At 39.7% G+C, this 144,179-nt stretch overlaps 2 protein-coding genes and 1 pseudogene across 4 annotated transcripts; all 3 read right to left on the bottom strand.

Moving 5' to 3' along the window:
• Positions 1–74,095: 74,095 nt before the first annotated feature.
• Positions 74,096–78,100, bottom strand: RPL22L1 (ribosomal protein L22 like 1). The gene is made up of 4 exons (XM_055410024.2): positions 78,038–78,100; positions 76,086–76,178; positions 75,801–75,922; positions 74,096–74,362 (listed from the first exon to the last, which is right to left on the bottom strand). Exons 1-4 carry the CDS (start codon positions 78,044–78,046, stop codon positions 74,218–74,220), a joined length of 369 nt encoding a protein of 122 aa, XP_055265999.1. The 5' UTR covers positions 78,047–78,100; the 3' UTR covers positions 74,096–74,217.
• A 9,440-nt stretch (positions 78,101–87,540) lies between these two features.
• EIF5A2 (eukaryotic translation initiation factor 5A2) lies at positions 87,541–109,168 on the bottom strand. 3 transcript variants are annotated; one of them, XM_088839165.1, is made up of 6 exons: positions 109,046–109,168; positions 108,187–108,380; positions 107,534–107,638; positions 99,898–99,975; positions 93,200–93,331; positions 87,541–92,317 (listed from the first exon to the last, which is right to left on the bottom strand). In XM_088839165.1, exons 2-6 carry the CDS (start codon positions 108,349–108,351, stop codon positions 92,258–92,260), a joined length of 540 nt encoding a protein of 179 aa, XP_088695291.1. In that variant the 5' UTR covers positions 108,352–108,380; positions 109,046–109,168; the 3' UTR covers positions 87,541–92,257. The 3 variants fall into 3 exon arrangements, with proteins under 3 accessions (XP_088695291.1, XP_055265985.1, XP_088695286.1); XM_055410010.2 differs by lacking the exon at positions 99,898–99,975 and having other exon boundaries at positions 87,544–92,317; XM_088839160.1 differs by lacking the exons at positions 99,898–99,975; positions 109,046–109,168 and adding an exon at positions 108,624–108,695 and having other exon boundaries at positions 87,544–92,317.
• Positions 109,169–109,332: 164 nt separating this feature from the next.
• LOC129551719 (uncharacterized) lies at positions 109,333–142,592 on the bottom strand (annotated as a pseudogene).
• Positions 142,593–144,179: the final 1,587 nt, after the last annotated feature.

Below are 144,179 nucleotides of genomic sequence, written 5' to 3'. Positions count from 1 at the left end.
ATGCCCTCACATTCAGACTGGGGGACCTGTAGGTTTTTTTTGAAGGTTTGTACATTTTTCAGAGGCTCCTTGGGAGTCTATGCCTCTGCTTTTTAAATGTCTGCCTCCCATCCTAATTTGAGAAAACTAGTGTCTTTGTTCACAAGTAAACAACATGTTCCCTTATGTTTGATGAAATAGCTGCATGACAAACATGGTTCCTTTTATCCCCCATACATTAAAGTACACAGATTGAAAGTCTAATCATTGCCTTGTTTTTTAATGGCATTAAAGAAAGTTTCTCAAAATTAAAGCTTGCTAACATTTCTATCAGATGATAAGAGGGGAAACATTTTTTTCCTTTCCCTTAAGATCTTGTCTGTTGACCAGAAATGTCTATTTCAATTCTGTTTCAAACTCAGAGCAAATTTTTCTTTATGTCAGGTTAAAGCTTCCATTTCTATTTTCTTCCTCTGATCACCTTGAAGGAAATGTGATTAAATTTTCTTTTTTTTTGCTTTGAGCCTTAATTCATGATATACTTTTCCTACTTCTTTAAAAAGCACCTAAAATAACTTTTTCTTTTCCTCAAAAATCTTAACTTTAACTTCTACTCAGTAATCACCTTAAAAAAAAAAAAAGTCATGTGTTGTTATGGCAATTGCCCACTTGATTTCAAACTGGCTTTGCAGTGCAAATGTGACTATTTCCTATTGCCTTCAAGCTGGAAAAAAAAGTGTCATGTCTCTGGTCTGTAGCTCAAAGTCAGAGCGCTAGATTAGAATTTAGGAAACAGCTCAGACACCAGCTTGATGTGGGATCCTCTGGATTCTAGCCTCTTCCTCAGAGCAAGAGACTTACTTGTGTGAGGTCACCTCCAGCTCAGAAGGTCTATAATTCCACAGGTTAACTTCTCCAGCCTGGAGGAAATCTATAGAAAGTTTCAGAGGCTCAGTCCAGTGTATTTATCAGGGAAACAGCTGTTTTCCTCCTGTATTACTCTCCGAGAGAGAGGTAAAGTCAGAATGGGATAAATACAGAACAAGATGATTTTACCACAGAATCTCTTGGAAGTAGAGATTTCCTAATAATATGAACTACTTACATATTCCCTATATGCCAGAAACTGTTCTAAGAATTTACCAAGTTGGCCAAAAAGTTCTTTTGAATTTCTCCACAAGATCTTGTGACCTTACAGAAAACTACAAGTGAACTTTTGGGCCAATCCAATATAAGGATTAACTCATTTAATCCTCACCACAACCCTATTAGGTGGATAATAGTATTGCATTACCAGCTCACAAAAACAGAAATTGATATAACTGATGCTAAGTGACTTATCGAAGAACATTCAATTGTCAGTGGTGGCACTTGGAGTTGAACCCAACTTGACATGTGGTTCCAGAACCCAGGTCCCACAGTAATCACTTTCCACCTATAAACAAGCAGACTGGAGTAGGAGGAAATATATGATATTTGGAGTCTAATTGTGTTGAAATCCTGAGTCCACCATGTCCTAGTTCTATTATTTCAGGGACTGACAGCTTCTCACGACTTCAGCTATCTATCAGCAAGATCTACCTTCAAAGGCTAGTGGTAAGGTTTTAACTAGATAATGCATGAAAAAGTATTTTGTAAACCTTAGAGCCTTAAGCAAACAGTAACAATGATTCTATCTTTGATAGATAATACCTAAAAGTAGCAGTTTCATTAACCAAGCTTAAAGTCATAAGCTAAAAAGATAGGCTGTAAAAATATAGACTTCAATTTCTTTTTTGAGGGAGGAGAAGAGATGACAGCCAAAGACAGAGAAAAATCATGCATTTAAGGGGCAGTGAATCTTTCCAAGAGCCTAAAATAACACTACTTTGCCTGAACCAAAATAAGAGATAAAATGGCTTCCAAGTCACTTCTTTGAAATCATCTCAGTGCCATTAAATGAATTTGGATAGGACCCATGAATCAGTGCAATGGGATGAGACTCAATCAAAAGCCTGAATCAAGAGTTATAAGACTCTAAGTGACAAAATACGGACACATCCAACACTTGGCTTGGCCTGGCTCCCTGGTGGTCAGCTCCTCTCTCGACCCTCAAACTCACTTCAGAAATATCCTGTTAGTTGGTTTGTTAGAGTCAGGGAACCTTCAGCAGGCATTCTTCCATCTTCCCTTCTTTCTTTGTTTTTCTTTCCCAGGGGTCCCAATGATTCAATCTGTTTTTCTTTCCACTTTAAGACAGTCCATTTTGTCTCCTACTCTGTCTTTGAGCTTCTTCTTCTCTTCAGAGAAGAGAAATGCTATGAGGACTTCCCTGGTGGCCCAGTAGTTAAGAATTCACTTCACTTTCAATGTAGGGTACATGGGTTCAATCCCTCGTCTGGGAAGATTCTACATGATGTGGGGCAACTAAGCCTGTGTGCTACAAATACTGGAGCCTGTGTGCCCTAGAGCCCGTGCTCCATAACAAGAGAAGCCACTGTGATGAAAAGCCCACGTGCTGCAACTAGAGAGTAGCCCTCACTTGCTATAACCAGAGAAAGCCCATGAACAGCAGTGAAGACCCAATGCAGCCAAAAATGAATAAATTAATTTAAAAAAAAAGAAATGTTGTGACAGAGGACATAGTCTCCCAAGCCTTCCTTTCCTTTCTCATCCTCAAAGTAAACATTTAGGCCTCTTTCATCTTGAGAATTTTCAGTCAGTTCAGTTCAGTTCAGTCGCTCAGTCGTGTCCGACTCTCTGCGACCCCATGAACCACAGCACGCCAGGCCTCCCTGTCCATCACCAACTCCCGGAGTTCACTCAAACTCATGTCCACAGAGTTGGTGATGTCATCCAGCCATCTCATTCTCTGTCGTCCCCTTCTCCTCCCGCCCCCAACCTTTCCCAGCATCAGAGTCTTTTCCAGTGAGTCAACTCGTCGCATGAGGTGGCCAAAGTATTGGAGTTTCAGCTTTAGCATCAGTCCTTCCAATGAACACCCAGGATTCATCTCCTTTAGAATGGACTGGTTGGATCTCCTTGCAGTCCAAGGGACTCTCAAGAGTCTTCTCTAACACCACAGTTCAAAAGCATCAATTTTTCAGCGATCAGCTTTCTTCACAGTCCAACTCTCACATCCATACATGACCACGGGAATTTTAACACTAACCAAATAGGAGAAGCAGTCATGGGTAACAAACAGATCTTAAAATTAGCTCATGTTCCATTGTCACTGATTCTTCCTGCTTCCCAAATGTGCAGGAACCTGCCCAGAGAGCTCACTTCTCAAAGACAGCACATGCTAAACTGGACCATGCACCCCAGGCCAGTTCTGCAAAGATTTTGGGCCCTGCAAGCCACTTCCAAAATTTGGTTTCCAATGCCAACCCCTTATCTACTTTCCAGTATATGGCTCTAATTTTTCCTACATAAGAAAAGTTCCTTCCCCCTTGGCTGCCCAGCAAGTATTCCCCTAGTATCAGGTAGGTCTGCCCCACCCTACAGAGTCCTCTTCCTCCTTCCCTGAGCTCCCTTTGTCTCAGGCTCCCACCTTCTCCTTGGATGAATCCTTTTCTATGAGTTTCAGCTGCAACAGCCACTCACAGAGGACAGTTACATCTTATTTCATTTAGAGTGGCTCTTCTTGGTTTCACCTGAAGACTTTTCTTAAACTTTTCTAAATTATGAAAAACATACATGCTCATTTTGATAAGTCAAACAATACAGAGAAGAGGTTCTTTAAAAACTCATATTCTTCTCACCTTCTAACCAATCCCATTCTAACTACCAAACCAATGATATCAGTTTGCTATGGAGTTATCCCTCCCACCTTTCAAAATTGGATATTTTTCACATTTATAACTATGCTTAATTGTTTTGGAATCACAGATCTCTCTGAGAGTATGATAAAAGCTATGGTTGGACACTCTCCCTAATGCCTGCACGAATGCACACACACAGACAATTTTGCATTTAATTTCAAAGGGTTGTGGTAATAATTCCAATGCTTCCAATTTCTGACCTTTCTTGCACACACATACTCTCAGGCGCTAGTCCTGGGATCCTGGAAACTTATACTTATTCCCCCAAGAGTTGTAAAACAAATGCAACTTTTTGACTTGTCCCTCCTACAAGGAGACCTTCTCATTCTGGAACCTCTCACTGGAGTCCCAATTCCTGTCTGAGGAAGTCCTGTAAACTACAGCTCATTTTGAGGGCCAGAAAAGAAGGAGAACTAAACTGAATACTAAACTAGTCCTAATGGCCTTGGGAAGATTGGAGACAGGTACTGATGGGGCCCAGTGAGAAGACAGTTGGGAACTTGAGGTGCTCGGTCCCTGAGGAGAAGAAGGTACTAGAAAGAAAGAAATATGTGTGTTTAATCTAGGTTGGTGACTGGCAGCACTATACATAGTAGAGCGTTTAGGACTTGGAGTCAGTTAAGCAACACCAGTTGCTTATCTTTTATGTGACTTTAGGCAGGTTGCTTAATTTCCCCGACCTTTATTTCCCAGATAACAAATTAGACATTCTAATAATCTACCTAGGCTTTCCTGGTGTCTCAGTGGTAAAGAATCCATCTGCCAATGCAGGAGACTCGGGTTTGATCCCTGGGTCAGGGAAATCCCCTGAAGAAGGAAATGGCAACGCACTCCAGTATTCTTGCAGAGGAGCCTGGTGGGCTACAGTCCATGGGGTCACAAAAAGTCAGTCAGTCACAAAGAGTTGTTTAGTCAGAGCAACTAAACAACAATCATCAGTCAGTTCAGTTCTGTCACTCAGTTGTGTCTGACTCTTCACGACCCCATGGACCGCAGCACACCAGGCTTCCCTGTTGCTCATCAACTTCCGGAGCTTGCTCAAATTCATGCCCATCGAGTCGGTGATACCATCCGACCATCTCATACTCTGTCGTCCCCTTCTCCTCCTGTCTTCAATCTTTCCCAGCATCAGGGTCTTTTCAAATGAGTCAGTTCTTTGCATCAGGTGGCCAAAGTATTGGAGTTTCAGCTTCAGCATCTTTCCTTCCAATGAATATTCAGGATTGATTTCCTTTAGAATGGACTGGTTGGATCTCCTTGCAGTCCAAGGGACTCTCAAGAGTCTTCTCCAACACTGCAGTTCAAAAGCATCAATTCTTTGGTGCTCAGCTTTCTTTATAGTCCAACTCTTACATCCATACATGACCACTGGAAAAACCATAGTTTTGACTAGACGGACCTTGGTTGGCAACGTAATGTCTCTGCTTTTTAATATGCTGTCTAGGTTGGTCGCAACTTTTCTTCCAAAGAGCAAGCATCTTTTAATCTCATGGCTGCAGTCACAATCTGCAGTGATTTTGGAGCCCCCCAAAATAAAGTCTGTAACTGTTTCTATTGTTTCCCCATCTATTTTTGCCATGAAGTAATGGGACTGGATGCCACAGTCTTAGTTTTCTGAATGTTGAGTTTGAAGCCAACTTTTTCACTCTCCTCTTTTACTTTCATCGAGAGGTTCTTTAGTTCTTCTTCACTTCCTGCCATAAGGTTAGTGTCATCTGCATATCTGAGTTTATTGATATTTCTCCCAGAAATCTTGATTCTAGCTTGTGCTTCATCCAGCCCAGCATTTCGCATGATGTACTCTAAGTTAAATAAGCAGCATGACAATATACAGCCTTGATGTACTCCTTTCCCAATTTAGAACCAGTCTGTTGTTCCATGTCCAGTTCTAACTGTTGCTTCTTGACCTGACTAAAGATTTCTCAGAAGGCAGGTAAGGTGGTCTGAAAATTTTCCACAGTTTATTGTGATCCACACAGTCAAAGGCTTTGGCATAGTCAGCAAGGCAGAAGTAGATGTTTTTTCTGGGAAACAACAATAATAACCTACCTCAGTAGAAGTGTTGTGAAACTCATAGGAACAATGTGTTCAGAGGAGCCCTATAGTACTAGGAAGTATTAAGGAAGTATCAACAGTGTTTCTATTAAAATAATGCCAGAGAAATGTGCATTTATGAACAGGAATAGCCCAAAAAGTTCAGAATAACAAATGATAAAATAATCAGGTTTCTCTGTCAAGCATTCCAAAGCACCTTGTATAAATCAAGATGTCTTATTTAGGGTGAAAGTTGGGTGATATCTCTTAGAGGAAAGAAGGTGAGTCAGTTTTCCCCAGAGTTTCAGAGTTTTCCTTCCGGAAGGAGAAAAGAAATCAATAGAAACCTTTCAATATCTCCTTCCCAAGCAAAAGGTTCAGAGTAATGACAAGACATGGGGGAGTCCAGGAAGGATCATAAATGGTGACTTCTACTCAACTCTATTCCTTTCTGGCAGTACTGGCGCTCCTGTGATCAATATGTCTTGTATTAATGTGTATATTAATGTGTATATGTCTTGTGTGTAATGTCTTGATTAATATGTATTGTCACCCTCCAAGAAACAGCTCTGGGAGAGGTTCTGTTTAGGAAGCACATACATGAGCCTTCAGTCTTAATACAGTTGAAACCCAAATGGTGGAATGCTAGAGGAAAACTTTGAGACTTGCCAAGAATCACTGGACACTGTGCTCCAAACAGTATCATGTAAGTAGCAAATTCTCACAATCGTGAGATTGGCCTATGCTTGTTTCTTTCCTGAGGAAGAGATCGATTGGGATTTCAATTCCAGGAATGAAAGCCTTTGGCTGCTCACCCAGTCCTCCCTTTAGGGAGATCAAAGTCAACGGCCAATTTGACTCTAAGACTGGATTTAGGACACCGCAGAGATGCATAAATACTGGACAAAATATATTTGAAGACATATTCTATGGTCACCTTAGCTCCAGACAGACACCACAGAAACACTTGTGTCTGCTCATAGGTAAAGGAGACAGGACAGAGAGGAGAGATGAGCTAGTTGCCTGATCCTATGGGGCTGGGGTGAGCTACATACCAACAATCTGACCACTCCAAAACCCATGTCTCCATCTCAAAAATGGAATCCCTCCAAAGGTTAGTAAATCAGAGACATCTACAAAATGGATTGATGATTCTCAGGTGGCTCAGTGGTAAAGAATCTGTCTGCCAAGCAGGAGATGCAGGTTGAATCCCTGGGTCGGGAAGATCCCCTGGAGAAGGAAATGGCAACCCCCTCCAGTATTCTTGCCTGGGAAATCCCATCAACAGAGGAGCCTGATGGGCTACAGTCCATGGAGTTGCAAAGAGTTACAGCTTAACGACTAAACAGCAGCAGCAGCATCAAGTGGACTAATCATCCTGCAGTCAGGATTAAAAGGACTAAAAGCCTTAGAAGTGTAGTGTGCTCAGCCCCCTAGACATGGAACAATCATGAGGCTCTTCCAGTGTGACCCTGGATTCCAGCTACATTCCTTCAATAGCAACTGGGCTTACCTTTGACCCCATAGTTGGCATTCCTGTCACTTCAGACACAGTGTCTTCACTGTTTCCCATCTCTGCTCCCTGTTGTAAAGGACTCATGCAAGCCTTGGATGTCTTTTCATGAACCCTTATAGCTCCCTCCTTCAGACAGTTGTGCAGCCAAAAAGCATCTGCCTTTTTTCTCCAAATGTCATGTCTGCATCTTCTAACAACTACATCCTTTCCAGTCTCACACAGACACACACACACACACACACACAGAGGGGGAGAGAAAGACAAATAAATTCCAGGGGAGAGTCACATCTTTCAGGATGGCGGTAGGATTTGTTATTGTGACTACATTCCCAAATTATAAATCCTAGGAAGAGAACAAAATTAAATCAGAATATCTCTGTAATAAATTATCAACTTGCAAAAACACTCTACTTTTAATCTAGTGGAAGAAAAATGGAAGCAATACACACTATCTCCCTAGCCTTATTTTAGGCGTGGTGTCTTGGGGAAACCTAGAGCCAGGCTGCCTGGTTCTGCTATGGATTAGTTGTGTCACTCTAGACAAGTTGTTGAACTTCTCTGTGCCCCAGGGAATAATAATACTAAGTACTAGTACTAATCCACAGAGTTATCCTGAGGGCTAAATCAAATAACATCTGTAAACCACCTAGCATAGTGCCTGAGACACAACAAGCTCTGTGCATAATAGCTCTTATTAAGGGGAACTTGGCTTCAGAGGTTGATTTGTTTCAACAAGGATAATTAAAATCCACTTGAGAGGGAGGGAGAACAAGATGGTAGAGGAGTAGGTAGACGTGGAGTTCATCTCTCTCCATGGATACATCAGGAATACACCTTCAGACACAGAAGTGCATGCAGAACACCAGCTGAGGGCAGACAGGAGTACCTTACCAGTGGCAAAGAATATACAGAACCACGCAAAACTCAGTAGGATGAAGGAACTAGGGGGGAAAATGGGAGCGTTAGTAGGACTGGACCTGCCCTCAGTGGGTGAAAGAACTGAAGCAGGGGTCTGGTCCCCACAGAGGGGCAATTGTCTGAGTCAGAGGAGAAACATTTAAGGCAGAGAGTGAAACAGCTGATCTGTGGCAGCCTAAATGGAATGAGAATCAGACAGTCCTTGCCGCAGCCATTCATAGGACAGGAACACTGGTCTCCTGGAAGGGGCAGCGGCTGGGAGCTGGAGTTTAGGGATTGTGGAGCAATCCCAGGGCCAGGACTGCTGTTGCCTGTGGAGACACAGAGCAAGGGGATGTGAGGGAGGAGATCGTGGTGGGAAATGCTGGTGGAGGAAAGCCAGGCAGCCATGGAAGCAAGGCAATACTACTGAGTCATGCATAGAGGGTGTAGCCATCACTCCATAGCCTCTCTCTGCCCACATGCCAGCATAAGCAGCTGAACAATAGAGAGGCTGGCCCATCAAACGCCTGACGCACTGAACTACAGAGTAGGAGCCCACCCAGGGTGCCCCTTTAAGTGACTGAAATGCCGAACAACAGAGAAGGACCCCAGGCAAGGAGCCCTCTAAGTGCCTGTACAGGCAGAGCTACAGAGAAAGACTGGCCAAAGAGGCCTTCTGATCACCAGTTATAAGAGGCTCGAAAAAAGACTCCGATAGGGCCATAACTGCGGAGGCAGTCCATGTCCCTGCACACTTGGCACCGCCAGAGTCCCTACAAGCCAAGCAGCTGCACCACCTTCACACTCAGCTCTCACTGGGGCAGAGCTTCCCCAGGCAAGAAGTCTTGCATCTATGCCTGCAGGGTCACTTCAGTCGTGTCCAACTCTTTGTGACCCTGTAGACTGTGGCCTGCCAGGCTTCTCTGTCAGAGAGGGGGTTCTCCAGGCAAGAATACTGGAGCATATTGGCCAATACTGGTTGCCATACCCTTCTGTGTGGTGCTTAGTCACTCAGGTGTGTCCGACTCTTTGCGACCACATAGATTGCAGCCCTCCAGGCTCCTCTGTCCATGGGATTCTCCAGGCTCCTCTGTCCATGGGATTCTCCAGGCAAGAATACTGGAGTGGGTTGCCATGCCTTTCTCCAGAGGATCCTCCCAACCCAGGAATCGAACCCAGGTCTCCTGCATTGCAGGCAGATACTTTACCATCTCAGTCACTAGGGATACCCTTTTAGAGCACTATATTTCCTGCTGCCCTAGTCACCAACCCCCCTGAATACCTGGTGCTGACCCAAGCAGCTGCACCACCTCCACACCTGGCCCTCTCAGGGGCAAACCCAAGCCCTCCAGGGCAGCCTCAGGAGCTAAACCCCAGTGGACAACCCAAATGTAAAGGTGGAAATAAAACCACAATTGAAACCCAGGGGCAGTGTGGCTAAGGAATAAGACCCAAAACCTTCCCACCAGCTGTTCAAGCTGCAGATTAAATACACACCATCAACTAAGCAGACTCTGTGTCTATGGAATATATAAAAGGCCATCGAGAGTTCCCACAAAAGAAAACGCACTAGCTCTGATAGCTGTGGACACTGGAGGCAAGAACACACAGGAGCAGAATCAGATTAGAATCTGAGCTGCCCCCACAGCAGGTCCAGAGATCAGCAGAGTGTTGGAGGGCATCCTAGGGAGGAGGTACGGTGGACTGTGACCCCCAACGAGGGAAAGGACTCTGACATCAGTGACTCAAGAAAAGCATTTATTATTCTTATGTTTTGACTTGTTCTCTGGATTCTTTTGGAATTTTTTTCTGTTTTCCTTTTTCCCCCCCTCTGTTGTAGTTGTCAGTTTTATTGGCACTAAAAAATCCAATTAAGCTTTTAAGCTTTTTTTTTTTCTCAGTCATATTTTTTATTGTTGTCACAAACCTCTGCCTCTACATTGGGCTTTTGCAGTTCTGTGGAGTTTTTTTACTCTCTTATTTTTCTTTTCTCTTTTTTTAATTTTAATTTTTAAACCTATTATTATTTTAGCTACATTTATTTCTTTGTTTGCTTTTCCTACTGTTCTTTTCCCCTTGTAGTTAATCTTTAATTATATAAATCTTTATCTACCTCTGTTTGACTTTGCATATCTATTCTTTCTTTCCTTTCTCTCCTTTCCTCTCAACATATTTGTTAGCTTTATTTTCATTGCGTTATTCCCCATTTGGCACCTTGCTTTAGTTTTATTTTCCAGTTTATGCTTTAATCAGTTTTGTTCTGGTAGATATAATTTTTGGTTTACTTTGTTCGCAGGGTCAATCTATTGTACTTTATTTTTGTTGGATTGTTTTGATTTTGCTTATGGGTTTATATGTATATGTGTATATTCAGTCACATTTTCTATTGTTGCTATAAACCTCTGCTTCTACACTGGGCTTTTGCAGTTCTGTGGAGTTTTCCTTTTTTTCTCCCTTTTTTCTTTCTTCTTGCATTTTTTAATCTATTTTTTATAATTTTAATTTTTTAAAACCTATTTTATTTTTCTATATTCATTCCTTTGTTTGCCTTTCCTACTGTTCCTTTCCCCTTGCAGTTAATCTTTAATGTATATTAATCTTCTTCATCTACCTCTATTTAACTTTACATATCTATTCTTTCTTTCTTTCCCTTCCTCTCAACATATTGTTCATTTTGTTTTCATTCCTTTATTCCCCACTTGACACTTTAGTTTTGTTTTCCAGTTTGTTCTTAAGTTAGTTTTGTCCTTAACTGGTAAATGTAATTTTTTACTTCCTTTGTTCGCCAAGTCAATCTACTGTATTTTATTTTTGCTGGACTGTTTTCACATTGCTCATGGGTTTATATGTATATGTGCATATTCCATTATTTTAATTATTATTTGCCTGATTTTGTAACTGCCATTTGTCTGGGATTCATCTTTGGTTTCTTGTTTTTTGAATATTTGTTTTAATCTTACTTAATGCCATAATAAACCAATTGTGGAATCTTCATTCCTGACCAGAGATCAAGCCCTAAGCCTTTGGAGTGGGAGTACTTACTCCAAGAACTATCCCTACAAGAGAACTAACCCTAATTAGTTAGCTCTACCAGAGAACTAATCCTCAGTTCAGTTCAGTTCAGTCGCTCAGTCATGTCTGACTCTCTGCGACCCCATGAATCACAGCACGCCAGGCCTCCCTGTCCAACACCAACTCCTAGAGTACACTCAAACTCATGTCCACAGAGTCGGTGATGCCATCCAGCCATCTCATTCTCCGTCGTCCCCTTCTCCTCCCGCCCCCAACCTTTCCCAGCATCAGAGTCTTTTCCAGTGAGTCAACTCGTCGCATGAGGTGGCCAAAGTATTGCACTTTCAGCTTTAGCATCAATCCCTCCAATGAACATCCAGGATTGATCTCCTTTAGAATGGACTGGTTGGATCTCCTTGCAGTATAAGGGACTCTCAAGAGTCTTCTCCAACACCACAGTTCAAAAGCATCGATTCTACGGCAATCAGCTTTCTTCACAGTCCAACTCTCACATCCATACATGACCACGGGAAAAACCATAGCCTTGACTAGACGGACCTTGGTTGGCAAAGTAATGTCTCTGCTTTTTAGAGAACTAATCCTAGGGAGTATCAAATAGTAAGAACTCACACCAAGGAAACCACTTGAATACAAGACCCAGCAGCACCCAACCGCCAGTAGCACCCTGTGCAGAATGCCTCATTTAAACAACAAACAAAACAAAAATACAAACCCAGTCCTCAGCAGACAGGATTACCACCTCACTCAGCCTTGCTCATTGGAGGAAAAACAAACAAACAAAAACTCAGCATAAATCTCACCCTATACAAAGCTCACAGAAACCACTGGACCAACTTTAGGAGGGCAGAAACCAAAAAGGAGAAAGAATTCAACATTCTTCAAGGAAAGAATTCAACTTCCCTTGAAGCCTAGAAAAAGGAGACCTCAAACATGATAACTTAAAAAAAAAAAATAGTGTAAAGGCAGAGAAATACTGCACAAATGAAGGAACAAACAAGAAATGCAGAAGTCCAAATAAATGAAGAGGAAAATTACCTGGAAAAGAATTCAGAATAATAATAGTAAAGATGATCAAAAATCATGAAAACAAAATGAAGAAAATGCAAGAATCAGTTAACAAAGACCTAGGACAATTACAGAATAAGCATACAGAGACAAACAACACAATTACTGAAATTAAAGATACTCTAGAAGGAATCAATAGCAGAATATCTGAAGCAGAAGAATGAATCAGTGAGCTAGAAGATAAAATGGTGGAAATAACTTCTGAAGAACAGAATAAAGTAAAAAGAATGAAAATAGCTGAGGACAATCTCAGAGACCTCTGGGACCATATCAAACACACCAACATTTGAATTATAGGGGTCCCAGGAGAAGAAGAGAAAAAGAAAGGGTATGAGAAAATATTTGAAGAGATTATAGTTGAAAATTTCCCCAACATGGAAAAGGAAATAGTCAATCAAATCCAAGAGGCACAAAGAGTCCCATATGGGATAAATTCAAGGAGAAACACGCCAAGATACATATTAATCAAACTAAAAGACTAAACACAAAGAAAGAATATTAAAAACAGCAAGGGAGAAGCAACAAGTAACACACAAGGGAAACCCCATACACTTAACAGCTGATCTTTCAGCAGAAACTCTTCAGGCCAGAAGGGAATGGCAGGATATATTTAAAGTACTAAAGGGAAAAAATCTACAACCAAGATTACTGTACCCAGCAAGGATCTCATTCAAAATTGATGGAGAAACAAAAAGCTTTTCGGACAAGCAAAAGTTAAGAGAATTCAGTACCACCAAACCAGCTTTACAACAAATGTTAAACAGACTTATATAGTCAAGAAATATAAGAGAAGAAAAAAGATCTACAAAATCAACCCCAAACAATTAGAAAATGGCAATAGGAACATATATATCAGTAATTACTTTAAATGTAAATGCATTAAATGTTCCAACCAAAAGACACAGACTGGCTGAATGGATACAAAAACAAGACCCATATATAAGCTGTCTACAAGAAACCCACTTCAGACCTCAAGGCACATATAGACTGAAAATGAGAGGATGGAAAAATATATTTCATGCAAATGGGAAGCAAAAGAAAGCTGTAGTCGCAATCTTCCTATCAGACAAAATAGACCTTAAAATAAAGAAAATTACAAGAGATAATGGAGGACACTACATAATGATCAAGGGATCAATCCAAGAGGAAGAGATAACAATTTTAAATATCTATGCACCCAACATAGGAGCACCTCAATACATAAGACAAACACTAACAGACATAAAAGGAGAAATTGAAAGTAACACAATAATAGTAGGAGATTTTAACACCCCACTCAAACCAATAGACAGATCATCAAAACAGAAAATTAATAAGGAAACACTAGTCTTAAATGATACGTTAGATAAGATAGATCTCATTGATACTTCAGGACATTCCATCCAAATACAGAAGCATACACCTTCTTCTCAAGTGCCCATGGAACATTCTCCAGGATAGACCACATCTTGGGTCACAAATCAAACCTCAGTAAATTTAAGAAAATTGAAATCATATCAAGCATCTTCTCCAACCACAATGCAATGAAACTAGATCTCAATTACAAGAAAAAAAAGTGTAAAAAACACAAACACATGGAGACTAAACAACATGTTTCTAAATAACCAACAGGTTACTGAAGAAATCAAAAGGGAAATCAAAAAATTTCTAGAAACAAATGACAATGAAAACATGACCTACAGGATGCAGCAAAAGTAGTTCTAAGAGGGAAGCTTGTAGCAATACAATCCTACCTCAAGAAATAAGAAAAACAGAACAGACAACCTAACCTTACCTAAAAACAACTGGGAAAAGAACACAAAAAACCAAAATTAGTAGAAGGAGAGAAATCATAAAGATCTGAGCAGAAATAAATGAAAAAGAAATGAAAGAAACAATAGTAAAGATTAATAAAACTAAAAATTGGTTCTTTGAGAAGATAAACAAAACTGACAAACCTTTAACTAGACTCCTCAAGAAAAAAAGAGAGAAGAATCAAATCAACAAAATTAGAGGTGAAAAAGTAGAGGTTACAACAGACAATGCAGAAATACAAAGGATTATAAGAGACTATTATGAACAACTATATGGCAATAAAATAAATAACCTGGAAGAAATGGACAGATTCTTAGAAAAGTTCAATCTTCCAAGACTGAACCAGGAAGAAATGGAAATCATGAACAACCCAATTACAAGCACTGAAAATGAAGCTGTGATCAAAAATCTCCCCCAAAACAAAAGCCCAGGACCAGATGGCTTCACAGGAGAATTCTATCAAACATTTAGAGAAGAGCTAATGCCTATCTGTCTAACTCTTCCAAAAAATCCAGAGGAAGGAACACTTCCAAACTCATTCTACGAGGCCACCATCATCCTGATACCAAAGCCAGACAAAGACAGCACAAAAAAAGAAAACTACAGGCCAATATCACTGATGAACATAGATGCAAAAATCCTCAACAAAATTTTAGCAAACAGAATTCACCAACACATCAAAAAGCTCATACACCATGATCAAGTTGGACTTATTCCAGCAATGCAAGGATTCTTCAATATATGCAAATCAATCAATGTGATAGACCATATTAACAAATTGAAAGGTAAAAAACATATGACAACTCAATAGATGCAGAAAAAGCCTTTGACAAAATTCAGCACCCATTTATGATTAAAACTCTTCAAAAAATGGGCATAGAAGGAACCTACCTCAACATAGTAAAGGCCATATACGATAAGCCTATAGCAAACATTATTCTCAATGGTGAAAAATGGAAAGCATTCCCTCTAAGAGCAGGAACAAGACAAGGGTATCCACTTTCACCACTGTTATTCAACATAGTTCTGGAAGTCTGAGCTACAACAATCAGAGAAGAAAAAGAAATAAAAGGAATCCAGGTCAGAAAAGAAGAAGTTTTATTTTCTTCTTGTGAGTTTCTTTTCTTCAGTGAGAAAGAAAGCTCTCACTGTTTGCAGATGACATGACACTGTACATAGAAAACCCTAAAGATAGTATCACAAAATTACTAGAGCTAATCAGTAAGTTTAGCAAAGTTTCAGGATACAAAATCAATACAGCATTTCTCTATACTAATAATGAAAAATCAGAAAGAGAAATTAAGGAATCAATTAATCCCATTCACCATTGCAACAAAAAGAATTAAATATCTAGGAATAAACCTACCTAAGGAGACAAAAGAACTGTACACAGAAAATTATAAGACACTGCTGGCAAAGATTGAGGGCCGGAGGAGAAGGTGATGATAGAGGATGAGATGGTTGGATGGCATCACTTACTCAATGGACATGAGTTTGGGTGACTCTGGAAGTTCATGGGGTTGTAAAGAGTCAGACACAAGTGACTGAACTGAACTGAATGAAAGAAATCAAAGATGACATAAACAGATGGAGAGATATTCCATGTTCCTGGGTAGGAAGAATCAACATTGTAAAAATGATTATACTACCAAATGCAATTTACAGATTCAATGTGATCCCTATCAAATTACCAATGACATTTTTCACAGAACTAGAACAAAAAATTTTACAATTCATATGGAAACACAAAAGACTCTGAATAGCCAAAGCAGTCTTGAGAAAGAAGAATGGAGCTGAAAGAATCAACCGTCCTGACTTCAGATTATACTACAAAGCTACAGTCATCAAGACACTATGGTACTGGCACAAAAGCAGAAACATAGACCAAGGGAACAAGATAGAAAGCCCAGAAATAAACCCATGCACTTATGGGTAACTTATTTTTGACAAAGGAGGCAAGAATACACAATGGGGCAAAGACAGCCTCTTCAATAAATGGTGCTGGGGAAACTGGACAGCTATATGTAAAAGAATGAAATTAGAACAATTCCTAACACCATACACAAAGATACACTCAAAATGGATTAAAGACCTAAATGTAAGACCAGAAACTATAAAACTCTTAGAGGAAAACATAGGCAAAACACTTGATGACATAAATCAAAGCAAGATCCTCTATGACCCACCTCCTAGAGCAATGGAAATAAAAACAAAAGTGAACAAGTGGGACCTGATTAAATTTAAAAGCTCTTTCACAGCAAAGGAAACTATAAGCAAGGTGAACAGACAACCCTCAGAATGGGAGAAAATAATAGCAAATGAAACAACTAGCAAAGGATTAATTTCCAAAATATATAAGCAGCTCATACAACTCAATACCAGAAAAACAAACAACCCAATCAAAAAGTTGGAAAAAGACCTAAACAGACATTTCTCCAAAGAAGACATACTGATGGCTAACAAACACATGAAAATGCGCTCAACATTGTTCACTATTCAGTTCAGTTCAGTTCAGTCCCTCAGTCATGTCCGACTCTCCGTGACCCCATGAATCACAGCACGCCAGGCCTCCCTGTCCATCACCAACTCCCGGAGTTCACTCAAACTCACGTCCACAGAGTCGGTGATGCCATCCAGCCATCTCATTCTCGGTCGTCCCCTTCTCCTCCCACCCCCAACCTTTCCCAGCATCAGAGTCTTTTCCAGTGAGTCAACTTGTCTCATGAGGTGGCCAAAGTATTGCAGTTTCAGCTTTAGCATTAGTCCTTCCAATGAACACCCAGGATCGATCTCCCTTAGAATGGACTGGTTGGATCTCCTTGCGGTACAAGGGACTCTCAAGAGTCTTCTCCAACACCACAGTTCAAAAGCATCGATTCTTCGGCGATCAGCTTTCTTCACAGTCCAACTCTCACATCCATACATGACCACGGGAAAAACCATAGCCTTGACTAGATGGGGCTTGGTTGGCAAACTAATGTCTCTGCTTTTTAATATATTATCAAGGTTGGTCATAACTTTCCTTCCAAGGAGTAAGTGTCTTTTAATTTCATGGCTGCAATCAGCATCTGCAGTGATTTTGGAGCCCAAAAAAATAAAGTCTGACACTGTTTCCACTGTTTTTCCATCTATTTCCCATGAAGTGATGGGACCAGATGCCATGATCTTTGTTTTCTGAATGTTGAGCTTCAAGCCAACCTTTTCACTCTCCTCTTTCACTGTCATCAAGACGCTTTTGAGTTCCTCTTCACTTTCTGCCATAAGGGTAGTGTCATCTGCATATCTGAGATTATTGATATTTCTCCCGGCAATCTTGATTCCAGCTTGTGCTTCTTCCAGCCCAGCGTTCCTCATGATGTACTCTGCATAGAAGTTAAATAAGCAAGGTGACAATATGCAGCCTTGACGTACTCCTTTTCCTATTTGGAACCAGTCTGTTGTTCCATGTCCAGTTCTAACTGTTGCTTCCTGACCTGCATACAGGTTTCTCAAGAGGCAAGTCAGGTGGTCTGGGATTCCCATCTCTTGAAGAATTTTCCACAGTTTATTGTGATCCACACAGTCAAAGGCTTTGGCATAGTCAATGAAGCAGAAATAGATGTTTTTCTGAAACTCTCTTGCTTTCTCCATGATCCAGTGGATGTTGGCAATTTGATCTCTGGTGCCTCTGCCTTTTCTAAAACCTGCTTGAACATCTGGGAGTTCACGGTTTACATACTGCTGAAGCCTGGCTTGGAGAATTTTGAGCATGACTTTACTAGCGTGTGAGATGAGTGAAATTGTGCAATAGTTTGAGCATTCTTTGGCATTGCCTTTCTTTGGGATTGGAATGAAGACTGACCTCTTCCAGTCCTGTGGCCACTGCTGAGTTTTCCAAATCTGCTGGCATATTGAGTGCAGCACTTTCACAGCATCATCTTTCAAGACTTGAAATAGCTCAACTGGAATTCCATCACCTCCACTAGCTTTGTTAGTAGTGATGCTTTCTAAGGCCCACTTGACTTCACATTCCAAGATGTCTGGCTCTAGGTCAGTGATCATGTTATCGTGACTATCTTGGTCGTGAAGATCTTTTTTGTACAGTTCTTCTGTGTATTCCTGCCACCTCTTCTTAATATCTTCTGCTTCTGTTAGGTCCATACCATTTCTGTCCTTTATCAAGCCCATCTTTGCATGAAATGTTCCCTTGGAATCTCTAATTTTCTTGAAGAGTTCTCTTGTTTTTCCTATTCTGTTGTTTTCCTCTATTTCTTTGCATTGATCACTGAGGAAGTCTTTCTTATCTCTCCTTGCTATTCTTTGGAACTCTGCATTCAGATGCTTATATCTTTCCTTTTCTCCTTTGCTTTTCGCCTCTCTTCTTTTCACAGCTATTTGTAAGGCCTCCTCAGACAGCCATTTCACTCTTCTGCATTTCTTTTCCATGGGGATGGTCTTGGTCCCTGTCTCCTGTACAATGTCACGAACCTCCGTCCAGAGTTCATCAGGCACTCTATCAATCAGATCTAGTCCCTTAAATCTATTTCTCACTTCCACTGTATAATCATAATGGATTTGATTGAGGTCATATCTGAATGGTCTAGTGGTTTTCCCTACTTTCTTCAATTTAAGTCTGAATTTCGCAATAAGGAGTTCATGATCTGAGCCACAGTCAGCTCCTGGTCTTGTTTTCGCTAACTGTATACAGCTTCTCCATCTTTGGTTGCAAAGAATATAATCAATCTGATTTCGGTGTTGACCATCTGGTGATGTCCATGTGTAGAGTCTTCTGTGTTGTTGGAAGAGGGTGTTTGCTATGACCAGTGCGTTCTCTTGACAAAACTCTATTAGCCTTTGCCCTGCTTCATTCCGTGCTCCAAGGCCAAATTTGCCTGTTTCTCCAGGTGTTTCTTGACTTCCTACTTTTGCATTCCAGTCCCCTGTAATGAAAAGGACATCTTTTTTGGGTGTTAGTTCTAAAAGGTCTTGTAAGTCTTCATAGAACTGATTAATTTCGGCTTTTTCAGCATTACTGGTTGGGGCATAGGCCTGCATTACTATAATATTGAATGGTTTGCCTTGGAAACGAACAGAAATCATTCTGTCATTTTTAAGATTGCATCCAAGGACTGCATTTCGGACTCTTTTGTTGACCATGATGGCTACTCCATTTCTTCTAAGGGTTTCCTGCTCACAGTAATAGATATAATGGTCATCCGAGTTAAATTCACCCATTCCAGTCCATTTTAATTCACTGATTCCTAGAATGTCTATGTTCACTCTTGTCATCTCCTGTTTGACCACTTCCAATTTGCCTTGATTCATGGACCTAACATTCCAGGTTCCTATGCAATATTGCTCTTTACAGCAGGACCTTGCTTCTATCATCGGTCACATCCACAACTGGGTATTGGTTTTGTTTTTGCTCCATCCCTTTATTCCTTCTAGAGTTACTTCTCCACTGATCTCCAGTAGCATACTGGGCACCTACCGACCTGGGGAATTCCTCATTCAGTATCCTATCATTTTGCCCTTTGATACTGTTCATCATTAGAGAAATGCAAATCAAAACCACAATGAGATATCACCTCACCCTGGTCAGAATGGCCATCATCAAAAAGTCTACAAACAATAAATGCTGGAGAGGGTGTGAAGAAAAGGGAACGCTCTTTCACTGTTGGTGGGAATGTAAATTGATACAGCCACTATGGACGATGGTATGGAGATTCAAAAAACTAGGAATAAAACAACCATATGACCCAGCAATCCCGCTGCTAGGCATATACCCTGAGGAAACCAAAATTTAAAAAGACACATGTATCCCATTGTTCATTCAGCACTATTTACAATTGCAAGAACATGGAAGCAACCTAGATGCCCTTCAACAGATGAGTGGATAAAGAATCTGTGGTACATATACACAATGGAATATTACTCAACCATAAAAAGGAATGCATTTGAGTCAGTTCTGATGAGGTGGATGAACCTAGAAACGATTATACAGAGTGAAGTGAGTCAGAAAGAGAAAGATAAATGTCGTATTCTAACACATATACATGGAATCTAGAAAAATGGTACTAAAGAATTTATTTACAGGGCAGCAATGGAGAAACATACATAGAAAATAGACTTACGGACATGGGGAGAGAAGAGAGGGTGAGGTGTATGGAAAGAGTAACATGGAGACTTACATTGCCATAAGTAAAACAGCCAACAGGAATTTGCCGTATGGCTCAGGAAACTCAAACAGGGGCTCTGTATCAACCTCAAAGTGTGGGGTTGGGAGGGAGATGGGAAGGAGTTTCAAAAGGGAGGGAATATATGTATACCTATGGCTGATTCTTGTTGAGGTTTGACAGAAAAATAGCAAATTTCTGTAAAGCAATTATCCTTCAATAAAAAATAAATAATTTTTTTTAAAACACTACTTGAATGTAGAATAAAAGAGATACAGGTATGTGAAATATATGCAGGGCTTAGCACAGTGCCTGGCACAAAGGAAAAAAAACAAAGAAATTAAAACAATCATGGCACAGTTCAGTCAGCTGGAAGGCAGTACTATTGTAAAAAGCTCCATCCCTTTGGTCACAGCTTCTGGAAAACTGCAAAAAGTTTCAGTTGAGAGGGAGCAATAGATGGATCACATTATGTCACCCGGCCACAGATACACACCCACACCCACGCAAAACACCTTCACCAATGGTAGGATAACAACAGTGTCCTGGTTTGTGAAGGTCAGCATGTGCTCTGGACATAGAACACTATTAAAAAGACAATGGCATAATGCATCTCTCTAGAACATACATATTCAATGCACAACTCCCTCCAGTGTAATCAAGTTCTTTTATCATAAAGAATTCAATAAAAAATGCCGGGGCCATCATCAAATTGTGAGTCATATAATATCTAAAGGTACTTAGAGATGACCTCATCCAACCCTACTTATTGGATAGAGGTGAAGATGAGAAAGATGATTGGGTGGGGGAGGATGGCTGACAAAAGAGTTGCCCCAGGTCCCACGACCAACCAGTGACAGAGCTGAACTTAGAGGCAGGCTTCCTGATTCCAGCTCCACACTGTGCTACACTGCCTTCCATTCCCACATCCTTCACCACACTCCTCAGAATCTTGAACCCAGTATTAAATCCAGCCTCTCTTCACATCTCTTTCTTTCCCTGAGATGCCCCACCCTTGGAGACTTCTAAATCCTTGTTGGCTGCTGCCACCTAGGGAATTAAAGTGAGTCCTCCTCCTGGGGCTGTTGCCTTGGGGCAGTGGGCATGCACCTCCATCCCGTTCAATGCCTATCTCCTTATCAAATCATCCTCAGTGTTCACTCACCAAATAGAAGAACTACTGGTATCCCAGATATTCAGGTAATACCCATCTGACCCTCATTGATGAACTCATCCTTTTATTTGCTCTTTGAAATGTTGTTAGGGAAATACTCACACCCTGAGTTAAAAAAATACTGCCCCAGGGAGTATTGACAAGTTCTGAGATCCAGTTTGATATCTGACCCTTTACAAGGTGTGGATAAAAAAGGACTCCTCTACTTCATCCCAAATGCTGCAGGTAGAATAGCAGACCAATGGACTCAGGTTCAGTGTGTCAAGACTATTAACTCAAGTTCATTGTTAACCATACTTTCACTTTCCTTGGGTCACTCCCTATTATTCATATTTTTATAGCCAGATGCTAGTAGTTGACAACATAATAGCCATTCATTCCTTTGTCCTTGATTACTTAAGGCCTTCGCTGAACCACAAACACCAATGAACTTGATCCCCTACGTCCTAGTGAGTCCATCAACTGGTGTTAGAAATGATGAAAGAGGCTCCTGACAAACAATAACAGCCCAGGCTGACTTTCTATGCAATTAAAGCCAGACTCCAGAAATTTCCAATTCAAGAACAGAATAAATGAAAATAATTATAGTTGATTATTTTTCTAAGCAGAGAAAGTTAGAAAGTTTCCTATTTTAGCATGTAAGCATTTTTTTCCAGCTGCATCATTATAGCATGCCACATAAAGACATGAAAGTTCCCCTTTTTGCTAACTACTATTTTAGATTTTTAAAAGATCTTCTGAATAGTTCTGCAGCCTGAGTATGTCTCCATTCACTTAGTATTCTCAAGATGCACAGGAAAGCACAGTGGTTTAAATATTTGAGCTTAGAGGCAGACTTGGGTTCAAATCCAAGCTCTCTCTTCCACCTATACATAGTGTGACCTTGTGCAAGTTTCTTAAAATTCCTAAGCTTCAGGAAACAGTGATAATAATACTAATTTCAGTGTAAAGTCATTGAGAGAACTGAATATTTGATGCTTAGCACATTGTGATGATTTAGTGGCTAAGTCATATCTGACTCTTGAGATGAGACACCATGGACTGTAGCCCATCAGGCTCCTTTGTTCATGGGATTTTTTAGGCAAGAATACTGGAGTGGGTTGTCATTTCCTTCTCCAGGGGATCCTCTGGACCCAGGAATCAAACCCAGGTCTCCTGCATTGCAGACAGATTTTACCATCTGAGCTATGAGAAATCTTAGCACATTGCTTGGTCGATAAAAGTTAGCTAATATCATCATCACTCACTTCGCCATTGCCAATATAGGATCTCCAGTTACGTGGAGAACCAGGAAAATAGAGAAGTCCTCAGATGGTTCTGGTAAAGTAAACAGTGACACTGAAGCCAGAACTGAAATATATATGCTAGTTCAGAGCCCAGATCCGTATGAACATTAGAAAGTACTTAGCTTCTCTGATCCTCAGTTTCCTTATCTGTAAAATGGAGATAATAACAGAAAAGTTAGAGTGGTATGAAGATTAAATGAAATAGTGGCACTTAAAGGATCAAACCCAGTAACCTGGCCCACAGGGAACAAACTTTCCTTCCTTTCTCTACTAGGAGTCTTGCCCTTGGTCCTACCTCCTGCTGATGAGGTGAGGGTGGCAAACCCTAGCGAGGATGCTGGCTTCATGATTCAGATCTTTTTGTCCCATAACCCCTAATATAAAGAAGGCTCTTGTTGGGTCTCTATTTAGTATATGAGAAAATAGATGAGAAGTGAGCAGATTACAGTGGCTGGGAGACCTGGAGAAGGCAGGTCCTAGGAGATCGAGGAATACCAGCAACTTTCGGCTAGGAGCCACAGATATGTGCAGGGGGCCAGGATAGGACAAGCAATGATGCGGGACTGGGATCTAGCATTCCTTGTGGTCAGCATTCCCAATTTGGTGACTCATATCCTTCTAGCTTTGGGCAGGCTAGGCTAAAAATCTACTATTCAGTGAAATTTAAAAGCTCTCTGAAATATGGGCAGCATTTTCTCTCCAGGTGTATTTTGAAAAGATGACATGATTTGGACACAAAAAATTTTCTAACCTGAAGCAATATTTACACACTGTGTTAATGTATTGAAGTCGGTCAGCTTGTCTAGTTAGCGCGTGCACATATAGTACTCTCCTGTATGGTGCACAACACACTCACACATGTCAGTTACCTTGAAACGAACTGTTATTTGTTTGGGGTATCACACCCTAGAGCTTTCCACCAGCTAGTCTACCATGTAAGGTCAATACATGTTCAGGGCTTCTTCCCTGGTGGCTCAGTGGTAAAGAATCCACCTGCCAAGCAGGAGACGTGGATTCTATCCCTGGGTTGAGACGGTCCCCTGGAGAAAGGAATGGCAACCCACTCCAGTATTCTTGCCTGGAGAATCCCAAGGACAGAGGAGCCTAGAAGGCTACAGTCTATGGGGTCGAAAAGAGTCAGACACCACTTAACAACAATACACATTGTATTACTATCTAAATAACTAAGTCTTTGACAGGTCACCTACCCTTCTCTCCTCCCCTGCAAAAAAAGACCAAGAGAGCTTCTAACCACGCTGATACAACACGGAATGCCCACCCCGAGGCGACCACATCACAATTATGCAGATCTTTCCCTTCCTCCTCTGCTGATGAGACGGAAGCCATGTGTGCCCCCTAGTGGCTCAAGGGCAAAACTGTACTCCCAGGCCTTTTCTCCCCGTTAAGAACAATTATACCTGTCAGGCTGTGGCCAATCTCAAGTATCAAATTCAAGGATATTTTTGGACTTCAGTGTGGAAGTTTATTTGCAGCTAGTGAAGAGCTTAAAGGTCTTTGGGTCTGTGGAGCATACGGCTTCCTGTGTTTGTGTATTTCCTTTAGAGTTTCCTTTTCCTCACATAATGTGAGAGGGACTTGTGGCCTCCTCTTGCAACAACCCCCATCCCAAAGGCTTTGCTCCATCTTCTCTGCCAAGTTTCCTGTCCTCTGTAACCTGTAGCTATACACATTCTGCAGTGTGTGTGAGTGGTTGTCCCAGATGGTCAAAACTGGAACCCCAGCAAACCCCGTGTTTAATTTGGTCTAATTGTCCAAGTTCATTCCCAGATCTTGCTTTGGAGTTCCCAGAACTTCATCTCATCGATACCTTTAAGGGCTTCAATGTACAATTCTGCCACACCAAGAAAACAGCCCTATCCAGAATATTTGTGGAATTCGCTTGCTCAAGAAACCATCATAGTAAAGCTCACATAGGAATTACCACTTAAAGCAGAGGTCTGATAGAAAACAAACTTATGACTATCAAAGAGGAAAGGGTGGTAGAGGGATGAATTAGGAGTTTGGAATTATCAAATACAAACTATTATATGTACCATAGATTGACAAGTTACTACTGTATAGTACAGGGAACTATATTCACTATCTTATAAAAAACTATAATGGAAAAGAATCTGAGAAAGAATATACATAAAACTGAATCATTTCTCTGTACCCTAAAATACTAACCCAGCATTGTAAATCAATTACACATCAATAAAAATAAATAGAGGTCTGTTTTCAGTGGTCCGCACAGCTCACTGTACATCCCGCTACCCTAACAGCCACAGAGTCAGTCCTTAACCTTTGCTGTTACTGTGGCAGTCACTCACGTCAGACTCTTCATGACCCCATGGACTGCAGCATGCCAGGCTTCCCTGTCCTTCACTATCTCCCGGAGCTTTCTCAAACTCATGTCCATTGAAGCGGTGATGCCACCAATCATCTCATCCTCTGTCATCCCTGTCTCCTCCTGCCTTCAATTTTTCCCAGAATTAGGGTCTTTTCTAATGAGTCAGCTCTTCACATCAGGTGGACAAATCATTGGAGCTTCAGCATCAGCTTTGACTACGTGGACTTTTGTCAATCAAGAGATGTCTTTGCTTTTTAATATGCTGTCTAAACAAGAAGCTTTTTAAGGCACAGACTGAAGCGTCTTCAGAAAGTATCCTTCCCAGCACCCAAAACAGGGCACAGTACATGTTATGGACTGAATTGTGTTCATCTCAAACCCTAACCTCCAATGAGACTGTATTTGGAGATAGGCTTTTAAGGAGATAATTAAGGTTCAATGAGGTCATAAGGGACCCTAACCCAGTAGCACTGGGGTCCTTATAAGAAGAGGAAGAGACACTAGAGAATTCTCTCTCTCTCTCTGCTTATGGGCACATAGGAGAAGCCACCAGAGGACACAGAGTGAAGTGGCCTCTACAAGTCAGGAAAAGAGGCCTCACTAAAATCCAGTCTTGCCAGCACCTTGATCTTTGACTTCCAGCTCCAGAATGGTGAGAAAATTAGTTTCTGTTGTTTAAGCTGCCCAGTGTGTGGAATTTTGTTACAGCAGCCTGAGGAAACTAATACAGAAAGAAAAACTTTTAAACAAAATATCCACAACCAGACCGTAACACGATTCTAAATTCCAAGGAAGGAGGGATGACAGAATCCATTAATAATATACATTGAGAGCCATCGTATGTGGCAGCTTTGTGCCAGCTGCTTCTCAAAGAAATTCACCATCTGTCTCCTTATCCTGGGGAAACTTGTGTGCATCCATCCAAGCACCCGGGAGGGAAGACTTGCCCCCGGCGTTGCTTTTCTTCCCCCAGAACTATTTCCCAGCTGCTGGCTGTTTGTGATTTCATGGGTGTGTGAGCTTGGGATCAGCTGTTCACTAGGTGAGATGAGATTAGGCAGCCTGAAGCTCTCCTGTCCCCTAGTTATTGCTCCTAAATGTCCCATGGACATCTGTAAGCTCCCGGGAGTAAATGCTGTGCTTCTAACACTGCTTTGAATTTTACGGCCTTCGTTCCATTTTGATCAACAAAACTTAGTGAGAAACTCTGCTTCCTCTGAGGAATGAACCAAAACCAGGGTCAGGTTTTCATCACGAACCTTGACTTTCTCTTGAATAACAGACATCAGACCACCTGCAAAAACACAGCCACAATTACCGACGACTTTTCAAAAGATAAATATTCACTACAGATTTGTGTGGGAGGAAAGGCTATTGCCTCTAAACTTCAAGTAGACCAATAGAACCTTCTGATCTTGATCCTGGAAGCGAGGCATGTGGGTCAGAGCAGAGAACAGTTTGGCTTCTCATCCTATGATGTTGGGTTCTTCAGAAGCTGCTGAACTTGAATCCTGAAGATCCTTCACCAGTCAGTAGATGCAAGGCCTTGACCAAGTACCTTAACTTGTGCATGTCTCATCTGCATTTTCTCATCTCAAAATTGGTGGTGCTCATATCACAGCAAGGATGAAATGAGGTAATACATACAAAGTGCCCTCAATCAAGCAGCACAAAGAATAAGCCTTCTAGAAGCATTAGCCAGCAGCTGTCTTCTCATCAGGCAGCAAAGTTGGTAAAGAAGCCATCTTCCAATGCAGGAGATGCAAGAGACGTGGGTTGGATACTTGGGTCAGGAAGATTCCCTGGAGGAGGGCATGGCAACACATTTCAGTATTATTGCCTGAAAAACTCCACGGACAGAGGAACCTGGCAGGGGCTACAGTCTACAGGGTCACAGAGAGTTACGTGTGACTGAGCATTCACTGGCTGTCTCTCTATCAGGAAGAGAATAAGAGGAAGGAAAGTAACTGTAAAAAAATAAATATAACCTTCTCTATAAAAAAAAAATTGCCTCAAAATTTTTTCCTGCAGCTCCATTTGTTGTAAAAAACATGGAAAGAGCACCTGGCAGGATAGTACTTTAAGATGTTAATCAGCAGTTTTTCCCCTGTTTCCTTAAAAGTACCCCTCCCTCCTCCCACTCAGTGGAAGGCTCTCACTGAGCCAGGGAGGGGTGAAACTGAAGAAAAGAAGAAAGGCCTAGGATTTTGGTTTGCAAATCCCAGACTAGGACAAGGAGTATGTGAATAAACAATAGATTTGGAAGACTGCAAGGTGATCCAAGAAGCAATTTGCCTGTCCCAAAGGAGCGAAAGATTCTCTGGATAGAAATTCAAAAAACAACCCTGAGAAGGGATTCTGTGTTCTACCCATCCCAGCCCCAGTCCCTCGCCAGTCCCAGGGAGGGTGAAATGGCAAAACCCCATGGGAGGGTTTCGGGCATGTGGGCGGAGCTTCAGAGGGTCACAGGTGTTACTCAGCATCACCAGACGCAATGTAAGGCCTGGTGGCAGGCATATCCAGGCCCCTGGGGCTGTGATGGCCTCAGAAGTTTCCTATTTCCTGTGAGGATTGTGGTGTGTTTAGTCACTCAGATGTGTCCAACTCTCTGTGACCCTTTGGACTGTAGCCCGCCAGGCTCCTCTGTCCATGGGATTTTTCAGGCAAGAATACTGGAGTGGGTTGCCATTTCCTCCTCCAGTGGATCTTCCCAACCCAGGGATCAAACCTGAGTCTCCTGTGTTTCCTGCATTGCAGGCAGAGCCATCAGGCAAGCCATCAGGGAAGAGGTTCATGGAGCAGCTGAATATTTCCCAGGAGTGCTTGGAAGCCCTGAGAGAGAATCTGACCGGGAGAAGTTTTGGACCAGCAAGGACACTCTAGCATCAGTCTGATCAACCAACTCCTTTGGAGGTCAGATGGGAATCAGGGTGGCTTAGCAAGGACAATGTCACTGATGAAGACTATGGGGATGCCATGCCTTCTTTGACCCGCTCCTAATCTAGTGCCACCGTGAGGGCTTCCTGGAACTTACCTAAAGTGTTAAAAAAGTGGGGTCCTAAATTAGCAGAGCCTGGGACTACCACACACAGGAGCACATCTTGTTTGTTGCAGAGAGACACACCAGGAAGCAGGTGGAGATGAAAACTGGTTTGCGCTTTGCCATCACACCACATGTGCTGGTGTGGCAGTGCACTGGCCTGGAGGGGTACTATTTTGTATTTGCACAATGATGTCATGGGACATTGGCAGCTTGATTGAGTCAACCTGATTTGCAGAGATCTCTCTGAATTGACTGAAAAGTTTTCACCACAAGCAGATGGAGGCTCTAAGTAGGAATTACCTGTATGCAGGTCAGGAAGCAACAGTTAGAACTGGACATGGAACAACAGAGTGGTTCCAAATAGGAAAAGGAGTATGTCAAGGCTGTATATTGTCACCCTGCTTATCTAACTTATATGCTGAATACATCATGCGAAATGCTGGGCTGGAAGAAACATAAGCTGGAATCAAGATTGCCAGGAGAAACATCAATAACCTCATATATGCAGATGACACCACCCTTATGGCAGAAAGTGAAGAAGAACTAAAGAGCTGCTTGATAAAAGTGAAAGAGGAGAGTGAAAAAGTTGGCTTAAAGCTCAACATTCAGAAAACTAAGATCATGGCATCCGGTCCCATCACTTCATGGCAAATAGATGGGGAAACAGTGGAAACAGTGGCTGACTTTATTTTTCTGGGCTCCAAAATCACTGCAGATGGTGATTGCAGCAATGAAATTAAAAGACGCTTACTCCTTGGAAGGAAAGTTATGACCAACCTAGATAGCATATTAAAAAGCAGAGACATTATTTTGCCAACACAGGTCCATCTAGTCAAGGCTATGGTTTTTCCAGTGGTCATATATGGATGTGAGAGTTGGACTATAAAGAAAGCTGAGCGCCAAAGAATTGATGTTTTTGAACTGTGGTGTTGTAGAAGACTCTTGAGAGTCCCTTGGACTGCAAGGAGATCCAATCTGTCCATCCTAAAGGAGATCAATCCTGGGTGTTCATTAGAAGGACTGATGTTGAAGCTGAAACTCCAATACTTTGGCCACCTCATGCAAAGAGCTGACTCATTTGAAAAGACCCTGATGCTGGGAAAGATTGAGGGCAGGAGGAAAAGGGGATGACATAGGATGAGATGGTTGGATGGAATCACCGACTCAATGGACATGGGTTTGGGTAAACTCCAGGAGTTGGTGATGGACAGGGAGGCTTGGCGTGCTGCAGTCCATGGGGTCGCAGAGTCAGACACTACTGAGCGATTGAACTGAACTGAACTGAACTGAATAATAAAGGTATCTCTCTTGCATATCTGAATCTGTGGTCTGATGTTTGTGATCATTATACAAAGAACTATGTAAGAAACCCACGGCCCCTCAAATAACATCTATTTGCATCATGTTAATATTTTGGTGTATTTTCAGTTTTTTTTCTCTATGTAGTTTTTACATCATTAATGAGATGCATTTTCTACTTGTATCACAGGGGAAATCATAGACAATGGATCTTAAGCTTGTCTGAATTTCTGAATGCCTGAGGTGAATACACAAATGCCAGTCCCTGAGGCCATTTTCACAGACAAAGGGAATCAGAAATTTAATATGCTACCAGGTGCTAGAATCTCTAACTCCAGGTACAACGGAGTAAAGATGTCTGAGGACTGAGTCTTGGAGAACTCCTTACTTAGATCAGTGCTTCTCGAATGTGAATGTGGGGAATCACCAGGAGATGTTATCAAAATGCAGTTTCTGATTCAGCAGAGCTTGAGTGGGGCCTGGGAGTCTGCATTTCTCACACACTCATATGTGGTTCATACACACCAGTATTCTTGCCTGGAGAATCTCATGGACACATAGACAGAGGAGTTTGGTGGCCTACAGTCCATGGGGTCACGAAAAGTCAGAAATGACTGAAGCAATTTAGCATAAACATGTGGTTCAGGCTTAGAGGTCAGGAAAATGAAGACGGAAAATCATTTATAAAAATAGCTTAAGCATTTTTGCAAGCTATTAAAAACTATTTCTAACTATTATGTTCAATATTTACATTATTTCATAGGATGAATAGGCCAGCCATATTTTTCTCTTAAATGTTTGTCAATTTAATTGTTTTAAATTTTGTTATTATAATCAATTCAGTTGATTGCATATGTCTTTATCCTCAACTTTTAAATGTGCAACTAGAGAATTCCTTGGCAGTCCAGTGGTTAAGACTTCACCTTACTTACAATGCAAGGGATGCGGGTTTGATCCCTGTTTGGGGATCTAAGATCCCACAGGCCTCACGGCCAAAAAAACCAAGACATAAAATGGAAGTAATGTTGTAACAAATTCAATAAAGACTTTAAAAATTGTACTCATTAAAAAAAAAAAAAAATTTTTTTTTTTTTAAAAACAAATGAGCAACGAATAGCAGAAAAAATGAAGGTAAAAGTGGGCCCATCCAAGGCACACATTTCCCTTCTGGCATGGCCAGTGTGACCGTGTATCCTCAGGCAAGTAGAGCTATGGATTTTTGCCTCCCTTTACTCTTGCTATAAAATGGGCTTTTTCTTCTCACACTCTTAGAATAAAAGGAGTTCATAAAGTGATCTGCAACTCAGTACTTCCTTCTGTGGAGCCACTGTGTCATGAAATATTCATCACAGCTCAGGGACAATCACCCTGTGTGCCAACTACAGCCCCCAGAATCACCCTACCCTGAATCCTACCAGGTACAGGATCACTGGTGCCATACTAATGAGCAAACACTGGGATTTGGCCCAACCTTGGCTGTTTGGATTTCAGTGCCAGGGTAGGAGGTCTGAAAAACATGAAAAGAAATAGCTGAATTCCAAGACACTCCTTCAGATAAAGTTTCCTTTAAAACATTTGTACCATTCTTCATCAATATTTATAAAGTGATGACTAGATACAGCTACATTCCTCTTGGGCCATGTCTAGAACACACCCATAATACCTGATCAAAATACAATTGTTTGTTGGGAACAAGCGGACATTTTTAGAGGCAAGCTTCTTTGAAAAATGAGGAACCAAGTCAGCCTCACATAGTAAAAAATAAAATCAGTATCAGTTACATGAGCACAAAAAGATGAATGCAATTTTTTTAATGGCAACATGGTGTTGTAGAGAGACCATAGAATTTAGGGTCTGGGTTTGAGTCTCAGGTTGGCCTCTTGCTAGCCATACTGGGATCAAGTTAATTAACCATGTGGAGCTCCAGTTCCTCCCTCAGGAAGCACTATACAAGTGATTATAAATGCAGAGAAAAATACTTCTCTAGAAGGAGTTGATCTCTCTGGCCTTTCAGGCAGGCAGGACCTTAGTAAGTACTTGCCAATATGTTGAAGATTGAGGCCCCTAAGCATTTCATCCCATAGTCTTAGGCTAATCTTTGAGAGACACCAGAAAGCTCTTAAGTAAGTCCCTCAGTCGACGCCACGTGGTGCCTGGAATTTCCAAACGATTCATCTTTTGGGTTAGGATTCTCATCCTTTGCTTATACTAGAATTACCTGGGAAGAATTTTTTAAATGCCAACGTCCGGGCCCCGCCCTCAGCCAACTAAGGCCATGCTGTGGTATTGTTTACGGAGCTTCCAGATGATTCTATTGTACAGCCTGAGCTCAGAACCACTGAGCGACAGTCTTAGACATCTATTGAAAATCCAGGGCAGGTAAAACGAGTTCATTTTCCTTCCAATGACAGTTTCAAGAAATTTGTCACATTAGCTCATCAGTCCCTCTGTAGTGCACACACACATAGCTAGTCAGTCCCTCCACAGTGCAGTGTGGGAAGGGACATAAACAGGTGATTCAGGATATCCAGATGATTTTCAACCCAGAAGAACTTAGAAGCCCTGCACCTCTACAGAGAGAAAAAGTGAGAATAAACTTGTTCAACCTCAACATCATCAATTACCTTTTACTGAGTCACTACTAGGTGCCAAGTACCATATGCCAAGCATTTCACATTTTATTTTTATAGTGCTTGTGTGGAGGCTGCAGACAGGGATAGGAGTGGTGAGCAGAGAGTTGTAAGACAGTGCAACTTTTCTGGAAAACAACTCAGCAATAAGTGCCAACAGCCCTCAAAATGTTCACGTTCTTTGGCCAAAGAATTCCACCTCACGGTGACTATCCCACAGAAAGGGTTACAAATGCAGGTGGTGCTTTTGTTCACAAAGATGTTCATTGCAGCAAAGTTTATGTTAGTAAGAAACGGAATAATTTGAATCCCCAAAAAATCAATAGTGATTGCATACATGTTGCTACATTATACAGTGGAGTATAATGCAACCATCAAAGATGGATAATTTTATGACAAGGAAAATTTTATATTACAAAATATTCCTTATACCAAAGTAAGATTTAAAATAGTATCTATGGGCGTGATTGAAAGTTCTAAGAATGGCAAGGAGTTGTACAATTTGTTATATTACAAAGCTGGTTGCAATTGGCAACCAATTCTTTCAGATAGCAAGCATCAAATGGTTAAAAACTCTGTTACCAAAGTTACACTCTTTTAACAGCAAACACTTTGATTGAGCACATCATGTTGCTGGGGAGTCATCCCTGTTTTGTTTCATGTGCTAAGGCTTGAGTGTGCGACCCCCTCTCCAAAGTCCAGGTAATGTAAACAGAGGAAACAGAAAACAAATGACAACTGATTTAGAATACAACCCAAATATTTGTTTCACAAGTTTTCCTCACTACTAGAGTCGAGTTCTCTGCAGTGTGAAAAGAAGAGGAACTGAGAAAGAAGGAAAAATTTGCAGAGGACAAAACAAAAATGGAGAATGTGGGGGAAGGCAAACAATTACATCCCAGTTTGCCTGTGGAATTTCAGGTCTCCCAGTCCCCACGCAAAAGCTGTTTATTCCTCACACAGCAAGGTGTGCTTTGAGGACATGGCCACTTTCTGACATTTTGCATTTCTTCCGGGGATGGCCTGAGCAAAACTGATCCCTCTACATTTTTCAGGGCCATGTTTTTCTGTTGCAACTTCTTTGTGCATCTGAGTCCCAAAACCTAGGTGCCCTTAGCCTTCCTGCCTGCCCAGTTTAGGACAAGACTCCATTCCCAGGTGTGACAGTGCCAGGCTTTTCCAACTGGAGAATGTTTTATTTATTAAAGAAAAAAAAGGAGTGGGGAGTGGTGAGGAAGTTCCTGAGTAGTAGTTGTGCTCTCTGGTTGAGAATACTTAGCATGACCAAGGCTACTATAAATTCAAAACTGACTTTTAATGAAGTTGATTTTTTTTCAGATTTTTATCTATTTGTTTGGTTGTGCTATGTGCAGGCTTCTCGTTGCAGAGCATGGGCTCTAGGCTTATGGGCTTTAGTAAATGTCGTGCACAGGCTCAGTAGTTGTGGCACACAGGCTTAGCTGCTCTGCAACACATGGAATCCTCACAGACCAGGGATCGAACCCATATCGCCTACATCGGCAGGCAGATTCCTATCCACTGCACCATCCGGGAAATACTGAAGTTGCATTTTGAAGAGCATAACAGCTCCATATACTTCTGAGAAATGGAATGTGTGAGGCATTTTGTGTATGTCACCTACAGACCATGCTTGACACTTAAGAGATTTCAAAGACAGGCCTAGACTCAGGAGTCTCTACCTGCCTACCACCTTGGCCTCTATCTGTCCTGTCTCTTAAGGCCTGTAGATGAGATTAATCCTTATGTTCCTATCCTGCTCCTCTTAGCAAGCTCCCAGGTAACAACCCTCATCACCAAACGGAGCAGGATATTAACATCTTTTGAATCTGTGCTAAATTCCAGGCACTTCCTACCTGCATTTCTGAGAGCTTCCTTGGTGGCTCAGTGGCAATCTACCTGCCAATGCAGAAGACACAGATTCAGTCCCAATGGCAACCCGTTCCAGTATTCTTGCCTGGAAAATTCTGTGGACAGAAGAGCCTGTCAGGTTGCAGTCCACAGGGTCGAAAAGAGTCAGACACGGCCAAGCACACACTCCTGTAGCACCTGCATTTTACAGATGGAAAACTGAGGATGAAGAGATGGAACTAGTCAATGCTGGAACTGGGGTTGTGTGATTCCAGAGTCCTTTCACCTGCGATCTACATGGATTGTCTAACGTTTCACCCTCCTGGGTAAAATGACCTTTATATTAAAGGGGCATTTAGGCACCTAGCAGAACTATTTTGCATATAATAGCTCAGATGGGGGCACCTGTCTTCTGGGCTGGGTCACTTTCAGCATCCTGGGCTGCTAATTTGGCCAATTTTATGATATTATGATACATCATATAATAATGATATATATGATAATTGTATAATAAAGAATATAATGATGACATATCATAAAAATAGGCTACATCTTTCAGTTCTAAAGATAAACTTTAATGAGAGCAGCAAAACTGAAGCCTCAAAAATATAGAAATTTGATCTTGTGTCAGGTTGCTGTGCACTGGAATGTAAAATTACTCTCCGAGTATTTCAGAGCCAGGCAGATGATATTTTTAGCCTAAAAGCTAACCAGTTAAATTAAATCAGGCTTTGAAGTTCTTTCTGAATACCACCGTTCTTTAAAATTCTCTTGTAATCCAGATGTTTAACTCTTTGTCCAAGACTCTGATTGGGGCGAATCCACCTGGGAACATATCAAAATTGAGCTTCCTATGAGATTTTCCTCTTTCTTCATCGCATTCTGGTTCCCATTAAGTCTAAGCCATCCCAGTGACTTGTCTCTTAGCACAGTGGCCCTCCTGTTTCAAGGCAGATCATGTAAACATTTAAATTAGTTGTAACAGTTTGTAAAAATTGCATTAAGGATCCAACTCTCTTCTCCAATGTAAAGAGGCACCACTATTCCCCAGTGTTTGAGATCATCTTTGCTTTTAATGCCCAAACAAAATATCACTTTAAGAAATCCATGCGCTCCACACATATTCTGGGAGAATACACTGTCCTGGTGCTTGCCTGTCACCTCTCACTCCAAACCTCTACTCCTGGTCTCGTTTCCATGTCCTCTGCATGCCTCATCACTAGTCTTCTCAGCTGCTTTTTTTAAAGATTTTTTTAAATCATAGAACTTTGTCTTTATTGAATTTGTTATAATGTTTCTGCTTTACGTTTTGTTTTGTTTGTTTGGTTGGTTTTTGCTGTGAAGCATGTAAGATTTTAGCTCTCCAACCGGAGAACAAACCCATACCCCTTGCACTGGAAGGTGAAGTCTTAACCACTGGACCCCCTGGGAAGTCCCTCAGCTGCTGTGCTTTTCACAATCACTTTTGACCCCACTTCCTCATTCTCCAAGGCAATGCTGTCTTATGTAATAGATTTCTCTGAGTGTTTGCAGTTAACAAAGAAGAATCAGAGTGAAAGTTAAGAAACAGTTCAGAATTAGATATGCAACATCAGTGTTTTTTAATTTCCTTGGAATTCTGATATGCTTTCCCAGCTTGCTGTCTCACCACCAGTTCTAACAAGAATTGGATGATAAGGTGTGTCAGAATAAAGCCACCATTATTACTACAAGACCAATTCTGTGTCCCCAGTCAATCCCAGGAGAGTGAAAAAGCTGACTTAAAACTCAACATTCAAAAAACTAAGATCATGGTATCTGGTCCAATCAGTTCATCACAAATAGATGGGGAAAAAGTGGAAACAGTGACAGATTTTGTTTTCTTGGGTTCCAAAATCACTGCAGACAGTGATTACAGCCAAGAAATCAAAAGATGCTTGCTTCTTGAAAGAAAAGCTATGACAAACCTAGACAGCATATTAAAAAACAGAGACATCACTTTGCTACAACAGGTCCTTATAGTCAAAGCTATGGTTTTTCCAGTAGTCACATACAGATATGAGAATTGGGCCTTAGAGAAGGCTGAGCACTGAAGAATTGATGCTTTTGAATTGTGGTTCTAGAGAAGACATTTGAGAGTCCCTTGGACAGCAGGGAATTCAAATCAATCTGTCCAAAAGGAAATCAACTCTGAATTTTCATTGGAAGGACCAATGTTGAAGTTGAAGCTCCAATACTTTGACCACCTGATGCGAAGAGCCTACTCATTGGAAAAGACCCTGATGCTGGGAAAGATTGAAAGCAAAAGGAGAAGAGGGTGGAAGAGGATGAGATGTTTAGATAGCATCACCAACTCAATGGACATGAGTCTGAGCAAAGCCCAGGAGATAGTGAAGGACAAGAAAGCCTGGCATGCTGCAGTTCATGCAGTCACAAAAAGTCAGACACAAATTAATAACTGAGCAACAATCCAGAACCCGTGGGGCTGGGACACACATGATATTACACTCAAAGAAACAGTTCAGGAGCAAAAAGACACTTCAATCTCTAATTGCATCTGTTTACAGATATGAAAGGCATTTCGTTTATAACCCACTGCACCTTTCTCCTCTCTTTCTTCTTTCACTCTTGTGGTTATTCCAGAGCCTCTCAGACTCCAAAATTCCTTACTCCCAGTTCTCTATGATTCTTCCCAATGGCTAAAATGGACTTTTATTTTTTAAATTAATTAATTTATTTTAATTGGAGGCTAATTACAATATTGCAGTGGTTTCTGCCATACATTGATATGAATCAGTCATGGGTGTACATGTGTTCCCCAATGTGAACCCCCCTCCCCATCCCATCCCTCAGGGTCACCCCAGTGCACCATCCCTGAGCACCCTGTCTCATGCATCAAACCTGGACTGGCGATCTATTTCACATATGGTAATATACATGGTTCAATGCTATACTCTCAAATCATCCCACTCTCACCTTCTCCCACAGAGTCCAAAAGTCTGTTCTTCACATCTATGTTTCTTTTGCTATCTCGTATACAGGGTCATCATTACCATAATTTTAAATTCTGTATATATGTGTTAATATACTGTAATGGTGTTTTTCTTTCTGACTTACTTCACTCTGTATATTAGGCTCCAGTTTCATCCACCTCATTAGAACTGATTCAAATATATTCTTTTTTAATAGCTGAGTAATATTCCATTGTGTATATGTACCACAGCTTTCTTATCCATTTGTATGCTGATGGACATCTAGGTTGTTTCCATGTCCTGGCTATTGTAAACAGTGCTGTGATGAACATTGGGGTACACATGTCTCTTTCAATTCTGGTTTCCTTGGTGTGTATGCCCAGCAGTGGGATTGCTGGGTCATATGGCAGTTCTATTTCCAATATTTTAAGGAATCTCCACACTGTTCTCTGTAGTGGCTGTACAAGTTTACATTCCCACCAACAGTGTAAGAGGGTTCCCTTTACTCCGCACCCTCTCCAGCATAAAATGGACTTTTAATGATCTCCGTTTCTTTTAACATTTTATTGAGTATGTCAGTTTAGCCTCTTAGGCTTCCGTTGGTGCATGTCTTTAGGCTGCAGTATTCTGTACTATAGAATAAAAATCTGGGAGTTGACCAACAAGCAAAAGCCTTCCCCCATTGTCCTGTCCTTATTATGCATTACTGTTTTTCTCTGCTGTACTAAAATAGACAGACCCCTAGATAAGCTAAGAACATGGTAGTGACCTGTTAAGAAAGCAAAGTCAGAACTGTCTATCTAGCAGTGGAGGGAGCCAATAGAGCAGTGGTTCTCAAAGTGTGATATTAGCAATGCCTGGGAACTTGTTAGAAATGCCATCCCTCAGATTCCACTCCAAACCTACTGAGCCACACAATCTGGGTGGAACCCAGTTCTCTATGTTTCAATGAGCCTTCCAGATGATTGTGAGGTGACTAAAGTTTGAGCAGCAAACTTTCTTTTTCCTAGTCGGGACTTTCCCAGGCCAAAGGAATCCATTAAACTCAATTCCAGTTCCAGTTCTGCCTCTTTTCAGTTCCATGACCTCACCAAGTCACTAAACTTCCCCAAGCCTCTGAGAAAACCACACTGAACTTGCTGCTGCAGTGTCTCAGGGCTTCTCATGTCAAAGGCTGGCCCTACCACCACTATCTCCATGGCTCCCATGCATTGGGTCTCAATGTGCCTTCTTTCTTCTCTCTTTGGGGACCTGCCATCATCTTTTCCATACCTTGGGGAGTTTTGCACCCCAAGTTTGAGGACCATTTTAATAATAATTGTGATAGTGCCATTTAAATCCTTTGTGGATTTCAACATGATAGTGATAATGACATTGGAATGACAGCCGCAGAATCTACACGGTCTGCTTGTTCTTGGCTACTAATGGAATCAAATGAGCTTGCCCAGGGCAGGTACACTTTCTGAAAATTAGTTTCTGTGGAACTGAGGTAAAGCACTTTGACCAAATACAGTTCTGCTTGGTAAATGGCTCAGCCATACCTAGAACAGGACCCTAGCAAGGGGTTAAAACAAGAAGTGGAAACCATGTTTCAACTTTAAATAGGTCTCTCTCAACTCATCACTTCCTAACCATCCCTCTTCTCCAGTAAGCTCCTAATTACAATGTGTCAGAATTCCCTGTGACTCAGACAGTAAGAATTTGCCGGCAGCGGCAGCACAGGAGACTAGGGTTTGATCCCTGGGTTGGGAGGTTCATTCCTTATTGACTGAAACTCCAAGACAAGAATAGCAGGACAATTAAGGGAGGAGGCGGGGCCCTGCCCAGACCACATATCTCTCATTCCCCAAATCAGGAGACTTCCCCAACCACACACCTGCAGAAGAAAACCCACTCCAGTACTCTTGCCTGGAGAATTCCATGGACAGAGGAGAGTGGCAGGCTACAGTCCTTGGGATCGCAGTGATCTCTGGTGGCCTCAGCCTGCAATACCTTGAAGCGAGGCTTGGATTTCCAGCCAGAGATTGAACTGGGTCGCTGCTGTGAAATCCTAGCCACTAGACCAGTAGTCAGTGACAAGGGCCCTGGTCCCTCGATTTTGGAGAAAAGAGTTTCCACAAAGACAGAAAGTAGTGAAGCAAATTAAATATTTATTAAGAGGAAAGAGTACAATACATGTGAAGAGACACACAGGCTGACTCAAAGGGAGAATCCCTGAGCTGTGCCCTCCTGGAAGTTTAAATCACTTTTATGGTGCATTTCTTCCGGTTTTCCTTTGGTCGATCATTTTAATTTTCCTGGTTCTCAGTCCATATTTGGTATATCTCAGGATCCTTCCAGGTGTGCGCATGCATCTCTTAGCCAAGGTGGGTCCTACCAAAAAGGCATATGAGTAGAGAATCCCTTGACATTGCTCCCACTTTGGCCTGCAAGGAGCTTTTCTGTGTGCATGTGGTCAGGGAGGTCTCCTGACTTCGGGAATGAGAGATATGTGGTCTGGGCATGGCCCAGCCTCCTCCCTTAATTGTCCTGTTATCCTCTTCTTGGAATGTCAGTCAATAGGGAATGAATCTCCAATTGCTTTACCCTGGGGGTGCCCATCTACCTCCTGCCTCAGCAAGAGTCAGACTCTACTTAGCGACTAAACCACCACCCCGAGTCCTCAGTAGCCATTGATTTCATCGAGTCATTTAAAGCTTGTTCTAGGAGCTCTGTCTGTCACTGGGAGCACTGCCTTAACACTTTGCCCATTAGTGCCCAAGCAGAAAAATTTTGTTGTAACAAGGTGTTAGGGGAAGCACGCTGAAACCGCCCGCCCTGGCCAGGCACCATAGTAACCATTTGCATGAGTTATTTTAGGACAGGAGGTTCGGGTAAGGAACATGGAACTAATAAGCCTCCACCAACAGGAAGAGTTCGGGAAAGGTCAAAAGGAGACACCACATGTCCAACCACCTCCCAGAATCCTTCTCTCTGGCATCCATCTTGGCTGAACAAGGCTTGCGCTACCAGGAAGGACTCTGAGTCAGAATGATTGGCTAAGGACAACCCAGAAACTAATCCCATCACCATAAAACCGGAGACTGCAAGCCATGTGGCAGAGCTGTTCTCCTGGGTTCCCTTACCCTACTGCTCTACACCCAGGTGCCCCTTCCCAATAAAATCTCTTGCTTTGTCAGCACATGTGTCTCCTCAGACAATTCATTTCCAAGTGTTAGACAAGAGCCCAGTTTCAGGCCCTGCAAGGGGTCCCCCTTCCTGCAGCAAAGGGATTGTTTCTGGTTGCTAATTCTCTAGGTTCTGGGCTTTTCAGAAGATGGCCAGTTGACCCTGGTCAAAATAAGGCACATCCTTTGGACACAGCAGTGAGCCAGAAACCACAGGGTGGGGAGGAGGTGGGCGTTGGTCGGGGAGGGGGGCAAGCAGGGTGCAGCTTCTCACACTCCCCAGAAGAAACTTCTTCGCTACCTCAACACAGGCTTCTCAAATGTTAATGTGCATATGAATCACCAGAGGATCTTATTAAAATGTACATTTTGATACACCAGTGGGGGTGGGCCTGAGATTCTGCATTTCTAACAAGCTCCTTGGAGATACTGATCCTACTGTGACTGTGCGTAGCCCACATTTTTGAGCAGCAAGACCCTAACGGCTCCATTGGTGAGGTTCTTGGCTAAGAGAAGGAACTGTGACAACACGAGAGATTCATAGCATTTGTGATAGTCACAGTACTGCATTTCAGCTGTGCTGTCATCAACCTCCGCAGGGTAGGTTAAAATGTTATGTTACTCAGGAGTCTGTCTTCTTTTACCTTTTCCAGAAAAAAAAAGAAAAAATTAAGTAGTATGTGTGTGCTGTTGTTTTACAAGTGTCACTGTGTATCATATTTCCATTTTCTTAGCTAAGTGTTTGCTTAAATGCGAAACTAATTCCAAGGTACACGATACTGAAGTGGGAGGGACTAGCGTTACTCCCAGCCAGGGCAGTGGTTGGGTGGGTAGAACACAGAGTTTAGAATCAAACGATTAAGATTCTCAGCCTTGGTCAAGCTATTTTCCAAAACCCTACTTTGGCCAGTGGTTCTCAGGCTTGTTTGAGAGTTTGAGTTCTTGAAAATCACAGTGTTTCCTACAAAGAGAAAATATTTATATTTTTTTATATAATGCCATGATACAATTCTGTTGGCAGAAAACAGGGCACTAATAAAATAACAACTCACCCTAAGTCCTGAAAATGATCTTCAGTTTCATGATTTGTAAAATGAGGATAATAACCCTACCTCCCTGGGGGAGACCTCTGATCCTTGAGTTGGAACCAAAGACTTGCCATGACGTCCACTGCTACTTGCTGCCATTGATTCAGCATCAACCACAAACCAGGCACTATGTTAAGGGCCTTGCAAACTTCTCATTAAACTGGACAACAGCTCAGCTAGGTGAGTATCTTTATTAACTACCAGTTACAGATGAGGGAACTAAAGCCAAGAAAGGATAAAGCAGTGGTTCCCTGACAGGGTTCACTGGTAGGCTTCACTCCTCACTCATATTTCAATAGGTCAGTTGCCAGTGCCGGAGAAGGCAATGGCAAGCCACTCCAGTACTCTTGCCTAGAAAATCCCATGGATGGAGGAGCCTGGTAGGCTGCAGTCCATGGGGTCCCTAAGGGTTGGACACGACTGAGCGACTTCACTTTCACTTTTCACTTTCACAAATTGGAGAAGGAAATGGCAACCCACTCCAGTGTTCTTGCCTGGAGAATCCCAGGGACGGGGAAGCCTGGTGGGCTTCCGTCTATGGGGTCACACAGACTCAGACACGACTGAAGTGACTTAGCAGCAGCAGCAGTTGCCAGTGCATGCACCCATCTCCTTTTCCCACTAGGAATTTGCTTTATTCATCAAGAAATATGGCTTTCGACCAAGGAAATCTCCATGGCAGTATTAATCTTTTTTAAGTCAAAGTCCACTGAAGGCCATAGTCCCTCTTCTCAGAAAGAGAAGCAAACACGCCAACTTGCATTTAACTTCAGGGGGTTCGTGAATCCCAAGCACAGCACTTCTACCTTGTAGCATTTAGAGAGACCAAGAGGGCCTTTTCAGGCATCAAGCTGCTATTCCACACACACTAGCCTCAAATGTTTTCCTTAGTAATTTTCCTGACCATTTTATTTCTCAAATATTTATATTGATAAAAGATTAAACAAATCCTAAATATAAAAATATTCCCTGGCACCAGGATGCCTATAGTGCTTCCAACTTTTTTTAAGCATCAGTCTTCAAAGAGCCTGTCTTTCTATTATTAGTAAAATATATCAGTCCAGATTAGGGGCTGTCCAGAGAATGCTTGTCCCTCTTTCTTTTGGTATCCAAATGAAATAAGACACTTAGAGCAAAACAGCATTATTGCTTCCCCCCTGGCTTCTTGACATAAGAAGAGAATTGAGCTGTTGACTCAAAATACAGAGATGAGAAATAGAGTCTGATGGTTTCTATAACCTTCAAATTAAAAAAAAGAAAAGTGGGTGTGAGGAGGAAGGGAGAAAGGGAGAGAAGAAAGACAATGATCAGATATTCATGTTTAGAATAATTCAAAATTAATTATTGTTATGCATCTTGTAGACCCATGGTTCTCAAAGTGTGTTCCCTGGACCAGGGACATTAACATCATTGGGAACATGCTAAAAAGGTAAATTCTCAGACCCCACCCAGGCCTATAGAATCAGAAACATTAGGGAGGGAACTTAACAGTTTGTTTTGAACAAGCCCTCAAGGAGATTCTGGTGGACACTAAACTTTAAGAAGCAGAGTTGTGGACAGATCTTCTCTCACAGAAGGAACCTCCCAGCTGGTTACCTAAATCAAGCCCCATAATGAAAAGAGAGTGTGAAGAAGAGCTCAGCAGTGTGGGAACTAAAGTTCATGGAGTGACAGCTGTAAGTCAGACACTGTACATTCATGACCTCAGGTCACCCCTTCCATAAGCCCTGAGAACTTTTACTCTTGTCCCCACTGAAAGATTTCTTAAGATGTTCCGCAAGATAATGTAACCTACTCAAGCTTACAGATCCACTAAGTAGTGGGCTTACAGTAGGAAATGTGAAAAGTATAAAAGTTATAAAGAAGAATATAAGAATTACCCACAAAACACTCAAACCACTACTAGCATCTAAGGCATCATTTGTATTTTTTCCTCTGTGTACAACCCCTCTGGATTTAGAGTTCAGGCTCCAGAGAGGGTTCCTTTCTCTGATATAGACCCAGGAAATAACGTCTTAGCCCCCAGCTTTGTCCTGATTCCACTAAAAGACAGATCCTTCGGTTCTGCCTCTGTCCCTATCTTTGATCATATACAGAAGGAAAAGCTTAGCCAATTAAACAAAGTCATGCTAAAAGCTGGCCTAAAACAAAGTAGGAGCAAAGACTCAACTCTAAGTTCGAGCAGAAATGGACTTTGACCCAGATGTGGAACAAGCTAGGCATGCTCTGCTCCCTGTACAGAGGACAGGGGCTTGTCGTGTGCAGGGCGTGTGCAGGGCGGAGGAGAACTGCTGACTCTGGTACACTCACTTCGAGTGCCCGTTCCTGACAGGACACTGTGGTCCCTGCACCACCAGACAAACCTTGTGAACCAGAGTTGGGGAATGGAAGTCATCAAAATTCTGGAAGGCGCTTTGTGATGTTTGGATGGTTCTCTGTTTAACCCCTGTGGAGACGGGTGTGTGTCTGTTTCATGCCAGATTCAGAGAAAATAGTAAAGATAAAAGACAAGAGACTGAGGCTTATAGATGTTGTTTTCATAAAATGTTTGTTTTCATTGCTGTTAAGACCACTTGTCCAAGTGTATCATTCTGAGTTTTATTTGAGTTCTGCAAAAAAAAAAAAAAGGACCAAAATGTTTTTGGACTATATAGCTGTGGGAGCTTAAATATAATGAGCTTCCTCTTTTGAAAAAAAAAAAAAAAAAACAGAAGAAAGAAGGGAAAAGAGATAGAAAAGCTTACCCTTTTTTTCCCAACCCTGCCACTGATTTTATGAAACCTGGAAGCAATTACTGTCCTCCTACCCTCTAAGACCTGAGTTTTCACCAAACATTAAAAGAAAATAAAGATAACCTGCAAAGATTTTTATATGACAGAGATTTGTCATATCCAGCCTGCAGAGAAATTGAAATTTACAATTAACAATTTTGTCAGAAGAAAGCATTTTAGTCTCAGAGGTTCTTTATTACGTATGGTAATAGGACAATTTAGGATAAAGGCAGAAAGTGGATTTTAAAAAGAAAAGCACCATTACATAAGTTAAGGGCACTCACATAGGAGAAGTTTTAATATATTTTACTCACCTACTTTTGAATAGTCAATATATTCATATATAAAATTCAGATGGTACAAAAGGCTAGATAGTGAAAAGAATCTTTTCACATCCTTCTTCTCCACTCCCCAGTTTTCCTCTCCAGGAGAAATCAGAGCCCTTGGTGTTCTTTGCATTCTGGCAGAGGTATGTTATGTATAAAAAGCAATATACATATATTCTTAGACCCTATTTTCTAATGCAAAGAGGAACACACTGTTTGATTACACTGTTCCACACCTTGTTTTTATGCTTAACAATATCTCTTGAATGTTTTCATTTCAGTATATAAAACACTTCCCCATACGTGGTGCCTACCTTAAAATTATGCCCCTTAACAAATTCCTAACTGCCCTCGCTTGTATCTGTTTCGTTGCTTACTTTTTGTTTTTCTTGTCTCTGTTTTCATCGTGACACTTCCTTTCTGTTCTTCTTACGTTGTCTCTGGCTTAAAGGAAGACGATCCATCTCTGTGCTGCAGTCACCCTAAGCTTTCAAGAACTCTGGTGATAGCTTGTCTGAAGAAAATTCCTGAGGTTGGGAGCTTGTGCCTTTCTGGAGAGACAGATATGTAACGGGATGTAGAAGGATCAAGGAATAGGAACAATGAGAAAGCAAATCAAGATGAAAGACAAAGGCAAGGTGGAAGAACCAAACACTCAGGGTGACACATCCCAAGCACATCAGTCATCGATATGGGTGACTGAACCAGCGAAACCTGTTTTTCCACGTGAGAAGTCTGGTGAATGTGCAGAAGGGGTTCACAGGTTAAAGTACAACAGGAGGAATTATGTGCGTACTGCAGTGTGCACAGGGAGCTACAGAAATTGATACAGACTCTACAGATGGGAATGAGTGTAAGTTGATACACTTCTAGTGTCCAATTTATTTATTTAGTTGCTTTAATATTTATATTATTTATTTGGTTGCACCAGGACTCAGTTTAGCATGAGGCATCTTTGATTTCCATTGAGGCATATAGGATCTTTAGTTGTGGCACGCGGTATCTAGTTCCCTGACCTGGGATCGAACCAGGACCCCCTGCACTGGGAGCGCAGAATCTTAGCCACTGGACCACCAGCAGAGTCCCTTTAGTGTCCCATTTAGGAAAAAAAAAAAAAATTAAAAGGATTAAAATGCCCACACCCTATGGAATTGTTCAGGAACTCCTACTATTTTAGGAAAACAAAGATGAACAAAGATATCACTTCATTTAAAACAGCAAAAACTGGGAACCACCTAAATATCAAACGTAAGAATTATTGTAGTAAACTGTGGTGCATCCACAAGCTAAAATGCCATCAGCTATGAAACATGTTTACAGATATCAGAAAATGTTCTCCATAAATTTCAAAATTAAAGAAAAATTATGATAGCAAAAAGACTCACTCTGTACGTTTATTTTAATGTAATGATAATAGCAAGTGTTTACTGAGACTCACCACATGCCAGATAGTCTTTGCAGCATTTTGAATACATTAATGCATTTAAACCTCAGTTCAGTTCAGTTCAGTTCAGTCACTCAGTCGTGTCAGACTCTCCGCGACCCCATGAATCACAGCACGCCAGGCCTCCCTGTCCATCACCAACTCCCGGAGTTCACTCAAACTCATGTCCACAGAGTCGGTGATGCCATCCAGCCATCTCATTCTCCGTCGTCCCCTTCTCCTCCCGCCCCCAACCTTTCCCAGCATCAGAGTCTTTTCCAGTGAGTCAACTCGCCGCATGAGGTGGCCAAAGTATTGCAGTTTCAGCTTCAGCATCAGTCCTTCCAATGAACACCCAGGATCGATCTCCCTTAGAATGGACTGGTTGGATCTCCTTGCGGTACAAGGGACTCTCAAGAGTCTTCTCCAACACCACAGTTCAAAAGCATCGATTCTTCGGCGATCAGCTTTCTTCACAGTCCAACTCTCACATCCATACATGACCACAGGAAAAACTATAACATTGACTAGACGGACCTTTGTTGGCAAAGTAATGTCTCTGCTTTTTAATATATTATCAAGGTTGGTCATAACTTTCCTTCCAAGGAGTAAGCGTCTTTTAATTTCATGGCTGCAATGAGCATCTGCAGTGATTTTGGAGCCCAAAAAAATAAAGTCTGACACTGTTTCCCCATCTATTTCCCATGAAGTGATGGGACCAGATGCCATGATCTTCGTTTTCTGAATGTTGAGCTTCAAGCCAACCTTTTCACTCTCCTCTTTCACTTTCATCAAGAGGCTTTTGAGTTCCTCTTCACTTTCTGCCATAAGGGTAGTGTCATCTGCATATCTGGGATTATTGATATTTCTCCAAGCAATCTTGATTCCAGCTTCCAATACCATAAATAAGCAGTCATGATTTTTTTTTTCAGATTTGCCCATGAGAAGGCTGAGGTACAAAGCAGTTAAGCAATTTGGTTGAGGACGCAAGGCTGGCAAGCAGAAGGCCAGTAACTGGTCCAGGTCTTCTGGTTATACCCACTCACTTAACCACATGCAACGATGCCTTCCGATGTATCAAGAAACCTAGGAGACAAAACAGAAATAGGCTGCTTTTGAATGGTGACTGTAGAGGAGAGAATGACTCTCCGTAGAGAAGGGACTGGTCATCTGAGAAAGCAGCTAACAGAAGCTTTCCGTTGGTGCAAGGGTCCAGTTCTGATAAGGCTAACACAAGAAACTGACAACAAGGGGAAACAAATCAACCTAAGGAGACTGAAAGGGAGGAAAGTACATCAACTCAGTATCTTCAATATAATTCCACAACAAAATATGCCATGAAATTGTTCAGATTTAGAAAAACAAGCATTCAAGCATTCATAAACCTGAACTGACAAAGTGGTCAACTATTTATTTTATCACATCATAATATCTTTAGTCTATAATGATTGCTTAAGAGGAATGCCCTTTACAAATGAACTCTTATTGTGATTTAACGTTTAATTAAAATATTCACAATGAAAGAGTAAAATGAGACTTTCTAAGATAAACAAAGTCTAAAAAACCCTAATATTCAGCTTACATTATTGAATAATTGTGTGGGAAACATTGCTCATATTTCATAATCTTTCCTTGGAAATAGGAAAGGTTTTTATTATTAATGTATTATTCTACATTGCTTTTAACAAATCATTTCACCTACATCATTTACCATGCTTGTCACCAAATGACTAGGTTTCCAGGAGTTCAAATCCACTGACAAATGATGATGATTTGCCACCAGAGAAGCTGTTTTTAAAAATGAACTGCAGCGTTTCAAGATTCAAAGAGATATTCCCATAACATAATGCCAGTGGTGTTAAGATAAGCCTATCTTCCTAAGATGGCTCCTGAGAAATCTGACATTTTGTTTTAAAAGAGAACCAATCACATTACTTTATTATCACATATGTAACTTAGAGTTTTAAAAAAATCTATTGTATAAACTGAGCTATGTGTATACACACGTATCTAGAGTTTATTTCAAGGCTTGTGGGCACAGTTTTCCCTAAAGTACAATAAACACTCTTTTCTTCTTCATTTCATAACAGCCTGGGGCTTCGAGCAAACTAAGATAAACAACACTAATTTTCCAGTTGTATGTTAAGGCCTTAAATCCACCACATAAATATTCCAAAACCAACTCAGAGCAGTAAGCTGGTGGTGGATGGGAAGAACAACCAGAGGGATTACTCCAAGCCTTTGAGGGAGTGGGGGAAACGCATTTCTTGACCTTCTGTTCTGAACGGCTCCTTTTCATCTGGTTTCAATTCTCTTGTTTGTGCACCTTGCCATATTTATTATTGAATTCCTGATTTCTTCTTCTTGTTTCATGTTCCGTGTTCCAATGATTTATGAGAAATTGCTGATCTAGATGTTATCTTTGGCATCCTCCGATGCACAGAGCTCCTTAAGAATGCTGAGAGGAAAAATGTGTTTTGAGTAGGGCAGTGCCATGGCTGAATAGATGTCCATCAGTTCGTGAAAAATGCCAGTCACAGATTCCTCAATAAGACGCATTTTTCTTTTTAAACACAGCAGTAGCAAGGGTGGAGAGGGCAATGGCAACCCACTCCGGAACTCTTGCCTGCAAACTCCCATGGACAGGGGAGCCTGGTGGGCTGCTGTCCGTGGGGTCGCTAAGAGTCGGACACGACTGAGCGACTTCACTTTCACTTTTCACTTTCATGCACTGGAGAGGGAAATGGCAACCCACTCCAGTGTTCTTGCCTGGAGAATCTCAGGGACGGGGGAGCCTGGTGGGCTGCCGTCTGTGGGGTCGCACGGAGTCGGACACGGCTGAGGTGACTTGGCGGCGGTAGCAAGGGTATTTTCAAAATCACTGATATTTTTTCCTCTTTGGTGGATGAGTGTGGTTAGAAATAAGATGTAGTCCTGGAAGCTTTCCTGGTGGTCCAGTGGTTAGGACTCCTCCTTTCAAATGGAGAAGCTGTTGGTTCAATCCCTGGTCAGGGAACTAGGATCCCACATGTGCGTGGTGGGCAGACAAAATAATTTTTAAAATAATAATAATAAGACGATCCTAAATTAGTGATTTGAGGAGAAATCTAGTCAGATTAATTTTTAAGATTTTAGCCCAAAATGAAGTGGCAAGTTTTCCATATCAGCGTTCTGACTTATTTGGTTTGACTAAGAAATAAAATATGCTAAAGACATTTCAGTTCATTTCTAAACATCTCCATTAAGGATGGGAGAAGGCAATGGCACCCCACTCCAGTACTCTTGCCTGGAAAATCCCATGGAGAGAAGAGCCTGGTGGGCTGCAGTCTATGGGGTCAAGAAGAGTCGGACACGCCTGAGTGACATCACTTTCACTTTTCACTTTCATGCATTGGAGAAAGAAATGGCAACCCACTCCAGTGTTCTTGCCTGGAGAATCCCAGGGATGGGGGAGCCTGGTGGGCTACCATCTATGGGGTCGCACAGAGTTGGACATGACTGAAGCAACTTGGCAGCAGCAGCAGCCATTAAGGATGATCTAGTTTATAAATGTGTAGGAAATGAGAGCATTTTTTTTTTCTTTAATGGTGACCGGCTTTCTCTAGCTTAATTAAGTGAAAATTAATTAGCAAGTCTAATATGCTTAGGGAAAATCATCTAATTAGATAAATTTTGTAGGCTAATCAAAATACTGGGGAATCTGTCTACATTTCTTCTTCTCCACTAGTGGGAGTTAAACACACCCTCCAGAAAACATTGCTCTTACTGGGGTCAGTAAGTAAAGTGGCTCAGTGGTACCAATACCAGTGGTTCAGTGGTAAAGAATCCACCTGCCAAGCAGAAGAAGGCAAGACACTTGGGTTTGATCCCCTGGAGGAGGAAACGGCAACTCACTCCAGTATTCTTGCCTGGGAAATCCCATGGGCAGAGGAGCCTGAAGGGCTACAGTCCATGGGGTCGCAAAGAGTCAGACAGGACTGAGCACAGCACATCAAGTATTTTGGGGGCTTCCCAGGTGACTCAGTGGTAAAGAATCTACCTGCAGTGCAGGACATATGGGTTTGACCCTAAAGAATCAGCAGCTGAACAACAACTGAACTTCATCTTTCTAGACAAAGCCTCTGTTTACCAAATCACTATATCAAACACCCTAAAGCAGACTTGTAGACAGATTCCTCACTAGGCTTAGTGTTTTGTGACTTTTTCCATAGAATTTAATAATTTCTCAGTGACTGCAGGGTGAGATGGGTCAATATATCAAGTCCTAATTATTTAAAATGACATTCTTCATTCACTTCCATCTTATTTCTCACAGTAAAATCAGGAAAACAACACAACAAATGAAGACAGGTAAAGCAGTTAAGGAACATTATAATAAAGTGTACTTGCAAGATGCATAATAGAAAAAGAAAAAAGAAATCCCCATTTCTACAATAATAATGGAAAAAGTGGATACTTTTCCCTTGTGTCTGCACTCACAGATATCATCTGTGATAGAAAACCTAGAGCAATAAATGCATTCCTAGTTTGGTAGTTAGGCAAATTCAGCAAGGAAGTAAATAGTTAATGGTTATTTCAATAAATCAAATGTTCGCTTCTGCAGTTCCAAATACTTAAATCCTAGTGTGCTTAAGAAACAACTTTGAAAACTGAATATTTCTCTAATAAGTTTTTTAAAATATTCATTTTGCTTACACCATTTTTAAAGTCTTTATTGAATTTATTACAATATTGCTTCTGTTTTATGTTTTGATTTTTTGGCTGTGAGGCATTTGGGATCTTCCCTCCCTGACCAGGGATCAAACCTGCACCCCCTGTATTGGAAGGTGAAGTCTTAACCACTGGGCCACCAGCGAAGTCCCCTCCAGTAAATTTTAAGAACTTGTCTCTGTACCTCAATCTTGGTCAAAGGCAAATCTTTGATTTCCAGGGTTGTTCTTTATGGAACTCATCAACTTAGTTTCCAAAATTCAAATTGTAACTTTGGTAGGAACCAAGGTTTATTTAAGAGTCCCTTGAACTGTAAGGAGATCCAACCAGTCCATCCTAAAGGAAATCAGTTCTGAATATTCATTGGACGGACTGATGCTAAAGCTGAAACTCCAATACTCTGGCCACCTGATATGAAGAACTGACTCATTTGAAAAGACCCTGATGCTGGGAAAGATTGAAGGCAGAAGGAGAAGGGGACGACAGAGGATGAGATGGTTGGATGGCATCACTGACTCAATAGACATGCGTTTGAGTAATCACCAGGAGTTGGTGATGGACAAGGAGGCCTGGTGTCCTCCAGTCCATGGGGTCACAAAGAGTCGGGACTTAACTGAGCAACTGAACTGAACTCAACTGAAGGTTTATTTCTGGGTGGTGGGATTAAGTATGGTTTTCATTATCTTCTTTATACTTTCCTATTTTGTATTGTTCTTATAGTATTTATCACTTTCATAATTTAGGGGAAGGGTAGTTGAAAAAAGTTCTAGGTTGCTTAATACATATTAAAAAGCAGAGACATTACTTTGCCAACAAAGGTCCATCTAGTCAAGGCTATGGTTTTTCCAGTGGTCATGTATGGATGTGAGAGTTGGACTGTGAAGAAAGCTATCGCTGAAGAATTGATGCTTTTGAACTGTGGTGTTGGAGAAGACTCTTGAGAGTCCCTTGGACTGCAAGGAGATCCAACCAGTCCATTCTAAAGGAGATCAGTGCTGGGTGTTCATTGGAAGGACTGATGCTAAAGCTGAAACTCCAATACTTTGACCACCTCATGCGAAGAGTTGACTGATGCTGGGAGGGATTGGGAGCGGGAGAAGAAGGGGATGACAGAGGATGAGATGGCTGGATGACACCACCGACTCAATGGACATGAGTTTGGGTAAACTCCGGGAGTTGGTGATGGACAGGGAGGCCTGGCGTGCTGCGATTCCTGGGGTCTCAAGAGTTGGACACGACTGAGCGACTGAACTGAACTAGTACATGCTGGTGTACAATTATGAAGAAAGGAGTTTTGTTGAGATAAGCTTTCATAAGGATGGCTACTGACCTACTCTACAGCTAGGATTCAAAAACATAGCCATAGATGTAATCGTGTATCCATTTAGGTTAGATACCTAAGTGTCTTTTCTAAGAATTTTATTAAGCATTTAATTAAGAAGAACCAAGTAAAATGACCTGTACTAAAAGGGCTTCCCTGGTGGCTCAGCTGATAAAGAATCCACCTGTAATGCAGAAGACCCCAGTTTGATTCCTGAGTGGGGAAGATCTCCTGGAGAAGGGAATGGCAACCCATTCCAGTATTCTTGCCTGCAGAATTCCATGGACAGAGGAGCCTGGCAGGCTACAGTCCATGGGGTTGCAAAGAGTCGAACATGACTGAGCGGCTTTCACTTTCAAAGTTAAAAACAGAGCCCAAAAAACCTCTAAACAAAGCCCCCAATATCAGAGTTTCCCAGAGCACACACTAGTTTTAATGTAAAATTACTTAGTGTTTATGCTTTTTAAAAGAAGATCTGGTAACATTTATATTGACATAAAATGATATAATTACATAATATACAATACTTACATAGCTAGATAGCAAAAATGCTGTCAAATTATTTCTACTCATTCTTCAATGGATCCTAGAGAAATTCTGAGTGATGCTCAAATATTAACACGTGATTTCTGGGTAGTGGGTTTTGAGGTATGTCTTTGAACTTTTCATGTTGACTAAATGCTTTTTACCAAGAAAAAAAAAAGCCCCCAAATGAAACAAAAACAATATCCTATAAACAGTATGCAAACAAAACTGTATTATCCCCAAACTGTTCTCTTTAGGATGCAGAAGAAACTGTGAATCAGAAATGATTAGAGAAATTACTAGGGAAGCCATACTCAAAGCCTCTTTCAGTATCATTTCAGGGATGCAGCCCTGTGCCCCTTGCTGGACGGAATCATGTGCCAGTCTCAGTTCTCATCCAACATTTTATTTCTTTATATTGTGCTTGAATTCTTAGTCTTTCTGTCTCCAATTGTTCGAGTCTCAGACTTCAAGAAACAATGTCTTCTTTAATTATATTCTACTTCAGTCTCTAATTGCTGTATCACAGCTCTTTGCAGATATGACTCTGTTCAGATGCCATAAATGTCCACTGTTGTTCTTGGTACAAAACATCTTCTTTTCTTTCAGACAATGAGTGCACGGGTGGAGGGGGTGGGGGTTGACTCCTGGACCTGCCAGGCAGTGCAGTAGTTTTCTTTATAATGAAGAGATAGGCTGTCACTCAACCTCACAGGCTCTCTGTCTTACCCAGCACCAGTGGGCACTTACACCCTGCCTCGTTTTACACAAGACAGTTGTTCCTAGCACTTCAAGATTGTTCTTACTACAGATTTCAAATGGGAAATAGAAAAGAGGTCTTACGTTACACATTCTCAACAAACTGCAGCAAACGTCCAAGCCAATGCTGTCTTTCCTCCCTCGCTCTTCAGCTTTGCTGCCAGTCAAGCTGGGGTTTTCCTTGTCACCCTTCATCCTTCAGAGAACCCCCAGCCCCACCAGCCCCCTTCCTTCCTCCAGTCTCTCATCTCCATCCTGTGCTGTGCTTAGCTGCCCACTCATGTCCGACTCTCTGCCACCTCATGGACGGCAGCCCGCCAGGCTCCTCTGTCTATAGGGATTCTCCAGGCAGGAATACTGGAGTGCGTTGCCATGCCCTCCTCCAGGTGGTCTTCCCCACCCAGGTATCGAACCCAGGTCTCCCGCATTGCAGGCAGATTCTTTAACTGTCTGAAATACCAGGGAAGCCCAAGAATACTGGAGTGGGTAGACTATCCCTTCTTCAGGGGATCTTCCTGACCCAGGAATCGAACTAGGGTCTCCTGCATTGCAGGTGGATTCTTTACCAGCTGAGCTAACAGGGAAGCCCCATCTCCATCCTGCATATTTATATATCTAGTTGTCAAGAAGTTAAGGGTCCTCTTTACAACGTGAAGGGGGATTATGAGTAATGATTTTTATTTTCTCCTGTTACATCCACACTAAGTGTTCATAGCAAGTCTTCATGATCAGTTTCAGCATCCTTGGTTTGCACTGAGGGAAGTCCAGGGTACAAATCCAGCTCTCTCTTTCCAGAGCATCATTCTAAACTACTATACAGAACCTTCCTGTTCGAACCTTGTTTGGAGAAGATTCCACACGCCACGAAACAACTAAGCCCATGACCCATAATTTCTGAGCCTGTGAGCCCTAGAGCCTGTGCTCCAAAGCAAGAGAAGCCATAGCAATAAGAAACTCATGCACCACAACTAGAGAGTAGCCCACACTCTGTGCAACTAGAAAAAGCCCATGTGCAGCAACAAAGACCCAGGGCAACAAAAATAAATAAATTACTTAAAAGACTTACCATACAATGTCTATTTCCTTGTACAATTTCCTTGATATGTATCAAGATGTCTTGATAACCCTCACATAAATCAGTGTGAAATACTCAGATATAAAAATCCAGGCAGTTACAGATATAGTATGGCTTTTATGATTTATGTTTTTGTTTGTCTCTTTGTCCTAATAATGAAGGAAAACATCTCAAGGTTAAGTCCAACTTTGAGGTTGTCTCTCAAAAGAAATGATGCTTGGACACCTACACAGCCTACCCATCAGCATAAGATAAAAAGAAGAAATCATTTTTGGGTACCAAGCTTTTATGCAGAGTAACACTAAGCCACAATTCTTAATCTCCAAAATTTATGTCTCCTGAATTGCATGTAGATTTTTTACCCATTGAGCCATCGGGGAAGCCCTTATAAAGATGCATGCAATAATGAATAAATTGTATGTTGGGGCAGTAGAAGTAGAAATACAGTTGGTGAGGATTCTACACTTTAAAATCTGAACTTGAGGAATGCAGAAAAAGAGACTCAGAAAATCTGCACCTTTATTATCAGTCCTTATCGAGTAAAGAAACTGAATTGCCTGAGGTGTGAGCAACCGTGGGAGACAGAGGATAACAATGAATGGGCCCTTTGGTGCGGGAGGTGCAATGGGGGTGGGGGTTCGGGGGTGAAGAGCCACTCTCCCATAGGCAGCTGGGTTGAAAGATGTGTATCAGTCAGGACGGGCTGGATTTTTATGCAGAAATAAATTTTGAAAATCTCAGTGGCTTGAAACAGTGCTTATTTCTTGCTTACACTTTCATATCCAGATTCAAAAGGATGTTCACTGAGCCATCAGGGACCCAGGCTGATGGAGATGCCATCTCAACATGTGCTTTCACAACCACAAAAGCACAAAAAGGGGCAATGAGAAAACATACACCAACTCTTACAGCTGCCACCCAGAAGTGGTATCTGTGACTTTTCTCTCATATTTCATTGGCTCTGGCAAGTCATATGGCATAGTTAACCTCAAAGGGAGTTGGGAAGGTGCAGTCTCATCATGTGTGCAGAAAGAGAAGTGGAATGTTTGGGAACAGGCTTGATGAGTACCACTAGGAACCTTGATGCTATTTTAATAAGGGAGAAATATTCTTTAATATTCTTCCTTAATTTTTTTTGCCTCCAAAGAAGGGCACAGGCTCTGTCTACATGCTGCCATTTGGATTAGCCTCAACATTCTTTAACGAAGAGGGATCAGAGTTCTGTACTTCTAACTCCATATTAACTAAAACCCATATATCAACATCGGGTTTAGTAAACTGCATATCATTCATTCCAAGGGTGGATTTAGTCATTTCCAGGGGATGCTTTTCGTTATCTTTGAATAAAAATCTTGAGTAAAGAGTCATACCAAAAAGTGATAAGAAAGGGATCATCCCATTTAGGTACCTGACAATTGCATTTAAGATACTTAATACTCACAACCATATACTGCTTGTTAAAATATAATTTGACATAATCCTTTGGAAAGAAATGTGGCAATATGTATCATTCTTTACCTAGCAATTCAACAATTGGGAATCTATCCTAAAGAATCTCACATGTTTAAAACAAAACATTATGTTCACTGCTATACTGTATTAATTTAACATAACCAACAATGTCCAATAATAGAGAAATGATTTAAGTAAATTATGGTAAATCTACATGAGGTACTCAATAAAAATTATGTCTGTGGGAAGGATGATTATATTCCATTAACTAAAAAGTAATTATACAAAATCATTCCTGTAGTGTGATCACAAATATGTTGGATGTACTTATACAATGTATTTTTTGTATTTATTTTGACATTCACTGTGAACAGACTATTTCATATAATGGTTCTAAAAACACCATTTGGATATGATTCATGTTATAAATGCACAACTGAAGGACTAGTATTATTTATTAATTAGTGCCCCAAACCATCACCAACTTGCTGACAATGTGAGGGTATATAATAAAATATTAAGCTGATTTTAGAAAGTTGAAAGATAAATGCAAAGTAGGTTTTTACCAGACTTAGTGCTCTCTCTGTTGTCTCTCTCTCTCTCCATATATATATATATATATGTCTACATAATATATATAATAGGCAAAAACTTATTTTCAAAGTCATCAGAAGAAATTGATTCAGTATAAAAAGAGCTAGCCAGAAAAAAAAATCTAGTGGATATATTATAAACATTGAGACTGTTTTGGTGCATAATTCTGGGACACATGTATATAATAAAAAATGCCCATAGAAAGGCAATCTTCCTGTATATTATGACTTTAATACATTAATGCATATAAGATTTTTATATGTTTTATAATAATTAGAAAGTTTGTAAATGGTTACAATAGAAAAAATCTCGAAGGGAATTGAGATTATTTAAGCTGGAAATAGAAACTGAGAAGAAAATCAATAGATATTCAATGAGGTAAAGGTATATTTGTTAAAATGTTAATGAGTGATTCTTTTAAGGTCATTAACAGTTACTTTATCAAATATCTGCTAAAAGCAGACAGATTTAAGAAAAATTAAGCATTTCCTAAATAGCAAAGTAACAACATTCTGGAATATAATGCCAAGGAAATTAGGCAGTGTCCCTCTGTAAGATTTGTTTCATTTGAAGGAAAGGGAAGATGGTTGCCTCTCTTTCAGAGTCTGAGGTAATTTTGTTTGGGCTGGGGATGACTAAATGATTTCTCCGTTATTTTTTCAGTTTGAACCATAGGTCCCCTATTCTCTACATTACTTTTATAACTTTTTTGAAGCAGAATAAAGCCAAGACATTCTTTTCAAAAGCCATTAAGTTTATTTTCAGTTGTATTACCTATAATGAACTAATTTCAGATTAAAAAAAAAATTTACAGTACTTTCAAAAATAATTTTTTGTATTCTTATTTCTCTTGCTTACTAAAAGAAAGAAAAGTTATCACAGTTTCATGATTTCTTTTCTTTTTTTTTTAGAAACCATGATTTCTTTTCTAAAAGCCTTGGAGACAACTGTACTTTAAAATTCAGTATGTTTCTGATTTTGAAACAATAATATGATACAAATAACATATATTATGTAGCACTCCCAGTGAAGTAGAGGTAGTAATATTTCTACAGTTATACATACAAATATTTGAACTAAGTGAGGTAAAGTCTACTATAAGATAACATCCTATCTATCTAGGTTACATTCTCCAATCAAGTAAGTTTAAAAACTCTTTGGTTTTTGGAATGCATTAAAATCTAAGATGGGCTTCCCAGGTGCACCAGTGGTAAAGAACGCACCTGCCAATGCAGGAGACAGAAGAGATGTGGATTTGATCCCTGGGTTGGGAAGATCCTGAGGGCATGGCAACCCACTCCAGTATTCTTGCCTGGAGAATCCCATGGACAGAGAAGGCTGGTGGGCTACAGTCCTCAGGGTTGCAAAAGAGGCGGACACAACAGAAGCAACTTAGCACGCGCTCACAAGATAAGGTACAGTCTGACTGAATTTGAATTTCAGGTAAATAACAAATACTATAATTTTTTAGCATATGTCCCAAATATTGCATGAAACACAGTTGGACTAGAGAAGTTATTCAGTGTTTATCTAGAATTCAAATTTAACTGAGCTTCCTGGTTTTTTACTTGCAAACTCTGGCTTTTTGGATTTCAGAATTGCAAACAAGTGATTGTGGACCTGTACAGAGAAATATCCTAACTGAAATACTGAAATTTCCTACAGTCACTCTTCCAGGGATAGGGTTTGGTTTGGGCCCTTTTGAAGAAAGTCACAAGAAACAAAGTTGTATTAAATATGTTTTCTATGAACAAAGTATGTAAAGTGTAAGACCTGTGCAAAGGTACCCATCTTAAAACTTTAGATATTTCAAAAATTATAAATAAAATGATTACTCTAAAAATAATTTTAACTTGCAGTTCTTTTCTGTTCCACGTTAAAGTCCATCATCTATCAAGCATTCCTTTTATAAAATTCATTAATTCTCTTGTAACAAAGATATCTCATTCATTTATGCTCATACTCAGTTGAGTCCGACTCTTCGTGACTGCATGGACTGTAGACCTTCAGGCTCCTCTGTCCATGGGATTTTCCAGGCAAGAATACTGGAGTGGGTTGCTATTTCCTACTCTAGGGGATCTTCCCAACCCAGGGATCAAACCTGCATCTGCTGCATTGGCAGGCAGATTCTTTACCACTGAGCCACCAGCTCCATCTAATGGAGAAAACATCTAATTACAGCCCTTCATAGAGCTAGGAATATTTCCATGAGTGTTGGTAAAACTATAAAGTATGTGTAGGCTGCAAACACACAGACACACCACACACAATTTTCTGTGCTGCTTTGTTATTTGAACCAGATAAGACGCAGAACTACTTAGTTGTAGTTCTGGCAGATCCACTCCTTTGCTTAGATTTGAACTAAAAAATGAAATTGGGATCTCTTGGATCCACACCCACTCCTTCCTTTCAAACCAAACCCTCAATGCCTCCTGCCCAAGTAACTATTACAGTCTCCCAGCTAATTTTTTTGAGGGGGCTAATTTTCCAGCCTTCATTCTCTCCCAATTAATACATGTTATTTTCAGACTAAATTTCCTAAAAATGGCCTTCATCATCTCCTGCCTTTGCCCTAAAACACACATCTTCATTTCATTTTGTTTCTTACTCTATCCCACCCTGACTATCGGAATTTTTCCCTCCCTGCTTCCCATTCCCAAGCACTCATGCTCTGCTGGTAACTCCATTTCCTTCTGCTCATTCATACTTTAGTGCCTGGAAGTCAGCGAACAAACAAAGGCTGTGGAATCAGACTATTCAGCTACTTAATCACTCTGAGCCTCAATTACTTCATCAATAAAAATATAAACAGTATAGCCCTGGACTTATCTTTTTACTTAAGTCAGTTTGGGGGTGGGGTTTTATGTCCTTTGCAATTTCATGAGTCTTACCTCTTGTAAAAAAGAAAAGCAACCAGGAGTTGGCCTGGCTGCACAGGCGGACAAAGGTATTTTGTTAAACATAAAAAAATTCACAAAACATTAACATTAGACAAAGTCACTTTGTGACCATGAAGAGCAAGGCAATTTAGTAATCGTGTCTGAGAAAAGGCAAAACAACACTCTTAAAACAACGAAAAGGATCAAATATTTCCATTTTCTGGCTAACATAAGGAACTACTGTTGCTTTATTATCACAATTTTAGCCCCAATGAACTTTTTCTACCTCCTAGGTAAGATTCATAAAGAAACTTAATCACATAACTACTCCAACTTCCTGACAACATCCAAACTTGAGGAAACTGCTCTAGATTCTCCCCGAATCCCCTACCACAAACTGCAATCCTATAACGAGGGCTCATACGGATAAGGTTTATATGCATTTGTCTTGAACCAAATAACAGCAAGGGTAAGGTCAGAGAGAAAAGACATCAAAATCCATTCCTTCAAAATTTTGAGTTTATCTCATTAGGCTTCTTGTTAAATAAAGATAAATAAAAGTTTTCTTACTGATTTTATTTTCCCCAAATTTATATTTAGCATCACACCATTTAGAAGGGAAAACCTTTCGCTCTGGAAGTACTCCAGTAGACATTTCTCAGTACTAATTTTATGAACAAACAAACCATGTCCTCCTTGTTTAAGGTACTTGAATAAGAACTGTTATAATCAAATGTTCATTTATTTTGAAATATCTCCCTCTTGAGGGCATTACTACTTATGCATCAGTATACTGTTAAACTCCAGCCCTCTGATACATATTGGTGGGTAGAAACAGAAATAAATTAATATAAATATCTTGGATGACAATTTGGCAACATCTATTAACATTTCAAAACCCATGAGTACCAAGAGTACTATAGGTAAGGACAGTCACCAAAACTGTAAGCCACCTAAATGTCCAGCACTAGGTGTCTAGTGTAATGCATAGTGAAATCCATGTAACCATTAAAGTTAGAAAATCTATACACACTGACATGGAATTATCTCAAAGACATGCTTGTACACACATACTTGTACACATATAAAAATACCTCCAGATGAAAACTGGTAATAGTTGTTGCCTCTGAGAGAAGAAATGGGTCAGGGGGAGCAAGACATACTTTTTCATGTATACCCTTTCTGTATAAACTGATTTTTAAAACCATCTGTGTTTATTTTCTGTAAATCAAAAATCCAATAAATTAAATATTTTGTACAATTTTGTAAAAAGAACTTACATGCAAAAGGTGTACAAATTTTAAGTGTGAAAGACAGCAAACGTTTATAAAGTCAATATAACCAAGTAAAAAAATTCATGTCAAGTAAAAGAGCACTACTAGTATGTATTTAAAAGAAAATACTAGTCATTTAAAAATTTTGCCTGTAAATATTTCAGGATGTATCCCTTGATAAAAGATTTCAGCCTAGAGTGGAATGGGAGGATATGAAATGGAAAATCTCAGGCATGCCCCCTCAGAAAAATAAAATTTAAGAAGAATGGAAAGACTAATTTCCCCAAACCTGTCTCCTGACCAATGAACAACCACCCAGTGAACATACCTCCCCATTTTCAGTGAACTTGCTGCCTGGACTCTGGCTGAACTCCCTTTCTTTGCACCTTTTACCCAAGAATACCACCTGCCTCAAACCCTCAATAGATTCACGTGTAGCCTGGTGTGTCCTAGGCTGCAATTCCCCTGCTATTTCCAAATAAACTCAATATCTAATCATTTGAGCCTGCTTCAGCTTACCTCTTCATTTAGATTGTCTCTCTCAACACATATCATAATACCACTGATAAAATAACAAGAAACTTAAAAACATAACCATAATGCCATTATCACACCCAGTAAAATTAACAAGAATTAGAATTAGAAATGTTTAATGCTTAAAAATTTTAATACCCAGTTCATGTTCAATTTTGGGTTTTTTTTTATTATCTCAAAAATGTCTGTTTACGTTTGATTTGTTTGAATATGATCCAAAAAGGTCCACATATTATATTTGGTTAATTTTTCTCTTAAATCTTTTTATTCTGTAAAAGTCCTATCCCCTTTGGTTAATGCTACTTCTTTGTTGTTGAGGAAACAGGTCATTTATCTTGTAGAATTTCTCACATTCTGCGTATAGCTAGTTCAATCCTCTGGTGTTGTTTCACACGTCTTTATTCACTGAATTTTTTGTAAGCCAGTAGACAGACCTAGGAATCAATGTGTTTCTTGAGTAGGTAAATAAATGCTATATACTTTGTAAATCAACATATGGAGATTTACAGATAAAGACCTGAAAAATCCTAAAGTGAGGAAATGTTCGATTTTGCTTAACCGTGCATTTCCTACGGGTTTTGTTATTGTTATTGTTGTTGCACTACCTATTATATTCACATGGAACTAGAGTCCTGTTTTACACATTCTGATAAACACTGGAAGAAAAGATCTAAATGGTCTTCTCAGAATTCCATGATTTTGCATGGAGCAAGACCCACTGCAGATCTTTATACAAGTTTGCTTATAGGTGGATCCTGCAGACATTTATTATGTTTTCTATTTATAGAGTATTATACTTGAAAACGCTTCCCTGGTGGCTCAGTGGTAAAGAATCCGCCTGCAATTCAGGAGACCATCTGCAATGCAGGAGATGCCAGTTTGATCCCTGGGTGAGGAAGACCTCCTGGAGAAGGGAATGGCAACCCACTCCAGAATTTTTGCCTGGGAAATCCCAAGGATGGAGGAGTCTATAGCGTTACAGTAGACTTAGTGACTAAGCCACCACCAAATACTTGAAAACATTATTTCTGTTCTCAGAAGTTAAGGCTGAGTTGATGAATCAGCAGGTGTCCAGAAAGCAAATGCACATGGCCATTTAAAGGAAAGGCAGTAAAAAAAAAAAAAAATAGAAAAATCAGCTGTGTAGACTGCAGTCACTTAGCGGAATGGTCTGGTGGGGTTCACTGGGAGGAAACTCCAGGGGTAACGTTGGCTTTGCAGCTGAGCAACAGGACTTGGCAGCAAGTCAGAGCTGAAAAACATCCCAGAAGTCATCTGGTATCGTCTTTTCTTTCACAGAGGACAGAAAGTCCAGGAATAGGAAAGGATTCTCACCGCCAATGAGGGACACAGCTTAGGACTAAAACCCAGATGTTCCTGCTGCTAAATCTAATAATACACTGAAAAAGTCCCTTTCAAAATTATTTTTGTTGTAGGTAAACTGTTTTGTATTCCCTGTGGAAGCTTTTAGGATTTTCTGTTTATACTTTGGAGTTCTGAAGTTTCTTCAGGATGGGTCTAAGTATGAACTTTTCCTTTCATTTTGCCTGGCTTTCAGTCAGCCTTTTTATTATGAAGATCCAAGCGTCCTTAGGGTGAGGGAAACCTTCATTGATTCCTTGCATGTCTATATCTGGGCCAGTTGTTTTGATTTGTTCAAACCAGTCCCTTTTTCTTTGATGTTTTATTCATTTTGAGTCATCCTTGGTTGATCCTTCCATATTTATAAATGAAAGATCCTGTTAATGATCTGGCTTGGAATTCAGTTGAAGTTATATGGATTGGTTTATACAGAAAGGCACGCAGAGGTAAATTTGACCTTGAAGTCTAGTGAGGGAGGAAAATGAGCAAATTAAAAATTCTGTCAGTGTCAGAATGCCTATCGTGTAGTTTAAGCAAAAAGAAAAGGTGGTGGTATTAGTTTGTGTGCCAGGAAATTTCAAGTGCCCCTCCTCCAACTTCGTAGTTACCTCTGGCTCTTCCTGGGTTGAGCTGGAAATGGAGGGGTTGGCAGAGAAACAGACTGAAATGTCTGATGTAAGAGCAATGGTTTGGTGGTGTGGCTCTCTGGACAAGAAAATTTGACCCTTATTCATCTCAAAGGATCTCTAAGCAAAGAATGATCCACCATTCCAGTTCTACAATGGGCAAACGATTAGCCACTGCAGTCACTCTTAGGGGAATTCAGGATAGAGAAAAGCAGGAAATATTCTGTGCTTCTTTTATACTGAAACTAGATAGTGAAGATTCATATCTAGGGAATAATTTCAATAAGCCCAGATTCTTGCATCTTCCCATACACAGAAAAGCACTAAAATCATTAACTAGAGATGTCAAGGAGATCAGTCCTGGGTGTTCATTGGAAGGACTGATGCTCACTGAAACTCCAATACTTTGGCCACATCATGCAATGAGTTGACTCACTGGAAAAGACTCTGATGCTGGGTGGGATTGGGGGCAGGAGGAGAAGGGGATGACAGAGAATCAGATGGCTGGATGGCATCACCAACTTGATGGACATGAATTAGAGTGAACTCCGGGAGTTGGTGATGGACAGGGAAGCCTGGCATGCTGTGATTCATGGGGTCACAAAGAGTAGGACACGACTGAGCAACTGAACTGAACTGATCTTCTGACGTTGGACTACATTTTTTTTTCCAGCAAAACTCATCATACATTTCATGGTTCCTCCCTTACCTCTTCAGAGCAGTTCCTCAAAGCTATCTAAGAGGCTGTCTCCTGGACTACAGTCCTCAGTAAGGTCCATGAATGAAACTAAATTCATAACTTTTATCTTGTATGTTTCTATTTCAGTAGACAACATGTATCTGCATTTCTCAAAGATTTATCACTGAGAATCTTTATTTATATTTATGACATGGGCAGTGCCTCTTCTTAGAACTTTCACTTTCCTCTTGTAGCCTCTGAGTACTTGGTAGTTCATTCTACACAATTTCTTTTTGTTTGGGGTCCTATCTCTCTCCAGGAAATCCTCTTAAGTGGACAAGTATCTAACCCAGGCCTGGTCCTTCTTCATGGATCACAGTTGGTCCAGAGAAACATTTGTTCATCCTTGCATCTGTGGACATGCCTCTCCTGTTGCTCTGCTGCTAGCAAACTGCTCTGGCCACCACTGCGGGCCTCGGATTCTCAAGGTTGAGTCAAACACTCAGGAGTCTAGGTGTGTTTATAGTCCTGGTGTGTAGATAGTGAACTAAGGTTACAAAACTTGAACCTGAGCACCTCTTTGCAAGGTCTACAGAGACTATAAACACCTCACTTGGGAAGTTGGAAAATTTGCCACCCTCAATTTTGTTTTCAGTTTTGTGGATCTCAGTTGAAAAGCAAGAGAAAAGGTCTCATTGTAAAAGTTTATTTCATGCCTATTTGAAAAGTATAGGAGTGGTGAAATACATAATCTTTCAAGCTGTTTCTAGAAAGCAGTGGGTCAGCTCCCATGATTGACTTTATTACAACAGAGATAGGCACCAGACAACTGCTAAAGCAGTTTGTGGGTCTCAAGCAGTAAACAAAATATTGGTTCTCCTAAGAAGCTGAATGGAGCCAGTTGAATGTGTATCACTGTGAGAAAGAACTGCCTGTCAGAGAGAGAGAGAAGTTTAGAAACATTTTTATACTAAGGCCTTTACAGGGAATGACCACTGAAGTCAGATAGACCTGGAGTTTATCAGCCGTGTAACCACAGATAGACAGTTCAGCACTCTAAGCCCTTGGTTTTCTGACTTGTAAAAGGGAAATAATAGCTAACGTGGAGGATGGCTGTGGAGATGAAATATTGGGTGTGAAAAAGACTAAAAGAGAAGTCCCTCCATGAGCAGTAACCACCATAACCATCCTTCCTCTGCCTACAATCCCTTTTTCTCTCTTCTTTGCCCCATTAATTCCCACTCTCCCTTAAAGATAGCTGAGTCAGCCATCTTTTCCTGTAGCTTTCCTGGACTCCGTTCCCCCCTCATTATGGTATAGATGCTTCCAAAGCATCTTGTGATATCTCTACTGTGGCACTAACCACACTTTCCTGAAATTGTGAAGTCACTTCCCCAAGCTGGAACTGTGGGCTCCTTGAGAGGATAGAGAACCCTGTACTCCTGAGAGTAGTGTTATTAGTATCATTAGTATTTCCCACATTAGCAGTGTTATTAGTATTGTCAGTATTTCTCACATGGGAGAAAGAAAGGTAAAATTATGTATACTTCTCAAATTGTATAGTACAGCTCTCGAGACAGGACCTGGAAGAACAGAAATCAATGACCTGGCATTTGTGACATATGTGGGATCTGTGTAATTCACACCATCCCACCTCAGAGATAGGGAAAGAACAGTCTATGTCACTTCTTCCCTCCCTTGGGAGAAAACATATCCAACTGGCCAAAACTGAGATGGTAGGTCCTTGATTCCTAGTCTGGGTCTTTGTATCATAGAACTCTAAGGCAGGAAAAAGCTTTAGAGAGTGCTTCATCATGGCAGGACAGGGGACTATTTGAAGCAGCTTGTGTGTCTTAAAAACTGTACTCAACATTCTAAGTTTATATTTGGAAAAGTTAAAGAAGGGCCTTATTTTGTTGAGTTTGGAATGGAAAGCACCCAAAAACCTCAGCTGGTAGGGATAGGGGTGGGTCAGTCATATCATGAGGAGGGCAACCAGAACTGGGGCAGGGAAGCATGCCCTATCTGTGTTTGTCAAAAGGAGGCAGGCATTACTGAAGCCTGACACACACCAACCTATTTCCAACCACTTATTTGCATACATATGAGGAAACAGGTGTGTCCAAGGAGACACACCGTGTATGCAAGCAGAGGCAGGAGTTGTTTCTGCACTGCATCTCAGCCTGACCATGGCTTTGTGTGCTGAAGAAGTGGCACAGCCCGAAAGCAGGAGGAACAGTGAGTGAGGACAGAGAGGCAGAAGCATGGTGCGATCCTGAGAAAGCCAGTGGTCTAAGACCCAACCTGCTCATATGCCAAATGGGGGAGATAACATTCCATCACATGGGGCTGCTTAAGGACCAAAAGGGAAGACAAATTCTTTTATGACACGCAACACGTTATTTAAAGGTGACCTTTCTAGCATTTGCGGGAGACCAGGGTTTGATCCCTGGGTTGGGAAGATCCCCTGGAGAAGAAAATGGCAACCCGCTCCAGTATTCTTGCCTGGAGAATCCCATGGACAGAGCAGCCTGCTAGGCTACAGTCCACGGGGTCGCAGAGTTGGACACGATTGAGCCACTTAACTTTAACTTTTTATAGCATTTAAATCACCCAACTTGTAAAAGAGACACAAGCTTAAGCTATACCTGTAGACTCTCCAATCACTTCAGCATAACCACAAACAAGGATTTCCAGAAAAGTAGAAAAATTAATGCTAATCAAAACTTTTTTTAGCACTTTTTAATGAGGGGAATTTGTACAAGTGGATAGCCACATGGGAAAAGGAAAGGTAAAAATATATTTACTTCTCAAATTTGCAAACCAGGATAAATTCTAAATAGAATAGAGACCTAAATTTTAAAAATAAAACCATACGAGCATCAATGAATTCTCCTATAACCTAGAAATAGGGAAAACATTTTTAACCCTGACTCAAAAATTCTCAAACAATGAGGAAAACATTAAGATTTAGTTGCATCAAAATAATACTTCAACAAGACAAAACAAAAAACACCATAAGACATAGTCAAATTAAAAAGAAAAATTACACCTTATATCACAGACAAGCCTTAATTTAGAGGGAGCTTCTAAAAATAAAGAATAAAAAGACCAAGAATCCCTTATACATCTTAGAGATGTAAGCAAGTGGCTCACAGAAAAAGAAATGTAAATAGTCCTTAACTTATTAAGTGACACTCAGTCTCATTCATGGGAGAAATACAAATTGAACGATACTGAAAACAATGTCTCACCTATCAGACAAAAATACACAAGTGGGACAATAAAAGCTGTAGGTGATACTGTGGGCAAATGGACATTTTCATACATTGCTGGTGGTGAAGGAGGAAACAGAACAGGCTCTATCTTGAAAGCAGGGCTCCATCTTGGGCTGGACCATGGACTTTGACCTATATGACCAGTATCTATGGAAACGAGATACCAACTGGAAAACCAGGCCCCTGGAAGGAAGAGCCCCAGGCCTTGTACTTAGACTCTCCATCACCTAAAAGAATACCCTAATTATCTGTGTAACCGAATAGAATCATACATTCTATTATTCTTATTGGGGTATGACCACAGGCCTATTGATAATTTTCCACTGTTAACTACCTAGGCTTAAGACACATGAATCACAGGTTAACTTTGATTGTATCTTTCTTTTTCCTTTGTTCAGACTAGTTTCAGGGAATTTCGGGAGGTGGGTTTGCACACACACACTTAGGGTACATAAGGTTTTCACAAAAACTAGTCAGGATCCTTGGCTAAGAGCAGACTCTTCCTTGGGCTCATCGGTGTAATAAACTGCACTCCACTATCTGCATTGTCCTTCTGAGTGAGTTTGTTTCCCGGAACACATGACTACAACAGTGGGAAGGCTACTGCTGCTGCTGCTGCTAAATTGCTTCAGTCGTGTCCGACTCTGTGCGATCCCATAGATGGCAGCCCATCAGGCTCCCCTGTCCCTGGGATTCTCCAGGCAAGAACACTGGAATGGGTTGCCATTTCCTTCTCCAATGCATGAGAGTGAAAAGTGAAAGTGAAGTCGCTCAGTCATGTCCAACTCCTAGCGACCCCATGAACTGCAGCCTACCAGGCTCCTCCGTCCACGGGATTTTCCAGGCAAGAGTACTGCAGTGGGTTGCCATTGCCTTCTCTGAGGAAGGCTACTACTGCTGCTGCTAAGTCACATCAGTCGTGTCTGACTCTGTGCGACCCCATAGACAGCAGCCTACCAGGCTCCCCCATCCCTGGGATTCTCCAGGCAAGAACACTGGAGTGGGTTGCCAGTGCCTTCTCCAATGCATCAAAGTGAAAAGTGAAAGTGAAGTCGCTCAGTCGTGTCTGACTCTTTGTGACCCCATGGACTGCAGCCTACCAGGCTCCTCCATCCATGGGAGTTTCCAGGCAAGAGTACTGGAGTGGGTCGCCAGTGCCTTCTCCGGGGAAGGCTACTAGGAAGGTAAAAAAGTAGAACCCTCATGGAGGAAAATCTGGCAATATATAGTGAAATTATACATTCATTTATCTTTTGACCAAGGAGTCTCACTTCTGGGAATACAGTCCAAAGATTTAATGCCAAAAATAAGAAAAGGCACATGCATGAGGCTTTTAATCACAGTGCTATTTATAGTAGTAAAGGCTTGTAAACAACTCCAATGTCCACCAGTAGGAACTGGTTGACTAAAGGGAATGATGACTCCATGATACTATTAAGGAAAAACAAGTAACATGGAGAAAAGTGAGTACATTAAGCCATCATTTAACAAATGGTTCATATCTCTTTTAAATGGATGGATAAACCATAATGGGCTTCCATGATGGCATAGCAGCAAACAATCTACCAGCAATGTAGGAGACAAAGGTTCAATCCTGGGTTGGGAAGATCCCCTGGAAAAGTAAATGGCAACCCACACCAGTATTCTTGCCTAGGAAATGCCATGGACATTGGGGCCTGGCGGGGAGCCTACAGTCCATAGGTCACAAGGAGCTGGACACAACTGAGAGACTAAACAACCTGATCATAATATCCTTTTTAAATGGCTACCTGCAGGGGAAAGGAGGAAACAGACTAAAGGGGACTAATACAGGAGTTAAATTTCTTTAAAAATACTTTGTTTTGGACTTTGAAGCCTTGTAAATACTTTACAGAAATATAAAACACAAAAAGATTTTAAGCAAACTTTTAAAATCAAAAGCAAAATGAAACAAATGAACCCATGGATCAAGTCTGTGTCATAGCCATACAGCAATGAATCATCTCCACTGACTTTATTTATTTATTTTTTAAATTTACATATTTTTTATTGGAGGCTAATTATTTTACAATATTATATTGGTTGGTTTTGCCATACACTGACATGAATCCGCCCCGGATGTACATGAATTCCCCCTCCTGAACCCCCTTCCCACCTCCCTCCACCCTTTATCCTCCCTCTGGGTCATCCCCACACACCAGCCCCGAGCATCCTGTAACATGCATCAACCCTGAACTGGTGATTCGTTTCACATATGACAACATACATGTTTCAATGCCATTCTCCCAAATCATCCCACCCTCACCCTCTTCCACAGAGTCCCATCCACTGACTTTAAAACACGGGACTTTGTTCAGTCGTAGTGGAACTATCATGAGGACACAAAGAACTGGGAAACAACCCTAAACTGCAGAGTCATCGTATTATAGGTAATAGTATTGCTATTGTTTTTTTGAGACTATTATGTGTGGATTGTAAGGTAAAGCAAATGAGTACTGGTGTTGGTGACACTGAAATTTTCAGCCTGGAAAGAGGAAACATGGCTATACAATAGATGAGGTTAAAAAAATCCTGTTATCCTGAATTTGTGTTGGATTTGTATTATTTAACCAGTGTTAACTCATTAAAGTATTTTCTCTTGAAAAAGAAAAGTATATTTTCTTGCTCTGTTCACTGAAAAGGTCTAGAAACAATGACCAAAGCAGTAGCAAAGAGCACCTCTAACACAGTGGCCAGAGGACCATGTTAGATGATAGTACTGAGGCTGGGAGGTAAGGAATCATGAAAATCCAGATTGTGGGAAATTCTATAGGACAAATGATCTAGTTTTATCAACAAATAAATTGGGAGGAAGAGGGAGAGAGGCAGAGAGAGAGAGAAAACTCTAGATTAAAGGAGATTTTAAAGAAATCAATTAATTGCAACACATGGACCATATTATAATCCTGATTTGCTCAAGTGAAAAGTTATCTGTGAAACTTAAACACTGACTGGACACTGAATATAAGAAAATATTGTGAAACGAATCACCAGTTCAGGGTTGATGCATGTTACAGTATGCTCGGGGCTGGTATGCGGGGATGACCCAGAGGGAGGATAAGGGGAGGAGGGAGGTGGGAGGGGGGTTCGGGAGGGGGAACTCATGTACACCCGGGGCGGATTCATGTCAATGTATGGCAAAACCAACCAATATAATATTGTAAAATAATTAGCCTCCAATTAAAAAAAAATGTTCCAGTGGGGAGGAAGGAGGGAACAACATGAAACAAGATTAATAAAATGTTGATTATGATGTTAAAAATAAAGAAAATATTGTTAATTTATTATAGGTAGGATAATGGTATAATGAAAGTGTTAGTTGCTCAGTCATGTCCAACTCTGCGACCCCATGGAGTGTAGCCCGCCAAGCTCCTCTGTCCGTGGGATTCTCCAGGCAAGAATACTGGAGTGGGTAGCCATTCCATTTTCCAGGGAATCTTCCTGACCCAGCCCAGGAATTGAAGCTGGGTCTCCTGAATTGCAGGCAAATTCTTTACCATTTGAGCCACCTTGGCATAATGGAATTAACTCTCACCTGTATTCTTGCCCACCACCCCCATTCCAACACATATACCACTTAGTTTCTAATTTCACCTCATCCTACTCTCCACCAGGGGCTTCCTTGGCGGCTCAGCTGGTAAAGAATCCTCCTGCAATGCGAGAGACCTGGGTTCGATCCCTGGGCTGGGAAGATCTCCTGAAGGAGGGCGTGGCAACCCACTCCAGTATTACCTGAAGAATCCCATGGACAGAGGAGCCAGACGGGCTAAAGTCCATGGGGTTGCAAAGAATTGGACACGACTGAGTGACTAAGCACTACTCTCCACCACACACAGCTCAGCTCAGAGGCCTCCCTGTTGCTCCCTGCATGTATAAATACCAGAGGCACTCCTGCTTCAGAGCCTTTGTTCTGTTACTCTGTGCCTGGATGTTTTCCCCCAGGTATCTGGTCTCCTTTAGGTCTTTCCTAACAAAAGCTTTTCTCAGTTAACCCTTTCCTGACCTTATTGACAAATCAACAAGACATCTTCCCTACATTTCTTATCTCTGATTTTTCTTCATAAAATTTACCACTACGTACCAAACATTCTGGGTCTTCCCAGGTGGCACTAGTGGTAAAGAATCTGCCTGCAATGCTGGAGACATGGGTTGGATCCCTGGGTCAGGAAGACTCCCTAGAGAAGGAAAAGGCTATCAACTCCAGTATTCTTGCCTGGGAAATCCCATGGACAGGGGAGCCTGGCGGGGTACAGTCTATGGGGTCACAGTAGAGTTGGACATCACTTAGGGACTAAACAACAATGAAAACAACGATCATACACGTTACTATCTTCCTCCACTGGAGTATAAGCTTCAAAAAACAAATGCCTATTTTGTACTTCAGTATGGTTCAGTCCTTGGGTCAGAAGATTCCATGGGGAGGAAATGGCAACCCACTCCAGTATTCTTGCCTGGAGAATCCCATGGACAGAGGAGCCTGATGGGCTACAGTCCCTGGGGTCACAAAGAGTCGGACAGGACTGAGTGAGCACTACTATCAGCAGTTCTAGCATGCGGCTTTTCTCAAAAAAATGTTAAATCAACGTGCTTATCTCAACTAACTTGCCAACTCCTTAAAGGCATGTGTATCTTACTTGGCAAAATGTATCCAAGCTCCAGCACACAGGATCAAAAGTTAAATTGTTTCTGAAAGATTAGGAGAGAAATAAGGTGATGGACAGGGAGGCCTGGCGTGCTGTGATTCATGGGGTCGCAGTCGGACACAACTGAGCAACTGAACTGAAGGAGGCAGTTGGTGTTTGCAATACTTTATCCTCACTCTGCACTCTCCATAGGCAATTTCACCCATGTCCACTGTGCTTTTTACTACCCATGTGCAGAAGACAAGCAGGTTAACTTCACCTAGATCCTTCCTCTGAGCTCAAAATCTATACTATATTCAAGTTCATACTTAACACTTTCTGGACCTCAAATTCAGCATGGCCTAAACCTACTTCTTCCACTGTAACCAAACTCAGCAAACACCAGCATCTAAGCCCACTGCATGTCACCCTTGACATTTCTCCCATTCCAATGTCCATCACCAAGCGCCCAAAATTTTATCCTCTGAAAAATCCCTAAATCATCTGCTTGCCCATCTCCTACACCTCACTCTTCTCTACCATCAAGGATTTAGCCATAAGCCTCCTGTATCCTTGCATCCAGTATGTGCTTAGTTGCTCAGTAATATCCAACTCTTTGTGACCCCATGGACTGTAGCCTACCAAGCTCCTCTGTCCCTGGGGATTCTCTAGGCAAGAATACTGGAGTGGGTTGCCATACCCTCCTCCAAAGGATCTTCCCAACCCAGGGATCAAACCCAGGTCTGCAGCACTGCAGGTGTCTGGGCCACCAGGGAAGCCCAAGAATACTGAAGTGGGTAGCCTCTCCCTTCTCCAGGGGATCTTCCCAACCCAGGAATCCAATTGGGGTCTCCTGCATTGCAGGCGGTACCAGCTGAGCTACCAGGGAAGCATCCAATATGACCTCCACTGAAAACTATTCTCCATAAAGCAGCCACTGATCTTTTTCAAAGTGCTAGCTCATTGGATTCTCATTACCCTCTAATTAAAATTCAGCACTTTCCCATGGCTCTCGATTAAAAGGAGGCATCAACTTCTGTCCTACATGGGCTGCTTCTACTGAACTTTCCAGATTCTTCTCATGACCAATCCTTCTATTCCAGATGCATGGTATGCCAACCAGACCCCCAATGTACTGAGAATTTTACCTATGCTGTTCCCTCTGCCTTAAACACCCTTTTCTTTTTATCCAGAGATGATCTGCCTGTTCTAGGTCAACTCAAACACTTCCTCACTTCCTTCCCTTGACCACATCAAGCTCTTTTAAAACCCCTTTGTTACACTTTAATGCAATTTTCCTCACCATGTGGTCAGTTTCCCTCACAATACCAGAAAGCAGGCTGTTTTTACTTCAATGCATCCACCATGCCCAACAAAGCAAGCACACAGTAGGATGTTGGTGGAAAACATGAACAGTTCAAATAGGGCAGAGTTAAGGGAGGAGTGGCTGTGTTAACTTTGGTGAGTACTTAAAGCTCTTAATAGAATGAAAACATTTCACACTCCCAAAACCAATTACACACACATCTATATTCAGTTGAATAGTCAACATCTGGCAACACTATTCTACTGGCAGGATTCACGGCCCATCTAAGTACTTGAGGTACTACCACCACCCTGGGACCAGTAGAAAAGATATGGCTCTAGTTCCTCTCTTCATTAATTCTCATCTACAATTTGGAGTGTTAACCATTCTGCTTAAAGAGCTCTCAAGGGTTGCTTTATTTGGGAGAGTCCACTGAGTTCCAAGAAACAGAAGACCAACATTTTCTGAATTAGTAGGGAGGTTGAGAGATTCCAACTAGTTGAGTGAATTCTGATTATTCAAAGAACATAGGAGCAGATTTAGTGGCTAAGAGTTCAGATTCAAATCCTTCAAAGGTTTTGTTTCTAGTGCCCACAAGGCACCTGGATCATGATCAACAGGCAAACTGGTTAATAGTACCATGCTCAATTCAGACCCTTTATGCTAATTAGGGAAGTGCTCCCCTGAAGCAAAGGGCAGAAGTGATTCAATACTGAGCACTTATGTTTAAGAACAGTTGTAGGCAATCAGGATTTCATTTACACATTGTACAAAGATAGACTGTTGATCAAATCTAAATACTTTATTATATAGTTACACCCAAAATTGTTTTTGCTATATACTTTTAACTTGAGGACATCTGTAAAACCAATACATTAGAGAAATCCTGAAATTCCACTACCTGTAAGCTATTTAAATATTGCTTATACAAAGTATGGGGGTGGGGTGGACAAAAGCTTATTTACAAAACGGAAGTCAGGTGCAGAAAACTTACGATTACCAGGGGATATGGGGGAGAAGGATACACTGGGAGACTGACACTGGCATACACACACTGCTATACATAAAACAGATGAGAGCAGGAAATGGCAACCCACTCCAGTATTCTTGCTTGGAAAATCCCATGGACAGACTGGTGGGTTACAGTCCATGGGTTTGCAAAGAGTTGGACAAAACTGAAGCGGCTTAGCATACATAAAACATATAACCAAAAAACTGCTGTATAGCACAGGGAACTCTACTCAATACTCTGTAATGGTCTATATGACAAAAGAACGAGTGGATATATATGTATAACTCATTCACTTTGCTATATACCTGAAACTAACACAACATTGTAAATCAACTACACTCTAAAAAAATATAAAAAAGTATTAAAGGAAAGCCAACACCATATAAACAGCATACACTTAAATAAAAGATGAATGTTTTACAGAGTAATGTTTTTTATTCACTGATAAGCTAAAGGTCCATTTCAAAAGGTTTCTTTCTTTTGTATGCTTAATTTGTTTTATTAGCAAGCAAAGCCCTATGAAGGATGGCATCATCTAGTCCTCAGACTCAGATTCATCTTCATCTTGACTAATCTGGAAGTAACGAAGCTCATAAGTCTCCTTGTCAGATGCAACCACACGAAGCCAATCACGAAGATTGTTCTTTTTAAGGTATTTCTTGGTAAGGTACTTCAAATACCTTTAAAATAAAAATAAATTTCATTAAATATAATACTTACTACATAAGGCCTATGTAAGATGCACTGTCATATTCATCTTCTGTGTTTCTTCCGTTCCGTTCCGTCGCTCAGTCGTGTCCGACTCTTTGCGACCCCGTGGACTGTAGCCTACCAGGTTTCTCCGTCCATGGGATTCTCCAGGCAAGAATACTGGAGTGGGTTACCGTTTCCTTCTCCAGGGGATGTTCCCGACCCAGGGATCGAACCTGGCTCTCCCGCATTGGAGGCAGATGCTTTAACCTCCGAGCCAAGTTCCCTCTAATTATTTTATTTGTACTAAATATTGAGCAAGGCTGCTAAGGATATAAGGTAGCATTCTCAACCCCAATTACTATCAGTTTATGCCCTACAACAAAACCCTTACTCTCCCCCGCCCCCGCAATAAACTTTATATGCTGGAGACTAATATGAGGCATAGCAGTAATAGTAGCTTCCTCTTCAGTCTTACTGCAACATTAGAATTTTAAAATTAAACAATATGATCTTATTCTTCAAATGTTACATGCTCCACATTCTCTTCACCACCAATCTCCCTAATCTCAATTCCATCTTGGATCAACAAGAGGCAACCTGTCAACAGGTCTGAATCCTATTCACAAGTTCAAGATTATCCAGTCTTGCAACCTGCATATGGCGTAGTCCTTATAAAAAAAGCTTTCAGCATGGCCTGATTTCATTATTCCAATCACTCTCCCTTTACATTTTACAATTCTGAACTCCTACGCATTCCTCAAGCCTCCCTGCCCTTTGCCAATGTTGCTCCCCATTAGCAATCTCATTCTTCTGGCAACACTCAGGTTCTCTGCAAACTCCTGCTATCCCAATCTCTACCTTCAATGCAGCAATTACAATATTGCATTTATAACAGTTATCTGCATGTCCATAAGAACCGTGGGGACAGATTCTTCACCTCCAAATCCCTAGTGATTAATTCACAACCACAGCTACTATGCACCACCACCACAGTCTTTGGCTCATTACTGTATTTCATTTAGATGAAGCTTTCCCTGACCATTTTAAACATCAACTTTCTTTATGCACTTACACACAGCTCTTATCAACTACTTACATTACTGCATTTCATTATCTCTTCTTTTATGCTTAAATTTAAGTTCCTTGGTAGTGGCTACCTAGTGTGCTTGGTTCACTGCTAGGCTATGCAGTAACAAACGGTGCTGTCATTATGAAGTATTAATATTTACTATGTCAAGAAAATTTTAATGAATGAAAACTGGCCACAGGATGAACATTAGAGAAATTTACCTTTGATTGGCTGCTTCTATGAGAAGGTAGGACACTACTCCCGTATTACACAACATACATGTTTCTTCAAACACATTCTAATATTCAAGCACCCAACACTGTTTAAACAAAACACAATGGAAAACACATACCAACCTTTTAGAGAACTGTTTCTCAGAAACGACTATGATTTTATTCTTGAAGCGTTCAATGTGAACGACATTCCCAAGATTTCCAGTTTTTCCATTCACTTTAACCTTCTCCCGCAGAAACTGTTCCTATTTCAAAACAGAAAAAATGCCACACTAGGGAAGAAAACCCTAGATATTCACTAGGGAAGGTACCCTAGGAACAGAGACTAGGTTAAAATCCAAGATTATATAATTCACTATTAGAAATTCTACTAAATGATAAAAACAAGCTGAGTAGAGTGATACTTACAAAATTTCCAGAATCAAAAATTCCATCTTCTACTGGATGAGTAAGATCCAAATTAAACTTCCAGGTTGACTTCTTAGGCTTCTTGTCTTTCTTCTACAGAAAAGTTAATGTAAGTATGGCTCTCTACAACAATTTATTCACATGTAAAATCAAAACCCTGTATCAGTGCAGAGATGTACAATGAGGCTATATATATGCATGAAATGGTGCAAAATTCTACACCTTAAGTTTTTCTAACCTGGGTATGAGTAGGGGAGTACACTCATTAACTTGGTTAAAAACCAAGTTTCATGAAATCCACTGGAAATTTTCCTTGTTCATCATATAAGTGTTTCACAAGTGCAAAATTCAAGAAAGCTCAAAGTACATGGTGACCTATAGTTTCCTTCACCGGAAGATTCCCAAGAATCCTATTTTTCAAATGGAAAAAATTAAGAGACTCAACCTCCTTTCAACAAGTTACTCAGAGCTTGATCAGAACTTCTAATCAAGTCCATTTTTTCCCCTTAAATTATGACTAAGTTCTGTGGGCTTTTATTATTTTCCAAAGGGTACATGTTAATTTCAAATTACCAGGCATGTCTTTACTACTGCCACCCCCAATGCAGGTGGGGAATAAGGTAGCCTACCACTTAGCTGAAGTTCAGCAACAAGCCAGGATGGGATATTCCGCCCACTTACCACTAGAAAACTCAATCCTTAATGCTGTTATGGGTGAGGAAAAGGACTCTAATCTGTTCTGATTTTTTAAAAAACATTCGTGTCAAAAAATTTTATCCAAACTTTGAAACAATCGATCGTTTTTCCAGTAGTCACATATAGATGTGATAGCTGGACTATAAAGAAAGCTGAGCGCTGAAGAATTGATGCTTTTTAACTGTGGTGCTGGAGAAAATTCTTTATAGAGTCTCTTGGACTGTAAGATCTAACCAATCAATCCTAAAGGAAATCAGTCCTGAATATTCATGCTGAAGCTCCATTACTCTGGCAACCTGATGAGAACTGACTCACTGGAAAAGACCCTGATGCTGAAAGTACTCAAGGCAGAAGGGAACAACAGAGGATGAGATGGTTGGATGGAACCACGGACTCGAAGGACATGAGTCTGAGCAATCTCTTGGAGTTAGTGACGACAGGGAAGCCTGGCATGCAGCAGTCCATGGAGTCGCAAAGAGCAGGACACGACTGAGCGACTTAACTGAAACTGGTAGAAGAGAATACTAGGAGTTGGACTTGACTGGGCAATTTATAACTCTGAATATCAATTGGGTTTAGAAATGCAGTTTTACCCTAACATTTCAAACGCTCTTTGGATGGCTTTAAAGCTCTTTAACCGGCTTTAGGAACTGGTCCCGTTTTTAAGTAAGTAAAAACTGTGAAAAAAGCCACTTTTACATTCGACTAAGAGTTCTGGCTTTCACCATTTAAAAAACTTGTTATCGAGAGATAATGAAGAAACTTCTTCCCTAACTTAAAAGTTCTCTGAAACTTCTGCAACCGCGTCTATCCCGGAAGTTGAGTGCCTCAGCTCTCTCCCTCCGCCTGGCAAAGTCATTAGACCTACCGCATTAGCCACCGTCGCTTCCTAGTGGAAACAAACAGGGTATCAACAGCGTTATCAGGCGCGAGATAAAGAAAAAAAAAAAAGTAATGGCCCAAAGGCTGTCCCACTAGCCCCGTTCACCGTCCTGCCTCTTCGTTCCCTGCGCTGCCACGACCAACCATCGTAAGCCAATTCGGGCCTACCTCGAAATCCACAAGACCGCATGGCAGTCCACAGGCGTAAGAAAAAAAAACCCTCCCAATCTTAACGTTCTGCTTGTGTTCCTAACCCAAGTCTCCATTTTTACCCTTCCTCTGCCTAAAATTAGACGATCTCAACTCGCCAGCTACAAAACTCATCTACAACGGGCGAAAATCAGTTCACTCCCGGCAACAGCACGAACACTCACCGGCGCCATCTTGAAGGCTTGCCGCGCGGTGAGAGGGAAAGGGGCGGCCGGCCGCACCTATTTATACCAAAGCGTGCTGCGTCACGCGCCGAGTACGTAAGATCGCCGTCTCTCTGAAGGGGACTTGGGAGGAGCGCGGAGGCCAGTAACCCAGGAAACCAGAGGGTGACTCGGAGGGCTGGAGGCGGTCAGTTTACTAGGGAGCGCCGGCCCGCGGGTAGGAGAAACCATTCACGATACAGCGCTGGAGACTGCAAATGCTGGTTGACCGCACTGGTGTCTGCGGTTACTTTCTGGGAGACCGCTCAAGCTGCACACACCCGAGGGATGTAGGAGACGTTTTTCACTAATCGCCTGGGTCTTTCGTCCAAATCAGGGCAAGGCAGTGTCTCAGGTTCCTTTGGGATCTCCTGTCTTATATTGCAATTATAATCCTCTAGCAAAAAAGTTATTTCTATATATATGCTTTGTCTCTAAGTCGTTTTCTAAATGACTGTTGAGGGAAATCAGTGTTTTGGGGAGCCAAAACTAGGTTCTTGAGGGTAAAAAGAACATCTTTTAAGAGAAAAATGTGTTGTGCTCACGTATTCACACATTGTGTGTAATTTATTATATTTTATTCTATTTATAGGTTTTAGAGTTAATCCTGGGCTTCCCTGGTAGCTCCGCTGGCAAAGAACCCGCCTGTAATGAAGGAGACGTCGGTTCGACTCCTGAGTGGGGAAGATACCCTGAAGAAGGGATAGGCTACCCACTGCAGTACATTTGGGTTTCCCTGGTGGCTGAGATGGTAAAGAATCTGCCCGCAGTGCGGGAGACATGGGTTCGATCCCTGGGTTGGGAAGATCTCCTGGAGGAGGGCATGGCAACCCACTCCAGTCTTCTGCCTGGAGAATTCCCGTGGACCGAGTTGCCTGACAGACTACAGTCCATGGGCTCTGAAAGAGTCGGAAAGGACTGAGGGACTAAGCACAGCACACAACACAGAGTTAATCCTAGGACTTCTGACTCCATCCGCAATGCCTCCCAGTAAACATTCGAGGAATATTTTCAGTTCAGTTCAGTCGCTCAGTCGTGTCCAACTCTTTGCGACCCCGTGGACTGCAGCACACCAGGCCTCCCTGTCCATTGCCAACTCCCAGAATTTACTCAAACTCATGTCCATTGAGTAGGTGATGCCATCGAAAGAATATTTTGCTGGACTCTAACTACTAAAATGTACAAGACACAAGAGGATGGATATGTGATTGTGACATACTTGACGAGAAAAGAAAAAAAATAGTTTCTGCGCTTTGAAGGATTCTGAGTTTATGTTGTTTCAGAAATGTGGAATGCCTCTCAGCGTTCTGCAGTATTTTTGTTTGTTGAGGTGAAACTGTCATGCAAGGGGATGGGGTGGGCAAGTGTAGAGGCTGGGGTGGATTTTTGTTAATTTGGAGAGCGACCCTAGAAGGGGATAGCTGTGTATGTTCTTGGTGAAAATGATTAGTAATAGAGCTATGTTTAATGAAGCATACAACGTGTAGATTCTAAATAGAAGTGCTGACTTCCTAGAAGAAATTCATTTCAACTTTTTATGCTTGTTTGCTTCAGGAACCACTGTAATTTTATTTATTTTATAAACATTAAGGAAAAAGAAGAACAGTTGGCATTTTCTCCTCCAGGGTTGCCCAGGCTGAAAAGTAGAAATGATCCTTGTACTGTTGATATTAAGAAAATAAGCCATTAATTGAGGCACTTATTACTTTATTGCTTGTTTTTGGCAATCTTGCATGCAATGACCAAAAAAAAAAAAAAAAATCCATTTGTATAAAGTGGATATCAAAAACAATATATTTTTGAAAATAACTAGTAATCCCAAGATAATTAAATAGAAACTATAACAGAAAAAAATCTTTTAATTATGAAAAAAAACTTAAGGAAAATATTAACCAGAAATGAGAGATAGTAAGATTAAATATTATAAATAACCAAATTTTAAACACAGATTCTCTCTCTCCATTATACACATAGTATATGTACATACATTGCCTATCAACACCCTACAAATATTTTTTATTTTGACAATAGATTCTAAAACATATGAAATAATAGGTGTCTAAAAAGAGCCAAGATAATTTAGAACAATGAAGGGAAGTTGTCTTTTCTGCTATTCAAATATAGATACTATAATATGTGATAGATATATTTCTAATATAACCTTCAATCATTGGATCTATAATAGTGCCTGAATAGAGCAGTAAAGTATTGAACAATATGGCAGGTTAGATTCACAGGGACACCCTCCCATATGAAGCCACATTTAAAAACTCGATAAAATATAGTTATCAATAATTTCTAATGTATGGTTAAGTTGGTGAAAAAGCTAAAGATTTTTTGGAGGCAGAAATGACCAGTCTTCATGCTCATAACAATTTAGAGCTAGAATTAGTTCTGCTCAAATGGTATGAGAGCTAGAATTAGTTCTGCTCAAATGGTATGAGACAGCTCCAGCCCAAAAAGACAGTTTAAAAGTGTGCTTGGCTTGATAGTACCAGGCAGAAGCAAATACAAATAGCTATCTTCAATATATTTAAAAGCTAAGACTATTTAAGATATGATAAAAGAAACAGGGACAATTGAAATTGGCCAGGAATTTTCTAAAACCAAGAACAAAATAGAACTTCTAAAAATTAAAAACAAAATCTTTCATTAGGAAGAGTGGATGAGTTAAACAGGAGAGTGGACAACTGCAGAGAAATTCAGTGAATGGGAAATTACTTAAAATGCAACATAGACAAGCAAAGAGAAAATGTAAAAAGGTAGGTTAAGAGACAAAGATGTCGGAGTAAGAATGTTCTAGTTATGTCAAATGGGAGATCTAGAAGGTCAGTAACATCCCCTGGAGAAGGAAATGGCAGCACACACCAGTATTCTTGTTTGAGAAAATCCCATGGACAGAGGAGCCTGGCAGACGACAGCATGGGGTTGCAAAGTCGGACATGACATAGCAACTAAGCACACACACACGCACAGAAGGGTACAATAGAGAAAATGGGGGTAAGGCAAAATTTAGAGAAATAATGGCTAAATTCTTAGATTCAGGAAGCCTCAAGCAGAATAATTGAAAAGAAATGCATACCTAAACACATTGTAGTGAAACTTCAAAACACAAACACACACTTATTTCCAAAGCATCCAGAAAGAAAAACCAAAATGTTTATTAACAGGAGATATATTAACAGCTGATTTCACATCAGCAACAATGAAAGCCAGGAGAAGAGAATTATTATCTTCAAAGTACTAAGGGAAAAAAAAAAAAAAATGGAGAAGGGCATGGCAACCCACTCCAGTATTCTTGCCTGGAGAATTCCATGGACAGAGGAGCCTGGTGGGCTACAGGCCATGGGGTTGCAAAGAGTTGGACACGACTGAGAAACTGACACATACACAAGAGAAAATAGCTGTCTGCCTAGAACTAAAAAGTTTAAAACTACCTTTCAAGAGTAAAGATGCATTTAAGATATTTTTAACAAAACAAAATTTGATATTAACAACAGACCCCTAGTAAAGGAATTCTGCAAAATATACTTTGGGATAAAGGAAAATAATCCTAGAAAGAAGGGCTATCTGCCAAAAGAAGTAGTGAGCAAAGAAAAGGTCTAAGATGTGAGTAAATCTAAACAAGCACCTACTGCATATAAAAAAAGTTTATTTTGTGGGTCTGTTGTGCTAGTAATGTACTGTTTCTTGATCTTGGGAGTGGTTACATAAAGTGTGTGTGGTTTGTGAAAATTCAGGCTCAGTAGTTGTGGCCCAGGGGCTTAATTGCTCTACAGCATTTGGGATCTTCCCAGACCAGGGCTCAAACCTGTATCTCCTGCACTGGCAGGTGGATTCGTTACCACTGAGCAACCAGGGAAGCCCTCAGTGTATGTTTAGAAAAACCAAAGTTATTTTAAAATTATTTTTAACAATTTGCAGTTTCAGAAGTAAGATTTTATTGCTATACAGTGCCAAAAGAATTCTGAATAATTAATCAACCTTTAAAATAATAACAAGTATCTGTTTTCATTGCTTAATTTTATTACTTGTCATTTTTATCTTAGTCATTCACGTATTTGTGTCCATTTAGATTATTTCCATTTTTTCACTACTATAAGCAATGCTTTGAGAAACTTTTAAAGAACAAAATTATTTGGAGAAGGAAATGGCAACCCACTCCAGTGTTCTTGCCTGGAGAATCCCAGGGACAGGGGAGCCTGGTGGGCTGCCGTCTATGGGGTCGCACAGAGTCGGACATGACTGAAGCGACTTAGCAGCAGCAGCATGCTGAAATAAATGGCTCATGAAGGAAATATAAAGAAGTAATAAAGATAATGCATAAAAATATCTAAAATCACACCTTCTTAAAATAGCTATTTAATCCTTTGGAACATGCATGTTTATGAATGTGTATTTATATATCTATATCATTTAGATTATACAAGTAATTTTATACATTTGTAAATATTAGTTGGTCCAATACATATTTTTTTGAAATTTAAAAAACTTTATAAAGTATTTCAAACTTAAGATTGTAAAAATATTTCAAAACACAATGTATACATATATAAATACATGAAAATCTGGTAAAGAATATATAAATATATATGTGTCTATATATCCTTTATCTAGACTTTTACCTACTATTAGCATTTTGTTCCATTTATTGTTTTTTATCTACAATATATCTATATATCTATAAATCTGTTTATTGTATCTGGATTTTCAGTCATAGTTGAAAGGAAGCCAAGTTATAGAGAAATTCACCCATATCTTCTAGGACTTGTAGAGTTTATTGTTTCCATTTGGACCACTGCTTCATTTGGAGTTTATTCTTATGTGTGTTGTATGGAATTCATTTATTTTTCCAAGTGTTTTTTTTCCAACTGTCCCAGCACAATTTAGCTAAATAAATATTTGCCCAGTGGTTTGCAATACTACTTTTATCAAATACAGAATTTCTGTATATATATTTGGGTCTATTTTGAGACTTCATATTTGACTCTTTTGTTCTTTTATTTGCCAGTACCTCACTCTTTTCATTATAGAGTCTTTGTGTGTGTGTGTGTTAAGTTGCTTCAGTCCATGTCCGACTCCTTGCAACCCTGTGGACTGTAGCTTTCCAGGATCCTTTGTCTAGGGCATTCTCTATGACAAGGATACTGGAGTGGGTTGCCATGCCCTCCTCCAGGGGATCTTCCCGACCCAGGGATTGAACCCAGGTCTCTTATGTCTGCTGCTTTGGCAGGTGGGTTCTTTACCACTGGTACCACCTCTGAAACCCCATAGAGACTTCATGCTGCTGCTAAGTCACTTCAGTTGTGTCCGACTCTGTGTGACCCCATAGACGGAAGCCCACCAGGCTCCCCCATTCCTGGGATTCTCCAGGCAAGAACACTGGAGTGGGTTGCCATTTCCTTCTCCAATGTGTGAAAGTGAAAAGTGAAAGTGAAGTTGCCCAGTCGTGTCCGACCCTTAGCGACCCCACGGACTACAGCCTACCAGGCTCCTCCATCCGTGGGATTTTCTAGGCAAGAGTACTGGAGTGGTTTGCCATTGCCTTCTCTGAGAGACTTCATAGTAAGTTTTAATTTCTGTAGTGCTAGTCCCGACTTATAGTTCTTTTCAGTATTTTTCTAGCTATTTCTAGCTCTTTTCAGTATTTTTCTAGCTATTTCTTGTTTATATTTCCACATGAACTTTTTAGCAACTTGCTTAGCTCCATAAAAAAGCTTGTGGTTTGAGGGGGCTGCATTAAGTTTATAAATTAAGTAGAGCTAGCATCTCAATGGGGAGAAGGTAATGACACCCCACTCCAGTACTCTTGCCTGGGAAATCCTATGGACAGAAGCCTCGTAGGCTACAGTCCATGGGGTCGCTAAGAGTTGGACACGACTGAGTGACTTCACTTTCACTTTTCACTTTCATGCATTGGAGAAGGAAATGGCAACCCACTCCAGTGTTCTTGCCTGGAGAATCCCAGGGACCGGGGAGCCTGGTGGGCTGCCGTCTATGGGGTCACACAGAGTCGGAGACTGAAGCAACTTAGCAGCAGCATCTCAATAGTGTTGAGCTATCAGCTAAGAACAAGGAATATCTTTCCACCTGTTTAAGTCAGATTTGTGTCTTTCAGTAGTATTTTATAGTTCATATATATTTTGAAAAATTTTTTGTATGTTTCTTCATTGTATTTTATCTTTTTGCTGCTACTGTAAATAAGGTCTTCCTTCCATTATATATCTTCTAATGGTTATTATTTTTGCACATAAAAGCTGTTGTATGTTAATCTTATATCCTTCTACTTTGATGAATAATTCTATTGAGTTAGCTTTATCATTGATTATCTGGGATTTTCCAGGTATTCTATCAGATCATCTAAAAATAGGAAAGCTTCTTCTCTTACAATTCTAATGTGTCTTAACTGTTTTCTGTCGTGCAGTAGTATTGGCTGATACTTCCAGAACAATATAATAGCTGTCAAGATAGTGGGCATTCTTGTCTATTTCTTGACCTTACTGAGAATGCCTTCAGTGGTTTTCCATTAGGTAAATGGCTAGCTTTTACCACACATGTAATGTTATATATACCATGTTATCATATGTAAATGGAGATATATTTATGGTAAATATTCATCCATCTTTTTTTCTTTCAAAGAGTTTTTTTTTCCACCAAGTTCAGGTGAAATAATTTGGTTTCAGAGATCCCAGATAATCTCTGCTGAACTTTGGTCCCAACTTTGGCGGCACTGGTCTGATCTTGCAGTTAGTAAAACCTAGTTACCTTTTTAAAAATGGCCCACTTGGGTTGTTACAGAAACCTACCTCTGCTTCATGTAAACAAGTTGTGGGGGGAAATTATATTTATTGCACATGGAACATAGCACTAGTAACACAAATAAGGAATTTTTCTATAATTTCACGAACCTGACACAGCTACCATTTTAGAGAGATGTTTTGAGGATGGGTTTTGTTTTATCCAAAGTTTTTTTTCAGCATCTATGGAGAAAATAATATAACCTTTCTCTTTAGACTCATTAATATAGTGAATACTATTAAGAGAGATTTCCTAAGATATTAATCTATTTCCTTGGGAGTGAATTGATAGATTTCATAATTGATTTATTTTTGCATCTCTGATGTAAACTCCATGTGGGTGTGGGTATCATTTTCTTCATGTGTGGTTTGACTCTATTCACTACTAGTATAGTATATTAAGATATTTGCATGAGTATGTATATTTATTTTTGTTATCAAGTTCAGGTATCAATATTATACTTGTTTTGTAAAAAGAATTTGGAAGTTCTAATTTTCTATGCTCTAAAACAGTGTATATAACTTTGAAACCATCTGGACTCTAAAATTTGGTAAAATTCTCCTGTGAAACTATTTGCCTGATTTCGTTTTTGGTTGTTGGGTTTTTTTTGTGTGTGTATGTGAACAATTTCTTGGTAACTTTCTTTTAAAGTTGTTCTGTTTAAGCTTTCTCTTTCTATGGAGGTTGATTCTAATAACTGTTTTTTCCTAAAAAATTGTATCATCTAGGTTTTCAAATTTATCCACATAGAATTTTCATTTTCCCTCTGCATTGTTAGTCATTCTTTCTTGTTTTGTGTTTTCTTCATTTACCTTAAATAAATTAGCCAGTGATTTGTTAGTTTTTCAAGAAACCAGAATTTTTTTTTATTTCAATTTTTCTATTCACCTGGTGGTTTAGTCACTAAGTTGTGTCCCACTCTTGCAACCCCATGGACTGTAGCCAGCCAGGCTTCTCTAATAGGTTTTCCCAGGCAAGAATACTGGAGTGGGTTGTCATTTCTTTCTCCAGGGGATCTTCCCGACACAGGGATCAAACCCACATCTCCTGCATTGCAAGCGGATTCTTTACCAACTGAACCACCAGGGAAGCTCTCTAGTCACCTAATTCTGTTTTTATCATTTCTTCCCTTATGCTCTCTTTTGGTTTCTTTTTTTCTGGTTATTTGATTTAGGAATTTATTTACATTCCTTTCATTTTTGATATAGATGTTAAAGCTATGAATTTTTCTATATACTGCTTCACATAGATTCTGATATAGAGTTTTCATTGTTTTTCAGGAATTCTTTGTTTGTAGTACTCCTTTCACTATAGAATTATGTAATAGGTTTTCAAATTTCCAGGTAGAAGGGTCTTTTTATTTCCACTTAGGATTGGTATCAGCGTTATTTTTACCATTTCCTCTTTGTAGAAATGGTTTTCTTTGTGCCCTTAATGTCCTTTTCTTTTTGGAAAGTTCCACGTATTTGTATTTTTTTTCTCTAAGATTTACCTCAATGATTGTACAAAATTAAAATGCACTAGAGTGGCAACAATTTTAAGTGAAACACACATCAGTGTGAACAAAAAAGGCAGACACACTATCAATATTAGGTAGATAAACCTCCATTCTCCCAATTAGAATCTTTGTCAGGGATCTGATAGCGATTGTGGTTGCTAAGTCTTTTTGCCCTTCTAAACACTAGGACACAAGTCATTGTGATGCTGGGTAGTACCCATGGGTGGGATCAAAAATTTTGACTGGATTCAAATAACTCATAAATTGGACAGTGGATTGATAAAACATTGTGGGTGGGTTCTTTTGAGCCGATACACACCCGGTGATTGTAACTGATCCTGCTGAATGTATTGTGGGAATCAGTATTTTAAGTTCCCAGTGGAACATACTTTAGACAGTACGAGTTCTAAAAGTGACAATTCCATAGGACACATCCTATCTGGATAGAATATTCGTTTAAATATGAGGTTGGGCGGGGGGGCTTGAAGAAACTCAAGCTGATATGTGACGTACAGTTAGTCCCTTTTCCCTCTTCTTTTTTCCCTCCCATGTCTATTTCTGGGATACAAGTTATTAGTGTTTGCAAGTGGCAAAAAAGAGTGGGGCTGAGGTATGCAAGTGCTTCTCCCACTGCCCAGTTATGCTTGCTGGATCTGGAGGGTTATGTGTAACAGTAATACTGATCATAGATACACGGTGACAACTATGCTGGTAGTCTTGGTATGATTCATATGTCAGGAAGTGAGAGATGTTCTAGAATGGTACAGTGGGTAAAAAGAAGAAACTGCTGCACTACCTCAGGATGAATCTGTCCAGATGATGTTGAGTAGATATGATGAGGATTGGGAAAAGACTTTGCTTCTGGGACTCATCACACCATTCACATCAGTATAGAAAGCGAACAGCAAGTCTGATAGGGAAGGAACACCTCAGACCCTGATCAGGGGTTGGGACGTGATCTCTCTTGCATTATGTCCTGGAAGAATGCACAGGAAGAGGAGGAAGAGATGTATTTATTCTTGTATCTACAGAATTTTGAACCATGTATTTTATATATTCTAAAAACTATTAAAACCTTAAAGATTTTTTTAAAAAGTATATCTAAACCTGGAATTGAAATTTAGAAATTAACATTTCCAGATGTAAAGCTAGGGTGCTGTACAATAAGAACCTAAAATATAGAAAAACAAACAAAATACAACTTAGATTTTCTTTTAACAGTAGTTAATTTTCTAGTATGAAAATGTCTCTAGGAATGTATATATACAAGAATAGTATAAGCTGTTAAATTAACTTTATTTTTATTTAATATAACTGATGAAGTTAACAGACAAATATATTGTAATGTAACAAAAAGTTATAATTGATAAGTTTACTATCTACATTTTAAAGGATTTCACAATTATTTTAACATAGTCAAAGGCTTAATATATGAATTTTACCCACTTTTGAAATGTAAAATACACAATTATAATAATAATATCCATACTACATATCTTACAATTTTAAAGTGTTAGCTAAAACATATGAGTCTCTGCAGGTAAGAGCATGAGTTCTCTTATACCTATGACAAATAAAATGTATTACTAATAAAGTGCCACTGGATTAGACAATGCCATTTCAACGATTTCCTTTTTGAAGAGGACAAAAACAGTACAGAGCGAGGAATTTGCATTATTCTTTATAACAAGCACAAGAGTGCTTATTGATAGTAGCTATTAACCACATAAAGGATTCCTCTCAAGAAAGATCACAACCGCGACTTGTGACAAGCTGTATAGTCACCACTGAATAAAGTTTATATCCAGAGTTTTAAAAAAGTGCAATCTTGAACTATGATAAACTTAAGTCTACCAATATCAAGACATAGTTTTAGGGACTTTATATAAATAAAGGAACCTCTCTTTTAATTGTAAAATAGGTTGCAACCTGTAATAAGGAGTCAGGAATAGTGGTGGATGGTAAGGTTGGGCAACAAGAATGTTTTTTTAGCAGGTGAAAGCCTGATATGCATTGCCATAAGATGCATCTTTCATGTAAGGAAAACGTGTATAGATATATACAGCACTTTTCAGGCACTTGACCTCACTTGGTAGTACTTTGATGGTCATTTAATGAAAAAATATTAAATTATATAGAACTTCAAGTCATGTTCCCATAGAACATCTGTGTTCCGTAAGCTAAATCCAAATGTTCCCTGCTAAAATCAAATAATACCATATGCCCAATTCAGAGAAAGAAAATTTAATAAAGTTAATGGATTGAATTTTCCCGATTTTAAGGTTTTTCACAATAAATTTTTCTTAAGCCTTTGTTACCTATTACTTGTCCAAATGCTGGGAGGAAAAAAGCTTGAAAACTGAAATATTATGCCTAGATGATATCAGAAAACTTAAAACTGTTGACCAATTAATATTATGTTGTTTACGGAAATATGCTTATAGTTTGTATATATACTGCTTAAGAGTCATATTTTCTTATAATAAATTTGTTACTAGTTCATATACAGAATTCAGTCTGTAAACACTTTAATAATGTATCCCCAAAAGTATTACGAATTTTAATTCTGTTGTCCCTAGACATGTTTTGAGAATCACCACATCAAAGTTTGGCTCTAAAGCTATCTTTGGGGTCCATGCCAAAGGAATGCTTTCAGGTGTATCATTAAGGATAAGGTTCTAAAGATAAGACGACTAAATTCTTTTCTAAAATAAAAAAATATGGCAAGATTCCAGTATAGATGTTAGCAATGTTCCCATCTTTTGTTTTTGAATATTTAGCATATAGTTTAAGTGTGTTGATATTACAGATTTTTATTTGTATGTATCATTGTATTACAATGTGGGAAAATTTTACAATATTCTTTCAGGCAGTTAGCTTTAAAATAAGGAAACTTCAGCTCTTAGCACAAACAGCCCTGAGAACAATGCATTCAAATTACAACTAGAAATAATCTAATTGAGAAACTTTAAAGTACAAAAACAAATTCTGGAAAAGTTGTAAATTAAAAAAAACGTTACCAACATTTGAGGCACTACCAGACTACAGTACTTTTAAGAGTTGGAAGAACTTTGTAAAAAGAACAAACATAGAAAGCTATGTGTGCATATGCACACATGTTGTGCTATAATGAAAAATTGTATCCCCAAATTTTATAGCCTAAACATTTTATTGCAGCATCTCCTATTAAAGATTTCATGCTCTGGCTGCAGGAGAGTTTTGGTAATAGTTATAAAGCATCCATACAGAATTTTGTACCACAAATGGAAATGGATTCAAGAGCTTGGTTAGCAACAATTTCAAGTGACTTGACAGCCCTTGGAGGGGAGCATGAAAGAAACATCATAATTATGTTTATGATGCAAATGCTAAGTCCAAGTAGCAATAATTTGATCTATTTCAGAGGGTATACAACTTTGTAGCAAATAAGATATAACAAAGTCTTCACAGTAGAAATAAAATATGTTGTTCTAGAAAGAAACAAATATTCCACTTGTTAGTATAATACTGTATATAAATTGGTGAAATGCCTGCAGACAAAAAGGTATATCACTGTATAATCTATCAACATGACAGTCTACATTCTACATGTGGTAACTGTGACAATTAACATTTACTACAAAAAAGTACAACAAATACTAGGAATCAACTTTTAACATTTCTGATGTCAAAAAAGAATGAAGTAATTTCTGTTCATTAAAAAATGTTTCCTGCTTCCTTTTAATACAATTTATAAAGCTTTTCTAAATGAAATATATTGTTCAAGAGAAACAAGTATTGACTTACATGAAAATAAACAGTCCCATATCTTTAAAATCTACACCTATAATTATATGTTAGAGGAGTATTTACACTTTATTATAGTACTTGAAATGCATAAGTAGCTTTTGCCATTCAATATATGAAGTATAGGTGCATTATTATAATTTATATATACTTTGCAATTGAAATACTTTACCTTGCAATTGAAAATATGTGAAGTTTCATAAATTAGGAAGAACAAGGGCATGCTAATCCAGAATTAATACGAAACCAGAATACTAGTGTAGTTAACTGGGGTCATATGAATGGCCAGCAAGAAGCACAGATTGGTAACTTTCTGGAATTCCTGCAGGTAACGATGCCAACCAGTCACAAGTAAGATACATACTACAGAGTATTAAAAAGAACTAGAGCAGTATCTTGTAGATACCTAAATGGAATTCCGGAAATGAAAGAATTTAGCCTAATTACTAATTGTGCTTTAGATGGGCAAAAGATAAAATGTTATACTAAAAAATGATTAACTACAACATCAATATTTCTTGTGCTTTAGAATTCCTCTTGCATTTCCTTAAAGCATCTTGCTTCTTCTCCAAGTGGTTTTGCTGAGGCCAATACAAGATTTAAAAGCATGGGCAAATTAAGTAACTAAAACTGGGATCTTTTGTTCCTAATGCTATTTCCAATCACTGAGTAGACCGATTATAGCATCATGCAGATTTTCCTCTAGGTGATCGGGTACAAAGGCCTTTTAGAAGTCAATGTATGATGGGAGAGGTCTTATAATCAGTCTTAGAGAATGAAAGTCTTACTGAAATGGTGATTTTGTTCTAAGTTTCACTGCAATATAATGGCTGCTATTGGGTCAAAAGTCCTCACAAACCCTGTGATAATGCCTAGAATTCTGGAAATAGATATATGATCCAAAAGACTGAACAGAAATGTAGCAGAATCACCTAAAATACTTTTAAAAGTAATTCAGTTTATAGAAATCTTTCCTAGCTATATTTCACACCACTAAGTGAATTAAGTCACATGACAATCAGATAAATACATATTCTTCAGTTAAATAATAATCATATAAAGTAACTTTTCTTCTATGATTCACTTTCATGTTAGAAAAAACATACATAAATTTAACAAGCATTCCAAATAATTTAAAGTAAGAATTTCCAGTTTTTGTTTAACAAATATTCTGATGTCAAAAAAAGTCTACTTAAAAATGTCTGGAAAGGAGTGATTACTATAAATATCAACTATTCAACATAATCGATAAAAAGTACTGCATAGTATCCTGTAAAGCATGTCACTCCTTTAAATAGAGAAAACAAAAGTTAAAAATGCAAACAGAAACTTCCTATTTTTATGCTGATTACAAAGGCCTCAAATAAAAAGCTACAGCTTTTACCAACACCCTCTGCCACTGTCCTTTGGGCCTTCTGTACAATATGACTTGCTAACAGTCACACAACAGTTTAATGCCTCTATTAACCACAACAAAGTACTAAAATGACCATAATACAGATTATATTAAGTCTGCCAGAAATTTGGCAAAGAACAGAATGACTGAGGTAACACAGGTGGGCTGCACACGGTTACTAAGATAACTGGCACTTTTTGATAACATGATTTTTGTTTAAGGATCTGTATTAGTCACACCCAGGCTGAAATTCTGACAATTCCAATCCATAATCTACTTATTCTATGATATTAAGTTTGAAATTAATGCAGAGCAATTCAACTTAAATGTGGTACATCAATACCACTGGATGCTACATTGTTTAAAACCCTGGTTTATTTATCATTTAACTAAAATTCAGGAATGATTTGCTCAGACAAATCACATCTGCTGAAGCTATCTCATCTGTTTCTTGGACTCACATACTGAAAACCACAGGAATGTTATAGTAAAGACACCTACAAAATTAAAAAAAAGTTATATATCTTGATTATTTTTTAAAATTACTAATTGCCTGCAAAACTAACTCAGCACAATTTCAAAACAACTGAAAAAGAAATGAGGTTGCTTATGAAGGCTATAGCTTTGGTGACAACTTAGAACCAAACTTTAGATCTGTAGTTGATCCAGACCTAAACAGTTTGCTCATGCCTGATGTTCCCATTTATTTGCAGGGCTTTATGGCTACAGCATATTCTTCACTCATCGCACACATGACAGACACCTAGAAGAAAAAAAAAAAGCAGGTAAAAAGTTATTCAAAAGGCAATATCTATATAAGATATATTTAATTCATCATACACTGGATAATTGTGGATCTATTTTTCACCCTGCTTATTTAACTTTAAAAAAGTTATTTTTAACTGGAGGATAATTGTTTTGCAATATTGTACTGGTTCCTGCTATACATCAAAAGGAATCAGCCATAGGTATACCTATGTCCTCTCCCTATTGAACCTCCCTCCCACCCCTCTAGGTTGTCACAGAGCACTGGGTTTGCGCTCCCTGCATCATACAGCAAATTCCCACTGCTCATCTATTTTGCATGTGGTAATGTATAAGAACAGACTTGTGGATACAATGAGGGAAGGAGAGGATGAGGTGAGTATTTGTGGATGTTTTATACATATTTATTTTGGAAAGAGGCATTCCAAGATCAAATCATCTTTCTCGACAGTTTTCTAGAGAAGAATTTCTTAAATTGTGGTTTTAAAAACAATTTCCAGGGAACAGGAGAATAAGAACTATAAAATGCCGCAATACTTAGATGTTATACTTCTGAAAGTTATAACAAAGATAAAATAAATCACCTTCACTCTTTAGAATTCCCATAACATCCTTTCTTATCCTTCAGAATAGTTCAGGCTGACCTTCAAAACAAATTTGGGGTTGACAGTGTCTATGTAGTGAAAAATGAACTTTGATACTTTCTTTGGGAATGGGCATGGTAAAAGGTATCCTGGGAAAACTGCCTAGTTCTCGAGTTCCTTTTCAACATTTCAGCAGTATTTAACAGCTGTATTTCTTATAGTATTTTATGCTAACTACTTTAAGTCAAAGCTTTTATAAAATGGCTTTAAAAAAAAATCTCCCCATAGGTCTTTACCTGTACATCTTCACCTGCATTATATTTTCCTTCTATTTCTTTGCCTAGTTCACCCTCTGGAAGCTTAAGATCCTCACGAACTTCACCAGTTTCTGTTAGCAGGGAAAGGTAACCATCCTGAATGCATATCAGCTATTGAAAGAAATTATATCATTTGCACTGATTAGATTATATCCACTCTTTTGTAATTTTAACATGAACTTCCATTTACATTTATTTGTATAAGTATATAGTAATACATTAATAAATTTTTGGTACTTAAGAATGCTACACATACAAAAGTAGAAGATAGGTATAGACAAAAAGTATAAGTTCATTCCTTCTTGCATTCTTCCCTCCCCCAAATATCTACATTATTCAACAATTTGGGTTTTTTTAATAGGGTATCCAGAAGTATTTACATTTATGTACACAATACAGATATAGTTGTTTTCAAAAATAAATGAGTTAAGTATTTTTCAGCAAGTTGTTTTCACTTAAAATATGTCTTAGAAATCTTTCAATTTTGGAAAATATGGACTTACCTTAATCTCTTTAATCACTTCAGAGATGCATGGATACAGTTACTGATTTAACCATTTTTGTATTAATGGGCATAAAAGTTATTTTCAGTTTTTCATGACTATAAACAGTATGGTTTATAATTTGATTATAAACAAACTGAAATGGAAAATTTTTAGCCTCCAGCTCACTGCTAACCACACTAGATTTTTTTAAAAAGAAAAAAATTAGCTTGTTGATGACATTAATGCAACAAACCCAGTCATCAACCTCACCTGCAAAAAGACAGTTTTGATATCATTGAATTTTTTTCATTACAGGTATGAGGAAACTGGCAGGCCACATTCATTTATTCTAAAAGCAGGTACACCATCAGTATGCCTAGAATTTCGAGAGGTTTTATGAAAAGCAACCAGCCAGCACGCCGGATGCTAACACTGAGATACACAAAAGGAATCAGAGACACGGTCCCTGGTCCCCTTTAGCCACTATGACATGACACAGGCATACCCCAGAGATAGAGTGTCAAAGCTCTCCTTTATGGCCCTACCAACTCAGGCAATGGCTTTCCACAGAAACTGCACCTACCACAGGCGATTTCAGTTTCTGCACATGTCTATAATCTCAAAAACAAAAAGCCACCCTATTGAGCCACCACAAACACTTTAATCTTTTGGTCACTCAAACATTCGTGAGGTAGCTGGCAGAAAAGGCGGGAGCAAGGAGGTTGAGGCAGAAGTGTAACTTTTAGACAACCACAGGCTCATTGTTTTTATTTTAGCTCCATTAGCAACTCCCTGAGGTAGAACCTGTCAATTTCAAGAGTTAAAAGGTTCCCACTCCATTAGTGACTGAATCAATAAGCCAAATAATAATATTGGTATTTTGAAATTTATATGGTATTTTATTTTTTAAGAGCAATTCATAACATAGCGTTCATAAGCCATGGGATGAACTATAAAGCATTTCAAATCCAAAAATGTACAGACATATTATAAAACATCTACTAAAATATTTGTTTATAAACATTAAAATAAATTGCTATAATAAATAAAATTAAAATTTTCAAAAATAAAACTAGCATAGAAAAATGAAATTAAAAATGAATTATTTGATCTTCTTAAAGAAAAGTTGTAAAAGTAATGCAATGAAATCCTTTGTCTTTTACTTAAATTTACTCTTTGTTAACTTTTAACCATGAGATTTTTTAAAAATCTCTAGTATATATGGAATATATAAAATGCTTCCATACACATTCTTATTCTTTTATTTTTACTGAACCATTTGAGAGTAAGTTTCAACCATCATGACTCTTTAGCAATAATACTGTGTTCTCAAGAAAAAGGACATACCCTTATATAATCACAGTTCATTTTTCAAAATCAGGAAATTCAATATTGCTAACATATTGTTTAATATACAATCTGTATTCAAAGCTGCAGTATTGTCTTTTTTTCCCTCCCAGCTCCAGGATCATGCCTGGTATTTTTTGGCAATCATACCAGTTCAGTCTCTTAATTTGGAACAGCTCCTGATCCTTTGTCTTTCATAACACTGACGTTTTTGACAAGCACAGATTCACTGAATTATAGAATGTTTCTTATAACAGTTTGAGTTTGTCAGTTTCTTAATGAATAAGATAGTACATTTTTGGAAGGATTACTGCATAAATGATGTGTCCTCAGAGTATCACATCAAGAGGTAAATAATGCCTATTTCCTATTATTGGTGATATTAACTTTGATCACCTGGCTACAGTAGTATCTGCCAGATTTTTCCACTTTCAAGGTACCATTTCCCCTTTTGTCATTTTCAATCTTGTAAAAAAAAAAAAAAAGCTAACAGTGTCATTTTTGTGTTTCAAGCATATTTCTGTGCAACTTTTTCAATCTTTCCTCAAAGCCCTCTCTGATTCTATAGTCAGAAGCAGATGGTGGTAAGGAAACAGTTATAATTCTAAATATTTCCTTCTGATCCTTCACCTTAAGCAAATCTACTCATTGGCTACACTAAGGCCTTTGACTATGTGGATCACAACAAACTCTGGAAAATTCTTCAAGAGATGGGAATACCAGACTATCTTACCTGCCTCCTGAGAAATCCATAAGCAGGTCAAGAAGCAACAGCTAGAACCTTACATGAAACAATGGACTGTTTCAAAATTGGGAAAGGAGTACATTAAGGCTATATATTGTCACCCTGCTTATTTAACTTACATGCAGAGTACATCATGCAAAATGCCAGGCTGGATGAAGCACAAGCTGGAATCAAGATTGTCAGGAGAAATATCAATAACCTCAGATATGCAGATGACACCACCCTTATGGTAGAAAGTGAAGAGAGGAACTAAAGAGCCTCTTGATGAACATGAAAGAGGAGAGTGAAAAAGTTGGCTTAAAACTCAACATTCAAAAGAAGAAGATCGTGGCAACCGGTCCCATCACTTCATGGCCAACAGATGGGGAAACAATGGAAACAGTGACAGACTCTACTTTCTTGGGCTCCAAAATCACTGTGGATAGTGACTGCAGCCATGAAATTAGAAGACGCTTGCTCCTTGGAAGAAAAGCTATGACAAACCTAGATAGTGTATTGAAAGCAGAGACGTTACTTTGCCTACAAAGGTCCATATAGTCAAAGCTATGGTTTTTCCAATAGTCATGTATGGATGTGAGAGCTGGACCATAAAGAAGGCTGAGTGCCAAAGAATTGATGCTTTTGAACTGTGGTGTTGGAGAAAGACTCTTGAGAGTCCCTTGGACTGCAAGGAGATCAAACCAGTCAATCCTAAAAGAAATCAATCCTGAATATTCACTGGAGGGACTGATGCTAAAGCTGAACCTCTAATTCTTTGGTCACCTGATGTGAAGAGCCAACTTGTTGGAAAAGACCCTGATGCTGGGAAAGATTGAAGGCAGGAGGAGAAGGGGACAAAAGGGGATGAGATAGTTGGATGGCATCACCGACTCAAAGGACATGAGTTTGAGGCAAGCTCTGGGAGATGGTGAAGGACAGGGAAGCCTGGTGTGCTGCAGTCCATGGAGTTGAAAAGAGTCAGACTCAACTGAGCGACTGAACAATACTCACTTGGTAACTTTGAAATGTTATGAACAATTTTTTTTGGTAGAAAAAGAAATCATTTTGTTAATAGTAAGCAAGGAGACAGGAGAGGCAGGGTCAGAAAACTTGTAATAGAAGAGTCAATCATGCAGTGGCATACCAAGCTACTGAATGACATCTGAAATTATACCATACCCGCAAAATACTAGTACCAGAATGTGGTATCTATTATTCCCTACTAAATGAATCCAATGTATGGTGTTATTTCTCTCTATAGGGCTCCTGAGAAAATGGATAATTCCAGGTCCAGAGTAGGAAGCATACAAGATGTGAAAGCATGGTGATCCATATCAAAGGGATTCAGGAGCCAACTGAAATAAGGGCCCTCTGGACAAAGATAGAAAAATTTGAGAAAGAATAATGATAATAACTACAATATACTGAAACATAAATGTGTTTCAATGCTTGAGTTCAAAGTGGCAAAAAAACATTTCACTGGTCATCTTCAATAAAAGCCAGAAAACCAACTAATTTTGAAAACTGGTAATTAAAGGGAAAGAATCAAGTATTTATATTGCCTTTCCTATTATATACTGTTCCAAGGGTAATCAAAAAAGCTAAAGGAAAGTTTCTCTTTATAGAAGTGTTCTGGCTTTTTTTTAAAGAGTAACTGATTATTATTACTTTGTCTTCCCTAATAAATTAATGGCTTGAGGCAGTTATTACATATCTAATAATATCACAAAAGAGCAAACCATAAGATTCATTTACTTGATGACTGCACAGAACATCACCTTTGGAGTAGTTCTTGTTAAAGAAAAAAGATGAAAAAAATAAAAATCTAAACTGGATCTGTACATTTAATTATCCATTTTCAGAAACATGTGGGACAAAGAAACATGTTAAAGAACAAGGAAAATGCAATTAGCAAAATAAAGCCTGTGGGAAAGTCTACAGAACAACGTTCTTCATCAAAAAACTGAGAGGCGGGCAGAGAGAGAGAGAGACATAAGGAAGGGAGGAAAGAGAGACTCAAATGCATGTATGAGAGAGGAGAACCTATAAAGCAGTTTTAAGAGATACCTCAACCAATTTCAATGTGTGGACTTTATTTAGGTCCTGATTTAGTAAAACTACAAAATAAAAACAGTAACTATCACATCTGAAAAAGCAAAACACAAATACAATTAAGAAAATGTAGATATTGATTGGATATTTGAAGACATTAAGGAATTACTAATTTTGGAGGTGCCAGAGTGTGCTTTGATCTTGCTCTTTACAGCCCTTACCTTTTAAAAATGTGTATCAAAATATTTGCAGATGAAATGATAAATAAGATAATGTCTGGAATTAGCTTCAAAATAATCAAGAGATAGAGGATACAGGAAATAAAAGTAGATGGGGGGTATAAATGAAATAAGATTTGCTATGTATTGAATTGGACATGGAACAACAGACTGGTTCCAAATAGGAAAAGGAGTACGTCAAGGTTGTATATTGTCACCCTGCTTATTTAACTTATACGCAGAGTACATCATGAGGAACGCTGGGCTGGAAGAAGCATAAGCTGGAATCAAGATTGCCGGGAAAAATATCAATAACCTCAGATATGCAGATGACACCACCCTGATGGCAGAAAGTGAAGAGAAACTCAAAAGCCTCTTGATGAAAGTGAAAGAGGAGAATGAAAAGGCTGGCTTGAAGCTCAACATTCAGAAAACAAAGATCATGGCATCTGGTCCCATCACTTCATGGGAAATAGATGGGGAAACAGTGGAAACAGTGTCAGACTTTATTTTTTTGGGCTCCAAAATCACTGTGGATGCTGATTGCAGCCATGAAATTAAAAGATGCTTGCTCCTTGGAAGGAAAGTTATGACCAACCTAGATAATATATGAAAGAGCAGAGACATTACTTTGCCAACAAAGGTCTGTCTAGTCAAGGCTATGGTTTTTCCATGTATGGATGTGAGAGTTGGACTGTGAAGAAAGTTGATCGTCGAAGAATTGATGCTTTTGAACTGTGGTGCTGGACTCTTGAGAGTCCCTTGGACTGCAAGGAGATCCAACCAGTCCATTCTCAGTTCAGTTCAGTTCAGTCGCTCATGTCCGACTCTTTGCGACCCCATGAGTCCATTCTAAAGGAGATCAATTCTGGGTATTCATTGGAAGGACTGATGCTAAAGCTGAAACTCCAATACTTTGGCCACCTCATGCGACGAGTTGACTCACTGGAAAAGACTCTGATGCTGGGAAGGATTGGGGGCGGGAGGAGAAGGGAATGACAGAGAATGAGATGGCTAGATGGCATCACCGACTTGATGGACATGAGTTTGAGTGAACTCCGGGAGTTGGTGATGGACAGGGAGGCCTGGCGTGCTGTGATTCATGGGGTCGCAAAGAGTCGGTCACGACTGAACGACTGAACTAAACTGATAATTTTTTAAGGTGGATGATGGGTATAGGTTCATCATATTTTGAAAATGTCTACTATAAAAAGCAAAAAAGAAAAATGCTGTGGTATATCAGAATTCTAGAAAGAGCACTGTAACCACTAAATAGTTGGAGGCACAGGGAGCTGGGAAACAAAGCATGAACTGAAAGGAAGTATGTGGGGAAAGCCAGTGACTGGAGATCCTGTCCATGATGTGGTCAGATAAGAACATGAAAAAGGAAAATTATGGGGCAACTTTTGCCTGTATTTGCATTATTGGTACATAATAGCAGAAAGCTGGAGAAGGAATCGCATCATACAGGTGCCTTCTTAGCCTTAACTTCTGAACTTAATTTTAATTCTCAATATATTTCAGAACAGTCAGGCTTTTAGGTAAGACCTCCTTTTTTCTCCTTCCTTTTCCTCTTCCTCCAGCACTCTCAAGCTACTTCTTTAGACCTGCTGGTCCCTGGCGGCAGGGGGCGGGGGGTATAGGGAGGAGATTGGGCAAGAATGCTTGACCATTGTTATCAAACAACACAAGTAAATAACACTGTTATCAACTAGAGTGCTCCCTGACCCACCAAGCCATAAAACTGGGTATGCACAGCACCACTTCATCATCCAGTGGAAGCTGCATATATGAGACCCACTTGAGCAGGCCCTGAAGTCACAAGCAAGCTGTATGAGACTCAGAAAGTACCTTCTTCTGCAACATCCACCACTTCTCCCTCAACTCATACCAGTGGCTTTGTGGGGGAAGTTCCCTATGAGCAGCTGACTGAAAAGTAAAAATTCAGAGTGGCTTCTAGATGGTTATGCATGGTCTGATGAAACTACTCGGAGAGATAGTGAAGATGAGAACTTCATGCACTGGACTCAAAGAATAAAGAACTGAAGATTTAGATTTACAATGATGATGGGCAGCGGCTAAGAGTCTGTATGGAAGTTCAACCACAATGAAAGAACAAGATGGGAAAACTGCTGACAATAAGGTCTGGGAGAGCGGTACCTGGAGGGGCCTCTCTGAATAGAGAATGTGTCCGTATAAATGCTTACCAAGGGGACATGCTACTGAGGAGGCAGATAGTTAGGTGACAAGATGATTCTGTCAGCGAATGTCACTTAGTTTCTTACTGTAGTCTTCCCAGTCCTTGCTCAGTTGGCTTATCAATGACTGGCCATTGTGGCATAAGCTAATTGACACAGATTTTTTCTCACCAAGGCTGATGTGACCTACAGCCACTACTGACTACAGTTGCTGCTGGTACCTCAGAGCAGAGACCAATGCAGAGTCACTGATATGGCACTATTTCCTAGGGCAAAGGTCAGGGGCCTGAGGTCAGGGGCGGCAGCCAAGAGGAGCTACCCCACACCCGAGGTCAGGGGCCGCGGCTAAGAGGAGCTACCCCACTTCCAAGGTAAGGAACAGCAGCTGCGCTTTGCTGGAGCAGCCGTGAAGATATACCCCACATCCAAGGTAAGAGAGACCCGAGTAAGACGGTAGGCAATGAGAGAGGGCATCAGAGGGCAGACAGACTGAAACCACAATCACAGACAACTAGCCAATCTGATCACACAGACCACAGCCTTGTCTAACTCAGTGAAACTAAGCCACGCCGTGTGGGGCCCCCCAAGATGGACGGGTCATGGTGAAGAGGTCTGACAGAATGTGGTCCACTGGAGAACGGAATGGCAAAGCGCTTCAGTATTCTTGCCTTGAGAACCCCATGAACAGTATGAAAAGGCAAAAAGATAGGACACTGAAAGATGAACTTCCCAGGTTGATAGGTGCCCAATATGCTAGTAGAGAAAGAACTCCAGAAAGAATGAAGGGATGGAGCCAAAGCAAAAACAACACCCAGTTGTGGATGGGACTGGTGATAGAAGCAAGGTCCAATGCTTCAAAGAGCAATAATGCATAGGAACCTGGACTGTTAGGTCCATGAATCAAGGCAAATTGGCAGTAGTCAAACAGGAGATGACAAGAGTGAACATTGACATTCTAGGAATCAGTGAACTAAGATGGACTGGGATGGGTGAATTTAACGCAGATGACCATTATATCTACTACTGTGGGCAGGAATCCCTTACAAGAAATGGAGTAGCCATCATAGTCAACAAAAGAGTCCGAAATGCAGTACTTGGATGTAATCTCAAAAACGACAGAATGATCTCTGTTCATTTCCAAGACAAACCATTCAGTATCACGGTAATCCAAGTCTATGCTCTGACCAGTAATGCTGAAGAAGCTGAAGTTGAACAGTTCTATGAAGACCTACAAGACCTTCTAGAACTAACACACCCCAAAAGATGTCCTTTTCATTAGAGGGGACTGGAATGCAAAAGTAGTAAGTCAAGAAACACCTGGAGTAACAGGCAAATTTGGCCTTGGAGTACAAAATGAAGCAGGGCAAAGGCTAACAGATTCTGCCAAAAGAACGCACTAGTCATAGCAAACACCCTCTTCCAACAACACAAGAGAAGACTCTACACATGGATATCAGCAGATGGTCGACACCAAAATCATATTGATTATGTTCTTTGCAGCCAAAGATGGAGAAGCTCTATACAGTTAGCAAAAACAAGACCAGGAGCTGACTATGGCTCAGATCATGAATTCCTTATTGACAAAATCAGACTGAGATTGAAGAAAGTAGGGAAAACCACTAGACCATTCAGGTATGACCTAAACCAAATCCCTTACGATTATACAGTGGAAGTGACAAATAGATTTAAGGGATTAGATCTGATAGAGTGCCTGATGAACTATGGATGGAGATTCATGACATTGTACAGGAGGCAGGGATCAAGACCATCCCCAAGAAAAAGAAAAGGAAAAAGGCAAAATAGCTGTCTGAGGAGGCCTTACAAATAGCTGTGAAAAGACAGGAAGCGAAAAGCAAAGGAGAAAAGGAAAGATATGCCCATCTGAATGCAGAGATCCAAAGAATAGCAAGGAGAGATAAGAAAGCCTTCCTCAGGGATCAATGCAAAGAAATAGAGGAAAACAATAGAATGGGAAAGAGTAGAGATCACTTCAAGAAAATCAGAGATAGCAAGGGAACATTTTACACAAAGATGGGCTCAATAAAGGGCAGAAATGGTAGGAACCTAACAGAAGCAGAAGATACGGAGAAGAGGTGGCAAGAATACACAGAAGAACTGTACAAAAAAGATCTTCATGACCCAGATAATCACAATGGTGTGATCACTCACCTAGAGCCAGACATCCTGGAGTGTGAAGTCAAGTGGGCCTTTGGAAGCATCACTACGAACAAAGCTAGTGGAGGTGATGGAATTCCAGTTGAGCTATTTCAAATCCTGAAAGATGATGCTGTGAAAGTGCTGCACTCAATATGCCAGCAAATAGGGAAAACTCAGCAGTGGCCACAGGACTGGAAAAGGTGAGTTTTCATTCCAATCCCAAAGAAAGGCAATGCCAAAGAATGCTCACACTACCGCACAATTGCACTCATCTCACAAGCTAGTAAAATGATGCTTAAAATTCTCCAAGCCAGGCTTCAGCAATATGTGAACCGTGAACTTCCAGATGTTCAAGCAGGTTTTAGAAAAGGCAGAGGAACCAGAGATCAAATTGCCAACATCCGCTGGATCATGGAGAAAGCAAGAGAGTGCCAGAAAAACATCTATTTCTGCTTCATTGACTATGCCAAAGCCTTTGACTGTGTGGATCACAAAAAACTGTGGAAAATTCTTCAAGAGATGGGAATCCCAGACCACCTGACCTGCCTCTTGAGAAACCTGTATGCAGGTCAGGAAGCAACAGCTAGAACTGGACATGGAACAACAGACTGGTTCCAAATAGGAAAAGGAGTATGTCAAGGCTGTATATTGTCACCCTGCTTATTTAACTTATATGCAGAGTACATCATGAGGAATGCTGGGCTGGATGAATCACAAGCTAGAATCAAGATTGCTGGGAGAAGTATCAATAACCTCAGATATGCAGATGACACCACCCTTAGGGCAGAAAGTGAAGAACTAAAGAGGCACTTGATGAAAGTGAAAGAGGAGAGTGAAAAAGTTGGCTTAAAGCTCAACATTCAGAAAACTAAGATCATGGCATCTGGTCCCATCACTTCATGGCAAATACATGGGGAAACAGTGGAAACAGTGTCAAACTTTATTTTTCTGGGCTCCAAAATCACTGCAGATGGTGACTGCAGCCATGAAATTAAAAGACTCTTACTCCTTGGAAAGTTATGACCAACCTAACAGCATATTAAAAAGCAGAGACATTACTTTGTTAACAAAGGTCCGTCTAGTCAAGGCTGTTGTTTTTCCAGTGGTCATGTATGGATGTGAGAGTTGGACTATAAAGAAAGCTGAGCCCAGAAGAATTGATGCTTTTGAGCTGTGGTGTTGGAGAAGACTCTTGAGAGTCCCTTGGACTACAAGGAGATCCAACCAGTCCATCCTAAAGGAAATCAGTCCTGGGTGTTCATTGGTGGAACTGATGGTGACGCTGAAACTCCAATACTTTGGCCACCTGATGAAAAGAGCGGACTCATTTGAAAAAACCCTGATGCTGGGAAATCAATATTGAGGGCAGGTGGAGAAGGGGACGACAGAGGATGAGATGGTTGGATGGCATCACCGACTCGATATACATGGGTTTGGGTGGACTCCAGGAGTTGGTGATGGACAGGGAGACCTGGCGTGCTGTGGTTTAGGGGGTCACAAAGAGTCGGACACGACTGAGTGACTGAACTGAAGCTAGGGCAAAGAGACAGCCGCCTGGTGATAGTATATTCCCTCCATCATGGAAGAGGCAGCAGTTTGTGCTCACTGCAATATATTCTTAACTTTACATATAAATTTGCCTTTGCTGCCTGCAGTGCTTCTGCTGAAATCTCATCTGTGGATTTATAAACTGTCACACTCCTTCAGTACCTCACACAGTATCATTTCTGGTTAAAAAATTCATTTGACAGGCGAAATAAAAGACAGCAGGACAATGCTCAGAGGATTCACTGCTCCATGTACTCCCATCATTCTAAGAGAGTTTGCACTGGCCTACTCATCTTTGCCACCTGCTGGACAATGCAGGCCTGGGTGCTGTTTTACAGGTTACAAGATATTCCAATATATGGTACTATTTCTCCCCAAGGTAAAATACACAGGCCTAGCAACCAAGGTAGAAGGCTCTTCTCACTACTACCCTCACTGACCCTGTAGCAAAATATCTGTTTCTTCTCCCTGCAATACTGGGATCTGCTGATTTAGAGGTTTTCTATTCCAAAGAAACACTGCTTCTACTAGGGAACACGAAGATTCCACAAACAGGTTAAAAAGTACAAAAAGACTTCAAACACAGAGAATTCACTGCATCATTATTTTCTTCATTGTTCTAAGTTGCAACAATAAAATTCGACTCCTTATATAAAAGGCATACACTTATTTGAAGAATATACTAGGATTTAATATTCATAGTTTTGGCAATTCACCCATAATCCAAAGATACACAATCTATACTTTAACATGTCCTGTAGTGATTAGCTTTCCTTCTGAAAAGTGATCTTTAAATGACAGATAAATCTTTAGTGAATGCCAAAAACACAGTTAACTTGTGGTGTGGTGCACAGGAACATAGAACGTTCTAAAGCAGTATGATTCAAGGGAGTAGCAGAGTTTGAACAAGCGTTTCTATATTTAAGAGTCTGGGGATTCCAAAAAGTGTTTAAGTGTATTTATATTTTACACTATCAGTGAGCCCCAGACAACCATAACTAGTTTTGAGAGAAAGGATGGAAATTAGCAATTCCAGCTACATCTTGGAATGGAATTCAGGGGACAATTTTTCTTTCATTTTGAACTTATTTTAAAATACATAAAATGATAAATACCTTTCTTTTCTTAAACAAAGATTTACCTTTTAATTATTATAATGAATAAACACACACACATATGTATATATTCACTTCAGCTGACTGCCAAACTGGCACTTGAAATACTAAATTCAGCAAACACAAAGGACTACAAGTAGCCAAATAATAAGTAGAAACTGAATCAAGCCACTTGGATAGTGAAGACCACCACAGCACAATGAATATAACTAGAAAGGTTCATCGAACTAATTTTTTAAATGAACAGAAATAAGTATTCTATGCTGACTTGATAATGAAGGGGTGTGATCACTGAGTGCTCACTCTGCAAGGCACTATTCTAAGAATTAACTAATTAATCCTTACAGTGATTCCATGAAGTTTATTATTCTTATCCTTATTTTATAAATACAAGAGATTAAATAACTCGTCAACCAACGTCATGTAATTAGTAGGTGCCAAAGAAAGGATCTGATCCTAGACGGCTAGGCTTCAGCCATTTTCTTATCAGCTCTGTAACACAGACTATATACCAAAGGCTGGGACTACAGTGAACCAAGTGAGGCACTTGTTTTGGGTGCAGAATTTAAGGTGGTATGCATGTGCACACAAACACACAAAACCCTCAGTGATCAGGTTAAGGTAGTATTTTTAAAAATTAGAATGCAAAAATTCTATAATGAACAAATTTTCGGACAAGATCACGATTTCTGATTTTTCCCTTCTGACTTAGGCCCCTATGTGGCTTGGCATTGTTACTGGTCTTGTCTTTATGTAAAATTTTGTGCTTGAGGCAAGGGCTTTACTAATCTCATTTCCCTCATTCTAGTTCTGGTCCTGCCAAAATACAACTCAAACCAAAATTTTCCTTTATGTTAATCCTGAGTTCTAATCAATGATTGGCTAATTTGATCACAGTGGTAGTCATCTGAACTACTTTTCTGAAACACTCAAAGGCAAAGCATTATATACTGAATGAATATTAATGGATATTGCATATTCAAACCATTCACGTTAAGGATGAAAACAAATTCATTTTTGGCAAAAGAAAATTCTATGCTTAGCTTTAGTTGGCTGTACCATCCTTACCTCAATGAATAATCATGTATGCATTTAACAAATGTTTACCAAGCACCCACAGAGCTGGATACAACTGAAGTGACTTAGCAGCAGCAGCAGCAGCACTATATGCAATGTCTAAATTAAGTACTCTAAGAATAATGCAATGATTAAGTGAAGTTTTTATACAGGAAAAACTACTTTGGGGCATATATCTAATTAAGAGGTAATTATGGGGCACATATTCTCATTTAATATTCCTATTATCCCTCCTTTGTAGATGGGAAGACTGAGGCTTAGAAAGATTGCATAATTTGTCCAAGATCACCCAGCTTGAAAGTGGCAGGACTAGACTGAAACTCACATCTGCCTGAATTAAAAAAAATTTTTTTTCTATTATTCTAAGACAATTCAAATTTCTACAAACTTTTAAACAACAATAGAAAACATTTATTAAGAGGGAAAATGAAAATATAAAACTGCTTACTAGATTAAAATTGTATAAAAATATGTTTACATGTGGACAAAAACTAAAAGGAAATCATTGGATATTGCTGTTAATGGTAACAGTCTTTAAAAATTATAAACACAATATAAGGTGTAGAAATAAATAAATTTAAATTGGGTAAAACAAATTGAGCATCACATTTGTATTTTTCACTATGTAAAATGAATACAAAAGAATTCTACATATAGCATGTTTGATAAAGAAATTGAAGACTTTCAAGAAAGACTTTAGTTATGACCTATGAGGTCAGTGGTTTAGTTACTATCAATACTCCAAACAAGAAAATGCTATCATTAAACATGACTTATCCAAACGTATAATTGGAACTAAAAGTTGCAGTTTATACCTATAATTTCACAGCATGGTCACTGAATATAAATAAAACAACTACGAAGTTTTTTTTTATTTCCTTCACCCTAGTCAGTGACCATACACTTTATCCTTTGTATTTATGGTTTTCAACTTATTTCCCTATTTAAGGACACCAAATTCTGACACTCATTCATTAATACATACAAACTTGGTTGGTGGAACGTGAATTCCAAAAATTTCTTGAGAATCTTAGGTCTGGGAAGGTAAAAAAAAAAAATACCCAGAAGGGAATTATTTAAACTTGAAATAATTTACAGCAAAGAAAATACGAATTTTACTAAACACTGGACTCACAATATGGAGTCACTTGATCTGAAAAACAGGAAGTGTTCAAATTTTTTAAAATACAATAATGTTTAAGGGCAAACTGGCAGTCATCCTAGATAAAGTACAAGTACTATATTTCTCCAATTTCTAAGATAAGCAGTACCTAATAACAGGTTAGAAGAACGTACAAAACTATTTGTGGGTTTTATTAAATTACAACTGACAGTAGAAAGTATTTGCACCTTTAGGAAACAAGTAGTATTTTAAAGGAAATTAATACTTACTTGATAATCATTTCTCTTAATATTTGGAACATCCATGTTGTGAGTAGAAGGGCAAATATCTTCATACTTTTTGCCCGTGAAAATATCAATTCCAACAAGGTGAACCTAACAGAGAAGGGAGAACAGGAAATCTGCTTAATCTTTGCCAAGATATCACTCATTACATACACAGAAGCATAATACCAATGCTGATTATGACAGATTCTTTCTCCTTCCAAGGTCATCTAATTTTACTTTCTTAAAAAAAAAAGTAGTGTACATACAACTGAGAAGCAGTGAACAACTAAATAGTATCATGACATATCAAGACCCAATATCATACAGTCTAGTAATTCAATCATAAAAGTGCTTAAGAAAAAAGAAGTTAGTTTCCTTAGAATGATGTTAGAACAGGTTTTCTCATTTGCAAACTGAATAGATTGCCTAAGTCACTAGGATTCAGGAAAGTTTCGATTCCCAGTTAATGAAACATTATTAGGGCCCAAGAAGGAAATGCTACCTTTCAGTATTCAAATAGCTGATCACCCAGTAATTGTGGGAAGAAAAAAAAAAATGTGTTCTTATATACTTATAAGTTCAGAAACCTCATGTTCTGTAATGGAATACAAATGATCAAAACCTCAACACCAAGGCAGACCAGGAAGGGCATTTACCTTGGCATGACCGTGCTTTCCAGTTTTGGAAGTTGACATCTCCACTATCTTGCATGGTCGTCCTTTGAGCACCACGAAGCCGTTTTTGCGCAGGGCGGAACACTGCATAGGGTAAGTGCTGGAAGCCCCAGCATCTCCAGTAGTGAAATCAATTTCATCCGCCATGGTGGGCTGAGGAGATTCTTCTGAGGGTACTATGCAAAAAGTTTGTTTGCTTTTTAACAACTAGCATGCAAGCAGGGAAACGCCTCATTTCGGACAAGTTACGAGCCAAGCATCAGGGTTCTATTATTTCTGCATTTATAGAACACCCACCCGGAATAGTGGGCACTTTCTAACTCCGGCCTGACAAACTTTTCCATCCTTTGGTGGGGAGGTGGGAGGGAAGTCGCAGCAGAGCTCGCTGGGGTTGGGGAATACCCGCCGAGGGCGCTCACCCGCTCGGGGGGCAGCAAATCCCGGCCCCCACCGTCCCAACGCAGGACGACCTTCCCGCACCGCGCCGCCCGGCCCTCCGCCGCCGCCCGGATCCTCAGTGCGGGGGGCCCAGCCCAGGCCGCACATCCCTGCGAATGACGGGGATAACAGGACCTGGCCATCAGCACCTGGCCCTCGGGCAGTGGGCGCACACTTCTCCCCTCAGCCTGCAGCGGCGTCACTTCGACCTCTCAGACACCCTCTGTCCTACCGACATCCCCGGCCCGGCGCCTCACGGGCCTGAGCCCTGGCGGGTCCCGCGCTCGCCTCGGTCCCCCATCCATCCTTCCTCCTCTTCTCGGTAGGGGCTCGGCTCTGACTGCCCACCCCAGCCCTTCCTCGCTCCGGTCGCAGCCCCTCCACCTTTTCCCCGAGTCTTCACCTTTCAGAAGGTAAAGAGAGCCTTTTGCCTGCGCACCCGCGCCGGTCCCGCACAGCTGCGGCGGCGGCAGCTGTGGCGGCCGCGGCAGTTCCAAGAAACGGGGCGGGGCCGCCACACTTTCCACACCCCGGCCTCCCCGCCCTTTCCCGCCCCCACCTCAGCCCCACTTCCGGGATAGGTCCCAGCGCGTCATAGGCACCGCCCTCTCGCGCTACCATTGGCTATAAGCTTCCTGAGGCCCCGCCCAGTCACGTGAAGAGCGCCCTGGCAACCCCACGTGCTGCGGATTAGTGCACTTCCGGCGTGAAGAGCAGTTTATGGAGTTCGCTTGCTGAGGTTAAACTCGCCGGCAAGGAAACTTGCTCTCTCAAGCTTCCAGGTGCGCTTAAGTTAGGGTCCCTCTCGAACTGAACGGAAACCAAGCCACGCATTCGATGGCCCGTGCCGTCAGGTGTTGTGGTAGTTGTCATGTGACGGCTGTCAGAACTCACAAGGCGTGCGAATTCAACGAGTGTATCTCGTGGCTTTGGAGGGAACTTTAGGTTCCAACTTCTGGCCCCACGAAGCCCTACTTGGCGTTCCAAACCATGCTTTTTCCTTGAGGAAGAGCCAGAGTGCAGAATGGTGTTACCTGGCTCCCACTGTGGGCTTCGCGGGAGACACTAGCCACCCACAATAAGATTCTGGCAGCGGCTGCCACTGATGATCCGCTCTCAAGGGTAAGAACTCCTGAGACATCCACGAACTAAAAAGCAGCGGTGAAATGACCTAAGTCTCTCCTCACACTCCTCACATCAGAGGCTGTTACTGAGTTTTGGAGGCAAATGGTGTCTGACTCCTACTTCATTGTCCAGCAGAAAGATGTTCTGCCAAACTCAGCTCTTGCATCCTCCTGGCATTGGCATTCCTTCGAGTTTGAGGTATGTCCGTACTTCATTAGGCCAGTTGGGTTGTCTTGGAATTAATGTGGAACCAGTAGTGACTTGAATAGGATTAGGACCGAGTTTCTTAAAAAGAGATGCGTTCTCCTTTTCTCAGTGGTTTCACAGCCCACCAAATTCTACTACCTTGCAGAGGTGACCTTAACACCCCAGTTTATGTGGCCCTGTGATTTTGTACTGCTGTCTCATGAAAAATTCCATTTCTCACTTTTCTATGTGACTCCATGGTTTACACAGATGTTTCACACGTGTTGTCCAATCTAAGATTTACAGTAAGCAAGTGAACACCGTAAACAGCATCTAGCTAATATGTGAAAGAGCCAGATTAGGACCCTGGTTCAGGAGTCCACTTTGCTTTTCATTACACCCCCTAACCTTTCCCTCTTGTTGTTCAGTTCAGTTCAGTTCAGTCGCTCAGTCGTGTCCGACTCTTTGCGACCCCATGAATCACAGCACGCCCGGCCTCCCTGTCCATCACCAACTCCCGGAGTTCACCCAAACTCATGTCCATCGAGTCGGTGATGCCATCCAGCCATCTCATTCTCTGTCGTCCCCGTCTCCTCCCACCCCCAATCCCTCCCAGCATCAGAGTCTTTTCCAGTGAGTCGACTCGTCGCATGAGGTGGCCAAAGTATTTACAAATATTTAGAGTACATAAGCAGGTAGTGCAGTAAATGTTTTATGTGTGTTATTCCTTTAATCTTAACTGTTACTCCTTTTTCAACCTTCAAATTTACTGTTAGAGTTTATACAAAGTGAAATTTACCCTTTTAAGTTCTATGAGTTTTGAAAAACATAGGCAGTTATGTAACTACCACTGTAAACCTATAAACAAGATATAGAATATTTCTTAAAACTTTCTTTGTGCCTCTTTGTGGTCAGTCCCCTCCCCCAACACCGAACCCAGGCAACCATTAGCAATTATTTTGTCTGCACGTTCAGTTGTGGAAGAAGGCAGAGAAAAGTTGAATAATTTGCCCCAAATTACACAGCTAGTAAGTCAAAGAGCCAGGATTGAACTCTAAGGCAGTTTGTCTCCACAGTCACTGTTACTACCAAATACTACTGCATGCTGCCTGTTTACCACCATATACTGCATTCACACAAGATTTGGATTTAGAATCAAATGATCCAGCTTCATGCATTCAACAAATATAGTTAATTCTAGTCAAGTTGCTGGAACACTGCATTAGTGAATATTGAACTGTTGCTACTAGAGGAAGTACATATTACATTCTTGTGAGCATCACATTTTGGTCAGCTAATTTATATATAATATTGCTTTATGTGTGCTTCTGTTTGAAGACACTGTATTTAATATAAATTGGTTCATTAACATTTAAGTGGCAGCCAACAGCACCATAATTCATGTACAAAGGAAGCTTATCTAACACATGTGTGTTCTCTGTAAGGCACGTCACAGCCTACATGTGCTTAGGAACACTAGAGAGCACTACAATACTATATTTGGGGACCATTTTAAACAACCAAATCATCAACGAAAGTCACAAAAAAGCAAAAAGCAACACAAATAGACTGTGAAAAGAACACTTGTTTACAGTTTGATATCTGAAACAAGAAGGCAGAGCACTGCCTTCTTTGACCTTAGCTAGGAAAATGTGTATTGACTGACTGAAATATTCTCCTATTTTGTAAACGTCCACAAATAAAAAGAAAGCACATCAAAATTTGATTTTGGGGTCACAAATAAACTATAGTAATCAGGCATATTCATAAATATGGAATCTATGAAAAATGAGGGTTACTTTTTATCTTGGTACACTCAGCACTGTAATGACTGTGTTGATCAGGACAGCGTTTTGTTCATTAGGTACTTGCTGTCCAGTGCAGGATACAATCGAGTAATTTTAACAGATCTAATGCTGCTAAAGAAATAACTACAGGGTGATGAAATAAAGGTCTTGGCCCTCTTTATCTGATCTAGGTATTGTTCAGTTGAAATATAACAATCCATAAATTACTAAAAAAGAATTATAAGTCAGTAATCAAAAACTCCCAACAAAGAAAAGTTCCAGAACCAGATGGTTCCACTGGTGCATTATAAGAGACATTTAAAGAAGAATTATTACTAATTTTTTTGTAAGATCTTCTAACATGTTAAAGGTGAGTGACCATGAACTTCCAGATGTTCAAGCTGGTTTTAGAAAAGGCAGAGGAACCAGAGATCAAATTGCCAACATCCGCTGAATCATGGAAAAAGCAAGAGAGTTCCAGAAAAGCATCTATTTCTGCTTTATTGACTATGCCAAAGCCTTTGACTGTGTGGATCACAATAAACTGTGGAAAATTCTGAAAGAGATGGGACTACCAGACCACCTGACCTGCCTCTTGAGAAATCTGTATGCAGGTCAGGAAGCAACAGTTAGAACTAGACATGGAACAATTGACTGGTTTCCAAATTGGGAAAGAAGTACATCAAGGCTGTATATTGTCACCCTGCTTGTTTAACTTATATTCAGAGTACGTTATGAGAAACTCTGGGCTGGAGGAAGCACAAGCTGGAATCAATATTGCTGGGAGAAATATCAATAACCTCAGATATGCAGATGATGCCACCCTTATGGCAGAAAGTGAAGAAGAACTAAAGAGCTTCTTAATGAAAGTGAAAGAGGGGAGTGAAAAAGTTGGCTTAAAGCTCAACATTCAGAAAACTAAGATCATGGCATCCATTCCCATCACTTCATGGCAAATAGATGGGGAAACAATGGAAACAGTGTCAGACTTTATTTTTGGGGTCTTCAGAATCACTGCAGATGGTGATTGCAGCAATGAAATTAAAAGACGCTTACTCCTTGGAAGGAAAGTTATGAGCAACCTAGATGAAAGTGAAAGAGGAGAGTGAAAAGTTTGGCTTGAAGCTCAACATTCAGAAAACGAAGATCATGGCATCTGGTCTCATCACTTCATGGCAAATAGATGGGGAAACAGTGGAAACAGTGTCAGACTTTATTTTTTGAGGCTCCAGAATCACTGCAGATGCTGATTGCAGCCATGAAATTAAAAGACGCTTACTCTTTGGAAGGAAAGTTATGACCAACCTAGATAGCATATTAAAAAGCAGAGATATTACTTTGACAACAAAGGTCCATCTAGTCAAGGCTATGGTTTTTCCAGTGGTCATGTATGGATGTGAGAGTTGGACTGTGAAGAAAGCTGAGCGTCGAAGAATTGATGCTTTTGAACTGTGGTGTTGGAGAAGACTCTTGAGAGTCCCTTGGACTGCAAGGAGGTCCAACCAGTCCATTCTAAAGGAGATCAATCCTGGGTGTTCATTGGAAGAACTGATGCTAAAGCTGAAACTCTAGTATTTTGGCCACCTTATGCGAAGAATTGACTCACTGGAAAAGACTCTGATGCTGGGAGGGATTGTGGGCAGGAGGAGAAGGGGATGACAGAAGATGAGATGGCTGGATGGCATCACTGACTCGATGGACATGAGTTTGAGTGAACTCCGGGAGTTGGTGATGGACAGAAAGGCCTGGCATGCTGCAATTCATAGGGTCGCAAAGAGTCGGACACAACTGAGTGACTGAACTGAACTGAACTGAGACAGCATATTAAAAAACAGAGACATTACTTTATCAACAAAGGTCCATCTAGTCAAGGCTATGGTTTTGCCAGTGGTCATGTATGGATGTGAGAGTTGGAGTATAAAGAAAGCTGAGCCCAGAGGAATTGATGCTTTTGAATTGTGGTGTTGGAGAAGACTCTTGAGAGTCCCTTGGACTGCAAGGAGATCAGTCTTGAGTGTTCATTGGAAGGACTGATGTTGAAGCTGAAACTCCAGTACTTTGGCCACCTGACTTATTTGAAAAGACCCTGATGCTGGGAAAGATTGAAGGCGGGAGGAGAAGGGGACGACAGAGGATGAGATGGGTGGATGGCATTGCCGACTCAATGGACATGAGTTTGGGTACACTCGGGGAGTTGGTGATGGACAGGGAGGCCTGGTGTGCTGCGGTTCATGGGGTCGCAAAGAGTTGGACACAACTGGGTGACTGAACTGAACTGAACTGAAACCAAAACCAGACAAAGACACTGCAAAAAGGGAGAATGATAAGCATAGTGCAATATGAAAGTATTAACAACATGAATTCAGGAAGGAACAAATTTGAGGTATGGGATTAATAGATAAAAACTACTGTATATAAAACAGATAAGTAACAAAGACATACTGTATGCACAGGGAGTTATATCTACTTACCTGTAATAATCTATAATGCAGTATAATATGCAAAAATACTGAATCACTATACTGTTCACCTGAAGTTAACATAATATTGTAAATCATCAATACTTTAATAAAAAGGAAGTCCATTTGTAATTTCTTCAAAAAGAATAAAATTCTAGGGAATAAATTTAACCAAGGAGGTAAAAAAAGCTGAAAACTCTAAGACTTTGAAATTGAAGAAGACACAAAATATATTCCATGTTTATGGAATGGAAGAAACAATGTTGTTAAAATTTCCATACTATTCAAAGCAATCTAATATTCAATGCAGATCCTATCAAAATTCTAATGGCTTTTTTTTCACATAAATAAAAAAATCCTAAAATTTGTATTCAGTTCGGTTCAGTTCAGTTGCTCAGTTGTGTCCGACTCTTTGTGACCCCATGAATCACAGCACGCCAGGCCTCCTTGTCCATCACCAACTCCTGGAGTTCACTCAAACTCATGTCCATCGAGTCGGTGATGCCATCCAACTATCTCATTCTTTGTTGTCCCCTTCTCCTGCCCCCAGTCCCTCCCAGAATCAGAGTCTTTTCCAGTAAGTCAACTCTTCGCATGAGGCGGCCAAAGTATTGGAGTTTCAGCTTTAGCATCAGTCCTTCCAGAGCCACAAAATATCCCAAGTAGTCAAAGTAATCTAGTGCAGGAAGAAGAATAAAGCTGGAGGCATCATGTTTCCTGATTTCAAACTATACTACACAGCTGTAGTAATCAAACAGGATGGCATTGTGCAAAAACTTGCACATAGATGAACGAATTATAAAAGTCGTCCAGAAATAAACTCATGCCTATATGGCCAATTTGATGACAAAGGAAGCAGGAATATACAATGGGGAGAGTATAATCTCTTCAATAAATAAGGTTGAGAAAATTGGTTAGCTAGATGCACAAGAATGGAACTGGTCTCCTATCTTATATTGCACATAAAAATTAAAATACATGAAAGACTTGAACATATAACCAAAACCATAAAACTCCTAGAGGAAACCATAGAGGGTAAGCTTCTTGACATTGATCTTGGTAATGATTTTTTTGGATAATTCATTAAAAGCAAAAGTAGCAAAAGAAAATATGAACAAGGATTACATCAAACTGAAAAATTTCTGCATAGTAAAGCAAACCATCAACAATGTGAAAAGACAACCTATGGAATGGAAGAAAGTATTTGCAAGTCATGCATCTGATAAGGTGTCAGTATTCAAAAATACATCAAGAATTCATGCAAAATTCAGGGAGTTCCCTGGTGGTCCAGTGAACAAGAATCTGCCTTGCAATGCAGGGGACATTAATTCAAGACCTGGTTGGGGAACTAAGATTCCTCAAGCTGAGGGGCAACTAAGCTCTTGCACCATAAGTATAATCTGTTTGCGACAGTGAAAGATCCTGCATGATGCAATGAAGATCCCGTGTGCTGCAACTAAGACCTGATACAGTCACATAAATAAATAAATATTAAAAATAAGCAATTATTAGAGCTCTTGAATACAAAATTAGCCATTGTTGTTTTTAAAAAAGCATTCATGCAATTCAGTAACAAAAAAAAATCTGATTTTATTATTTTTTTTGGTGTTTTTTTTTTCTTTTTTATTTTTATTGGAGGCTAATTATTTTACAATATTATATTGGTTGGTTTTGCCATACATTGACATGAATCCGCCCCGGGTGTACATGAGTTCCCCCTCCTGAACCCCCCTCCCACCTCCCTCCTCCCCTTATCCTCCCTCTGGGTCATCCCCGCATACCAGCCCCGAGCATCCTGTAACATGCATTGACCCTGAACTGGTGATTCGTTTCACATATGATAATATACATGTTTCAATGCCATTCTCCCAAATCATCCCACCCTCACCCTCTCCCACAGAGTCCCAAAGACTGTTCTATACATCTGTGTCTCTTTTGCTGTCTCGTATACAGGGTTATCATTTGCATCTTTCTATATTCCGTATATATGCGTTAGTATACTGTATTGGTGTTTTTCTTTCTGGCTTACTTCACTCTGTATAATAGGCTCCAGTTTCATCCACCTCATTAGAACTGATTCAAATGCATTCTTTTTAATGGCTGAGTAATACTCCATTGTGTAAATGTACCACAGCTTTCTTATCCATTTGTCTGCAGATGGACATCCAGGTTGCTTCCATGTCCTGGCTATTATAAACAGTGCTGCAATGAACATTGGGGTACATGTGTCTCTTTCAATTCTGGTTTCCTCGGTGTGTATGCCCAGGAGTGCGATTGCTGGGTCATATGGCAGTTCTATTTCCAGTTTTTTGAGGAATCTCCACACTCTTCTCCATAGTGGCTTTACTAGTTTGCATTCCCACCAACAGTGTAAGAGGGTTCCCTTTTCTCCACACCCTCTCCAGCATTTATTGCATGTAGACTTTCCGATAGCAGCCATTCTGACTGGTGTGAAATGGTATCTCATTGTGGTTTTGATTTGCATTTCTCTGATTATGAGGGATGTTGAGCATTTTTTCATGAAAAAATCTGATTTTAAAATAGAGGGATGGAATAGACATTGTTCCAAAGAAGACATACAAATGGCTCACAGGTACAAAAAAGTTTCTTAACATCACTAATCATCAGGGAAATCAAAATCACAATATTATCACCTCACTCCTGTTAAAATGACCATCATCAAAAAGACTAGAGATAACAAGTGCTGGCAGGTTGTGGAGAAAAGGAAATCTTTGTGCACAGTTTTAAGAACTGTAAAATGGTTCAACCGCTATGGAAAACAGCAGGGAGGTGCTTCAAAAAATTAAAAATAGAACTACCATATGATCCAGCAATCCCACTTTTGTGTATATATCCAAAGGGAATGAAAACAGGATATTGAAGAGACATCTGCACTCCCATGTTCATTGCAGTATTACTGACATAATCAAGGTATGGAAATAACCTGTTTGTCAGTGGGTGAATGGATAAAGAAGGTGTGGTATATATTCACAATGAATGCAATATTATTCATTCATGTGAAAGAAGAAACTCCTGCCACTTTTGACACATAGATGAATACATAGATGCTAAGTGAAATAAGCCAGGTGGAGAAAGAAAAATACTGAATTTAGATTTCGTTATATGTGGAATCTTGAAAAACAAACCAGAAACAGAGAGCAGAAAATTGTGGCCAGGACCTAGGGAGAAATAGGAAGAGATTAGTAAAGAGGTATGAACTTTCAGCTGTAAGATGAATAAGGTATAAGGATGTATTGTATAGCATGATGAATCAACACAGTGTTGTGTAAGATAGTAGAATGTCAGTGTTCTCACCAAAAAAAGATAAATATATGACGTATGACATGACGGATGTGCCAATTAACTAGATGGGAGGAATCCTTTCACAGCATGTGTGTGTGTGTGTGTGTGTGTGTACTCAGTCGTGTCTGACTCTTTGCAACCCTGTGGACTGTAGGCCACCAGGCTCCTCTGTCCATGGAATTTTCCAGGCAAGAAAACGAGTGGATTGCTATTTCCTACTTGAGGATCTTCACCACCCAGTGATCAACCCCTGCCTCTTGCATCTCTGCATTGGCAAGCAGATTTTTTTTTTTTAAACAGGGCTAAGAAGTTATTTTCATGCCCAGGTCAGCACAGGCCTGGCAGACAGCAGTACCATAGGGCAAAGAGTGAGGGCAATGTCATATGGAGCTGAGCCCAGGGCTAGGCCAGCAGGAGGCTCAATGCAGGGGCAAGAAAGGGATCGGTGAGGTAGGCAGAAGCTGGAGGCGCCAAGGGGAGGTGCCCTGGGTGGAAGAACAGAAAGAGAGGCAGAGAGAGCAGCCAGCCAGCAAGGGCCAGACTACCACTGCATGTTGAGCACATGGGCAGAGTGCCAGTGGTGCCAGTCCTGGAGGTGGGTATGGCATGGGCTCTGCAGCTCCAGGACACAGTTTTCCTTGGTTTCTTCAAGTCCTCCTCATCAGGTCTCGCATGAACTAGGTGCTCGTGAGGTGGGTGAGGATGCAGAAGGAATGGGACTAGCCTGTCCCAGCCCTCGGCTGCCAGTCTTCCGTGTCCTCCATCAGCCGCTACTTGCTGAGCAGCTGTCCATTCTGCTACAGGGCACTGTCAGCGAGCGGGGTTGCCCCGAAGGTCCAGGTGTATTGTTGAGGGAAGCACTGGGTGCAAAGGTGTACTGCCTGGGCGGGGGTGGGAGTGGGGTGAGGGGGGTCCATGGTGAGGGGCCAGGGCCTTCTGCTGTTTCCTCTGAGGGGGCTGACCCCTGCTGAGACCAAAGCTGAGTCTCTCGCCACAGGCATGGATCTTGTTCTGGGCTTCTTTGTGTATGAGGCCCCCTGCATTCTCACCATCAATACTCAGCACCCAGTCACCCACAGCCATGCTGGCCTGCGCAGCTTTACCTCCAGGACTGAGTGAGCTAGGAGATGGAGAAGGACACATTGAAGTCCTTGCCCACCTGTGTCCAGAAGGCCCAAAGTCCTGGCCCCTCCAGCACCACCTTAAAGTACTGCTCCTGCTGGGATTGTGAAGTGATTCCCAGGTGGCGCCTGTGGGCAGAACTCCAAGTAATAAATTTTTTAAAAAAAAGATAAATTGAATGTCATCAATATTGAAAATGTTTGTACCTTGAAGACCAACATCAAAAAAGTGAAAATAAAATCATATAAAGGGAGAAAATATTTGCAAGTCATATATTTGATAAGGGATCTGTATACAGAAATGTAAAGGTCTCTTACAACTCAAAAATAAACAGATAATTTTTAAAAATTGGCTAAAGATTTGAATAGATGTTTCTCCAAAGAAGATATGGAAATGGCTATTAAGCACAAAAAACTCATCAACATCATCAGTTATTAAGGAAATGCGTATCAAAACTACAGTGAGATACCACTTTACACCCACTAGAATGACTGAAATGAAACACAGTAACAATCGTTGCAAGGATGTAAAGAAATTGGAACCTCGTACATTGCTAGTGGGGCTGTAAAATAGCACAGCTGCTTTGGAAAACAGTTTGGCAGTTTCTCAAAATATCAAACTTAGAGACAGATATGACCTAACAATTCTACACCTAGTTGTATGCTCAAGAGAATTGAAAATATTCATCCCTGCATAAAACTTGCACATTAATGTTCATAACAGCATTATTCATCATAGTAAAAAACTAGAAAAAACTTAATTGTTCATCAGCTGATGAATGGATAAATGAAATATGCTATTCTATATAATGGAACATTCAACAATGAAGAAGTACTTATAAATAGTAAGATTTAGTAAATAATGTGGATTATCCTTAAAAAGTGTGCTACATGAAAAAAGCCAGTCACAAAGGCTGCATGTTGAATGATTTCATTTATATGAAATGTCTAGAATAGGCAAATCCATAGAAACAGACAGTAGATTAGTGATTGCTGGGACTGGGTGGAGGAGAGAATGAGGGATTATTGCTAATGGGTACAGGGCTTCTTTGGGGGTGATGAAAGTGTACTGATAATAGATAATATGATGGTTGTACAATTCTGAATATACTGAAGTGAAGTCGCTCAGTCGTGTCCGACTCTTTGCGACCCCATGGACTACAGCCTACCAGGCTCCTCCGTCCATGGGATTTTCCAGGCAAGAGTACTGGAGGGGGTTGCCATTTCCTTCTCCAGGGGACATTCCCCACCCAGGGATTGAACCCAGGTCTCCCACACTGGAGGCAGATGCTTTCCTATCTGAGCCACCAGGGAAGTCTAAATATACTAAAAATCACTGAATTGAAGACTTTAAAGGGGAAATTACATGATAAATGAATTATACCTCAATAAAGCTATTACTTAAGAAAAGATAAAAAGCGAGGATTAATACTCATCCACTCAGCATAAATAATTTCACCATAGTACAGTGAGTATCCTTTTGCGAACTTACACCTTTATATGCTTTAAATGAAAAACTCAATTTGTTGTCATTACTTTCCTGAATATTAATTAAAAAGAGAAAAAATCAATATATTCACCTCATTAATAGAAAAATGTTGAAAAACATACAATTATCTAAGTGGATGCAAAATAAAAAGTGACAAAATTCAGAACCCATTGCTGAGAGAAACCAAGAATATAAAGGAACTACTGTAGGGTGGAGGTGGCCAACTAATACCATATTCAATGATGAAAGACTGAACATATTTTCTCTTTATTTCTTTTCTATTGTGCCCCACAACAAATTGCAACAAATTTAGTGCCCTAAAATAACACTTATTTAAAAATTACACAGTATACATCAGAAGTCCATGCCAGTGTGACTCAGTTTTTTCTCTGGATTTTAACAGGCCAATTTCAAGGTTTCAGCAGAGCTGGGTCTTTTTCTAAAGGCTCTGAGGATGAATCCACTTCTCAGTTCATTCAGGTTGTTGACAGAATTCAGTTCCATGCAGTTTTAGTATTGCAGTTCTATTTCTCTGATGGTTGTCGGATGGAGATTGTGCTCAGCTTGCAGAGGTCACTTGTGTAACTTGGCTTATGGCCCCTTTCCTCCATTTTCAAAATCAGCAATGGCTAGTCAAGTCCTTCTTATGCCTTGAATCTCTTTGACCACCCATTCTTCTTCATCTGTCATCTACTGCTTCTCCCTACTACTTCGCCTCCTTCAGCGTCTCTCTGACTCACTTTTCTGCCTTCTTCCACTTTTAAGGGTTTATGTAATTACATTGGACCCAGCACGATAATCTTTCTAATTTAATGTTGAGCTGATTACTACCTTAATGCCATCTTTAGAGTCCCTACACAGCATACCCAGGTTGGTACAGACATACCTTACAGATATTGTGGGTTTGATTCCAGACCACTGAAATAAAGGGAATATCACAATAAAGTTAGTCACACAATTTTTTTTTTGGTTTCTTAGTGTATGTAAAAGTTATATTTATACTATAATATAGTCTAATAAGTGTATAGTAGCACTATGTCTTTAAAATGTATGTATCTTAATTTAAAAATGTTTTATTGCTAAAAAAAGTCCAACCATCATCTGAACCTTCAGCAAGTTCAGTTCAGTTCAGTCGCTCGGTCGTGTCCAGCTCTTGGCAACCCCATGGACTGTGCATCAAGGTCTTTTCCAATGAGTCAGTTCTTTGCATCAGGTGGCCAAAGTATTGGAACTTCAGCTTCAGCAACAGTCTTTCCAATGAATATTCAGGACTGATTTCCTTTAGGACTGACTAATTTGATCTCCTTGCTGTCCAAGGGACTCTCAAGAGTCTTTCTCCAGTACCACAGTTCAAAAACATCAATTCTTCAGCACTTTCTTTGTAGTCCAACTCTCACATCCATACATGACTATTGGAAAAACCATAGCTTTGACTATATGGACCTTTGTCGGTAAAGTAATGTCTCTGCTTTTGAATATGCTGTCTAGGTTTGTCATAGCTTTTCTTCCAAGGAGCAAGCGTTTTTTAATTTCATGGCTGCAGTCACCATCTGCAGTGATTTTGAAGCCCAAGAAACTAAAGCCTGTCACTGTTTCCATTGTTCCCCATCTATTGGTCATGAAGTGATGAGACCAGATGCCATGATCTTTGTTTTTTGAATGTTGAGTTTTAAGCCAGCTTTTTCACTCTCCTCTTTAACTTTCATCAAGAGGCTCTTTAGTTCCTCTTCACTTTCTTTCAGAAGGGTGGTGTCATCTGCATATCTGATGTTACTGATATATCTCCCGGCAATCTTGATTCCAGCTTGTGGTTCATCCAGCCCAGCATTTCACATGATGTACTCTGCATATAAGTTAAATAAGCAGGGTGACAATATATAGCCTCGATGTACTCCTTTCCCAATTTCGAACCAGTCAGTTGTTCCATGTAATGTTCTAACTGTTGCTTCTTGACCTGCATACAGATTTCTTAGGAGGCGAATAAGGTAGTCTGGTATTCCCATCTCTTTAAGAATTTTCCACAGTTTGTTGTGATCCACACAGTCAAAGGCTTTAGCATAGTAAATGAAGCAGAAGTAGATATTTTTCTCAAATTCTCTTGCTTTTTCTATGATCCAGCAGATGTTGGTAATTTGATCACTGGTTCCTCTGCCTTTTTAAAATCCAGCTTGAACATTGGGGAGTTCTCAGTTCATGTACTGTTGAAGCCTAGCTTGGAAGAATTTTGAGCATTCCTTTGCTAGCGTGTGAAATGAGTGCACTTGTGTGGTAGTTTGAGCATTCTTTGGCATTGCCTTTCTTTGGGATTGGAATGAAAACTGACCTTTTCCAGTCCTGTGGCTACTGTGGAATTTTCCAAATTTGCTGGCATATTGAGTGCAGTACTTTCACAGCATCATCTTTTAGGATTTGAAATAGTTCAGCTGACGTTCTATCGCCTTAACTAGCTTTGTTCATAGTGATGCATTCTAAGGCCCACTTGACTTCACACTCCAGGATGTCTGGCTCTAGGCGAGTGATCACACCATCATGGTTATCTGGGTCATGAAGATCTTTTTTGTATAGTTCTTCTGTGTATTCTTGCCACCTCTTAATATCTTCTGCTTATGTTGGCTCCATACCGTTTCTGTCCTTTATTGTGCCCATCTTTGCATGAAATGTTCCCTTAGTATCTCTAATTTTCTTGAAGAGATCTCTAGTCTTTCCCATTCTATTGTTTTCCTCTATTTCTTTGCATTGATCACTTAGGAAGGCTTTCTTATCTCTCCTTGCTACACCGGAACTCTGCATTCAGATGTATATATCTTTCCCTTTCTCCTTTGCCTTTTGCTTCTCATCTTTTCTCAACCATCATCTGAGCCTTCAGCAAGTCATAAAAGTAACATCAAAGACCACCGATTACACATCACTACAACAAATATAATAATAATGAAAAAGTTTGAAATATTGAAAGAATTGCCAAACTGTGACACAGGGACATGAAGTGAGCAAAAGCTGTTGGAAAAATGATACCAATAGAATTGCTCGACATAGTGGTGCCACAAACCTTCAATTTCTAAAAAGTGCAATATCTGCAAAGTGTGATGAAGTGAGGCAGGATAAAATAAGGTATGCTTATATTTGAATAATTAGGAGATGGGAATCTTGGGGGACATTTTTAGAAGTCTACCTACCAAGTCCTCTAAAAACAGAAACAAGATAAGGGTTCCACTGTAATCACTTGTATCCAACATTGTTTTGAAGATGCTACCCAGTGCAACAAGATAAGAAAAGTATACAGATAAGAAATTATTTATGATGTCATGAACATCTAGTTGAAAATTCCACAGTATATAAAAAGGGGACTAAAATTAACAAATGAGTTTACTAGAATTGATAAATGAGGATACAAAGCCAACAGGAAAATCAGTTATATTTCTATGTTAGTGACAATTATAAATTAAATATTTTAAAAAGGAACCATTTATAATAGCATCACAAAATTGAATACTTATTAATAAAATAGGTGCAAGACCTATATATTGAAAACTGTAAAATAATAAAAAATGTTCTGGAGGTAAGGTAAAGAAGACTTAAATAATTGGAGATATGTGCCATGTTCATGGATCAGACAACATAATATTGTTAAGTTGTTTTCACTTCCTAAATTGATCTATAAATTAAATGCAGTCCTAATAAAAATTCCAGTAGGTGTTTGTAAAGAAAGTGACAAACTTATCCTAAATATATATTGGAAATTCCAAGGACTTCAACTAACCAAAATAATTTACAAAAAGAAGAACAAGGTTCACTACCTTATTTCAAGACTTATAAAACCTCAGTAAAAAAATCTCAAACAACAAAAGACAGTCCATTTTTTAAAAATGGGCAAAGGACTTGAACAGACGTTTCTCAAAAGACTATACAAATGTTTGAAATACATATAAAAAGATGCTCAACTTTATTGGTCCTTCAGTTCAGTTCAGTTGCTCAGTCGTGTCTGACTCTTTGCGACCCCATGAATCACAGCACGCCAGGCCTCTCTATCCATCGCCAACTCCTGGAGTTCACTCAAACCCATGTCCATCGAGTCGGTGATGCCATCCAGCCATCTCATTCTCTGTTGTCCCCGTCTCCTCCTGCCCACAATCCCTCCCAGCATCAGAGTCTTTTCCAGTGAGTCAACTCTTCACATGAGGTGGCCAAAGTATTGGAGTTTCAGCTTTAGCATCAGTCCTTCCAATGAACACCCAGGACTGATCTCCTTTAGAATGGACTAGTTTGATCTCCTTGCAGTCCAAGGGACTCTCAAGAGTCTTCTCCAGCACCACAGTTCAAAAGCATCAATTCTTCGGCACTCAGCTTTCTTCACAGTCCAACTCTCACATCCATACCTGACCACTGGAAAAACCATAGCCTTGACTAGATGGACCTTTGTTGGCAAAATAATGTCTCTGCTTTTTAATATGCTATCTAGGTTGGTCATCAGAGAAGGCAATGGCACCCAACTCCAGTACTCTTGCCTGGAAATCCCATAGATGAAGGAACCTGGTAGGCTGTAGTCCATGGGGTCGCTAAGAGTCAGACATGACTGAGCGACTTCACTTTCACTTTTCACTTTCATGCATTGGAGAAGGAAATGGCAACCCACTCCAGTGTTCTTGCCTGGAGAATCCCAGGGATGGCAGAGCCTGGTGGGCTGCCATCTATGGGGTCTCACGGAGTCTGACACGACTGAAGTGACTTAGCAGCAGCAGGTTGGTCATAACTTTCCTTCCAAGGAGTAAGCGTCTTTAAATTTCATGGCTGCTTAGGTAAACGCAAATCTAAACCACAGTGAGATACTCTTCACTTTCACTAGAATGGCTGTAATTTAAAAAAGCAAAACAACAACACGTATTGTTGAGGAAATAGAGAAATTGGAATGCTTGTGCATGCTGGTGGGACTGTAAAATGCTGTAGCCACTGTGCAAAATAGTTATGTCATTTTTCAGAAAGTAAATATAGTATGATCATATGACCCATTAATTCCACTGGTAGGCATATACCACAAAGAACTGAAAACAGATAAGCAAATACTTGTACACAAATGTTTATAGCTGCATGTTCACAATTGCCAATAGGTGGAAACAACCACGTCTTATTCATGGATGAATGAATAAGCAAAATGTGCTGTATGCATACAATGGAATATTACTCAACCATAAAAAGGAGTCAAGTATTGATACATGCTACAACATGAACTCGAAAATGTTATGCTATGTGAAAGAAGCAAGATACAAAGTCACGTATCTATTATTCCATTTATATGAAATATGTAGATTTATCGGGGTCCAGCCCCGATATGACCCAGGGTATCCTCGGGATGAACGGCGTCGGCGTCAGAGAGAGAGAGAGAGAGAAAGAGAGAGAGAGAGAGACAGGGGCTGATGATTCCTTGGTTTACGCTGGAAACCAATAAAACCCCAGCACGGGGCTTGCTCTGTTTACGTAGGCCGCAGGCGCCCTCTCGAATCACTTGAGGCACCCCACCAGGGCACCCCCTCGAGTGGGTCTTAGAAGCCCAGGCAGATAAGTAAACTCAGAGGGCCCAGCGCTCCAAGGATCTCAACCAGAAAAAGGAGAATAGAGAAAAGGACGGAAAAAGAGAAAGAACGACACGGGGAGACCAAGCTTCAGTGAGCAAGGCCCAAAACTTTATTTTCCAGTGCTGCTTTTATACCCTAAGTTATGCGCATAAGAAACAGAGAAAGGGAGGTATAGATTCACACCAAAATCACGTGGGGTCAGCAGTCTTGACCCTTATCAGGATCAGGGCTTATTTTTGTGTGATAAAAGTTTTAGGTGATTTACATCATCTTCTGGCCAGGGGGCCTGCTAACAGTTTTATGGCCCTCTCTCCTGACAATAGGTTAGTTAGCAAGTAAAAGACTTTTCTTTTAAGGTGACTTTCCTAAAGTTAGGTGGTAGACACATAACAAAGTTACATTCCTATAAAGCACCGGTGTAGTGAGCTGCAAGAAAGGAATTTATTAACTTAAGATCTGATGTGGTTAAATCAAAGGATTAATATATTTCCAAGGATACAATAGAGGAAACTGCAGCAAGCATTGATTCAACAATGAAATCTTTTCTAGTACTATTCTAATGATTTTAACTTCTTCAACAGATTCCTGTATTTTAGAATATTAGGCTTTCTGTCCTTGCATGGCTGGGAGGCTATAAACAGTCACACTCATAGTTGTAAGAGCCCGGACAAACTTGTCATGCAAGTTAGAAAGCTATCAGAGGGGCTTGGATTGGAACACTCCTATTAAGCCGAGGAGAACTTTTAAACTACAGCTCTGAATTAATGTTTTCAGAGAAAGGTGGTTGGGGGGAAACCCCCGTAAGTATTAGAGGACTTGGTAAGAGGCGTAAGATAGTAAATCAGTCAGATTCCGGTTTTCTTTGGGGTAGATGCTCAGGTAAGTCCAGGGGGCTCCTCGAGCCCTGATTAGCCTTTGCCCGTCAGGCCTCTTCCCCAATTGACCTTTGCCACGGGTAGGATTTCCCTCGCTGGCTCCCGGCATAGATTAAGTAAATTTGTAGAGGTGGAAAGAAGACTGATGGTTGCCAGGGCTAGAAGGAGGACAAAAATCGGGAGAGACTGCTTGTGGGTGCAGAATTTTCTTTTGGGGAGATAAAAAATTATTAAATACATAGAAATATTTATAGATGTATGTATTGTCAAGGTTGGTATACATGTATGTATTTCCTTGCTCTGTCAGCTGAGAAGGCCTGGAAGTATGATAGCAATAAGCAAATCTGTTGCCCAGATCTTTGTTTCTAATATCATTCTGCAGTAAAAGGAACTAGGACTTCTTAGAGAAATGTCTGATTCTACAGTTAGAGCAGGAAATACGCAAGATAAGCCTAGAGCATTTTGTAAGTCCAGAATGTGAAAGTGAAAGTCACTCAGTCGTGTCAGACTCTTTGCAACCCCATGGACTATACAGTCCATAGAGTTCTCCAGGCCAGAATACTGGAGTGGGTAACCTTTCCCTTCTCCAGGGGATCTTCCTAACCCAGGGATCGAATCCAGGTCTACCACATTGCAGGTGGATTCTTTACCAGCTGAGCTATCAGGGAAGCCCCCAGAATTTAAGGAAGTGCTCAAAAAATGAAACAGAATAGAACCAAACCAAAAGAAGGGGGATGAAAAGAAAAAAACCTTACATTGTAGAACACCTTGAACAGCAAAATAAAGTCACACTGGATGATAACCCAAAGTATAAAACAAATATTCATGAGTACATACTGATATAGGCAAGTGATTAAATTAGTAAACAAATGGGAATAATAGATAAGTTATCAGCACAAAAGAATTCAAAATAATTTATGTAGCTTTTCCAGCCTTAAGGAAGTGAAACATGACTCCCTGTTCCCTAAGTTTGAGCTTCATATAGTGACCTTCTTCCTAAGAGTTATGGAAAGGGAGAAAAAGTATCAGTGGGGAAGCCTTTCAAACACTACCTTAGCCAAATGATCAAGGTCAGCAGCAATGAATGAATAGTGTTAGATTATAGCTCTAAGTATAAAAATCATGAGTCCATGGTGATATAAATAAATGATTGAATAAACAAGGAGGAAATGAATGGAGGAGAAAAGACAAGTCTCCCTTGTGGAAAAATTCCAAATAATTTATGTAGATACTCTGCCCCCATACAGAGGGCACATAAATCCCAGCTGTGCCTGGTGATTACCTTTCAAAGAGTACAGTATATATAGAGAAAAAAACCATGACTTTAGGCTGGAGAAACATGTCAACACTACTTCAGCGAGGTGATCAAGGCCAATATCAACAGTGGCAAACAATATTGATAATATGTACCTTTGATATAATGTGAAAAAATGACACTTTATCTCTGTAATCTAAAGCCCCTATTAGTCTAAAGCCCTGAAGCCCATATTCCCAGTCTAATCATGAGAAACACAGCAGCAAATTCCAATAGAGGGACATTCTACAAAACACTTGACTAGTACTCCTCAAAACTGTAAGATCATTAAAATAAAGGAAGTCTGAGAAACTGTCACAGCCAAGAGGAACCCAAGGAAACAGGATACATGGAATTAATATCTTGATAGGATTCTGGAACAGAAATGTACATTAGATAAAAATAAAAACCTAAGGAAACTTGAGTAAACTATAGACTTTAATTAATAATATTGATTCATTAATTTTAAGAAAATACCGTAAGATTTTCTTATGTAAGATGTTAATAACAAAGGAAAATGAATGAGGGAGTCTATGGAAACTCTCACTGTAGACTCAATTTTTCTTTTTTTTTTTTTGATAATATACATGTTTCAGTGCCATTCTCCCAAATCATCCCACCTGTGCCCTCTCCCACAGAGTCCAAAGGACTGTTCTATACACCTGTGTCTCTTTTGCTGTCTCGCATACAGGGTTATCATTACCATCTTTCTAAATTCCATATATATGCGTTAGTATACTGTATTGGTGTTTTTCTTTCTGGCTTATCACTCTGTATAATAGGCTCCAGTTTCATCCACCTCATTAGAACTGATTCAAATGTATTCTTTTTAACTGCTGAGTAATATTCCATTGTGTATATGTATCACAGCTTTCTTATCCATTCGTCTGCAGATGGACATCTAGGTTGCTTCCATGTCCTGGCTGTTGTAAACAGTGCCGTGATGAACATTGGAGTACATGTGTCTTTTTCAATTCTGGTTTCCTTGGTGTGTATGCCCAGCAGTGGGATTGCTGGGTTGTATGGCACTTCTATTTCCAGGTTTTTAAGGAATCTCCACACTGTTCTCCATAGTGGTTGTACTAGTTTGCATTCCCACCAACAGTGTAAGAGGGTTCCCTTTTTTCCACACCCTCTCCAGCATTTATTGCTTGTAGACTTTTAGATAGCAGCCATTCTGACTGGCGTGAGATGGTACCTCACTGTGGTTTTGATTTGCAGTTCTCTAATAATGAATGATGTTGAGCATCTTTTCATGTGTTTGTTAGCCATCTGTATGTCTTCTTTGGAGAAATGTCTGTTTAGTTCTTTGGCCCATGTTTTGATTGGGTCCTTTGTTTTTCTGGAATTGAGCTGCAGGAGTTGCTTGTATATTTTTGAGATTAATTCTTTGTCAGTTGCTTCATTTGCTATTATTTTCTCCCATTCTGAAGGCTGTCTTTTCACTTGCTTATAGTTTCTTTTGCTGTGCAGAAGCTTTTAATTTTAATTATGTCCCATTTGTTTATTTTTGCTTTTATTTCCAATATTCTGGGAGGTGGTTCATGGAGGATCCTGCTAGATTTATGTCAGAGAGTGTTTTGCCTATGTTCTCCTCTAGGAGTTTTATAGTTTCTGGTCTTGCATTTAGATCTTTAATCCATTTTGAGTTTATTTTTGTGTATGGTGTTAGAAAGTGTTCTAATTTAATTCTTTTACAAGTGGTTGACCAGTTTTCCCAGCACTACTTATTAAAGAGATTGTCTTTTCTCCATTGAATATTCTTGCCTCCTTTGTCAAAGATAAGTTGTCCATAGGTGCATGGATTTATCTCTGGGCTTCTATTTTGTTCCATTGATCTATATTTCTGTCTTTATGCCAGTACTATACTGTCTTGATGACTGTGGCTTTGTAGTAGAACCTGAAGTCCGGCAGGTTGATTCCTCCAGTTCCATTCTTCTTTCTCAAGATTGCTTTGGCTATTCAAGGTTTTTTTATTTCCATACAAATTGTGAAATTATTTGTTATAGCTCTGTGAAAAATATCGTTGGTAACTTGATAGGGATTGCATTGAATCTATAGAGTAGTTTGGGTAGTATACTCATTTTCAAAATATTGATTCTTCCAATCCACGAACACAGTATATTTCTCCATCTATTAGTGCCCTCTTTGATTTCTTTCTTTCTGTAGATCAAAAACTTTTGTAAAAAATATATATATGGGAAGTGGCTTATATTCCTACTAATTAAGAAAATCCTAATAATAAATGCAAACAATAAAAAAATGGGCAAATGACTTGAACAGATACTTCTCAAAAGAAAATATATGAATGCCCAGTAAATGCATGAAGTACTTAATATGACTAATCAGCAACGAGAAGAAAAAGTAAAACCATGATGAAAAAAACACTGTAAACCTACCATAATAATGAAAATTAAAAAGACTGAAAAGACCAAATATTAGCCAGGATGTGTAACTCCTGGGATTATAAAATGGCACAACACTTTTGGAAAATTTTGACGGTTTCTTATAAAACAAAACAATTCCAATTTTAGTTACTTAAGCTCCAAAATGAAAAAAAAAGTATGTAAAACAGTTTAAACATGAAAGCTTATTGCATTTTCACTCACAGTGGTCATGTATGGATGTGAGAGTTGGACTGTAAAGAAAGCTGAGCGCCAAATAATTGATGGTTTTGAGCTGTGGCGTTGGAGAAGACTCTTGAGAGTCTCTTGGACTGCAAGGAGATCCAACCAGTCCATCCTAAAAGAGATCAGTCCTGGGTGTTCATTGATAGGACTGATGTTGAAGCTGAAACTCCAATACTTTGGCCACCTGATGCAAAGAGCTGACTCATTGGAAAAGACCCTGATGCTGGGAAAGATTGAGGGCAGGAGGACAAGGGGTCGGACAGAGGATGAGCTGGTTGGATGGCATCACCGACTCAGTGGACTTGTGTTTGGGTGGACTCCGGGAGTTGGTGATGGACAGGGAGGCCAGGTGTGCTGCAGTTCATGGGGTCACAGAGAGTCAGACACGACTGAACGATTGAACTGAACTGAACTGAACTGACTCACAATAGCTAAAAACTGGAAATAATCCAAATGTCCATCAATATTTATTGAATAAACAAGTTGTGTTCTATTTATAAAATGGAACATTCAGTTCAGTTCAGTCGCTCAGTCGTGTCTGACTCTCCGCGACCCCATGAATCACAGCACGCCAGGCCTCCCTGTCCATCACCAACTCCCGGAGTACACAAACTCATGTCCACAGAGTCGGTGATGCCATCCAGCCATCTCATTCTCTGTCGTCCCCTTCTCCTCCCGCCCCCAACCTTTCCCAGCATCAGAGTCTTTTCCAGTGAGTCAACTCGTCGCATGAGGTGGCCAAAGTATTGCAGTTTCAGCTTTAGCATCAGTCCTTCCAATGAACACCCAGGATCGATCTCCCTTAGAATGGACTGGTTGGATCTCCTTGCAGTATAAGGGACTCTCAAGAGTCTTCTCCAACACCACAGTTCAAAAGCATCGATTCTTCGGCGATCAGCTTTCTTTACAGTCCAACTCTCACATCCATACATGACCATGGGAAAAACCATTGCCTTGACTAGACGGACCTTGGTTGGCAAAGTAATGTCTCTGCTTTTTAATATACTATCAAGGTTGGTCATAACTTTCCTTCCAAGGAGCAAGCGTCTTTTAATTTCATGGCTGCAATCAGCATCTGCAGTGATTTTGGAGTCCAAAAAAATGAAGTCTGACACTGTTTCCACTGTTTTTCCATCTATTTCCCATGAAGTGATGGGACCAGATGCCATGATCTTTGTTTTCTGAATGTTGAGCTTCAAGCCAACCTCTTCACTCTCCTCTTTCACTTTCATCTAGAGGCTTTTGAGTTCCTCTTCACTTTCTGCCATAAGGGTAGTGTCATCTGCATATCTGAGGTTATTGATATTTCTCCCAGCAATCTTGATTCCAGCTTGTGCTTCTTCCAGCCCAGCGTTCCTCATGATGTACTCTGCATATAAGTTAAAAAAGCAAGGTGACAATATACAACCTTGACGTACTAAGCAATAAAATGGAAAAAACTACTGATAAACTCTAGTGATATGCATGAGTTGGAAGAAGCCAGAACATTGTGCTAGATGAAAGAAGTCAAATATGAAATAATTCATACTGTAATATATTTTATATGATGTTCTAGAATAGGAAAAATTAACTATGGTGGGAAAAATCAGAAAAATTAATTCTAAGAGAATAAAAAATTATTCTGAGAGGTATATGGATGGGGGGCATGAGAGGACTTTCTTGGGTGATTTAAATGTTCTGTATCTAAACGTGTGGATTACTTGGATGTATGCATTCATCAAAAGTCATTATATTGTATATATATGTGCATTTCACTATAAATTTTACCTAAATAAAAAACTCTTAAGAGATGAAGAACAAATAGAATTTTGAATTGGTAATTTTATTAAATTGAACAATTATTTTTAAAGAATCCTTGAATATTCTTTATGTTTAAAACACTATCAACAGATACTTTAGAAAAAAAATTCAAAATTAGATAATTTTCTCCAGAGATTTTTGCTGAGAAGAGGTGGAAAGAAATATTATGACAGAGTCATATGTGGAGTCAACAGAAAGTTATTTTACTTATTTGTATATAAAGTTTCTGTTTTGAATGAATCTTAGATTTATAGAAGTGTTACAAAGATAGTCAAGAGGTCCTATATACCCTTTACTGAATTCTCCCTAATGTTTATATATTACATAACCATTTTACATTTATCCAAACTAAGAAATTGACATTAGTACAGTATTATTACTAAAGTAGAAATTTTACTGAGATTTCATCAGTTTTTCCATTGATTTTTATTCTGTTTCAAGATCCAATTCTGGATACCACCCCATTCTATTTCATTGGTTTCCTCTAGTATATAACAGCTTCTCGGTATTTCTTTGTTTTTCATGACTTAGATAGTTTTGAAGAGTACTGCTGAAGATATTTTGTAGAAGGTATTTTTTAGTATGAGTTTATGTGATATTTTTTGTCCTGTGTTTCCTTAGATTCTGTATTCATCTATTTGGCATCCTTACTCACAGAGCCAAATGAATGGCCAAAGTTCTTTGCATTTCTCCTGTAATTCAGCCTTCATCTGCTGCTGCCGCTGCTAAGTCACTTCAGTCGTGTCCGACTCTGTATGACCCCATAGACAGCAGCCCACCAGGCTCCCCCGTCCCTGGGATTCTCCAGGCAAGAACACTGGAGTGGGTTGCCATTTCCTTCATAGGCACATGAAAATCATTTTTTTATAAACCCTCTAGCCAATCTGGGTCCATACCCCCAACCATCTCCTTTATCTAACTCTCATATACCAAGCCAGTATTTCCCCTGCCTAAAATCACCCAAGGTACTAAACGTCCTATAGATCAGAGTGTATTGACATTATTCAAATTAGTGAATCCTAAGCTTTTCCCCCTGCCCTGCTTTGCCTTTTCCTTGGAAAACACAATGAAAATTTTAGATCATGCTTTCTATATTTCTATTCAGTGGAAGCAAATCACTAAATCCAGCATACCCTCAAGAAGATCTATTAATGTTCACCTTTTGGTTGAAGAAATATCAAAGAATTTATGGATGTATATTAAAAATGCACCACAATTATTCATAAATATATCGGGATAGGTATTTCAAGGCTATACATTTATTTGGTCTCTCCTTAAAGTTTTTCCTACAAATTATAGCATTCATCCATGGATCTTGCTTGAAACAGTTGTTACTATGGTATTTTAATGGTGATTTCCTATTTCCCCCACCCCTTCTTATTACTTGAAATTCTTCTATAAAGATTTGTCCCTTCTATTTGTTTATTTATTTTCATCAATATGGACTCATGGATATTTCTTTTTTATCTGGTGTATAATCAACAGTATCACTATTTTGTAGTTTAAATTTTTCAGGCTTTGGTTATTGGGAGCCTGTCTCCTTTTGACATGGCTCATGTATTTTGTTTGTTTGTTTAAGTATTTCCTCACTTTTGGGGATTATACGATGCACCAGGTTCATTTTGTATTTTTCCTGCCTACTTCTGAAATCAAATGGTATTTGTTTACATATCAAGATCTTATCTCTGTTAGGTATGTTTGCTGCTTTTAGGCTGTCTGTAGACAGAGCTAGGAAATTTGTGTGTGTGTTCTGAGTCAATTCAGTTATTTCCAACTCTTTGCGACCCCATGAATTGTAGCCCGCCAGGCTCCTCTGTCCATGGGTTTCTCCAGGCAAGAATACTGTGGTGGGTTGCCATGCCCTCCTCCAGGGGATCTTCCCGACCCAGAGATCAAACCTGTGTCTCTTACTTCTTGTGCATTGGCAAGCAGATTCTTTACCACTAGCACCACCTGGAAATAAATATATATATACCAAGTCATGTGTACATACTGTGTGTGTGTATCCTTCAAATGCATTAATCTTTTTTCCACAATGCCAAATCTGCCATTAATCCCATTCATTGAAATCTCATCACAGTGATTTGGTTCTTTTATAAATTTCTAAGTATTTACTCAACTTTTTGAACACATGAAATTCAGTTGTAAAAACTGTCTGAATGTCTTTCTATGCTGATTATAACATCTTTGTCAGTTCTGCATCTTTTTCTAATGATTGATTATCTTCCTTTTTGTGTGTTATGTTTTCCTGTTCTGTGCATGCCTGGTAATCTCTGATTGGATACCAGACATTGTCAACTTTTCTTTGCTGCGTGTTAAGATATTTTTGTATTCCTATAAACTATCTTGAGCTTTTCTCTCAGATGCAGTTAAGTTACTTGGAAAAAATTTGATTCTTTTGAGCCTTGGTCTTATGATTTACTAAGTGGGTCAGAGCAGTGCTCGGTCTAGAGCTAATTATTCCCCACTTCTGAGGCAATACCTTCCTGATTTATGCCCCTGAATTATGAAATTTTTACAGTCTGGCTAGTGGGAACAGTCACTGTTGCCAGGTCTGAAAGTTCCAAGCGTTTTTTTCTCTGTAATCCTTTCCGATAGTTCTTTCCATGGCTTCAGGTAGTTTCCTTACACACATATACTGAATAATGATGGGAACCCTCGATGCAGTCTCTGAGGCTCTTTCTCGGTGCAGCATTCTCTTCTCCAGTCTTTCATCCTTTGAACTCTAGCTGCCGTGGCCTCTTCATACTCTCAGCTACATCTCCTCAATTTAGGAAGACTGCTGGGTTCAGCCTTTTTTCCTTAGTTTCCCTTGTTGTTTTCTGCTTGTTAGGGACTACTGTTCTTTGTTTTCTAATATCCTGTGCCTTGAAAACTGTTGTTTGATGTATTTTGTATAGGTATTTTGTTGTTGTTAAGGCAGAAGAGTAAATCTTATCCTTTTAATGAAATTTTGACTGGAAGCAAAAGTCTAGATCAAAATTTTTTAAGGAGTAAAAGAAAAAACTGTCAGACTAGACTTCTCTATCTGGTGAAAATGTTCTTAAGAAATGAACATAAAATATAATTTTTTACATGCAGGCCAAAGTAGATCAAGAAAAGTTAAGGATATATATTGTAATTTCTATAGTAACCTCTGAAAACTTAATGCAAAAATGTGAGAGGAAGTTCTATAAGCTGAGGAGAATAAAGCCAGAAAGAAACTCAGAATTTCAGAAAGGAACAGTAATATCAGAAAAGTTAATATATATATAAATACGAAGCTTGTTTTTCTTATTTTAAAATATACATATATACAATACATGTACACATATGCACATATTTAAAGTACATATAACTATTTAAAGAAAACGTTATAATACTGTTTTGAAGTTTATAATATATGCAAAATGATAGGATACTGAATGAGGAATTCCCCAGGTCGGTAGGGGCCCAGTATGCTACTGGAGCTCAGTGGAGAAATAACTATAGAAGGAATAAAAGGATGGAGCAAAAGCAAAACCAATACCCAGCTGTGGATGTGACCAGTGATAGAAGCAAGGTCCGGTGCTGTAAAGAGCAATATTGCATAGGAACATGGAATGTTAGGTCCATGAATCAAGGCAAATTGGAAGTGGTCAAACGGGAGATGGCAAGAGTGAACGTCGACATTCTAGGAATCAGTGAATTAAAATGGACTGGAATGGGTGAATTTAACTCGGATGACCATTATATCTACTACTGTGGGCAGGAAACCCTTAGAAGAAATGGAGTAGCCATCATGGTCAACAAAAGAGTCCGAAATGCAGTCCTTGGATGCAATCTTAAAAATGACAGAATGATTTCTGTTCGTTTCCAAGGCAAACCATTCAATATTATAGTAATGCAGGCCTATGCCCCAACCAGTAATGCTGAAAAAGCCGAAATTAATCAGTTCTATGAAGACCTACAAGACCTTTTAGAACTAACACCCAAAAAAGATGTCCTTTTCATTATAGGGGACTGGAATGCAAAAGTAGGAAGTCAAGAAACACCTGGAGTAACTGGCAAATTTGGCCTTGGAGCATGGAATGAAGCAGGGCAAAGGCTAATAGAGTTTTGTCAAGAGAATGCACTGGTCATAGCAAACACCCTCTTCCAACAACACAAGAGAAGACTCTACACATGGACATCACCAGATGGTCAACACCGAAATCAGATTGATTATATTCTTTGCAACCAAAGATGGAGAAGCTGTATACAGTTAGCGAAAACAAGACCAGGAGCTAACTGTGGCTCAGATCATGAACTCCTTATTGCCAAATTCAGACTTAAATTGAAGAAAGTAGGGAAAACCACTCGACCATTCAGATATGACCTCAATCAAATCCCTTATGATTATACAGTGGAAGTGAGAAATAGATTTAAGGGACTAGATCTGATTGATAGAGTGCCTGATGAACTCTGGACGGAGGTTCGTGACATTGCACAGGAGACAGGGACCAAGATCATCCCCATGGAAAAGAAATGCAGAAGAGTGAAATGGCTGTCTGAGGAGGCCTTACAAATAGCTGTGAAAAGAAGAGAGGCGAAAAGCAAAGGAGAAAAGGAAAGATATAAGCATCTGAATGCAGAGTTCCAAAGAATAGCAAGGAGAGATAAGAAAGCCTTCCTCAGGGATCAATGCAAAGAAATAGAGGAAAACAACAGAATAGGAAAAACAAGAGAACTCTTCAAGAAAATTAGAGATTCTAAGGGAACATTTCATGCAAAGATGGGCTCGATAAAGAACAGAAATGGTATGGACCTAACAGAAGCAGAAGATATTAAGAAGAGGTGGCAGGAATACACAGAAGAACTGTACAAAAAAGATCTTCACGACCAAGATAGTCACGATAACATGATCACTGACCTAGAGCCAGACATCTTGGAATGTGAAGTCAAGTGGGCCTTAGAAAGCATCACTACTAACAAAGCAAGTGGAGGTGATGGAATTCCAGTTGAGCTATTTCAAGTCTTGAAAGATGATGCTGTGAAAGTGCTGCACTCAATATGCCAGCAGATTTGGAAAACTCAGCAGTGGCCACAGGACTGGAAGAGGTCAGTCTTCATTCCAATCCCAAAGAAAGGCAATGCCAAAGAATGCTCAAACTACCACACAATTGCACTCATCTCACACGCTAGTAAAGTCATGCTCAAAATTCTCCAAGCCAGGCTTCAGCAGTATGTAAACCGTGAACTTCCAGATGTTCAAGCAGGTTTTAGAAAAGGCAGAGGCACCAGAGATCAAATTGCCAACATCCGCTGGATCATGGAGAAAGCAAGAGAGTGCCAGAAAAACATCTATTTCTGCTTCATTGACTATGCCAAAGCCTTTGACTGTGTCGATCACAATAAACTGTGGAACATTCTGAAAGAGATGGGAATCCCAGACCACCTGACCTGCCTCTTGAGAAACCTGTATGCAGGTCAGGAAGCAACAGTTAGAACTGGACATGGAACAACAGACTGGTTCCAAATAGGAAAAGGTGTATGTCAAGGTTGTATATTGTCACCTTGCTTATTTAACTTATATGCAGAGTACATCATGAGGAGTGCTGGGCTGGAAGAAGCACAAGCTGGAATCAAGATTGCTGGGAGAAATATCAATAACCTCAGATATGCAGATGACACTACCCTTATGGCAGAAAGTGAAGAGGAACTCAAAAGCCTCTTGATGAAAGTGAAAGAGGAGAGTGAAGAGGTTGGCTTGAAGCTCAACATTCAGAAAACAAAGATCATGGCATCTGGTCCCATCACTTCATGGGAAATAGATGGAAAAACAGTGGAAACAGTGTCAGACTTCATTTTTTTGGACTCCAAAATCACTGCAGATGCTGATTGCAGCCATGAAATTAAAAGACGCTTGCTCCTTGGAAGGAAAGTTATGACCAACCTTGATAGTATATTAAAAAGCAGAGACATTACTTTGCCAACCAAGGTCCGTCTAGTCAAGGCAATGGTTTTTCCCATGGTCATGTATGGATGTGAGAGTTGGACTGTAAAGAAAGCTGATCGCCGAAGAATCGATGCTTTTGAACTGTGGTGTTGGAGAAGACTCTTGAGAGTCCCTTATACCGCAAGGAGATCCAACCAGTCCATTCTAAAGGAGATCAATCCTGGATGTTCATTGGAAGGACTGATGCTAAAGCTGAAACTGCAATGCTTTGGCCACCTCATGCGACGAGTTGACTCACTGGAAAAGACTCTGATGCTGGGAAAGGTTGGGGGCGGGAGGAGAAGGGGACGACGGAGAATGAGATGGCTGGATGGCATCACCGACTCTGTGGACATGAGTTTGAGTGTACTCCGGGAGTTGGTGATGGACAGGGAGGCCTGGCGTGCTGTGATTCATGGGGTCGCGGAGAGTCGGACACGACTGAGCGACTGAACTGAACTGAACTGAACTGAATGCAATATATTACATATTAATATTACAACTATAGCCTAAAGGATGAGAGGTTTCATGAGCCAGCTGATTGCATAGTTAAACTATGTTTTATGTAAAGTGATATTGTCTGTGGGCTTCCCTGGTGGTTCAGCTGGTAAAGAATATGCCTGCAATGAGAGAGACCTGGGTTCAATCCCTGGGGTGGGAAGATCCCCCTGGAGGAACAGCTACCCACTCCAGTATTCTGACCTGGAGAATTCCATGGACCATATAGTCCATGGGGTCACAAAGAGTCAGACACAACTGAGTGACTTTCACTTTCACTTTTTCAGACGGAGAAAATTTAAGGATATATTTTGTAATCTCTGTTCAGTTCAGTTCAGTCACTCAGTCGTGTCCGACTCTGTGACCCCATGGACCATAGCACGCCAGGCCTCCCTGTCCATCACCAGCTCTCAGAGTTTACCCAAACTCATGTCCATTGAGTCGGTGATGCCATCCAACCATCTCATCCTCTGTCGTCCCCTTCTCCTCCTGCCTGCAATCTCTGTAATGACCACCAAATATTTAATGCAAAGAGGTATAACTAAAAAGCAGTGGATAAATAAGTTAAATTTTTTAAATTAAGATATTTCACTAAATAAAGCAAAAGGAAAAATGGAGAAACAAAAACCGGGTAGCACAAGTAGAAAGCAAAATAGTGAAATGATGGACTTAAGCTAGATTAACAATTACATTTCATAACATAATAAGACACTTAGGAACACTCCAAGTAAAATATAGAGATGATCAAATTGGATAAAGAAGCGAGACCCAACTATATGCTATGTAAGAGGCACTGTAAGTGCAATTTAAACAACTGTCAACTTAAAATAGACTCTAGTATACACAGGTTGCTATATATGACCCTCACGGTAACCACATACCAAACCCTGATACATATACCAAAAAAAGGAAGACAAAGAATGCAAGAACACTAAAGAAAGTAATGAAATCACAATAGAAGAGAACAGAAGAAGAAAGGAGCAAAGAAAAACTACAGAACAGCTAGAAAACAGTGAACAAAATGCAGTAAATATACCTATCAATAATTATGTTAAATGTAAATGAACTAAATGCTCCCATCAAAAAACATAGGATGGCTGAATACATTAAAAAAAAAACAAGACTAATATGTCCATATTGCTAAAAAGAGACTCAGATTAAAAAAGTATATACTTGCGATGAAATACCATTCAGTCATAAAAGAAAATGAAATCTTTCTTGCCATTTGCGACCGCATGGATGGAACTTCAGGGCATTAGGCGAAGTGAAGTAAGTTCAATTTCACTTATATATGAAACCTAAACATCAAAATGAACAGAACAAAGCAGAAACAGACTCATAGAGAACAAACTGATGATCGAAAGAGGGAAAGGGAGTCAGTGAATGAGGGAGATTAAGAGGTATAAGCTTCCAGTTATAAATTAGTAAGTCATGAGGTATAATATACAGCACAGAGAATGTATGTACATTACAAAAATACTGTAATGATTGGTGATAGATGATTATTAGTCTTATTGTGGTGATCAATTTGTAGTGTAGATAAATGTCAAATTGCTATGTTGTACAACTGAAACTGATATTTTGTATGTCAACTACAGTTCAGAAAATAGCAAAAACACTTATGTTTCTAAAAGTTTTATTTTGACATTTAACATGTGTTTCCTGCTATTCAACAAATGTGAAATATCTAAAACATAGAGTTGGAGATGATTAACCCCTTGATGGTATTTAATAAAAGATGTACATCTAAAATTTTATTTTACATAGACCATAGATTTATACATAAAAGCAAAACTAAAGCTTTTAGAAGAAAATATTAGTGCATCTGTGACTTACCATTAGGCAGAGTTTTGGGGGGACAAGACACAGAAGAACAATAACTATAAAAGAAGAAAAATATATGAATTGAGCTTCATTATAATTAAAAGCTGCTCGAGAAAGTAAATAATACATCCATAGAATGGGAGGAAATATGCATGAAACATATATCTGATAATGAACTCATATTCAGAATACATAAAGAAGTCCTTCAACTCCATCATAAAAAATAAACAATCCAGTAAAAAGAGGGAAAAGATTTGAGGGGCTCTTCACCAAAGAAGATAGGCAAATGGTTAGTAACCATATGAAAAAGCAAAATCTGGGTGCTCAGTATGATGTTGCTACTGTAATACCATTGTTTATACAATTGTGGACAGAACTAAGAAGTATTTATTTCCTTAAATCATGAGTTAATAGTTGATATTTCTAGTTCAATTGTAACATTATAGCATTTTTTCATACTTTATATGTGGATCTCTTTTACAGTGAAATCTTGTTTCCTAATTTCATGAATATATTTATTTGCTTTATTCTAGAATTATATTAAAAAGTTTCAGAATTACAATACCTGTGTAATTACTAAGAATATATTAACCAAGTAAAGTTTAAGTTTTTTTTTTTTTTTTTTAGTTCCTTTTGTCTTTAGAATATATTTCACTAAGGATGTACAAAGTCCTTGGTCAAAATCTACTTGAGTCTCAATTATTCTCGCCTTTGTTATATTGGTTTGATCTATAGTTAGATTAATCAGTTTCTGTTTAGTAATGCGTGTCATAAGAATGGTAGAATATCATCATTTTGCAATTCCCAGTGCAATAAGCTGATTCAAGTAAGGATTGTCATTGTATGTTAAAACCTTTGGCTAAAACTTTGCCAAGGTCAGGGTATTCACATGGCCTCAAAATAACACCCCACACATGATATATTTGCAGTTACGACTTAATCAGTTGATCAAACATAACAACACCAGTGATAGGACAACCTGATATTGTGTTTCCTGAAGTGATGCAATAAAAAACACACAAAGTCACTTATGAAGTATTCTTGCCAAAATATTTAATGTGAATCTAATCATGAGGGTAATAATAAGGCAAATCCAGAATGTGGGACATTCTACAAAATAATTGGTCTAGATGCTTAAAAAATGGCAATGTCATGGGAAGTAAAAAAAAAAAAAAGTAGCGAAAATTGTTCTAAATTAAGAGAGTCCTCGGAAACATAATCAAATGCAAAACAAATCTTGTAGATTAAAAAATGCAAACTTCAAAACATTTTTAATGAAATTTGAATAGCAATAATAATATGATGATGTAAAATTATTGTTAATTTTTCAGGTAAGGTGATGGTATTGTGTTTAAGTAGAGGATACTCTTTTCTTAGGAACTTCATGCAGAAAATTTTGAAGTGTTTCAGTGTCTATAGTTTACTATCAAATGACTTTGCAGATATATATACACACACACACACATATAGAAAGAACTAAAGGCAGGCAAAGCATTAACAACTGGTAAATACAGATGATCATATAGGGTGGTATAGGGGTGTTTATTTTAGTATTCTTTCAACTTTCTATATGTTTGAAATTTTTTCAAAAAAAGAAAGGTATAATTCAGGACAGTTGGGGTAATCTGAGTTACTGTCACCAGGTGGTGCTGATGCTTTTCAAATAAAGCCAAATAAACAGGTCAATTAATTGAATATTTATTTAGGAAAAATTTGGATGGGAGGGATTACAGACTATAAATCCAGCTTTTAAAATTTGCCAGTATTCACTCTTGCTTGCTTTATTTTGTCCTACATATATTGAAGAGTCTTAGCTATAAATTTTTTTTTTGTCTCACTGTCTGCCTCTCTTCTGCCCGTTTTCTGTTACTGCTCACAAGGGCTGCTGTAATGATTACAAATGCCGAAAGCTGCTTTGATCCACACTGCTGACACAGTGATCTTCCTGCAGTATTTCTCTCCCCTTCATCAGCTCCCCATTTCCTTCCAACTAATTTCCACTCGTCAGTAAAATGTTTAAGGTTGATACCAGTCTGCTTCCCCAGTTTATCTCCCATTAGATTTGTCTTGTATTAACTCTACTCAGGAGACACCTTGATTGCTGTCTTTTTTTTCCCAAATGAATTTTAGATACTTTGTTGCCCTTTAGTGTTTCGCTTCATGTGTCTCCATATCCAAGGTGCCCTTCTGCCCACACTAGACCAAGTCTGACCTTATTTTCATCAGAGCTAGATTAAATGTAATTTTCTTTATGTAATCTTCCCAGACAACCCACTCAGAAATCTTCCCACAGCTCTCATTTTCTTAACGACTTATCACATTTTGTATTATATAATAATTATGTGTGAATACTAAATTACAAACACTTTCAAGGAAGCAGTTTGTTTTTATAGCCTCCACATTGTGCTTAGTTCTATGTGGCATTCACTCAAGGTCAGTGGAACTGAATTTCAGGATTATTCAAAGCTAGTTAACAGAAGCGGTCAAAGTGCTGACTAATCACCACCAATTGCCAGGCTTACTCTGGTTTTTCATTTCACAGATATGCAATGAAGGACCGCTATAGTGAGAAACCAACCTGGATGAAGGATGTCCATGGCTTGTCAACTACCACTAACCAAAAATTAACAAATTTGAAGGAAAATTTCCACCCAATTTGACACTTTAGGTGAAAACACTTAAACCTTCTTATGTCATTTGATGTATATTTCACTCTTAGGTAAGAACATGATAAGAATGCTCAAAGATTTGTTTGAAGAATATTTGAAGGACATATTTATAAAAGATAAAAATTGGAAATAGCCTAATTAGTCAACAATACAGAGGTGGTTAAACAAATTCATACAATTAATTACTGTGGAGCCATTAATAATATTTAATAAACTGAGACTTCTCTAAATATTTAGAGAATAATATTTAGGGACATAGAGGTGTCTGATGTATTAAGTGGAAAAAAATTACAGAATAGTGTTGACATCATAATACCTTATAATGGAAGGAATAAAATACATATGTATAGAAAAACTAAACATGATGGCAGAGATATTTGTAGGTTTGGGGATTATTTTTAATTTTGTTACTTTTTAAGTTTTAATGATAAGCAGCTATATTAAGAAAAAATAACAATTTATTTTTAGAAAATAATTATATCTCATAAATTATTCTATACCTAAAATTCAGTATACATACAGTATTCAGAATACATATTGTATACATCAAATTCGGTAAGACAGGACGGAATATCAGTCTCTAATACTAGTCGTTGGGCCTCACATAGAACCAGGGGATTGGAAGGGTCAAATGATGACACAAGGGAAGACAGGATTAGAGAAAAGGTGAGGAACCCAAAGAGGGTTAAGAAGTATGGCTCCCATGCTTAGGAACAGAGGGACACAGGAGTACAAGTAGAACCAGAGAAATCAAGCAGATACCAAGATTGTAATATAGTAGGAAGATAACTGCATTTAGAAATCTGGTAACAATACTTAGTATTTTTAAAATGTATGTATATATTTATATGTTTTGGTCATCCCATGGCTTATGGGATCTTAGTTCCCTGACTTGGGATTGAACCCGTGCCCCCTGCAATGAAAGCATGAAATCTTAACCACTGGACCTCCAGGGGAGTCCCTAGATTCACCTAA

The sequence above is a fragment of the Moschus berezovskii genome, chromosome 1 (genome assembly GCF_049115385.1).
Source record: "Moschus berezovskii isolate FMDL1 chromosome 1, NW_MosBer_1.0, whole genome shotgun sequence".
NCBI classification, from domain to species: Eukaryota; Metazoa; Chordata; class Mammalia; order Artiodactyla; family Moschidae; genus Moschus; species Moschus berezovskii.
The sequence above is the reverse complement of the archived record's forward strand: the minus strand, read 5'-3'. Positions and strand labels throughout refer to the sequence as shown.

What these genes read in the sequence shown, in the direction of transcription:
- EIF5A2 (XM_088839165.1), bottom strand. Translation starts at nt 108,351, where the DNA reads ATGGCGGATGAAATTGATTTCACTACTGGAGATGCTGGGGCTTCCAGC. An exon ending in GAAAGCACGGTCATGCCAAG is followed by an intron (nt 107,639 to 108,186) that starts GTAAATGCCCTT and finishes CTTCTCTGTTAG; the next exon opens with GTTCACCTTGTTGGAATTGA. An exon ending in TTAAGAGAAATGATTATCAA is followed by an intron (nt 99,976 to 107,533) that starts GTAAGTATTAAT and finishes TTTACTTTTCAG; the next exon opens with TCAGCTGCTCATAGGGAACT.
- RPL22L1 (XM_055410024.2), bottom strand. An exon ending in TTTTTGATTCTGGAAATTTT is followed by an intron (nt 75,923 to 76,085) that starts GTAAGTATCACT and finishes GTTTTGAAATAG; the next exon opens with GAACAGTTTCTGCGGGAGAA. An exon ending in GAGAAACAGTTCTCTAAAAG is followed by an intron (nt 74,363 to 75,800) that starts GTTGGTATGTGT and finishes TTTATTTTAAAG; the next exon opens with GTATTTGAAGTACCTTACCA.